This window comes from Caloenas nicobarica, chromosome 7, assembly GCF_036013445.1.
Source record: "Caloenas nicobarica isolate bCalNic1 chromosome 7, bCalNic1.hap1, whole genome shotgun sequence".
In the NCBI taxonomy this organism is placed as follows: domain Eukaryota; kingdom Metazoa; phylum Chordata; class Aves; order Columbiformes; family Columbidae; genus Caloenas; species Caloenas nicobarica.
This window is the reverse complement of record NC_088251.1, coordinates 20910454-21052758: the sequence shown is the minus strand read 5'-3', so window position 1 is coordinate 21052758 and position 142305 is coordinate 20910454. Positions and strand designations below refer to the sequence as shown.

General features: G+C 47.6%; 3 protein-coding genes across 4 annotated transcripts; 2 read left to right on the top strand and 1 right to left on the bottom strand.

The window, feature by feature from the left end:
- Positions 1-87148: 87148 nt before the first annotated feature.
- HIF1AN (hypoxia inducible factor 1 subunit alpha inhibitor) lies at positions 87149-96419 on the bottom strand. Its single transcript, XM_065638980.1, has 8 exons — positions 96232-96419; positions 94914-95164; positions 94047-94195; positions 92147-92292; positions 91561-91667; positions 91086-91149; positions 90737-90847; positions 87149-89568 (listed from the first exon to the last, which is right to left on the bottom strand). The coding sequence occupies exons 1-8, from the start codon at positions 96373-96375 to the stop codon at positions 89524-89526; spliced, it is 1017 nt and encodes a 338-aa protein (XP_065495052.1). The 5' UTR covers positions 96376-96419; the 3' UTR covers positions 87149-89523.
- A 2001-nt stretch (positions 96420-98420) lies between these two features.
- On the top strand, positions 98421-102161 carry NDUFB8 (NADH:ubiquinone oxidoreductase subunit B8). The gene is made up of 5 exons (XM_065638979.1): positions 98421-98523; positions 98694-98820; positions 99421-99520; positions 101088-101243; positions 101928-102161. The coding sequence occupies exons 1-5, from the start codon at positions 98424-98426 to the stop codon at positions 102018-102020; spliced, it is 576 nt and encodes a 191-aa protein (XP_065495051.1). The 5' UTR covers positions 98421-98423; the 3' UTR covers positions 102021-102161.
- A 2220-nt stretch (positions 102162-104381) lies between these two features.
- Positions 104382-141673, top strand: SEC31B (SEC31 homolog B, COPII coat complex component). 2 transcript variants are annotated; one of them, XM_065639510.1, is made up of 27 exons: positions 104382-104456; positions 109079-109167; positions 110694-110817; positions 111590-111785; positions 112586-112681; positions 113753-113893; positions 114396-114538; positions 114784-114883; positions 118684-118845; positions 120763-120915; positions 121647-121877; positions 123136-123210; positions 123813-123896; positions 124849-124957; positions 125344-125522; positions 126204-126330; positions 127680-127825; positions 129084-129257; positions 129890-130078; positions 130771-130984; positions 131370-131696; positions 132762-132800; positions 135685-135740; positions 136968-137114; positions 137532-137648; positions 139032-139103; positions 139841-141673. In XM_065639510.1, exons 2-27 carry the CDS (start codon positions 109089-109091, stop codon positions 140018-140020), a joined length of 3660 nt encoding a protein of 1219 aa, XP_065495582.1. In that variant the 5' UTR covers positions 104382-104456; positions 109079-109088; the 3' UTR covers positions 140021-141673. The 2 variants fall into 2 exon arrangements, with proteins under 2 accessions (XP_065495582.1, XP_065495584.1); XM_065639512.1 differs by lacking the exon at positions 132762-132800.
- Positions 141674-142305: the final 632 nt, after the last annotated feature.

The window sequence follows — 142305 nt, the reverse complement described above, 5'->3', positions numbered from 1 at the left end:
TTCCCTGGGAACAAAGGGATGTGGTGAGAATGGGCTTTTGCTTGATCCCACAGTGGCTGGGAGGGAGCAGCGGGACAAGCATGTGGCCCTGCAGATGGGAGCCACTCGTCAAAGCCAGGGACAAAAGGGGAGGAAAAGTGTCTTTCTGTTTCACTGTTCATCAGAACAGGGCTCCAACTTCTTGATTTGAGGAAAATTTTGCAACTGAAGACAAAAACATGTATATTCCAAAACTGAGCAGAAAGAAGCCAAACTCCTGTTTTCTGCTAAGCCAAGTAAAGGAGAGGGAAATCCAGCCACTGGGCAACACACAGATGCTGCCTGCCATGATTTGGCTGATCAGAGCCTCTTAAAAAAAACACATGTAAACCCGGTACAATCTGGAATTTGATTTTGCATCACCGCAGGGGCCTGGGGAGGTCTCAGGGGCTCTGTGGGGGCAGGTGAAAGGGAGTGGTGCACGATGTGGAAAAGGCTTACCATGCACCCACCTGCTGCATGTCTCAGGACCTCATGTATGTCTCTGGGTTTAGTGATGCTGATGAAGAGCAATCAACACACACTGATAACAGACTCTTAGCAAACTTCCCCTTTTATGTGTCCAAGGAGTTGTCCTTTTTTTTTCTCTCCATCTAACACCACTATTACTTCTTCCATCATCAGGCCTCAAATGGTGTTTTTCCCCAAGCAACCTCCGCTTTTCCAGCTGAGGATGATGCTGCTGAAACCTGGTCTGGCAATGAGCATGTGGAAGCCGGGGCAGAAAGGCTTTACTTCCAGATTTACCTATGGCATCGAGCAAAGCTGGTCAGTCACTCTCCTGTGCCTCAGTGTCTTAACCCAATAACAGCATAATACGCTCTCTGGTCCTGGTAAGTCTCATGTGGGAACCTGAGGGAAGCTCCCAGCTCCTTGCTGACGGGCACTAACAGTGTGCAACAGCCCTCTTGTCAGTTGAGTGCTCCACCAGATGACAGGGCAGAAGGGATGCTGCTCCCTGCCATGTGCCACCACGTCTCTGTGGCTTTTTGATTCCTTCTCCATTCAGAGCTGCAGCTCTGAGATCCCAGCTTTTACACCTCAGACCCCAAGGGACCAGGGCACACACAGTGTGTGCTGCGTGTCACAGAGATGGGACACATAGCTTGATGCAGATGCTGGGGAGCCACTACCATCCACGTGTGGGGCTGCAGGTGGAGGAAGCATCGCTCTGAGCTCCTGTCTGCCAGAATGGAGCTCTGCTAGGATAAAGATAAATAACCCCCCCTAAAAGCTCAAGAAACAGAAAATAGAAGAGATACAAAGAGACCATTTTAAAACAGCTGATGTCGTGACTCCTGGAGGCCCGTTTTGCAAGGTCAGCATCGCCAGTTTTGCAGTGCCGCTGTGGGGTGACACCAGCTGCCTGTTGCACCGGGCTGGAGAGAGACGGGAGCACGCTTTCTGCCCTGGCCACGGGCATGCTGGGTGATTTGGAGCTCATCATTTACATCTTCAAGGGTTTCTATTCACCTGCTTGGCCCATCTACATCAGGGTTTTTTTGGGTGGAGGTGATCTTTCGCTTCCTGGGACGGCCTGCGGTGGGATCCATTTATCATCTGGGACCTCGAGGCTCTTTGGGAGTGCAGCGAGAGGCAGTTTTCCAAAGGCTGATGAAGTTGTGTGCTTTGGTCGCACTGTCTGAATGAGTAGCCTTGTTCTGCTCTCAAACTGTGTGCCCACTCCTAGGGACCAGAGATGTTTGCATCCTTCAAAACTAAAGGAGGAAAAATACCCCAAACCTCTTTTCCCACCCTGCCTGATCCCCACAGTCCAGCGTGGTGCAGCTCAGTGGTTCCTTGGTGCTTGGTGCCCTCTGAGTCTTCACACTAGGAGGGCTCAGGACACGAGGCCAATCAAGCAATTGGATTGCCTTAACACGCCTTAGTGCTTTATAATACCTGCCATTCTCCATGGTTGAGTCTGTTTCTGATGCTTGCCATATTCCAGGGTTATACTGCCGTGCTTTCCGTGGTCTGTGCTGCCCTTCTGCTAAACACCGCCTTCTGTCTTGCTTAGTTAATGGTTAACGTGGTTGCCACGTCCAGCCAAGGCTGGCCCTGTGGCCACCTCCGGGGCTGGCCCGGCAGGAGGGGGCTGGCGAGTCCTCCCGCAGCTCCCCAGGAGCGTTCCATACAACGCCTGTGGAAGTGTACAAAGTGTCAACCTCAGCGTAGTTTTTAACCTGGAGTGATAGCTTTACTGATTTGCCACTTTACTACTCTTGTTAATGAATTTTTAATCTTCTTAATGACATTAAACACGGAAAGTAATTAAGGAAAACAAGTTTGAAACTGCTGACTTAAACCCTTTATTCAGAACTATTTAATGTAGAATTAATTTGATTTTGCCCATTATTCAAATGAACACATTACCTTCCTGTGCATTGGCCTCTTTTCTTTTTGTGTGTGTGTGTGTTTTGTTTTATTAAATATATCGGATAATGCTTTGTCCTTTTTCCTTGGAGGTAACTAGAAAGTTCCTCACTCCCAATGACAGAAAGGGTCAGCCTTTGGCATCCCTCATGGGTCTTGTAAAGTCTCCCTGCATCAGAAGTTCAGCTGTGCTTGGGAATGGAGGTAGCATGCCTGAAACACCAGGTTGCTACCACCTGCTCCATTAGGAGAGAAAGGAGCTTTGCTTCTCAGTGAGAGCTGCTGGACTGCATCCTTAGCATGGGATGTCACATCTACTGCAGGGAGCAAGGCTACGCTGATTTAGATCAGATCACAAGGCCTCTGCAGAGCAGAAGCTGATGTAAACATCTGGGGAAAGTGAATGCTCAGCTTTGTCTTACAGTGGAAGAGAGGGCTCCTCGAAACTTGTATTACTCCTTCGTTGACATAACAAGCTAGATCCTTTATTTCTACCCTTCTTAGACATTATTGGCTCTGACACACATGTACAAAGACAGCAGATGTTCACCTGATATTGCCCTCTTCCAGCTGATCTTTCCTTTCTGCAGCCTGGCTTTTAGGTAGCTATAACCCTGCTACCACTTTGAGCCTGGGCATCCAGCCTTGCGGGCCTGTTTCCATTGGGATAAGGACTCAGTGTTATTAATCACCTGCATTCCGACTGTGATTTTGCTAATTTACTGCATGATGCCTCCCAAATCCTGCTCTTCCAAATGCTGGGAAACAATCGTCAATAAGTTCTCAGCTGTCAAATGTCTCCAGGTCTGCCCTACCAGCAGCTTCTGTGCTTGAGAAGCTCTGATTGCACTCTGTGGTGTTGTTACAGCCCTTTCTACTTCATCTGAATTTGCTACCTGATCCCCGGTATTTGGGAGCAGTGGAACCCTGACAAGTCCCCTGGATTCATCCCCCAGTCAGCTCAAAATCCAGCTCTGCCGCAGGCAGACATGGTGTGGATTTGATGGCAGGAGCACACCAGATTCCACTGCCGAGGCTGAAAAGGGCAACTGGTCCTCATATCTGGAGGTCTCTCATCATCTTTGCTATCAAGAATCCCCTTCTAGCATTCCAATGCGTTGTATAAATAAGCCTTTTTCTCTGCAGCCACCTGCCTGGCAGAGTAGGTAATGTCAGTGGAGCTGCACAGGCTGGTCTGCTTGTGAAACTATGAGAGTTGTCCAAATAATTGTGTGCACACGAAGGATTGCTGGATGACAGAGTCAATTTGGGGCCATAAATCCACTAGATGTGGTGAGACTCAACTACAAAGAAGTGCAGCAAAAGCACACCTCTGAATCCCTCTCTCAGATCTGAATTTGTACACAGGGGAATATTAAAGTTCTGTACAAAAAACTTGCTTTACATTTCCCTGAGCAGAATAGGAACTTACTGAGCATTGTTGGGGGGGAAAATACCCATTAAAGCCGCATACAGCTCCCAGGTGCTCCCTTCATCATGGACCTGTATGACACAGTGACTACAGGAGAGCAAGCCCCGAATCTCAAGCTCAGTATTCAGCTGTTGGAGCGATGGCTTTTTTTTTGCAGGTCAGTGGTGAGCAGCCAGCCCCATCCCCTGTGAGGTTTGCTTCTCTTTGCAAAGACACTGATTTGGTGTCCGCTGGTAGTAACGAGATCCTTTCTCTTGGCTCCAGTACATAACTGGATCATTCCTCAAGCTGGAATATTAAACATGCTGGCAGATTGTCATTAAAACCCTCTTTACTTTATTATGTGTTTTTGCTTCAGCAGCCAAAATTGGAGGAAAGAAAGAGAGCAAACGATTTTCCTGCCTGCTGGCTGTAAGACACTTTGTGAGCACCAAGCTGACTCTAGCAGGACCTTTTCCCATCAGAAGAAGCAGTGCTGTACAGCACCACGTGGGACAAGACCCGTGTTTCAGACTGTAACTGCTCCCGCCAGGGTACCTGACCTCCTCATAGTCAAGACCGTGTTTTAGTGTGACAACAGATGTCATAATCCCTTTGGGCTTTTTGCAGGCAGCAAACAGAGGCATTGGATAAATGAAATGACATAGAAAAAAATCAGCTGGAGAGCAGAAGAGAGCTCAGGTCCCCAGAGTAGCTGGTGGCTGATCTCTCACCTTCAGCCTCTAGTGCTCTTTTACTGAGACACCTGGGTGTCACAGCATGGATACAACATGTCTGAACTGGATCCTGAAGCATCACAGTGGTCTCCATGCCCTGCTCAGCATGGACTAGGAGAACTTGCTGAGGAATGAACACCCAATTCTCCCCACTCCATGCCTTTATGACTTTAAGCTTTGCATTAATGAGCAAATTATTTTCGTGGCTTCTCTGGAACTCAGATCATGCGCCAGGTCCTTGTGTGATGGGTCACCTCTCTATGCCATCTACCTTAATGTCTACCATTCACTTTGTTTCTTCCATGTCTTCTACACTTCACCCTTTCTCTCTTCCTAAAGAATGACACAAACCTGAGGACAGACCCACAGCATATTGTCACTATAATGCAAATTATTCCCCTACACTCAGCAGAAAAGCAGTAGAAAGAGAGGCCACAGATACCTTCTCCCACCCTCTTTCATCCTTGGACCACCCAGACTGGCTGCCCTTGAGCAAGCATTCCCACCACCAGAAGAGGTTCTCAGTATTAGCTGATGGCAGGAGATGTTGGGGAAGTCAGTACCAGGGGACAAGCCCAGACATGGGGAGGGGAAGACATTGAGAGGTGAAGGGGGGCACTAGCGGAGGAGCAGAAAGGAGGAAGGATGGAGGAGAGAAAGGTGAGGGAAAACAGCGGATTTCAGGGTGGCTGCACACCTTTTCTGGTGTCGGAGGCTCTCCAGGCATCAGCCTGCTTGCAGGGCTCTGACTGGTGCTCCATTTCCAATTTGGCTTGTTTGAGAGCATAAACCTCCCTCCAGTCTGGGCGCCAATAAAAGAGGCAGCTCTGCAGAGTCTGCACTCCGCTGTGGCAAGCTGCCGACTTTCATTTCTTTTTACTACTGACTTTGTGTGTCTCTCGCCCCTTCCTCCCATTCTGAGGACTTTATGGACTGAGACACAGTATCCTCCTTCCCCAAAGCAAGGGCTGGCTCCAGACCTGGAATTCCAGGAAATTTCCAGGGTTGTCTCTGGACAGCAGCTGCAAACGTTGCTGTCTGCAGCACCCAGCCCTGTCTGAAATGCCGCAGCAAAGCTGCCATCCCGTGAGGGACCCCCATCACTGACTGACATGGGACTTTTCCATCAGAGCCCCTCTTTCTCCTTCCAGAAGGGCACCTATGCACCTGTGTTGCCTACCCCAGCTTTAAGAAGGCACCAAGATGCCTGGGCATCTTATTCAGCCCTCTTCAGCCTGACGCCCCTCCTGGGGTGTGCTTCTCCCCACAGCCAAGGACAGCCATGCCCCACCGCTTGGTGCCCCACCACTTCACACGAATCGGCTCCACACCGCAGCGTGGCAGACTCATAACGTATCTGATGGCTGTACGGGTGCTGCTGACTTCCCGGACTGCTGTGTGCTCTGCTCATTGCCACCTTGCCTTGGCGGAGGTGCCCGCTGCTCACCTCAGCCACTCGCGGGTACGTGTTTGGGGAGGAGGGGTTGGTATCTGTGAAAGAGGCTGCTATGTCACGTGCTGCTGACTTTGCGAGCTGATTACGCAATTAAAACATTTCAAAGAGGAGAAGAGCAAATGACAGAGAACAAATGAAAGTGAAGCACAGCCAGGAAACAACCTGGCTGGAAAATGGTACCTTACGCACAATTCGTCACAGTTCTGTATGCCAAACTGACAGACAAAAATCCAACTATCCTTCAGAATAGAAGTTTTGGCTGAAAAAAGTGGGTTTTCCAAAGAAAGATGTCCATTTTTCCAGCAGTTTCCACCATTATTTGTCTTTTAATGAAGGTCCAGCTCCTCCCTGTCCCTGAACAAGCACTCATTTTCTCAGAGATGTCCATGGAAGAACCATTTCCCAAACACACCCTCCACTGGTGTGTTATTCCTTTCCTGCTCCAAAGTCCTTGTTGTGCTTTGCTCTATCCAGCCTGGCACACGGAAGCAAGTTCCAGAAAACAAAACAAACAAAGCAACCAACCAAACAAACTAAAACCAAACCAAGTCAAACCAAAACAAAACCAAAAGAAACAACAGGTTATTGAGAACAGTGTGATTTCAGTTTACCCAACAACTGGCCTTCTGACACCTCCCTGCATCCACCCGTGTTGATTACTTTTACTGTACCAAATGTAGTCAAGCTGTCACAGGCAGCTCCAGAGCAGAACAGGAGGCATCAAGATGTTTTGTTTTGTTTTCTCATAAAAATTGTAAGTTCTGAACTTGGTATCAACTAGCTTTGCAAATCTTGGCCTCCAGCACCCCTGCTGGCTGCTCCCTCTTCCACTCAGCAGCACACACATGGACACACGATTTCTGACACGTATGTATCATGATTATCACAGATTTCATTATGCCCCTGCGCATGTTTTGCAAGGCACACTCCAACATGTATGTGTCCAAATCCCCTAGCCACTGGGATTACTCCCGTCCAATTTTGTCATGCTTGTGGCTGCGGTTCAGGACACATACATGGACATGCCCCATGGCAGTTCCATGTATGAACACACACGAAGTTGCATTTTGTCTATAAGGTCATGTATTCAGGACCCAGTCTGCAAACATCTTATGGCAGAATTGTGGACAAATTTTGTTTAAAATGCAGATATTTATTTTGTCCCAGTTATACCTCCATTGCATATGGAAGTGTTTTATGAAACTGTAAGCTGTACTCTGTAATATCCACTTCACATATAGCTGGTTTGTGAGTGGAGTGGTTCTTTATTCTATTTTCGCATGGGTACCAGTAAGTACATGAATGGCAGAAGAGGAGGAATGATCACACTGGGAAATCAAATATCTTGCTATTTGTGTTTGTGTTTCTCCTTCGCAGGTCTCTTTTTGCCTCAAGGAGCCACTTACCGGGCTGAAATACTGCAAGATCTGGTCTTCTTGTAGTATTCCCACCAGGCAGGGAGTGGAACACCCTGAGCAGAACAGATCTTACATTATTTCAGCTCCGCAGAGTGCTCCCTGAGGCATTGGCGAGAAGCATAACCACAGCTACCAAGGCACAGAAAATGCTTGCTACACAGATGCAAGTGCTGAACTCCGAGAGCTCCTTCCTCAGAGGCACAAGTGGCCAGATGCTGTGTCCAGCCAGGCTGAGGCACACTGCAAAGCTCAGGTGGGTGTCCTGCAAGAGGTCTGGCTCAAGTGGGGGTGACAGAGAGCTGAGCCCAATCCAAACTGCAGGAACAGCACTACAAGAGTCTTTGCAAGTTCATGGTCCATGGCTGGAAGCACTCACACTCCCAGGGTGCACAGGACACAGGAGAGCTGGGGCCAAGATCTCTGTCATTTACACACTACTCTTCCAGCGTCACATCCAGGATGGAACCCCACTTTGGGCTGGAGCCATTGCACGCACAGCAGAAACTGGCTCACACGGTCTGTCTGTGCTCCCCATGGGGCTAGAGGATTTCAAGGTGGCTGGTGCACACCTTAATTGGAAGGTGCCCATCTCTGATACCATACACCAGAGCTCTACACTCCCAACCCGAATCCAGACCTCAGTAAAACAAATGGTAGTTCTGGACTTGCTGTGATGCTCCTTAGCGCAGGGTTGCTCACGGCTGGGTGATGGAGATCATGCTTTTTGCAAGCCAAGGATGAATTCATTTTTGCTGTCATATGACATATCCAAAACACTCCCATGTACTCCCATAAGAACCTTTCAAATACCTTGAAGACAGACATTATCAGAGCAGCACCAGCAACAAACCAATAATGCAGACACAACTCCCAGCAATGTATCCATTTTCACCACCATGCTCTGGTGGAGGATGAGGGGTGCAGCCTCTCCCCTCCTTCCATCAGCATCATTGGTTGCAGATTGCCAAATGATGTGATTGGGGCAATACACTTGCATTGCATTTCCCTTCACTTCATGGTGGATCTGGACATCAATGTAGACAAAAGCCCCAGTGTCCAACTCTGCTTTATTGAAGATGGCTGAGAACTTTGGCTTTTCTACAATAACCAAAAAAAAAATTCCAATAGGGATAAATATTTTCTAAGTAACATCTTCTGTCTTGTCAAAATGTTAGGAAAAATGTTCCATTGCCTACAAACTTTGCTAATCTCTAGAAATGGCTAGAAAATAGAAATTCCAGCCTACAGGAAATTCTGTTATTTCTACATTTATTTTCATCATGAAGTGAAGAGAAAAATGGAGTGGACAGGATGAGGTAGAACAGAATGTTAATTCTGAAACAAATGCAATGCAGAAGCATGAAAATCATGTTAAAGTTTATGTTTCAATAGCACTGAAAACACAAAATGGCTTATAAATATAATGAGAAAGGCAAAAACAAATAATCCATTGCATTTCAGGTCAGTTTAAATCTCTGCCAAAAATTCCAGTCAACAGTTAACATTTCCAGAAAATGGTTCAATTTGGAGGATTCTGCATTTTCCAATGGAAAACTGGTCCATCAAAATTCTTTTTTTGATCAGCTCTCTTGATTATAGTATGCTACTAAAGAGGGATGTTTTCCGCTGTAACCATTTTTTTCTAGCTGCAGGCATGTAATTTACACTTATATTTCAACTGACTAATACCACATTAAGCATCCTCTCAGAACTGGACTTTCATTATCAGAGATTACATAACAACAAAAGAAAGCAGCTATAATGGCCAAAAAACCTGGCGCCTGTGGCAGGGCAGCCCGTGATGCTCTGCCCCGCAGGAGCCCTGTGCCGAGCAGCGGGGCGGCCTGGGGGTCCCCACCCGCGCCCCCCGCAATGCTGCAGCACCCCTGCATCGTGCACCCCCCGAGGAAGCAGCCTGTGCCTTGGTAGCTCTGCACTGGGCTAAACCCAGAGCAGAAACACCTCTTTCTTGTGTTTGAATCAGCTAGAGTCAAATGGAAAAGCCATCAAGCTCTGGGCATTCTGTTCCTGCTTTTTCCCCCAAATTATCTTCTCTTTCCTTTTTCTTGCTTTGTGCTTTTTTTTCCTCTCTCCCTTCTGCTAACTCTCTCCTTCTTTTTTCCCTATGGTTTTGTCATTCCTTCCCTTTCAGAGTCCTGTGGTAGGCATTGCCCTGTCTTCGTAGCTGCACGTTTGCGGCTCATTGTGCTGGCTGTTTTGGCACCCTCCCCAGCCCACCAGTCACCCCTGCATGACCAGTGGACCCATTCTTTCCAAGACCTGGCTTTGGAAACACCAAGTTTCCCCTTCCAGGGGCTCTGGGCTTCAGCAATTCAGCAAGGACGTCATCCTAAACCCACCCTTCGAGTGACACAGCAGGTAGTCCCAGACAGGAGCTTTCCCCTCCCAGCCACCTTATTCACACAGCATTTCATCAGAAATAAAAAAGACGAGTTAATCTCTTTGGGCTGAAAATGAAGGAAACAATGGGGGTAAAAAATCGGTGAGAGAAATGATATTTCTCTCCTTCGGCAAAGGGGCAGGTTGGGGGTGGGAAGGAGTGTGGGGGGTGGGTAGAGGGAAGGAAGGTTGCTTTATTTTATTGATTTAAAAAAACCCACACACATATCCCACAGGCGCCAAAAAGCACAGGGCAATGATTAATGTCCCCTCAGAAAAAGAAATTATATAGAATAAATTAAACTACTGTGGCAGCAAATTGAAAAATAAGGATGTAAATGAGGTTTGAATACTTAATATCTGAGAAGGGGAAGCGAGTCCCGGGCACGGAGAGAATGGTGAGAAATTGTCAGCGACCCAAGGGGAGACATTCCCTTCTCCCAGCCCAGGACCCCTCCTGCTCCGGGCAGGAGCCAGCAGCACAGAGCCAGTGTCGGCAGCGGAGCAGGGGTGGCTCACACCTGGAGATGGAGCCAGCCATGCTCAAGCCTGTGGTTGCTCCTCCAGCTGAGCCTTGCATGGGAAACTTCACTCCATGCAGAGACCAATATTGGGCCCAGCAACTTCAGGTGGTCTCACAAGCAGCATTTCATGGTGCAGGCTGAGGGAAAGCCAGGGAGCGGCAGGGGTTTGCCTGTATTTGCTGCGTGGCCTGCAGCATTTTCCTCGAGGAAGTGTGGACTGATAGTTCCTCAGCATCAGTGTCACCTCCACGTCACGCCAGCAGGGCCGTACACACCACCGCGTATTGCTGGCAGAGAATTTTGCTACCCAAGTGAACGCGTTCGGTCTGTGCTGGACGCTTGTGTTAGCAGCAGCCTGGTTAAAAGTTGGGGCACACAGACCTCCTGCTGTAGTAAGACAGCCCAGCCCTGTCAGGCAACGTCAGTGTGTGCCAGGAGTAAAGGAAGAGCAACCACACAAAACAGGGGTGAAGGGAAAGTTGTGGTGAAGACATGCTACCTCCACATTGGACTTGTTTGTATGAAAAAATCCTGGCCATGGTCCTTATTGCTGGGACTTCCCCAGCTGAGGTCAGCCAGGCTGCAAGAGTCACCATGCCCGGATTTGGATGCAGGCTGGCATTGGCCATGCAAAACTGCAACAGCTCTATTAAACCCACTAGCTGTCAGCTTGCGTTTCACACGCTGTGTGGTGTGGTCGCCCTGGATGGCAGATTAGCAGGTCTACAGAAATCAAACTTTGGCTCCCATCTCTGGCACTGATTTATTGCATTGCCACCATCAAGTCACTTCTTGCCCCGTCCCTAGCAGGGCGACAATACGGTGCAGCAAGATCTGGCACTGAAAAGCATGGAGATTTACCTTCATGTATTAGGTCTGTGGAGCTGGTGGTAAGTTCTGCGAGTGAGGAAGGATCCTATGGGAAACCTGTCCTTCTGCTGCAAGCTGCCATGTGCAGCCAGCCCTCGGGCTTGTTTTCCATTCTACAGATGTGGGTGAAAGATCCTGACTGGGGATTAAATGTTTTGTTTACACCAAAGCAAAACATAAGGCACAAAAAGCTTTTCCTTGCAGCTCATTTCTAAGAGCTGGCTGGGCAGCAAGGGTCCACCTGTATCAGTGGGGAGGAACAGGCTGCTGATACCAGAGACAGCAAAGAGCCACTGGAGTCCTGCTTCAGGTCACAGGCTGGATTTCTGTCCTCCTGTCACCAGTGAAAGAAGTGATGGGGCTGGAGAGAGAAAACCCAGTTATGCACAAAAATGGGAGGAATGAAAACTGCTGCTCCAGTTCCTGCTGAACTGGGACCAGAAGGGTGGCTCAGCCTGGGGGCAGCTCCTGCTCCCAAGAGCTCGCTGCTGGTTTGGGGTCAGGTGCAGACTTGGCCACGGGGAGTATTTGTCAAATGGCAGAGAGGCAAACGAGGAGGGGGCAGAGTACACAGGTAACAGCCCAACAGGGTGCCGGAGTTTGGGCTGAGGGTCCAGTAACAGAGCAGAGAACCTTCCGCTGCCCTTTCACCTTAACCTCAGGCACAGCCATTAACCTGACGCAATGGGAAATTAATATTCCCCAAATTGCCAGAGAGCTACTTGCTCTGGCTTATTTTCTTTCCATCTGGCTGTGGTAGAGGAGAGCCTGTCCTTAGCTTGCTGCTCAGCTGGCTCTTTCTCTTTTTATCTCTTGTCTGTCCATCTCCCATCCAGCCCCCTCTATCCCTGCATCCCCTCTCTGCTTCCCTCTGCCAGTGTGGGTAAGTGTGCGTGTGTGTGTGTGTGCACATGTGTCCCTCTCTCTTCCCTTCTGTCTTTTTTGTTCATATATATTTAGTATTTATTTACAAGCTTGATTTTTTTCCCTCTGAGTGAAGCCAGGCATGCACAGAAATCCTTAAGATGCTATAAAGCCGCTGAGGTATAAAATGGAAAGTGCTTAGCCTGCCTGTACAGAAATATCTCACTGCGCCGCACTGGAAGCCACCGAAGCTGGGCACTGTAAATCTCATAGAGTTTAGCTTGTTTGTTTACACCATGACGATGATCTAAAGAGAAAAAGAGGGAGAGCGAGAGGGAGAAGCTCTCAGTTCCCCTGTGAGGCCACGGCATATATCCCCTCCCCAAACCATTTATTGGGCCTCATGAGCAGGGTGCCTTCCAGTCCCATAGATGGTGGCCAGGCCAGCGGTGCCTCCCCAGCCCAGCTAAGGACGGGTCAATGGTGGGTAAGGAGAGGTGGCCTCTTTGATGCTGTCCTTTCCAGGAAACAGGGCAAGGTGGCTTGTGTGTTTCCCAAGGCCACTCCAAGAGAGATGTTAGGAGGATCTCCCACTGCTGCAACACAGTGGGCTTTCTTGCTTCGTACTTGCTGGTCAACCCAAGTCTCTGTTTGACTGTTCAGCCTTGGCCTCAGTGGCTTTCGGAGACCACCATGAACAGCCACCGAAGGTCTTCCTAAAGACTTAGAAATGGTCCTTGCTAGAAGAAATGAGCCAAAGAAAATCTGAACCTGGGGGAAAACAGTTCAGATTTGGACTCCTTTGTTACCTTGCATGAACGAGGGTCCCTGTTCGAAACCCATCATGCCCATGCTCCTGAAGCAGAGCTCCACCACCACCCTTCCTTTCAAGCGCATCTCTACAACAGGGCCCAAGTGAGGACCCCACATGCTAACCTCTGGTGGGGCTCAGGTCTTGCTCCCACTGTCTCCAGGTAGGTCCAGCCGTGACTCTGGGGGACACTGGCACCTCAGCACACACCAGGATGGGCCCTGACATTTGATGCTGCACCACAAAGTGATCCACTCACTCCTCTCCCGTGTGGCTGTGCTGGCAGCCAAACTGCCAAAGCTGAGTTGGATTTGCGTGCTGCCCCTGCAAAGAGGAATCGTGCAGAGCCCTGGAGAGAACACAGCAGGAGAGCCCCTGTTTCACAGACCCCCACTGTGATCATGGAGGACCAGCAGCCAAATTTCTTTATGTGCCAAACACAGTGGTCTCCATCTGAGCAAAAGATGGAGCCATGGTAGCACAGGTGAGACGAGATTTGAGAAGGAAAGGAAAGCCAAAACAGTCTAAATCAGAAATTGTAAGTGCTATATATAGTACAGTAGCTGAAAGACACTGGAAAATGTGAGAGCCTGCAGTGACGGCACTGTAAAAACATATCTTGTTTAAAAAACCAGCAGCCTGCTATACTTGTTCTTACTTCACATTGGGGAATTTAGTCTGCAATGCCGATGTGACCTCACCCAAACCACACAGGGAGGTTGCTGTGGGTCTGAGAGTTGAACTCAAGTGTCCTATGTCCTAGATATCAGACCCACTCTAACAGGGAAGGTAGAAAAGCCTCAGACACAGAAAAAAAAAATATCAGAGGTTGTCTCAAGTATTAATGGGCAGAGAGAGCAGGAAGGAAGGAATCCTACCCGCTCCATGGGTGGCGGCACACAGCTGAGGGTACCAGGAACCACAGGCTGTCTCCCAGCTTCAGCACCACACAGCATACACAGAGAAACTCTTGCTTTGCCATCAGTCTGCATGGATGTGCACTGTCCAGGTACAGCAGGGGAAGAGAAAGTTGGAGTTCAACATCTACTTGGCACACTGGTGGGTTTGCAACTCTTTCTATGAGCACCCATTGGAAAGACAGCTCCAGTCATCCCCTCCCCAAAAAAATCCTGCAAGCATGAAACCTATAGATAAACAGTTGCAGGTGGTTGTTGACTCAAGCTCTTCTGTACCCTGTTATTCCTAAAAGCTGCTATGCTTCCTAGGCGAGAGGAGGAGAAATTGGTGGAAAGTGCAAAAGCGATCATTGCTTGGGGTGCCAGCCTGCCGCTGCAGCATGCTGACAGGGTGCAAGAGTGCTCCCTGCAGGAAGGTGACTGGTTCATGGTCTTACGCTGGGCAAGAGCTGCAAGACCCTTTTGCCACTGGAGCCAGAGAGAACAGAATCTCAAAGTCCCTGCTTGCAAAGACAATTTGCACCGAGGCTTGTTGGCAGAAAGGAAGGTAATGTTTTTGTAGGACCTACAGCAAGGCAATGACTTGTCTGTGCATTCTGATACAATCCTCCTCCTATGGATGTATGCATGTTGTGAAGGACTTCCCATCACTGCTTGAGGAGACACTGAGTCCTGCCACAAAGATAGAGTTCACACACAGTAAGGCTGGATTAGCCTTGAAATCTTTCCTCCTTGATCTTTTTCTGAAATCCTTCTTTTTTGTTTGCTTTTCTCTTCCTTCCCAAATGGCTTCCTGGCCTCTTCTTTGAGGAGGCAGGCCAGGGCCCGGAGTAGGGGTCTCCACAGTGCTCAGAACAGGCCCCCAGACAGCTGCAGCGAAAGGGATGCTGCAATCCTAAATGCCCTGTGTGCTCTACATATTGTGGAAAAAGCTGTTGCATTCATCAATGTCAGACGCAGAGTTTGAATAAATTTGAATGCACTCAAGCGTGTTCCCTGCAGTTTTCTATAATATCGCTTTCCAGTTTGAATATTTCACTTACTTTTTTTCAAATTTCTTTTTATCCACCAGTTTTTCCTCCATTTCATCCTCTACTCCCATCCCCTCCTTCCACCTTATTCCCCTCTCCAGGTTTTTATATTAGCAACCCAAGCACCTGGACAAGAAAGCCATGCTGCAAGCTTCCTCTCAGCAGTGCCCTGGAAAAGGCAGTCACTTCTCACACCGTACTCATGCCTTCCCAGCTGTTGGCCAGCTTGAATATCTTCCCACTGCAGAACAACACCCCATGGGACACTGTGTCTAGGAGAAATAAAGTGTTTGCAAGGCATCGGTGCAAGATCAACTTATGAGGGTGCTTCTCAGTTGCCTTGGCCCGCTGGCTGAGTTCTCTGGGGCTCTGGCAGTGGAAAGTGGACAACGTCATCAAACAGTGTCATGAGCAGGAACCCAGCCATCCATGTGACCTGAAGGTCAGAGCTAGTGACTGAGAAGCAGCAGGTCTGCAACTGATCTGCTGGCATCACATGGCAGTGTCCCAAAGTTACTCCAGGGCAAGCAGTGTAAACTGGACTCATGATTTCCTTCCTCCTCTTTGCCACCAGCCTGGAGTAAAACTATCAACCTCTTTAGAATCCCACACTTCAGTGTGTCCTCTGTAATGGAAACTATATTTATGTGTTTGTAGACCACTGAGTGATGCAAGCTAAGCAGACCTGCTAAGGGGTTAATTATACTCTTGACCAGCCAAAGAGAAAGGGGTGCTATTTGTAATCCTGATTTTGGGTTAAGTTTCCATGCTTTCTGTACAAGTAGCAGTGGACAAGGAAGAGAAATGGTTTGCACCAACCTGACCAGACAGGGACCCCTGAAATGGTCAGCCCTTGCCCAGCACTGTGTGTCCTGGGGACAGAGGGGGGAGTGTGTTGGGAACTCGCAGGGGACAAAGGCCTGATGGCACCAGAGAATGCATGAATTCTGCTGCTTGTATTGAGAATTAACTGCTCTCCCTTGTAGTGAAAACTCTATGATCTTGTGACTAACCACTTTCCCCTTTCACTGTTTTTGATTTATATCCCATTACTTTGCCTGTTTGTGCCTTGCAGACATGAATTTTTTCCCTGACATCTCCTATGCAGCAGCCACGTCAAAACCTTTGATAAAATAATAGTGGTAAGACGTTTGCATGGCTGTTTTTATGTTTCCAGGGATATAGACATCAATTAAAACTCTTCATACAATCTGATCCATCGTTATTAAAGGCATTAATACTGGCACGCCCCTCAGATTAGGGGCTGCTCACCGGGCAATGGAGGGAAGCAGGCAACATTGTCCGCATGCGTCCCTTTTCTGCTCAGCTCCCACAGGGATGTCTCCTGCAGGACAACTGGCACAGACTACCAAGGGCACCAGTGGCTGTACCGAACTGGTTAGGGGTGGTACGGGGCAAAGGCATCCCATGCACCAGAAAAGCACAGCACTGCCCTCCCAACACCTCTCATATCCCCATGCAACCTTGAATAACAAACGCCAACTCTGCCACTGACTCCCACCCAGACTGAAGGTGCCTGAGTTGCTCTAATGCTTGCCTTGAGGGATGGCTGGAGAGGGCAGCTGAGGCTGCAGCCATGAGGTGCTTGGTGCTGATCATTCACTTAAGGAAAGGCAACCTTCAACAACATAGGTAAGTGGAGAGGAAGAGAATGTGCAATTTTCCTATTGCAACTCGTAGCATTTCCTCATCAAAGATGTCCACATGTTACCCAATACAAGAAGCGTCTCTTAACCAGGAGGAAACTGAGGTTGCATAGGTTATATTGTTAAATATGCCAGAGCAAGTACCTAATTGAAGGAAAAAATAAGCATTGCAGTGGTCAAATGGTGAAAAATGTCAGTGTCATCACCCAGGGTTTCATTTGGTAAGGAACCAGAAGGTCTGAATTATAGCTCCCTGCAGTCCTGACTAAACCCACATGTGCACAGCTTTTCTTATTCAATACAGCCCAAAGCAATTCCTGCTGGAGCTGGAAACAGTTGGTGTTCCCATGTAACATTCTTACAATGCCTCTCATGGGGGGAAATAGGAATTTGCAGTAAACATTTCCGGAGGCAAGACCTTTCCATTTTCCCTCCAGCATCTCCACTGCCCAGAACCCATGTTCCTCCTGTTGGCACTGTATGATGAGGGCAAAGGCTCCCTTTGGTGATGACGCCTGCCCCAGTGCTGTCATTGGACTCTACAATCAAAGTGAAATTACTACCTGTTCTAGGAAATCTTCCCTCCACGCAGTTTTCCAAATCCTCCTTCAGTATAGCAACAAGATGTAGGAAATCTTACTCAATGCATGGTCATTTACAGGCTACTGCTGTCTCTGTTGTATTTACATTATTTCAATTTTTTTCTCTTTTTTTTTTTTTTTTCCATCTCCTCCCTTCCCTCCTTGACCAGCAGGAAGAAAAAAACAATCCTTCTGCTTGGCATTTCCCATGAGAAAAGACAGTCAATATGCCACAGAATAGTCCCTGGTCTCCTCTCCCAGTCACACCAGCCACCTTCCCTCTGCGCTCCTGAGGTCCAGGCGAAAGTGGTCAAGAGATGGTGGAAGACAGATGGGGACCATATCTTAGGAGACAACCTCCACCAGTAGTGACAATCCCTCTGCACATGTGCAAAGGCTTTGAAATACACCAGGGCTTGGTGACAGCATGGACCCCAGGAGGCAATGGCTTTTCTTCCATCACGACTATGGGGCATGGGAAGATACCAGCCCAGCAGGTACTTTCTTGATGGCTCACCAAGCAGGATAAAGATGTGGAGAACTCCCTGGAGTATTGCCTCCCCTAGTTTTGCCCTGGGATGTTGGGATGGAAAGGTGGGAGGAAAAACTCCCCTTCCTCATCCAAAGGGAACTTCAGGACCCTCCTGCTTGCCAGGCACCTCCCCATGACCCAGTACGGCCACCCCCTGCCCCCTGGTTTGTGCTATGGGCCTGCAGCTGAGACAGGCAGTGCTAAGGAAAATCACTCCCCACTATGAGAGCTGGGGGGTGGTGGAGGAGTAAGGTGTGTGTGCATCCTCCATTTTGGTGTCTCTTTTTAAACACTGGCTTTCCATCGCCCCAGGGGAGCTGGGGGGAAGCATGTGTCTCTCAGGCACACAGCAGCCCTGACTGGGTAACGGTGCAGAACGTAAAGTGTTGTCTATTAGGTAGGAGACTGGTTAATACAAAGAGTTGTTGGTAATAACAATGTCCTTTCAGCGGTGACAGAGACAAAGTACCTGCATGTGGCGTGTACCACTGCGTGCAGCGAGTGATGGTCGCAGGGAAGCTTTGGAGATCATTTGAATTTCACATCCAGGGAGAGTCGGCCTATCATTAAAAAACCCTAATTTCAGTGTCAGGTGGAGTTCCAGGTAATCGATCATGGTGTCAGCTGGCACAGGCTCCCCCTGCCTCCTTGCCTTGCCTCCAAGTCAGCCTTGTTTTTTTCCAATTAAACTTGTTGCTGGGATCCAGAGGGAAGTGTGGGACTGCAGGAAAGGCAGAGGACATGTCCCCCCTCAGTGCCAGTGAGGTGGGGGCTGATGGGGCCAGGAAGGTGGGTCTGAGGGCTGGTGGAAGATGAGAATGGTTGGGGATAAATAAAAAGGATGCTAAGAAAATGATCTTTGCTGAAGCAAGAGACAGAAGGAACTTGCAGTGGAGGAGTGTAAAAACATCATTGCCTCTCGGAGAAGGCATTGCATGAGACCCTCTGTGCATTGCTGATGCTGTCAAGCCCCACCAACTGGTTTTTCTGCCTCCCACATATTCTCTCCGCCCATCAGTCTTTCAAACCCCTGTGGGTCTCGCCCTGCATTCACTGTCCTTGTCCATCTCACACCTTTCCTCCCCCATACCCACACAAGAATCCCCAACATCCCCAGCCCCTCTCAGCCCTCACCAACCAGCTCTCCGGGGTCCAACTCTTGTTCTCCAGAGTCAGATTCCATTTAATAGTCTACCGTAAGGATCCAGGCTCCTCTCTACAGCCTCAGTTACCAGGGCAACATTTTTGGCAAGAGAATTTTTTGGTTACAAAACAACCTTCCTCTTTCCCCAAAGGTCAAATTTGCATGAAGAATTGCCATCAATAGAAATGTACTCTGTTTTCCATCATATTTCAGCCCAGTTTTAAAACTCCTATCTGTAACCAAAGTTGACTGAAGAGGCTTCATACAGGTGGAGAAAAATACTTCCAAAATAACGCCAATAAAACCATGCTTTAGAAAACTGAAGGAATCTGTTAGAAAAAGAGCTTTAAATTCCTACACATGTTCTGCAGGAAATCTCATTGCAACCCTACTACATAGATATAATATTGAAATTGAAACATTTCTACAACATTTACTCATTCCTTTGACTAGTTCTGCTTGCCACTGTGACTATTTTGTAGTTAAGGTTTAGGAACAGTAATACAGCTAACATTTACTGATGCTTATACCTACAGATCAGAAATAACAGCCCTAAGCAAGAACAGGACTGCGTGTCCCACGTATGTAGTGAAAGACAGCTGTTGAGCTAAAAAAGGTGAAACCAAACTGGGCCAGACCCCTCATCCTACCTGAGAGGCAGGGCACAGAGACACACAGAGAATGAGATGCCTTGTTTTATGCAGAACTGAGGTGCATAACCCCAACAGGATGGTTCAGAAGAAAGGGTCTGCAGTAGGGGTAAGAGATGAGGAACATGGAATTTTGGGGCAGAATTGCCCTGGTGGACTTCCTGTGCTCAGGGTTTTCATGCTCAAGTGATTTCTAAAGCCACAGCAAAGCAGAGGGAGGTGGCTCCGAAGGTCGGTGGAGGGTGAGCCAAGGTCTCGCAGCCAGAGATCACCAGGGGCTGGCTGAATAGGTCATTCAGGGTTGAGCAGTGGGGTTTATAGTGTGGATAGTCAGCAGATATGAGTTGGAGGAAAAACATAAAATTGACCTAGACCACAGGCACAGCTGGCGAGCAAGCATTGAGGAGGTAGTAGGTGGAACAGTGCAGGCAAGCAGCTAGATTGGCCGTCTCTGTGGTGCAAGGACGTTGCCCATCTCTGCCGAGCCCCCATCTGACTTGTCCGAGCATCCACATGACCAGGAAAGGTCAAACTGGTCTAACTGCAGCACTGCAGAAATGCGATCTTTGTTTCCAAGAGAGAAACTGGGCAGCGGGAAAGACATTGCTGTAACGCTTAACCATAGATCTGGGCAGGGAGCCCAAATGCAGAAAGTTGAGGTTAGCACCGTTCATTGTTGGATCAAAGGTCGTTGTGGATCAGGAACATCCAGCCAAGACTGGAAATCTCTCATGCACAGTAAATTTGCCATCTCATTTATGCCAGTGCTGCAGAGGGACAGTGCACCAAGAGTCGGTGGTCATTTTGGAGAGTTTGCTAAGCTGTAGCTGCATGCTGTATGAGAACCTGGTAAAGAGCCCTGCCTTCCCTCTTCCTGACATGGATCTGTGCTGGGCACAGGGCCAGGTGTGAGCAGCAGAGACCTTCCGCGTGGCCTTCAAAGCTGGGTACATGGACAGGATTTTCCTCCCAGCCACTCAGTCCTCCCAGGACCTAGGATCACTCTTGATCTTGAGCCATATTGGTTAGGAACAGGACTCCTGCAGCTGACAGTTTTGCCTAGATGGTGACAGTTGCTGTGGGGACCATGTTAAGACACTTCTCATTTCTCAGTCTGGTTAGCCAGCCAGGCACTATTTGCAACCCAGTTGACTGTAGAAGGTCTTCAGTGGGGAGCCTGGGCTCACTGCACTGGATACTTAGGAAGTGGCCTGGACTGATCTGCCATAATGTTCTCCGAGCACAAAGACTACTATTCGTTTTTGCAGGGCTCCAAGACAAAGACACATGAGGAAGAGCATGAGTCAGTTACTATCTTCAAGGTGTACTAGTCACTTCTTGCCACTACTGAGCTTGCTGATCTGCAGTTGGAGAAGTGCATTTCTCATCTGGCTGTGGGGTAGAGGGAGCCCTGGCCTGAGCCTGGCTCTTCTGGCTGCCAGCTGAAGGGAAGGTACTATCCCTGATCCCTCACAGAAGAGCTGGCAATGGCTGTGGCTTGTTGAGGTCACCTCTGTGATGCAGGTCCCCAAAGGATAAACCTCAATGCCCAGGCTTAAGCATCTCGCTCTGCGCTCTCAGAGGAAGGCAGGCTTGGAGCTGTGGGTGCTGTATTCCCCAGCTGGGTACATACTGAGGTGTAAAACCAAGCTCATCTCCCCACTGCTGCATGGATACCTGAGCACACAGACAGACGCAAAACAGGCTCAAGGACTGGGGACTGGAAGGGGGACACTCATGGTCTGAGGTCAGTTTGCAGCTCAGAGGGTGATTCTCTGTGTGATCTGGTGTGAAGCACCTCACCTCTGGTCTTTGGTTCCTTCTCTTCAGCAGGTGTATGGCCTACCAATTCAATCTGCCCCTTTGGTGCTGGCAATGGCTCTCACTGCAGCTTTGCACGACATCCCAGTTCAGCCCATCTGCACCGACAGGAGCTGCTGCAGTGGGAATAGCAATGCTGGAATGAATGATAATGCATAATGGGAGAAGGTAAGTATGGAGCTGACAGTCTTCACTTCCTAAGCTTACGGTAACAGTGACAAATCTCTCATCGTTTGTTCCTTCCTTGCCTGGCACTTTTGCTTCTCTTTAAATGGACTTTATCATGGTGCAATGGGCTTTTTTCCAAGTTAATGTCTGTCAGCTCCAATTTGTTCAAACGACCTTTGTAGGCTCAGGGGAATTTTAAAAATAAATAAAGAAAGACCTGCTGGAGTGCTTAGGGAGGGTTTCACCTGACAGTCAATGATAGAGACACCTCAGAGCCTGCGAGGACTGCGTGCTCCCAGGACCAAGCCGGGGAAATGGGCTGATTAGGAAAAAGACTCCGGGGTCTCAGGGATGTCCGCTTGATGGAAGAGAGGACAGGACTGAGCCACAGACATAGGGCTACAGCTGGCAGGGAAGGGGAGCATGCAGCACCCAGTTCCCTGAACCTTTCTCTGAGTCCCATCGCCTCCACAGCAGGTACCTGGCCTTTCCCTGTTGCGTACGGGCTGTAACACAGGTTACAGAAACCACAGGGCCATCAAGAACTATTGAACATCCATCAGCTGGCATTTGGGCACAAACAAGGCACATGGTGCATAAAGATCCCTTTGTTCAGGTGCCAGAGTTCAATGACAATCAAGGCTTAGAATTAGTGCTCTGCCTTCCATGATTGTGGCAAAGACCCGGTGCTTGCAAGCTGTCCCCCACCCAGCCTTCCCTCCAGACCTCCTGGGAGTCAGCAGAGATTTGCGCGGCCTCAAGGATCTTGGCTCCAGCCCAGATACAGAGGATCCAGCCGAGGTCTGGATCCAAGTGTTCACAAGGAGTTGGAGGGCACTTTTGGTTTACATAGGGCCATCAGAATACAAGACATTATTATTATTATTTTGTTATTAATTCTTCTTAAGCTTGATCTAGACAAGGAACACACCTGACCTGTTATCTCACACATATACACAAACATGTACATCCCGAGCAGGGAGGAAAATAGTGGTATTGTATTTGCAGAGCTAGGAAAAGCATCAGCACCCTGTGTTCAGATTCTCCTGGTGCCAGATACGAGCCATAAACTGGGCCAAAATGAGGGAGTCGTTGCAGGAGTGTCTAGCAAGACGCATGGCAGAGGACAAGCCAAGGTGGGAATCCGCTACATCAGCAAGGTCCTGCAACCAACCCAACCCCATTACAAGGCAAAGCCTCCCACTGCTGTCTGAAATGGTGGCACTTCTCATGCTATGAGATGCTCTATATGACCCAGCACCCGGGACTGGGCATACTCACATCAAAGGATATTAGGACATCAGGACATTGCTGCTTTAACAGAATTCTAGCTTTAGGACCAAACCATGAATATATTTGCAATGACAGCACATCATAATGCTGGGATTGCAAATATGGCAGCATATTTCATGTCTGCTATTCTCTGTTTGCAACCCTAGGTGCATTTCTGGAGTGCAAATGAGAAGTGCATTTGGCCTCAAACCTTCTGTAGTTGATGACATAACTATCAAGAGATTTGTAGATGAGTCCTTATAACTGAGCTTTGACACTATCAACTTTATCAACATTTAAAAAAAAAAAAAGTATTACCTTGATGGGCTGTTAAAGGGGGACACAGCATAAACACAGACAGCGATGTCTACCTGAGTCTGCAGACAGCCTGGACTGTAGCTGGGAAAGGCAGATCTGCCTATACTCATCTCAGTATGTCAGCTCTGAAACCCAGTGCTGACACTTTAGAAAGAACTACTCAAATGGCTTTCCTAGCTGCAAATTTTTGTAGATGCCTGCAACTCTCTTAATTAGCCACCAGTCCCAGGTCATTTTCTGGTTCTCTCAAGGAGGCAAAACATTCAACTGTCTTTTCTTCAACAGCCAAACCAACCTTGTGTCTTTCATGTTATAGACATTTATGTTGCATTCAGAATGAGGCACCATCTCAAAGCACAGGAACAGCACAGAATGAAGACTTTACCATCAATTTCAATAAGTTTAGGAATCTTGGAATGATCCTATTGTTCATGCTTCTCCTCAGTTCATCTCTCCTGGTATATAGATCATGCTGCAGTCCTGCCTGTGTGCCTCCTTTTCCTTAGCAGCAGGGATCACACCACTGCGCAGCTCACCTCCAGCTCCATACTGCTGCAGTTGGATCAGGACCAAAGCTGCAGCCTCACCAGCGGGAGGCACTGCGGATGGGAGACAGGAGGGAGGATGTTGCTGGAGATGTCCTGGTGAGCTTTGGAGTGGCCTTTAGCTTTGAAACACTAGGACTCACCATGGGTTTGGGGGGTTTTGGGGTGTGTTTGGGGTTTTTGGTTGGTTGGGTTTTTTGTTTGTTTGGGGTTTTTTGTTTTCTTTTTGTTTTTCTTTCTTTTTTTTTTTTTTTTTTTTTACCTAACAAGAACAGAATTTAAAGCTGAAAGGATTGTAAAAGTTGCTGACTGCCTTGTTGTCAAGTTCCCAGGTTCCAACTTCCCCTCATGTTCTGGTAACATAAATAACATCAACCTGAGTTTGCAGATAGACTGAAAAAATTCCCCATCATGAGTGTGCTTACTGTCCTCAGCCTGATGAGGCACATCAAACCGCATTCTCGTCTTTCTTAAGTACCATATCCATTCCTGTGTCTCACTGGGTTCGGCCATCTCTACCTCTGTCCCATACAAATCCATCTGGAGGTCCATTCCCATCCATCCATCCACCCACCCACCCACCCATTTCTAGCTGTCTGGCTGCCTGTGACAACTGACCCTCCATTTAATCAGCACAGCAAGGATAGCAGCAAGATCCTGTTGAGCCATGTGGACTATCTCTGAGAGGATGCTCCTCTCCGAGGCAGCAGCTGGGGGGAAATTTGTGTTGACCCACAGTTGTCCTCTCTCTCATCTCCCCATTTGAAGGGACAACCCTGTGATGATTATACAGAGGCCAGCAGGCAGCACACTGTGGCAACACTAGGAGTACACAGAAAGGGAAACCTCTGTGCCAAGGGTTTTCTCCCTTCGTGCTTGCTCCTGGGGAGCCTATCTGGTAGCGCAAAGCCCGCTGCCCTCCCTCCTGTCACCCTCCCTTTCCCCGCCAGCAGCCCCCAGCCCGACGGAGAGACCAGGCTGGATGGAGAGCCTTTCCCTCCAGCGTGCCGCACTATGACAGATGATTGACTCGAAACAATATCTAAGGCGATCAGGATAAAGTACCGACCATTTCAAGGCTCAGCAGAATTCAAATTCTAATTAGACTTCTCACCACATTCCAAATAAAAATTGTTCCCCTGATATCCTTTTTGCCTATCAGGTGTCTCTCCCTGATCGCTGGAACAAAACGCATAAAGAAAGTGATTAAAGCCATAACAAAGGCATAAAATTGAAATTATCGCTGGTATCACATCTGGGAGCAGAGTGTGTCACCACACTGCCCCCTCCCCTCTGAGCGCTCCCTCCCCAAATAGACAAGCACACGCGTCCCCCCATAGTTTTCGCCTCGAACATGGGCGATGGGCTGGAGGAGAGGGGGCGAAGGGGATGGGAGAAGATCTTATTCCAGGTTGGAAGTTATCCATTCCCATGGCCTGGGGTGGCATCTCAGCCCACACCCTCTGGCCCCACCATCTCCAGCCTGGGGCTGGGCTGGAGTTGCAGGGGGTGTAAATTGCCCCATGGACTCCAGTGCTGCTTTACATCAGCTGAGGATCTGGCCCACGGCATCTGCAAATGCAGCACATGCAGACGCCTGAAGCATACACACCCAGAGAGAAGAAAACACATAAGCACAGAGGCCTGCTCACTGCCAGGCACTCCCTAACAAGTGCACAGACAAACCTTTCTCTGGGTCATACACCCCCCTGCACACGCATACAGATACATGCCAGAAAATTCCTCCTGCCTGCTGGTACCTGTGATACATCTGGAAAAACCAACACACACATGCAGACAGAGTCCAGACAAAATGTTTAAGCCTGTGATCTGTTCACTACACACACTAACACGGAGGGTTATAAATCAGCATCCAGTCAAAGAGCACCCATGTCCTCCAACCAAACATGTATAAACCACACATATGCGCTCTAAACTTGAGCACAGTAATCAATGCAAACCCAGCATTGCACATGGTAATTCCTACTCCATGTGCCCCCCCCGCACCTGCAGTCCCAGCACATGCATACGCACAAGCTACATGTAATCCTTGTACAGCTCCCTACTATTTATTTTTTTTACAATGTCATCCATTTATTACATATCTATACATAAATGTCAATTCACACACAGGTGTGTATATATATATATAAAATATATACATATCAATGTTTCACATTACCCCTATAATGGTCTCATGGTCACTGACACACGGATGTTACATAAGCACACACACGTATGCATGCTCACACACGTGCACATTCACGCTCAGTGCAGCAGACCCTCTGCCAGCACAACCCTCTGTGATCCAGGTGTGAACTTGTCCACTCAGGCTAAAGACACAGGCACCCTGTTCGGCAGGGAGGGGACAGCCTGGTGGCTCTCCCTCCTTTTGCACGGACGCAGCGCCGTAGGCTCCAACAGCCCCATTCCTGATTTACACCAGCGTGGGGGAGCAGACTCCCCCTCAGCCAGGCTGTCACCCAGGGCTGCTGGAGGGACATTTATGGCAGCGGGCGCCTGGCTGCAGTGGTGGGCACCGGGTGCCAGGGCTGCCTTTTCCCCCTCCTGGATCCTTGCCCTGCCTCGGCTCAGCCCAGGATGCCCTAACGAATGGCCCATTTCATTTTTCAGCTGCACGAGGGGCCACTCCAGAAGAGAGTTAAAAAGAGAGAGAGAGAGTGAGGGAAAAAAAGAAAGGGACTAAAGTGATATAAAATTAAAAGGTAAAAAGCAGGAACGCAAATGGGAGAGAGCTCTTTCAGCTTTCACATTATTAATGACTCTTCAAAAAATCGGCGAGTTTTCCAATCTTCTCCGAGAAGCGCTTGAAGGAGCTCACAGATGAAACTGACCTTCAAAATGTTCTTTGGTCTTTAGTTAAGAAATTCGCTCGCCATTATGGCATCATTAGGGAAACAAGGATAAAATTACTCCATGGTTAATGACCTATAGTATCTCCCCACCAAAATTTGTTTCAGATCTAATAAAACTGTGCTTAACACACTCGGATGAGTTATGAGGACTGTTCTGCAGGGTATTAAAATGTGGAAAATAGATTTTCCGAAGCTGGGGGGACTGGACTTTTCGAATCAGATAGCAGAATGGAATTTTCTGGGCAATAAATTCTTCCATGTCTCAATTTCATCTCGCTCTCGCTCTCTCTCTCTCTCTCTCTCTCTCCCTCTCGTGCTCTCTCCCTGAAATGCTAAAGCAACATGGAAACCTTTAAAGTGCAGAAGCTTATATAAACTTTACCCCCCAACCCCCAAAATAGGGCCCCCACCCTTTAATACTCTTTTTTGTCTCCTGTCTGAGAAGAAGGCACAATCCTTCCATCAGGAGAGATTTGGCATCATTCACTGAGCCGATTCAGCTGTGAGGCCTTTTTTGTGTTGCAGCACTGTGGTTTGGACTTTGCAGGAGCCCAGCACACTGCCAGCATCCCTGTGTGGGTCCTGGCATGGGATGTGGGGCAGGAGGGAGATGACGTGGGCCTGCCTGCAGGTACATGGGGGATCCCCCCTGGCCCACATGGCAGCCTGATGATTCGGTGGGAGCACACAGGGGACCACTGCTGGGCACTTCGCCCTCGGCTCTGCTGTGACGTGGCACCCACAGCTCATGTCTTGCTGCAAAGACACTATCTGGTGCCTATGGAGTGGTACATACAGGGACATGCTTGCACACACGTCGGTCCCATTGTGTCGTGCACTCGTGCACGTGAGCACCCATACGGCAGCAGGCAGTGCATCTCTGCCGGAGCCGCAGCCCCGTTGCCGTCGCTGCCGGCAGGAGGGTCACCGGAGCCCGCAGCCAGGCAGCACGGGGCAGCGCGGGGGCCCGACTCATCTGTCGTTGCCTGAAGCAGGAGCCAGGGACTCCAATGGTGCTTTTAGGTTAGTGAGGGCTAGTTACTGCCGCTGAGAGAGGTGGCTTGCGAGGTAATGGCATTTTGCTCTCTTTAAACTTTAATCTTTCCTATTAATTCCCTGCAACTGGAGAATGTATGAGAGTTAATGTTCCATGAACGTGTTTCTCAGCCGACAGTCTCTTCGAGCTAATTACCTTCAGGTGCTAAATGGAGGGAAATTGCAATCCATTTGGATGTGAAAAAATTTCGCCTTTCCAATCCCCTGTGAAACATTCTTTTTCCTGAGTGTTGCAGAAAGAATGCACTTGGCTTCTTTTTTTTTTTTTTTTTTTTTTTTTTTAATGTTCTTCTCCTCTCTCCACCCCAGCCCTCCTCCCCACTTCTCCAAGCCCCCCATCCTCACCAGGTACCCATCTTCCCTCAAAGACTTTGAGTTCTCCAGGAGGCTCCGTGGTATGGTCAGTGGAGGGAAGCGTTGCCCTTAGCGCAGTCAAATGGGACAGGGCGCCAGGCAGGGAGAAGGGGAAAGTAGGTATATCCATGAAATCCAACCGCATGGCGAAAACACGGAGGGGAAACAGCGAGGAAGACAGCAAGAGACTTCCTATGGAGGTCTGAAGTTAAAGTGTATTTACACGCTTAATAACACGCTTATTACAGCCATTTCCCAGTTGTTGAGTTTTGAATACAGAGATAATAGAATTTTACAAGCTACATAAAGCCATTATTCTTTTGGATCCAGGACTGGGGAGGGAGTTTGGTAGGACCCACAGAGAAAAGAAGGGGAAGGCAACTGGATCCAAATTGGGGCATGTGCCTTCAGACTGGACCTGGAAGACAGTGTCCTCGTGTAGGCTGACAGAGCCAGAAAGAGTCAGTCAGGGTACACACGAACAGGATATCACTGGAGGCTTTGGATGAACATCCCTCCTATCTGGAAGGGCCTGTCTCTCAAGCCCCACACATGACCACCAGACACATTGGGCATCCCAAATGGAAGCCCCTGGCAATAAGAGGTTCCCCATTTCCCATCCAGCTACCAAAGATCCAAGATAAGTGGTGCCACACAGATTCACCAGACGAAAAAAACCTTAGTTAGAATAGTTGCACCGAATTCAGAGGGTCCCAGCCCATGCCCATCACTAGTAGTTCTTGATCTACTGTCTTTGGTGTTCATGATACACTTACTGCCGCATTCTCTAAAAGAATATGTGCAACCTTGTTTCAGAATCAACCATGGTAATTACCAGGAGCAGAAGTCTTTTCCACAATAACATAAATATACTCCAACTGGGAGTGGTGTCGCTTGAGAAAATTCCTTGGAGCTTTGCTGAACCAGCAGGATGTTCTTGCAAGATCATTCAAACACCCTGTTTTTATGGCTCTGCTCATAGTCCAGATGCCACTGAGAGATACAGCTAAACCTGCGCTTTGTCGGCAGACTGAAATTGAAAACGTTTATCAATCTCTGTAGACTAAAAGACATGCTGAATTCTCCTAGCGTCATTTTGACCAGTAGTGAGTGAAAGTGCAGATAGTTTGCTATTCATCCCTCTGGTTCTCTGCAGAGACGCATTCACTCTGACACAGGTGTGGGGAGCTTGTCTAGAGACTCCATCCAGATAAAGCACTCAAGAGATGCTTTATCTTTGGACTTGTCTTGCTCAATCTGAAATACCAGCATCTGACCAACTACCCTAGAAAAATTTTTAAACCACCTTTACAGCACTGAAGTGATAAGGGTAACAGCAGGTCCGAAGCTTGCAAAACATGAAGACACATCAACACACTGGGAGAGCTCGTTTGAAACATGGCTTGGTGGAGGATCGCCAGGACGAGGTGTGGGGTAGCAGACTTAGAGGGAAACGCATGTAACTGCAAGGAATTTCAGCAGGGTATCCTGGCCGAGGACCATGTCTGTGTTGTCTCCATGGCACCTGTCTGAGCCCTTATTGCAGAATGTGAGCATCCCTCAGTCTCTGAAGAATCACTCCCCACTGTTGCCAATGAGACATGGCACTCCTCTTATCTCCGGTGTATGAGAGAGCAAGTGATTTACCCAGGGACACCTAAAAGGTGATGGCAGAACAAAGAGCTGAACCAGAGGTTTTCTGAACTTCCAAAGCATCCTCCCTGCCTGTCAGCCCAGTCACACAACTGCATATTTCTGTCATCTCCATGTTCAGTCATTCCTCCACAAATGTATCACACACCTATCTTTCTATCTGCCCCACACACCTATGCTCTACCCAAATCTGCCCATCTGCTTCCCACAGCGCTTTGAACACCTAGCCCTCTGCCTTTCCACAAGGCCCCATCCATTCTGCGCTTAATGAAATTTGCACAAGAAATCTAAGAGTTTTCTGTTATTGGGGTCTTTTATAGAAGTAGGTTTTTCTTCTGCAAATTACTAATTCCTCTAAACTTTATTGTTTTTCTTTTATGGTTTTCAGCCACCCCCTGTGGCTAAATCAGTATAACCCCCCTCAGACTGTGAGCACAGTTATACTGGTATATGTGTACCTAATACCTGTGTAGCTTAATTTCATGCCTACAAGAGAATAAAGATAAACTGGTAAAAAGCCTATTTATACCAGTGTGAATGCTAGAGGGAAATGTTCTGTGTTTACCCTGCTGCTACAGTTAAAACTTCTTGTATAGATAAAGTCAAAATGGGAATCCTGCCCATCCACTCTTTCTCTCCTTTTCCTTCCGCATCCCTTCTGCCCCCGTGTTTCTGTCAGCCTTTCCTCCTCTAGAAATCCCTTTCACTCATGCTTGTGGGACAATCTCATCTTGGAGACCACATCTGTCACCAAGGGACAGTCCTGTCTCCCTGCAGAGCCCGATGAGGACAGGCGAGCCCTGAGCCCGACCTCCAGCCCTGCACTGCTGAGCAGGAGTGAGGGCAGAATGGTGCACACCTATGGGAAGCGATAGGGCTCTTTTTTCTCCCAGCTCTAAAATTCAGCTTTTCCTGCTTGTTTGTTTGAAGGCTAGGAATAACCTTGGATTTTGTGAGGTAAGAAGAAAAGACATTATGTTTCAGCAAAGAGAAGAATAGATTTTTGTAAGATATTTACTAAGTGGGTAAGAACCAGGGAGGCTGAAACTGCAAGATGACAAAATCCACTCTGGGGAATGTGCAATCCTCTGTCTAAAAGCTGGACTCCTGGCTTATTCCCTTCCCGCGCTTGTCCCTCTTGGCTATTTAACTTACAAGATTTTTGGGGCAGAGAATATCTGTACAGCTCTAACACAAATCCTGGAAGGTTTTCACTTGGATCTTTACAGCTGTCTGAGGGGTGAAAAGGAAACTGTGCTTTAACACTACACAACACAGGTCAGAGAACAACCAGCTGGACTCAAGGAAAAAAGATTAAAAGGCTCTGCCAAAGTCATCCCATTAGGCACTGGCACAATTGAGGCATCCAACCTGCCACATCCTATGTCCTCTATGTGAAGTAAGAGTGTCATGGAGAGACAAAAAATAACCTGCTAGAATGACAGAAGTACCCTGCTACCATGCAGAAGACACTGCAGCCTTTAGTGACTCACATTGGATGTGAAACCCATCTAATTCTTAGACTGTCTCCTCATTTTCAAACAAATATAAATCCACCCAAGACAGGCTTTAGATCTGGGCTTGCGGGCAACCAACTAAAACCAGACAAGAAGCTTTCAGGCCAAATTCATCACTGGAGCAATCCCATTGACTTCGGGGCAGTTAAATCACAGAGGGACTTGGCCTGCTGCTTTTAATTGTAGTCACAAACCCAACTGCAGCCTGATGAGCAGAAAATAAGATGTTATCAGAACCGTGCACTCCTCTATCCTGCAGAAAGCAAAAACATGCAGGAACAAGAGCCTTAGCTGGACTTATCCCAAGGCCATATTGTTTGCAGGGCTCGGAATCTGAAGCAGCCCAGATGTCTGTGTTCTGTTTGCACCAGCATCAGGTCTAAAGTACTGTGACATCCAGGATCAGTTCAGCATCAGGTGATTTGCTCATTAATTTCATCTATAAATCATACTCCTGCTTCTAAAATGGCAAGGACAATAAAACACACAGTAAAAGGTATGAAAGACGCACAGATACATATGGTGAGTGAAAATGTTTGCAAAGACAACCTTCTATATATAAAATAAAGATACTTTCCAGAACTGTGTAGAGGGCATGTAACACTCTCCTAGGGAGAGTCATCGAAAGGGATCATCAGTACAGCCATACAAACTTCAGGAACTTAGGGACTCTAGTAGGGGTTGGAAAAATGCAGTAAGCAGCCACCTAAATCATCAGTGAAACAGAGTCACTCCTGGGAAGGAATTCAGCATCTTATTTATTAGTGGCACTCAGCAATTAAAGTTCCTGTTTAAGTTCCCAGAACTTCATGTGTTGAATACCTAGCACATGCTGAAATCCTTCTCTGTTCAGGAATGATTAAGTCCATGACTAACATAACAAAAAAGATAATTCATGAATGTTCAGTCCTTCTTTGGAAGGTTAGAGTTAAATATGCAGTTCTCCTACTAGTGTCTTTCAGTATTTAAATGCAAAAGAAACCAAAACATTATCACCGAAGAAGTTTTAACAACAATAAGAATCAGTATATCTGTTCTCTCCATATTAGGATTTGCAAAAGCTTTATAGGTGTGAAAAACAGAGCTGAACCTGATGAACAAAATAACAAAATTCTTATTATAATTTACAGGAACACACACACATAAACACATATCTATCTGTGTGGCTGTAATACTCAGTACCTGGTATATAAAAATTTTATTGCCAGATTGAATACCAAATAATAAGTTAGGCTGACAGAAACATAAAGATGAGTGTTCGATGGCACTCAAAGGCAGGCAGAATTTGCAGTAGGAAATTGCTCACTACCCCACTGTGTTTTGGGGGGAATTTGTAAGGTACATGGAAATCACTGGGACATTTTGAAAGTGTGGCTATATATATCCTGGGCAGAGAAACTGGATCCTGATGAGGGAGTTGGCCTTTCTATTTTCAGGGCACACATCTGAGCTGAACTCAGTTGCAAGTGTTGAGTCCATGAACAGTTCTTTTGCTTTCTAAGAACTCATCAAAGCAAAAAACGGCTTTCTAGGTGCTTTGAGAGAAGCAGGGGAGAGAAGAGAGACCGACAGGCTGTTCTAGGTGCCGTGCTGCGGTGCTGCATTGTAGCATGAGACCGGGACCAGAGAAAAGCAGTATAATGCAAGAACCAACTTCTGATGTGCAGTGAGGCTGCACAAGGCCTCCTCTGTGTAGGTCCAGTGTGGCTTCATTTGGCAGAGCATCCTTCAGCCCCAGGGCTGCATCAGGCCAGTGGATGTGGTGCAGCAGCTGCACTCAGACAGCAGGACAAGAGGAATTACAGGGACTTAACCAAGACCTGGACATGCGGGGACACGATGGGGAAGAAACTACATTAGGAGGCAGTTTGGAGAACGAGTCCACAGCGTTTGAAGAGTTTGGCTGACACACTGGAGATGTATGGGGGATTACCAGCCTCACAGTGCATGCAAGGTGCCAGCTGATAGGGGGCTCGCTTCTCCGGGCTGGTCACCCCCCTTCAGGTGTTCCAGAGTGTGTGTCCCTTTGGAGGCACCCCTCCTCTCTCAGCAGCCTGGGGCAGCCCTTGCAGTCCCTGCCAGTGGTGCTTCCTTGCTAGCTGGCAAGGGCAGCTGATGAGCAGAGGCAGCTGCCTCACTCCTGAGATGCGATGAGTGACAGGCATCACTGCCACAGACATCAGGGGACACCTTTCCCAGTGTCCCCCATGGCCAGGAGGGGTGGGTAACTGCTGCCCTGTTGTTCTGAACCGCCCAGCACTGAGTGGAAACCCTGCAGATGGCAGAGTCCAAAAAACTGCAGGCAGACACAAACCCTATTTTATGGCTGTAAGAGCCAGAATAGAAAAAATTATGGATAAATTATTGATTGGCCTCTCCAGAAAAGCTGGTCCTGGCATCTCTACTTGTGAAGACAAAGCATTGTTTTAGCCTCCAAACCCAGGGTAATCTGGTTCTTCTGTGGACAGAAATGCTCCATCATTTGGGGCATCCAAACTTTGCCTGGAAATGAAGTCATCAGCTGTGTTATCCTGCATGGGTCCCACAAGTTCAGTGTGTAACCTCATGGTTTTGCTCCAGGGCTTTGATCAGTCCTGTCCATCCCTGCTGGGTTTCCTATGGACTCCTGCCCTAAAGATACCGGCAGTGCAACACATCCAAAGGGAAACGCACCTCTGGGTACAAAAAAGGAGCCCAGATATGAAGCCTCTCATGTCAAAAGGGGAGGATCAAGTTTCACAAGCCTAATGTTAGTCTGCCCTGGTCAAGATGCTGAAATCAGCCAGGGAACTTGTATTGCCTCTCAGTATAAGTTTTGGACCCTGTTACATTGAGCTGAAAGCACCCACGGGGAAGGAACAGTGCCTTATTCAAGGGAATGGGGAGAGATGCTGCAAGGGTCCTTGCATGGGGGGGCACAGTGATGTGCTTCAAGAGCAACAAAGCCCAGGCACTCTATGCCTTCAACATAAGCTGCTAAAAATGGGCTCTTCTTTTAGCCCAGAGGACAGGAATTAAAAAAGAGAAAAAGACAACTCTCTGTGCCTGTGCTGCCACCTCCCTTGTTCTCCTCTGCTTGCGACAGACAGCTCAGGCTGAAGACACGGTGCTGAGGTGAGTGTGTGTGCAGGCGTATGTGCACGCCTCTTGGTGCGATTCCTCCTTCCTTGCCAAAACATCTCTTGCTGTTTATTTATTTATTTCTCTCTGATAACGGAAGGGATCGTGTTTCCGGAAGAGTGCCAGCAGATGATACGAGCCCAAGACTGATACTGCCAGCAAACCCATGCCAACCCTTTCTGCCGGAAAAATTTCATTTTTTCCAGAAGGAAGCCATGAGTGTGAAGCAGAATCCAAATCCGATTTCTCGGCATTTTTTGTTATCGCTCAGCAGCCCACCAGGTGGGGCAATGGAGGGAGCTCACTCAGCTGCAACTCAGTGCCTTAATCCAATTTACAGCGTCTCTTGGAGAGATAATTACAGCCCTGAAACCAGTTAGCACTGTACAAAGAGGCTCTCGAACCAAAGCCCGATCCCGTCTTTCAAATATTCACCTAGAGTGTCAGGGATGCCTTGGAGAGGGAGGGGGGCACTTGAGCTAAGCCACTGTGAATGGAGAAGTGTGTACACAACAGCCCTCCCTGGGACACATGTGCCTCACACACTCGTGCAGGTTTCCTAAAGCCCCATGGGGAGTGACAGTGTAGGACTGTCACCCCCTGGTTCTCCAGCTGTGGACACACGGGCGGTGGGAGGTTGCAAAGCCTTCTCTGCCAAGCATCACTGGCAGACTGAGGGGGTGAGATTATGAGTGGGGGGGGAGAGAAGGAGGTCAGCCCTTTCCCTGGTCATGGCCACACCAGCTTTCCCATTGAGGCTGCTCCTGCAGCCACCCTAAGGAAGCCAAACCTGTTCAATTTTTTCCCAGTGATCAGTAACAGCACTTGGTTTAATTCAAATGTGCAACCTCACTTTGCAAAGGCACCACTGGCTTACAGCATCTCACCTGCTGAGCTGGCCATCCCTGCAGTTGCCTCCTTTCTTACATTTCACAACAGCTGGGCCTGAATTTTGCATCCCTGTTTATCCCCCCGCTTGGCCCTCGTGCAGCTGGTCAGACTAGAATCTAAGCTGTGGAGCTGCAGGGCTACCCATGGATTCGCAAATGGTGAAAACAAGGAGGCTGCGGTGCTCTGTGGCAGGGCAAAAGGCACGCAGAGGGATCTATGTTCCACGAAGATCTAAAACCACTCATATTTTTCAGCACCACAGCCCTTCCTCATCACAAGACACAACAGGTCACACCTCTCCCGCTACTGCCACAGCATTGCCTTGTGCAGCCAGAAAGAAAACACCTGAGAAGACGAGCAGTGGTAAAGTCTGTGCTGTAGATACCTTTAAGATTTCTTGTTGTACTCACACAGTGATGTGTGGGGAAGGGGACAAGCAGCCAGCATCTGCCTGGTGACACTTGGTAATAGACATACTGGTCTCTATGCAAATTATCAAGGATGAAGCTTGGGGCACCAGTGGGTTTCCTTAAGCCATGTTAACCAAGCTGTAAACAGTAAATTAATCTCCTCTGGCTTAAAGATCCTGATCTTCATCACTCTGAGATGATTCTGGCAAGTTTTCCTTGCAGGTAATTTTCACTCTGAGCGGCATAGCCCAGAGAAGAACTCAGCCCTTGGGATTTAAGCATTAAAAGGGAACAGAAAAGAAAGAAGTAGCCTCTTGGTGGTAGGAATGGCAGCTGGTATAGGAGCAATTGGAGACCAAAACACAGAGTGTAAGTAATCCACCCAGGGGCTGAGGGGAACTTTCTTTCCCCGCCTCATGCAGAACTGAAGGAGTCAGGCTGGCTCCCTGGCAGAACATCCTCTTCCAATGGGCCAGAAAGGCCATGGCAAGTCTGCAGTGACAGAGCTTTCCCTGGGAAAAATAAGCTTGTTGTTGTTCAAACATACAATCACAAGTGGAGAGCATACTTGGTTGGGATCCAGGTTGAAGGCCTCACTCTTCCACTCCTTTCCTCTGTGTCCTTGGCCAAGTCTCTCCACTCAGCATCAACACTTGACAGCAGGCACTGTCTCTCTCTGGGTGTGCCCATGCTGGCAGGTACAGTCAGAGCTGAGCTCTGAAGCATGGCAGCATGCAGGAGAGTTCAGAGTTGGCTGGATTCAAGAGGCATGGCTTATTTGTTCATGCGTAGCCCTGGAGGAACGTGCCTAGACACAGGAGCTTGCAGAACTCACTGGTTGGGCTATTTCGCAGGGCAGACATGCCTCCATATGGGCTTGTATCTGAATGGATGTTATTGCATAAACAATGGATGTTATTTTGATTAAAGCCTCCCAGCTATTACCAGGACTCTGTGGGTCGGTCACATAGAAGTTTGTGTTTGCTCTAGTAGGAAAGGAAGTGGCAGAAATCAGATGTCAAGAACATAGACACTCCATTTGAAAGTCTTTGGTCTCTGAAGCATTTGCAGAAACACATCTTTCTAGTAACAGCAGCTCATTGTTAGACTTCAAAAACCTGTATCTGCTGTGTTTTGGATACTCACACACTGGACAAGTTTATGAACTCTCCAGCTATCTTCACCCTGGCCGTAGCTGCAATGTGAGGGCCATAAATATATTCCATGAAAGAAGCTGCTTATATTTCCTAGCAGTGTATTAGCATCTAATCCTCTTAGCTTCATCCCTTTTGCATAATATTGTCCAGTAATATCAAACACAGAAGGTCTATTTCAAACCATGATGTTCCTCCTTTGATTCAGGTCTTCTGAATCGATGTTTTAGCCACAACACTTGGTTTTTCCATTGACTGCTCCTGTGGCATTTCAGACCTGCTAGGAATGTGGCTAAAGGACAGCTTTCAGTATGGTTCATCTGAAACATTGCGTACCACTCACAGGGATGCCACCCCTTGTGCACGTGATATCCGTCTGTTTTTCATAGCACAGCTCCGTCAGAACCAGTCATCCTCCAAGAGTGTAACAGGGATATCTTACACAGTTGATTTGCTTGTATAGATGCTTGCAAACACCTGGAATTTCCTGTATTTAATAAGTCATGTCATCTGCCTCTCTATTGCAGCCACCTCTAATATGGGACCCAACCGTCCCATTAACAGGCTATCACATGGTTCCTTGGGAGGACCGGAGGGAAATGAAGTATATTGGTCTCAGCAGTCAACTGAGTTGAAATCCATGGATTCCTTCACTTGCATCCATTTGGCATCTGGGAGGTAATATTTAACGGGGAGCAGCAGAGAGACCCAGGCACACAAAATCACCATGCTGATAGTGTGAGGGCTAGAGACTCACTCACAGCAAATCAAAGCACTAGACCAATGCTGACCCAAAGGGGAGAGTAAGGCATTAGGCCCTCTGCTTCCAACCTCTCTGCAAGCTCTACAATGGATGGCTGTACCCACTGCCCCTATCACAAGACTAATTGCACCCCAAACTAAACTGTATTGGGGAAGTCCAGGAGACTTTAGAATCCCACATAATACCATGTCTTGGCAACAACTCAGAGCAATGAGACCTTATCCTCTGGAAAACACTATGGGCTCTTCATCTCAGAGACATTTTCCAATACATAGGCAAAATCCATAGCCATTAAAGGAGTGCTAGTAAAGTCATTATATTAAATTGAATTACTATGCCTGGGCTTGAGGGTGTTTTCTTGTTGGTTTTGGTTTTTATATTGTTGGCAGGTTCTCTCATCACCAAAGAAGCTAGGGTAAAAGAGGGGCTGGACCCCTGCTAGGTGGAAGGGTGTGTATCCAGCAGCAGCAGCAGATCAGGAGACTTGCTTTAACCATGACCTTTTACAAATAACTGCATCTTTTAAAGAGTTTCTTATGCTGAGCCAAATTCGGAAAGCCTTGCTTATCTCAGAACTACATGATTGGGCCTGGAGTCTTTTTCAAAGTTATATGCCTGGATCCGTGGAGGCATGTTTCATAATCAGTACTGAAACCGCACTGCCATTAAAAAGCACAGGAAATACAGAACTAGAGATTGTTGGAGAAGAGCAGAGAGAAATGAAAACAGTCACCTCTGGTCAACCCGGTGACTTCAAAGGGCACTGAATGGTTCCAATCTGTGACACTCAAAAGCTGTGGTTCACATAGCCTCAAACTGGGTACATAATACTTTTTGGAAACCTCATCTTTAGTTTCTGTTCTAGCTTTATCTAAGCTCTGAAAGCACCTGCATGTATAGAGGAGAGAAAAGCTAGGCACTCATCTAGAATAAGCTGGTGAGCATCCCCTGTTCCCAGCAGCCAAGTAAGGGTTGGGAGGGAGGACAGCATGATCTTCTCTCAAACCTCCTTTGTCTGGTGTAAATGGCATCTTGAAGGATGACAGGAATTTTGCCCCTCTCTCTCATTGTGGTCTGAATCAGGAATATTGCACTGAGGATGATGGAGCTGAGTAAAACAGAGCAATGCAGCCAGAGCTGCTGCCAAGTGGCCATCAGGTGAGACTTTGTCAGGACCCAGGGACCTGGGCTAGGACCCAGCACACCCCTGCGGGCTTCTGACCCTTTCTACCAAGTCCAGGGCTCTTCCTATCTCTCTGGCAGCAGCACAGCTTCCCCCAGGCCTGCTGCTGCCACTGAGCTGTGCGGCTGGAGGGGATGGCACATTGAAGCAATTTTCCAGGCTGTGTGACAATTACTGACACAGATGCTCCTGTGTCAATATGGGCTCTTCTCTCCATTCTGGTTACAGCGATGGGTGTGCCTGGCGGGGACTCCTCTCAGCACAGGCCAGTAGGATTATGGGGTTGGGAAGGGGCCATGTCTGCCTGGGCTTGCAAGGGCAGAAGCAGCCTCAGAGGCTGTCCCTGCTCCTGCACCTCCTCTAGCCTGTTTGTCGGGGTCTCCAGCTGCCTGCCACCCCCACACATATCTCCCTAGCCTCCGCTACCCAAATACTGTGGGTTTCCCTCTGCAGCATCACTGCCTTACTGCCTGTTTGGTGGTTAGGCAGTTTTTAAGAAGGTCAGGACAGGCATAAGGAATTACAAACTCCTTCACCCTTTTAACAGTTCTGGGATCCACCTTCCCCTGCCAGGCTTTTGACTGGCATCAAACTCTGTATGTTTTTGCCCGCCAAAACCTGGAAGATAGGGAAAGTGCTCAGATCCGGTGTTCAAATATTATCAAACTCCATCCAAATAGAGAGATGTCATCAAGTTGATGTAAGGACCTCAGGCAGGAGCTGTTAACAGCACAGGTTGCCATCACCCAGCACACACCATTGTCCTCCTGAATGCCTTGGATGACTCCAAGACCCCAGAGATGTGGCACAACTATTGATCAGGTCTGTATGAACACAAGGGTCTCTCACCTGGCTGCAGCTTTAGCACCAGCTGGAGAGAAGAGCAGACTTGGGCCATTTGCTGTCCAGAGCTTCCTGACCTTGTGTCTGCAGAGGAGGACCAGAGGGGCTGTGCTCATGCATGCTGAGCCTATGCCTCATGGCTACACCCTCACCAGCACCTGTCCCAAATTTAGACATGGCAGTCAATGCTGAAGGCTGAGCCATGAAACAAAACTGGGAGGAGATCAGGTCTGTGACAGACCTTGTTGCCCACAGCCCAGCACAGCCCCACCGGAATGGTGCCTGCTAGCACACACTATGTAACATCGGGCCTTTCCCTCTAGAGAAGGCCACCATTAGTTTAACTCTAGGATGAAACCACCTCGGGATACATTCTTAGTGCCTTCTGTCCTCTGAGGAGGTCAGCAAATGGGCTGCGATTCCTTCCAGTGCTGCAAAGCGAACGGGTCTCCCTCAGCCCCAAAACAGCTTCTCCCTCACCCCTCCTCTGCAAAAAAAAAAAAAAAAAAAGCTGCACGGCTCCTTTAAGTGCGGTGCATGTTAACAAAAAATTGACAAGCTCCCTCACTCTCAAAAGAGTGAGAAATTTTCATTGATTGATTTCTTCATGGCTTCTTAAACAGATAATTAATTCACCGTGAACCTGTGGACACACCGTCGTGAGTCGTTAATATTGTAAATTCACATAACTTCAATAATCGCCTGACCCCCCCATCACCCCGAAAAACAGATAGCTGTGCAGCGAGGAGGAGGGGAATGGGGGAGAATCGATTTTCGAAGACATGAAGGGATCACCCAGCATAGGGAAGCTATTGATTCTCTTTTATAAGACACCGCTATAATATTTATTCTTTTGTAAACAGAATTAACCCAGCATCATGGGTCATTCCTATCGAACAACTTTCCTCACATGTGCACAGCAATGCTGATTGTATCAGATGAGGTAGAAACATCCAAACTGCACCACACCTCAGCATCTGCTCAGGTCGCACTTGCTGGATCCCACCACAAACCCAGCTGGTGTTGGGCTGGCTGCAGCAGGGCTGGGGCTGTGCAGGCATTAGCAGCCCAAGAAGCGGCTGCGCTTTTCTGCCCAAGTGCTGCTGGCACGGTGGTGGTCCTGGGATGCCTCATGCTGGGGGGAGATGGCTGGTGTAAGGACCCCATCATGTTCAATCTCCTTTCTGCCCACCCATGCAGGGGGCTGCAGACCGAGAGGTCCATGCAGGAGATGCAGACCAAAGGGTCCAATGCAGGGCTTCACACATCAGAGCCCCAACTCTTGTTGGCCCATCACATGGGGACAAGGATCAACAGAGCTGCCTGCCACTGAGGCATAAGCTGTTGTTTCTAGGAGTACAAGTGCATTTCACCTGAATGAAACGTCATCTCAGAAGGTAATAAGAACCTTGATGTCAAAGGTGACAAGCTAACACCAAAGGGAGGCTTCTGGATCAAGCATCCCAAGGAAGACTCAAGATGAGATTTAGTCTGGGAAGGATTTGTAAATCCTGGCTGGAGCAGCTTTCCTTCCTTGTATTTATCTGCACAAACATAGCATCTCATTTCTCCATAAGAGACTAGTGCATCCACTGTCACTGAGGTCTCCTGAAGATGTATCTGTGTGGGACATCAAAGTGTGTTTTGCGTAGAAAAAGACAAAACTTTGTCTTGATTACAGACTCACCTGGGGTGTGGGGAAGTCTAGAGGATGTAATTATGAAACTCCTGGCTACCCATCAACTCCTGAATTGCCCATCAACTACCCATCCCCACGAAACCGAAAGCAAAGACAAACTGTAACAAAACACGAGATTCCTTTCATTTGCCTCCCAAATATGAAACCATGTTTTCCAATGAGGTCTTCCCAAGAACTTCTAATTCCAGGACCTGTTTCCCAAGAGCTGCCAACATGCCATGAAATGTATAATTCATACTTTTACAAAAAAAGAAAAAGAAAAATCACGTCTCAGTCACATTTCATGGGCTAAACACATATTTAACCACCCAGAGCCCGTGGGGTAGGGAGGTGGCATGGGAGTTTTAAGCTGTGAGCATCCTCCCCAGATGAACCCTTACAAAGGTGGTCGAGCCGCCCAGGCCTGCAGCCCATGGGACGGTGGCACACCAGGCGGGACATGCTGGCTTTGTCCAGGGCTGGCAGTGCTGAGATGGCCCCATGCCTGCCCCTCCGGCTGAGATCCGGACATGCCAGGCCACTGGCGCTCCAGCTGGCTTCTCCTTGCCTTCCTCCCATCCCGCCCAGCAGCCAGGGCAAGTGAGAGCGAGCGCTAAATTTTGTGAAAGAATTAAAAAGCTGTGGAGGGAGAGGCAGAGGGGGGCTGGGCAGCAGCGGAGGGGCAGGCATGGGCAGCGGAAGCCCTAATTAAAAGCGGGGCCGCAGGCAGGCATGGCTCCCATTCAGAGGGCTGACAAAGGGAGGGTCTGTGGAGCAGAACCGGGAGGCAGTGAAAAGAGAGGGCCCCGCGGTGCCCCTCGCCCGCCGGCGCAGCGCGGCGGCCCGGTCGGCAGTGCCTGGCTGACCCGGCCTCTCCAGCTGCCTGCGCTCCTGCCACCACCGGACGCCATCCCCTGCAAATTAGCTGAGCCACCGCCTGCGAAGGGAAGCCATGGTGGCCTTTCCCGTTTTCGCAGCCCTTCCTCCTGCCCTCCCCAGCAGCTGCCTCCTTTTGCCCCGGCTGGCACAGGGGAGACCTGGCCAACGGTGTGGAAGGAGGAGGAGGTGAGTGGGGAGCACCAGCCCCCCAGGTCACCTCCCAGCTCCCCACTGCCAGACAAGCGCCTTTCCACTCCAGCAGTGCCCCTGAATGTGCTAATTAGCCCCCAAGCCCAGTTCTGGGAATGGCCACGCCGATCATATGACAACCACAAGTGGCCCTCAAGGGAGCATCAATGTGCCCTAGTCCTCCCCACAGCCTCGGGTAGCATAGCAGAGGGAAGCCCAGGATGGGTGGGGTGCCAGCCGTGTGGTACCCCTCTCCGTGAGGGTACCCAGCGCTGCAGGGGCTCAGGAAAGGGTCTGCCTTCTGCTGCTGGCCCCGGGGGTGCAGCAGAAGGGTGGAGCGGGGCTGCCCAGCCCTGCTGTTTCTGGGGGTCTATGCTGTGAAAGGCTAGGGAGAGAAAAGAATGAGAGGCCCAGAGCTTGTTGAAGGGCAGCCTGTACACCACAATTAATTCAGGGATCTTTCCAAAACAAAGGCTCTCTATGGCTTTCAACATGTTTACACAATAGTGCACAGAAAGAGCAGCAAAGTATAATCTCAAGGGCCCCCTCCCCATCTCCTGCCTGTTTGCCTTCCCTCCCCGCACATTCAGCAAATCTTCAGCATTGTCTCCTTCTCTTCAGATCCTTTCTTGCTCCAAATTCACATTTTTCCCACCTGCCACACAGGCTTTGCCTTCTAGGGACTTGCCAAAGCTTCACTGTGAGGCATCCACAGCTGTGACACCCCACACACTCCCATTCGGCAATACTGAGTGTGGGCAAGTTCATGGCTGATTCAGGAGCCCACCCTAGCTCTGGCCTCTTTCCTCTGGGCTTAAAAAACAGACTCAAGCCTTAGCAGAGGCCATCCTATTATATGTCCCAAAGAGGGTTCTGTAAAAAGAAGCGAGAAGACCATATGCTTCAGGTCAGATAGGAATCCCTAGGTTAAATCAGTGGCTGCATGAGGGCTACATGGTCTTTTCCATCTAAAGAGCAAGGCAGCACACCAGCACAACAGCCTTCACTTCCTAGCAAATGGAAGAGAGGGGTACAGGGAGCAACGTGACACTCCAGCAACAGTGGTGGAATTGGTGACAAAGCCAGGGTGAGAGGAAGGTCACAAAGACCAGGGCAAGTGGTTTGGTCATTAATTCCTCCCCAATTCTGTCCCACTTTTCTCCCCCGTAAACAGAAAGGTGACGGCAAACAGTTTTCTCCACCTCATGGTCTCCATCATGAATCAGCCTGGGCAGAGGGCATCCCAGTGCACAGCTGCACCTCCATATGATACCTTCTCTTTCCTTCTCTTTGGGGTCTGCACCCTAAGCAGACCCCAAGACTTCATATCTTCACAGTGAGCGTATGCCAGTCTCACTTAACTAACAGGTATCAGTTAAACCAGGCCGATACACAGGCTTTTGTCCCTGTGCCAACACAAAACAAAACACATCAACCAATTTAGCTGGCCATGTTATGAAGCTCAAGGATTCATCAGCTCCCAGACCCTCTGTTATGGTGCTTGCAGCCATCACAGCAGTATGGTGCCCCTCACCAGCTCTCAGAGCACTCCAAAAATCTGACAGGAGTCAAAGCCCTTCACAGGCTCTGACATGCTGGTGGGGAAAAACCAGCATGGTATGGAGGAATAAACAGCAGGCAGCAAACCAAGGCCATGGATTAACCAGTCTATCTTGATTTTCTTCCCTCCCTCCCATCATCTCTATACAGATTCCAAGGGCTTCCAGCTGGGGCCCCTTTCTCACCTGTACCCCCCTGAGGCCCAGAGGCCACCAATGCACCCCAGGACCCTGAGAGTGACTGCAAACAGCCAGGAGGCCTCACACAGAAACCCAATAACCCTAGCAAAAATATAACTGCCCTCAAAGCTTGTAGTGCTGCTGTGAGAGACTGCCTTCAGCATGAACAGCCTTTCCAGCATCACCCGCTTCACCCAGGTGCACAACATCTTTTGCAAAGGCCCAAGGGACTGAAACAGCTCTGCGAGGACTTAAGAGAAGGGAAATTGCTATCAGAGACTCCTGTTGACTCCACAGCCCACCAAGGAGGCTGCTGGCTTCTACAGGCCATCCCCCATCTGTTGGAATAGCAGGAAGTTTTATGTTAGCAATAAAAAATAAAAAATGCTGGAGTCCAACTGGTGACTGAAGTCTGGTACCAGGCTCTGCTACAGAGACATCACAGCTGCTTATAGTGCCTACTCCAAAATAGGTGCTCATTAAACATTTGCCTTGGGTTTATTTTCCCTGTTTGCTAAAATCAAACATTCACAACAAAAAACTATATGGAAGAGCTGCAAATCAAAAGTTTCATTTCATGAAAACAAGTACTACCAGCCACCCGATCCTGGGCTCTTCTTCCTTTGCCTTGTGTTTTTAGCCTTTAGAGGTTACTTTGAAAAGCTCACAGCCACATGGGCTAGAAGTGATTTTTATTTTCTAATTGAGAAACCTGAGATTTTTCAACAGAGAGACTGGGCTTTTTCAGAAGACCCCAAACAGCTGATACGTTCATTAGGGCTTGCAAAATGGGTTTCATATCACAGAATTACTTCAAGATGCAGAAAGGACTGTTTTCTAAGCTGAACATTTTTGGCAGAGTTCCTGCCTTTTTACTCAACTACTGAGATGCTTTCAATAGCTGCAAATACCTTCCATGCATGAGCCATGAATACCAACAGATCAAGGCTGAGAGGTTGGTCAACAAACTAGTCTCCCAAAACACAGAACACACATCAATGCCAGGTTGCCAGTAGAAAAGCTCTTACCTGCAGGACCAAAACAGTAGAGCTGTAGAGAGAATTCAGAAGCCCCAACATGCAGATATCAACAACACATCAGACCTCCAACAGGAGCGAGAAGCCTACCACCAACAAGCTATGCAGAGCCCTCAGCTTTGCATTATATAGCCCAATAGCATCTGAGCTTTTTCCTCGTTAAATACCACTCAGCTGCACCTGAAGTCATTTGCAAAGTTTATTTAGCAGGTTCCCCACTCTACCCTGAAGACTGGGAAGTTCCAGCTGCTTGCAAGCCCATATGCTGCCAGACTAAGGGCTGAGCCTCCATATCTCCTACTGCCACCGTCTCAGGAAGCCAGTGTTCCACAGGCACCGCTGTTTTCCTTATACCTCACGTTGGAGCACTGCTGTGCAGCATCTACAGGAGCATGATATCACCTGCCTCTCTACCAGCTGTCCTCAGGCCCACGCTTCTCAGTACCAAGCCCATCTCTTCCAGCTCTCTGGGCACTTGGGGGAAGGCAGCCTCTGTGCTGGGAGGCACTAACACAGATCGATCCACAAGCTGCCCCCATGTTCTCAGCTTCTGATTGCTACATTTTTTGTGACAAATTGATAAACTGCATCTCCACTCAGTTAAAGATTTGATCTTGCTCTCTTAATCTGCTATCAATAAGATATTAATCGTGTACCCGACCTGTTCTGCTCCCCGTCTGCCTGCAAATCCAATAATCATTTCAGAATTCACAGCTGAGTGGGGCACTCCCTTCAAACGATTAATTTTGGGGGAGTCTCATTTATTTTCTCATAACCCTCTGCCCCTCCCCTGCCTGTCTGTCTCTTTCTCTCCCCCATCTACCCACTTCCCATCTGAAGCTCCTACTCAGCAGAGACAGGAGGTGGGAGGGTAACTTTGGGAGCTGGAGAGGTCCTGCTGAACTCTCTTCCCTTTGCTGCTCCACACAACTGATTAAACGCCCCTTACCCGGCCCCTAGGCTTCTTTAAAGGTGGAGGCCAAATTCACCCTGAATTTAATGCCCTGTGCCTGCAGCCTGCTGCCCTGCAGGGCAGGGGGACACGTCCTGGTCTGTGTGGAAAGGTGGTGAATCTGGGAGCTGCAGCTCCAGCTGCAAACGGTGTTCAGCAGCCAGAGCCTTGCCAGTGGGACACAGGGTTGAACCTCCAACCCCCCCGGGGGTCAGCCTCCACATGTCCCTGTAAGGAAGTCAAAGGAGACCTCCCACCTTCCCAGGTCACACCAATGTACCCACCCCACAGACAGGAGGGAGACCTCCCACAGCATCGCCCTTGCATTGTGAGCGTTGGTAGCCATGCAAGAAACCGTTGGTGCTCGCTCACCAATCCCACAGTGACAGAAGGAAAGACAGTCGCTAAAATCGGATAATCGTCAGTACTGCATAGCCCCTTTGCCATCTCCTCAGGCTTTGTTCTGTCAGTGGCTCCAGGTTTACAGCCCTGGGCAGCCAGGGCAGGGTTTGTCCATGCCCAGAACCATGTGCCTCAGGGCAGCCTAGATAAAGGGCAGTTGGGCAGGAAGTCTCTGTGTGGGCCATGAGGATGGATGAACTGATGACAACAGAGATTTATCCTCATATGCCTTTGACATCTTCTCCTAATATACCACACTGCAATTTGCGCACTTCTTGATTTGGGCTTCAGAGGTTTTACCTTCTCCTTATGGTCCAGAGGAGAACTAGGCTTCTTGGACAGCTGTGCTCCCAGGCAACCTCTCATTAGAATCATAGAATGATTTGGTTGGAAAAGACCTCTAAGATCATTGACTCCAACCATTAACCTAACACTGCCAAGTCCACCTCTAAACCATATCCCTAAGAACCTCATCTACATGTCTTTTAAATACCTCCAGGGATGGTGACTGAACCACTTCCCTGGGCAGCCTCGAACCATTCCTTCCCTGTCCAGCCTCTTCCGGCATTGCATCTCAACAGCCAGCACATTTCCAGTGGTTCTGGTAGGCAAATTAGTCTACGCAATCATTTCCAGCCACAACATTCACATGAAGGCCAACTACACAAATTAACTTGTGCCTCAAACTTGCTACCAAAAGTGCTGGAGACCAAGCACAGAGCCCATGAGGAGGTAAAATGCTGCAGAAAGCACCACAGAACATGCAAAGTCCTTCATTGTCCATGCAATAAATACCAGGGGAAAAGTCCAAATTAAGAGTGTCCCTCACTGTCTAAGGACTCCCTCCTGATGTCCTTGTTTTTCTTCATCGTCTTTGTCATCCTTCCCCTTTACCTCAAAACCCACAGGAGACAGAAGCGCTATGACCAGAGACAGGAAGGGCTGGGAGAGCAGAGCTGTCGCCAGCAATTGCTGCTGTTGGCATCAGCAGGAAGGCGAGAGGAAAGAGCATCTCTGCTCCTGTGCAGGGACAAGAACAGGGCCCTGACAAGCTCTTTAAGCTCCCCAGGCTCCAGAAAATGCTGCGCAAAGTGTTTTAGCAACAAAAGTCTTGAGAAGAACAAACACTCTAATCCCTTAATGAGCCGGCTGATCCCCCATTTTGGCTCTGGCTTCTCTAAAGAGCCACACGCTGCCCTCCTCCCCAGCCGCCGGCCCCCCCCAGAGCAACCCACCGCGGCCGCCTCAGAACCAATTCAAGGTGCTCTTTGGGCTCCAATCCAATTACCCTGCGTCCTGCTGAGCGGCCCCACAGACCGACGGCTCTTTCAGGGCTGAGTCTTATGGCCTGTTAATCCTCCCCTCATTAAGAAACCTTGTTCCTCCCTCCTCGGAGACGAAAAAAAAAAAAAAAAATCCAACACAAAAAAATCCCAACCCCACACTGGGAAAACTTTATGTAAGAGAGCCCGAAAGCGGAGCATGAAAAGGAAAGCTGTCCTGCAAGCTGTGGGCTCTCCCTGCTTTCAGGGGTCACCTCTGTGTAACTTGGGGGTGTCCCTGCCTCCTTCTGCCTCGAGACCTGGCTCACGTATGAAGAAGACAGGCAGGCAGCCGGCGCTCGCGCTGTTCTTGCACTGTGGCTTTATTGGCTTCTCTTTAATGGGCCTGTCATTAAGCCAGGAGGAAGCCGGGTGGGAGGGTTCCCATAAAACTAAGGCCTCACAGCTAATGAACGCAGCACCCCGGGGGAAAGGACAGAGGAGCAGCAGTTGTAGTTGGTCACGCAGGGCTGAGCTGGCCTTCGGCAGCCTCACAAGGACAGGGACCCTCCTCGCTGGGAGAGGAAATGTCAGAGCAGCCTCCTCTGCCATCCACCCCTCTGGTCCCACACACACAGGAGGGACTGAGGTCTCCAGCCCACAGGGTGGCCGTTCCCACACCCAGGAACTCTCCTCAACACTTAGCTGGAGGGATGAACCACACATCAGTCAGCTGCAACCACCTCCTAATAAATGTACAATGCTGCCTCCCTTGGGGTGATTTTGCTCCTCTCTCTTTGCTTCCTGCTGTCCTGAATATGAGTTGCAAACCCCAGCATTTTCTCTCCAGCTGCACATGCTATCTGAAGTCTGATCAGCTCAGATTTACATCCACCAGTCTTGCTCTAGCTAGTGTTACCGGTGCCAGTACACAATAGTTCACTGCCTGAGTGTAAGGAAGAGCAGGACTGCTCCTCTTCTGAAGGAAGATCTGCATATATGCAAGCCAGTCCCTCCCTGCAGCAGGTGTCTGCAACTCACAGGGCAATAAGGAAATACAGTAATACTTAGCAGTCAGGATTTTCCAAAACAAATAGTAATTCTGATTGTCGCTGTCTGGTAAACTGGATTTACATCCCCACCAGCACATCACAGAGCAGAATTTCAGTCTCAGGTCCCAGGAGTTTTAAAAACATTGCAAAAGATTGAGACGAGCCTGGGAAGTTCAGGTGGAAGATAATAACAAGAACAAGGTTAGGTAGGACGGTCGGATAGCAGAAGAGACTTCTCTCTAAAGATAAGGAGATAAAAATCAATCAGAATAAAATAAAGGTTGAAACTTCTTGGCAGCAAAACCCACTAGGAATCGTCACTATTTAAAGCTTTCGAAGATTGCACCGGGGAAAAAAGGCTACAGGGAATATTTTGGTCCCAGAAAAGCCTGCATGGATGTTGTGGTACAATAGGTAGCACAAGAACTACAGTTTTGTTCTTGGTCCTGATACCAGCTTACAGTAAAGCCTCACCACAGATTAAATTCAGCACATGCTCAGATGCTGCTCCCATCCTTCCTACCATCTACATACAGAAGTCTCTTGCAAATTTAGCCAAGTTAGTCAGACTCTTGCTTAGAGATGACCTAAGCATCATGACTTCTTGGCGCAGGAGAATGATAATAATTCCCCAAAGTCTTCTCAGAATTACAATTCACTTGAATGCAACTGCAGAGGTGGTCAGCTTCTCCCCCAGGCTGCAGGAGTTCCTGGCAGTTGTAACAGCACGTACAAAAAGGAGCCACAAGAATGAAGCAACTCATTTTTGTGGGACAAATAGCTCATCACAGCTTGGGCTAACCCAGGCACTGGTGAGTCAGGCTCTGCTCTGGCCATGTACTATCAGGAAAATCTCTAACACCACACCTGTGATGCTCTGATGCAATGGGGCTCAGGATTACACGTGACTGAGAAAGATTTCTGTGATAACAGGAGGCATGATTAGGTCTTCCTAAAATTTTGTCATAGCAAGAAATTGAAGCATTGACTTACTAAATATTTTCACAGTCATTATCTGAATTTTTTTCTTGTAAGACAATCAGAGGGAGTGAACAAATGAAGCTGGAAATGACATTTTTCAGAGGGGTTTTGTTTTAAGTTTTTTGGGGGAAAAAAAGAAAAAAAGTTTCTTGAATTTCCGAGAACTTCTTCTTTCCCTCCCCAGCAGAAAAATTCCTTACCAGTCTGTCATGGGTCCCAGGGAGGTGAACTGCATGATCTAATTGGGCATTATCTCAGTCTTCTCCAATTTCTCTCTTGTCACACAGTGTGCTTTTTGACCTATGCCAAGAGAAACAACGTTGGCATGCATCCTTTTTGGCTTTGACAGAGCCTGTTTCTGCTCAGCTCTCTTCCACAAATTCTTTCTAGTTATGCCATCTCATCCGTTCACTTCGCACTTGCACATTTAACACCATAATTACAACACACAAGATAAGAAATCAGACTCACCTTTTCCCACCTAGTGCTGTTTGTTTCTTGTTCTTTGTACTCCCTTCAGTAGGACCACTGAAACTCAGCCACTCTGGTTCACGTTTTGTTAATGGTCAGGTTCATTTTTTATCCTTTCCTATTGAGTCCAACCTTCTGCAGAGAACTATTTTGCTCAAGAACTTGGTCTCTTTCTCTGCTCGCCAGTTGTCTGCCATCAGCTGATAATTCCTCCTCACTTGTTGTTTGAAATTATTTTCTAAATAATTTCTGTGAATTATTCAAACTATCTTGGTCAGCTTTGACTGGATGGAGTGGTCACGCACTCCATTTCTTTCCCTGTGCGTTTTCACTCCCTTGTGAAGTCGGATCTTAGGTAAAAATCCTGGAATTTTTAGAACAAAATAATTTTCCATTAGCTCCAACTAAATTGTACTTAAAAGTGCCTTATTTCACAAATAGTCTGGCTAGTAAACCTGTCTGCTAGAACACCATCAGAAAACACACATCTAAAAGAGAAATCCCAAGGAAATTTGGTTTTGTTGGATAGTACATTACCAGAAAATGGTTTCTGTATGATGACTAAAATCGTAGGCTCAGTTCAGCAATGCTGCTGCAAACACAGAGCTGGTCCTTTGACACCACACAGAATGCTGAGAGCTCTGGACTTGATCCAGCAAAATATTTAAGCACATGAATAGCCTAAGAAATGAAGTGCATGGTCAAATATCTAGCTAGATCAGGGCCAAAACATTTGGCATCTCACAGGATTGCTCCATAAAAATGCTTTTCACTTTTTTAAAAAAGGTCTATTTTTCATCAAAAAAAGAGATTAGGAATTACTGACATTCTATTTAGATGCAAATTAACATGGTTATGTAACTTAATACCACACCCTTTACCCTTCTCTTTGCAGGCAGTTATTTGGAGGAAAGGTTCTCATGTGTTGTCACTCAGTTACACCATGAAGCTTATTTCTTGCTGAGATGTCAGCCTGGGAAGCCCCACATGGTTGTGATCAGTCTCAGCAGGTCCCAGTAAGGAATGAAGGTGGTCTGAAGGACACAAATATGCAAAGACTCGTAATTTACAAGGAGTATATTCCAAAACAGTGCTTGTAGCTGGACGTGAAGGAGCTGGCCCAGATGTGGAGGTCAGATACACATGTATAAGCCAGACTTGCGCTCTCTCTTTGTCAAGCAATTACTTGCACTGCGTTTGGCACAGAATACTGTGAGATAGGGATCAGAGCCCTCTGTGCTAGCTACCAGCATGAATGCAGAGTTACTGTCCCATAGACAGTCTATCGCAATAATCATGGCAAAGACTGGGAGGGAAAACTGAGTCTTTCCAATGGGCAGAGCAAAGAGTTTTCTTGTCTCTCTGCCCAGAAACAGTTACTAGGGCTAGCAGCGGAGGAGACATTGGCAAGATCTCTTCCTTCCTGCTTAAAATACAACCTTATGGGTTTAATGGATCAGACATATGGCCCACTGCATTTTCCTCTGCCCACTGACACTTTCACCAGTCTATCCCTGTATCCAGCCACTGGGGACACTGGATGCCCATGGGGGCAGCAAGGCACACCAGTGTCTCCCAGAAGGGATGGGTCGAGAGGAAGTTAAGCTAGATGGCATTTTACGGAATCCTCCCTCTCAGGGCCATAAATAGCTCTTTCCTCTGTGACCCTCGGCCTCCTGTAGCCCTTCCCCACTTCCACCCCCACCCCAGTACAGGCTGCTCCTTGCCCTCTGCAGATCATTGTCTCCCTGCTAATTGCCCTGTCTAGGAGGAACAGGTCAGCAGCTTCAGGTGAGAGCCAGAGAGAGCTGTTAATAAGTAAATGATAAAAAAAAGAAGTTACAGAATGAACTTGTTTCTTGCCAGGACTTGCCTTAAAATTTGGCAGCCACGACTGTCCTGTTCCAAAAGGGCTCAAGCTCTTTTTCTCTCCTTGACTGAAAATCGTGACAGTAACACCAAGCTCAAAGAGGGGACCCCAACTGCAAACAGTGTGCATGTGTGTACACGTGTACGGGTCTCGCCAGCTCAGAGTGATAGCTGCACTGTATGGCTGTGTCTATGTTACTAAATAAAACAAAGCCTGGAAACAACATGCCCCCAGATCATCCATGATGTTTAATTAACTACAGGTTCTCTGGCTGAGAAATGATTAGGTCTCTCAGGCCATTCCTGGGCATGGCATGTGCCACCAACCAGCCCCACTCGACAGTAAGGACAAAACCTCCCGTGCCAGGCTAGCAGGCCTTGCACCCATCGCATGCCACACCTCGGGGCCCCATCATGCTCTGGAAAGGCTGGTTTCTGAGACGTAATGGGGAGGTGTGACACTTTCCCGCGATGGCCTTTCTCAGCACGAGCCCAATGCCATGCAGGAGCCATGGTGCTACAGAACCAGTGGTCACAGCGATCCATTGCTGCCTCTAAGTGTTGCAGAACACACTGAGCTCACAGGAAAACTCCTCTCAAAACCAAGTGCAACATGAGAGACAAAGTGAACTACTCCCTAGCCAGCAGCTCCATTCCACAGGAGACATTGCAGGAAGAAACATCTGACATTAGAAGACCTCAGAGCAGACTCGTTCCCAGCCCCAGAATCGAGCATTGGCCAGAGGGTCCAGATTTCCCCTGAAAACACCACCCTGGGCTCTCTGCCATGTGTCTCGCAGGAGATGCTGTGGCTCCTGTCCCTCTCTGGGGCACAGTCATTCCTCTTGCTGCCCCTTTCCAGGAGAAGGTGCTGCAGGGTGGTGTCGGGACTCCTCCACTCCCTGCTTTTGTGAGCCTAACCCTGTGGGGTCTTGTATTCCTTTGAAACCCAAGTTGTGTTGATGGATATATTTGCTGGGTGCCTCCCGTCTCTCCTGGGCTCGGGCAGCCCTGTCTGGAGGTTCTGTGAGGGAGAGGGGTCTGGAGTTTAAGAGCGTTATTGTTACCGGAGGAAGGAATTTTTGGTACTATAAATCAGAGGCAGGCAGCAGTAGGGCCAGCATACTTGGGCTGTGTGAACAAACTTCATTTCCTGGGAGACTGGCCTTCAATCACCCTCTGTCATACTCCACTGATCAGAGGTGGACATGAGAGGAGTTCATTAAGGTGGAAGAAAAATAATATAATAGGTCCTCCCCATGCATGCACTATTCCCGACCCCTGGGGGTGGCAAGACACCCCTTCCTTGCGCTGAGATCCAAAACACACATGCACACACACAGAATCACTCACCCTGAATATGCTGGTATTCCTCTGCCTAAGCAAATTTCCTTCTAAAAATGGACACCTCAAACATAGCCTGAGGTTTTTTCTGGCTACTTTTCAGATGAACTCAGTTCCACTGTCTGTTGACTCGCTTTGTAATTCTTGGCTGCACTCTGCCGGAGAAGAATCAGACCCAGCACTTGGTGCAAAAGGAATCGACAACTTTCCTGAGCAAAACAGAAAGCTCAAAGCTCTCCTTGTTGATTTTGTTTCCTGGCTTTCTGAATGGATCTTTTTAATATTTTTTTAGGGGGATAATCTCTACTGTTTTTCTTTGCCATCCTTCAGCATTACTGATTTTGAAAATGATTGGAATTAGGAAAACGGGCAAGAATGAAAAGTAGGTGAAAATTAAGAAATTCAACTCAGTGAATAAAAAGAGAAAATATTTTGAGTAAAGGATATGAAAAAAAAAAATCCAAAGGGGGCAATTGTTTACAAAAAAATTTGTATTTTCAAGAACAGATTGTGAGCTGACTTGCTATATGGAAACACAGAAAAGAGTTCTAATGCAACCCAAGAGACTGAGCTGGTGTCTGCTGTGGAGTGGTGCAGTGGTGATACCAAGTAGAATAAAAGCTCTTCAGACTTCTGATCTCAGTTGAGCTGGTGGCATCTATTTATATGCTTTTCACAGGAAGCAGAAATTAAAGATGTAATTGATTGTTTTGATCACTTAGAAAACACTTTTCTTAGCAGTTCTTAAAAGATACAAATACAAACCAGAGTGTCTGGGCCCACAGGACTCAGACAACTGACACAAGACAAATTACATTATTTTTGAGGTGCTGCCTGGGTCCAGCTTGAGGCTGGTGGACAGCTGGTGCTCTCCTCCTCCTGCGTGGTAAATAGAGGCACCCATGATTTAGTGAGCTCCTTGCAGGCAGTTTGAACTGATGCCTGGTTATGCTGCTGGACTCAGCTCCTGGAGAGATATGTGGTTCTGGCGAGGCAGACAAGGGAGCACAGGCATGCCACCCTTGGATCCAGTGTCTTGACCCTCCATCTGTGATGTCTAGAAGCACCAAATCCATCCAAGAGGAGACAAGAGAAGGATTTTGCCTGAACTGATCCTGGGAACAGACAACCCTCTAACCTGGAGAGTGCACTGTGGAGTGGGAGCCTCTACTCACAACCCTGACTTCGCATGGCAGCACCTCACCTTCCTCACCTTCACACAGTTCTGCTGTTGATGGTTGTGCACATCCCAGCAGCGGTGGCTGTCTGCAGCAGAAGCATTCCTTCAGGTTCTGTTGGCAAGGGAAAGCCCAGAGATCCACATCTTTTGGGAAAAAAGCAGAAAGCTGGTGACTTTACACAGACTGAGGGATACACTGATTCAGTGCATCCTCTGTGAAGATCATACCAAGGAAATGCCTTTCCTTATGATCTCTTTTGAGAGTCATGGTCTCCAAGGAAGGCAGCAAGGTAGCTCCACAAGCAGGTGAGCTACCCTAAGAAGCAGCAAACTGCTGCTGGTTTGAGAAGCAGCTTTTATATTGGTGGGTATACAATAAGTTGTTTCTGTTTAATATCAAGAGGCTGAAGCTGGATGGTCAGGCAAAACATAGTATTTAATCATCCCAGAAAATGCTGGAGGATATTCTCAGAAGGTTTCTTGTGGGGACACTTACTGCATAGAAAACATAGAACTGTATGGTACCAACGTCTTCTCTAGAGAGCTAGATCAGACATTTCAGTGGCACTTGATGAATCATTGCTGAAGGATTTCACAAGCCTCCCAGATGAAAGAGATTGTTGGAAAACAGGACTATAGGGTGACTTTTCCACCCTGGCTGTTCATCACCAGACAGGATGTTTGCAAACCTGCCTTTTTATTTACTGTGTGAAATCTGATTTTTTACACTATTATCTAAAAGGACAGCTGTGCTGTTGTTAATGAGTATACATTTCTGTTGGCTTCAATGCTGTTTAGCATATCTGCATTAAAGAAAATTTCAGTGGGTTTGATTAACTCCAAGTTCTGCTGGACTGAAAAGCAGAGGAAATAGAACAACTGAGCTACAAACCTAAGGCCATTGCTGCAGCGGAGGGGAGAGAACAGTGTGCAATATCGGTGTACTGGTGATGCACTGGGGCACACTGGCTGGGGTGAAGGGACTACAGCTGGAGATATCCAAGGATGCTGTCAGAAGAAAGAAAGTATGTGATCGAGGTGTACCCTATACCCAAACACGGCTATATGCCCCAGCCCACTCCCACTACATCAGAGCTCTGTTTGGGTCATTAGTGCTTGTTTTAATTTATTTAGCCAATTTTATCGCTGGAAACACACGGTGATTTACAACCTTTCCTGAGTGCACAGATTAATAAGCCTTCTCCTCACTTCCCCTAGAGACAATTAGCATGTAGCCATGATGGGAAATGACTATGAGGAAAACACAGGCAATATGCTGAGAGAGATAGACATCAGGTTGAATTCTACCTACAGACGAGGTCACTTGAAAACCACCACCCATGCTCAAATCCTTACCCGGAGAGAAAAGCTTCCCCCATCACTGGTCAGAACGCACAACAAGACAGACTGAACAGCTCTAGGGGCACATCTAGCTCAGGGCAGAGAGTTTGGATGCAGAGTCCTTTGGGGAGCTGGCATCTACTGTCCAGAAAAAGGTAGACACCCCAGCCTCCTGCCTGTTATGTCATTGATTTTGTGTGTGCCCTTGGAGCCCCTTCTGCTTGCTTAGACTGCTCCTGTTCTTGGAGGGAAAAGTGGCTTCTTACTGTGTCTGATCTGGGGGTTGACCCTGCTTTGGGCAGAGGCTAATCTAGACACCTTCTGGGGTCTCTTCCAAGCTGAACTCTTCTGTGACTCTCAGACACTCATCTCTAAACACAGTAAGACCTCAAGTTAAGCTCAGTCTGAGGAAGCGTTGTAGCAACTGTCCTTAAGGCTACAGACTTGACTGCCAGCCTCAGAATGCTTTATCATTAGAGGCGAAACATAGCCAACAGGAGACTGGAAAAAAAAAAAAAAAATCTGGTTATCTTCCTCTTTTCATTTCAGGTTTGTCTATTGTTTTCTTTTCCCGAGCTGTCACTGTTTTCCTCTTCCCTTCTTTTGTTTTGTGGCAGTGCCTTCTGCAGTACCAGCCAGTGCCTGGCATGAACTGGGCCACGGGGCCTGGCCAGGGAAGGACTACCATTCTGTCGTGGGCTCCTCCAGTGACGTGGGCACCACAGTGCCACTGGGGATTGTAGGTCCTGTCAGTCTACAAACACTGGGGATGGACAAACCAAGCACTCAGTATGGAGGGGACAAAGCCCTGAACATGGAGGTGTGTGCAGGGAAGATGAGGGATGACGAGGCTTTCTGAAGGCAAGCAAATCAAAACCCCATGTCAGTGCACTTCGCAGGAATGACAGAGAGTACTCTGTGTGCCTGTGATACTTGGTCCACCATCCCTTTTGTGTTTCCAGGCAGCTCTGTCCCTACAAGCGCTCTTAAAATTGGATTTTGAAACAAGAACCAAGTATTCCAACTCACTCTTTCAAAATCTAAGGGAAGGGAGATGGCAAAATGTGTTGTCTTGCTCCCCTCCCAAAACCCCATCTATGAGCATCTCAGACTAAGGCAGAAGCCCTAAGGAAAGCCTGGGTGTGATTCCAGTGGCAGCCCAGCAACTTCTTGGAGTTTGCTGTTCTCCTTGTACTTTCCTGTGCCTCAGGGCACCCGATCATTGGCCACCGGCTCTGTACGTGCCCACTGCCTTTCTGATAGCTGCAGCTCACCGGTCTTGCGGGGCATATACCCACAGCAGTGGTATAGCCTCTTGAATAACACTGCTGTGATTTTGCTCTCCCATTCAGGTTCCAGGGACTGCATTGTCCTGGCACATTGTCTGTGGCTCTCCATGGAGCTCATTGCCACAACAGGGCCTACATGGATGTCTGAAGGACTCTTTATAGGGCTCACTTCAACATCATAGAGGAAAACAATTTCTTTTTTGCACAGGCAGAGCCTGTGCTCTCCTGGGAGTGTCTTGTCTCAGCCAACAGCTCTTCCTTCTCATTGCTCAGGCTGCCCAGGGTTGCTTCCAGCCCTGATCTCCACGGATCCCCCTCTCCCTTCCCAGAGCAGCAACCAGGTCTGAGGTGGCAGCAGGACTACAGCATGTTTCTCCAGCAGAGAGAGGTCAGAGGCTTTTGGGTTGTAACTGTGCAGACTGTGTTGCCTTTCCCTCCTCTCTGAACCCAGCCCTGCTGATCGACATGAGCGGGTGGGAGGCAGGCTCACTCCAGAGAGCCTTTGACATAAAGGGAGTTTTCAGCCCACCTCTCCATCCGTCAAAACTTAAACTTATTTGTGCTTATATGCTACTTCTTAAGTAGAGAAAATAAAAACTGGGTTTAGGAGAGTGCAAATATTTAACAATAAAAAAACCACATTAATTTACCCTCTTTCATTTCTACAGAAGGAACCTTAATGGAGTCACATGACTCTTATTCTAAGTGATAAACCACAGGTCATAAAGCACCACTTTATCACTCTGCACAAGCAGTATAAATAACAGCTATTACCCAACCTCACTCCATCTGATAAGCTCTGAGATTTTCTAATATACATTTCTGATTTTTTAAATAATATTCATGATCATTTCCTCTTGAGCGTTATGAGTCTCTGGCTATGTGGCCCTTGAAACCAGGGCCTGCAAGCCCTTGTACCATCTCCCTGATTTATGGCCATGGTGGTTGGCACTGACGCCCTAATGAAATCTGTGACACTGCATTAATGGGGCTGTTTGTTACCACCGGGATTCAGCGGCTGGTGGTGGTCTCAGAGCTGTGCTTGGTAGGCACACGCAGAGTCTATAAAACCCACCCGGTGGGCAGCAGACCCACCCTACCTGCCCACGCCGTAGCACCAGCCCACGCGGCAGCTGCCTGGCCAGGTCTGTGACAGCCATGGAGGGTGCACAGAGCAGGCCACGGCTCTACACTGCACGCTGCAGCTGCACAAACACAAGGAGCATGCAACATACTCAGGGTCTTCCCCGGGACCGCAGCTACACATCCAGACACATGTCTCTCAAGCGTGTAATTAATACCCAGCCCCCTGTGCGCAGTCATTCAGTTGCACAAGCCCCAGCGAGTGTGCACCATCAGATTACCCGCTAACAAGCACGTGTGTACAGAGTGTAACCAACACACGTCCCTTCTACCTGCAGGAACTCTGCAGCCTCAACACGACACGCGGACAAACAAAAATTGCCCCACACCTCTCCACTGTCCTCCCCAGGGCTGGTTTCCCTCTGGCTCCAGACGAAAGCCACAGGACAGCATGTAAAACATGACCGTGGGGTGTGTGTGTGTGCTTCTGCAGCATCTTCCAGCATGATCTGCTCCTGTCAGCTGAGACGTCAGAGCCAAACAGCCACCCAGGTCTCATCAAAACTAACGGTAGTTTGGAGGACAATTCATGTCCTCAGGTCAGAAAAACTGAGCCAGCATGTACACAACAGAGATCTTGTGGGTATCCACAGCACAATAAAACATTTCTGCAAGACAGTTATTTTAATACCAATACGTCCTATATAGAGACACATTATCACAAACTCAATCTTGAAGCTACCAGCAGAGAGAACTCCAGTGTTCTGTAAGCAGGATGGGTAGGTACCTCTCCTTGGGCTAAGTAATCACCTAGAATATTTTAACATCTGTACACACTTGAGTATCTGGACCTATTCTAGACTGGATAAAGCTGCTAGTCCCCTTCTTTGCAATAAATCAGCACATACTTTATCCTGAGTTTTAATTGTTACTGTCTTTGTTTCGTTTTTCCTTTTTTTAAAACAGTTTAGGAAATCAAATGCAAAAATTCATGTTTGTGCGATGCAGAATCCTGTGCAACAGGAAATAAAAATGCTCAAAGTGAATATTTAGCCTTAGTTCAACCCTGGGGTAAAACACCTAATACCATGAGCTGCTATAATCATATATTACCTATCAAATAATGCAACACAGTAGATACTTTATTCTACCTTAGGTACACACATGGAGGAATATTCATTCCTCTGTGCTGTGTTTTACAGCTTTTAATGCAGGCCAATTCATTGAACTGAAAGCCTTCTTCAGAAACATTTTGATGTGGAAAGTGACAATACTAAGGAATATTTTGTTGTGCCCCTTAAATTCTGTGCCTTTTTTTCAGAATTGCCTTCATAATTTTTTCAATAGTCAAAATGGCTTACCAAGAAATCAGAGGTTTTAACAATTCACATCTGCTGAAATTACTAAATAATTACAAATAATAAAGCATTCAGCTTAAAAATGACAATTTAAAATCAGTAATATTGATATGTCTGAGTTTCATTTATCCTGGAAAGGAAACGGCTCTGACAAGCCCATATTTTTTAATAAAATAAGTGTGGTATTTTTCTATCAGGTCTCTCTAATTCCAACATCATAAAAATGCGGTATATCTTTATTGATAGACTTTATCTGGTGAATTCTCTTCTCTACAGCATATATATGTTAATGATTTTCTCAACACTGACATACAATATGTTTAACCAGGCGATTTTTCCTTTCACTCAGAGTTACTTCTCTGAGCAGTAATTTAGTGGGCAGTTCTCAAATGATGATTCTGATAAATACACACACCACATCTTGTTAAGAGTGTATTTTAATGATGGTCTTGCTTGACCATGTTTCTTTTTTGCAGAATTGTAAATAATTCTCACTCTTGTTGTGATCTATAGCTGGAGGGACACAGGCTGGAGGAGACCAAGTATCCAATTGAGTCCAGTGCATTTGCAGTCACAGGTGACTTTGCAGCAGGTGTTTAGTCCAAAAGAAACCACAATATCCCTCTCTATGCCACAAGCCACAGATTTCCCAAAATCCTGAACCAATCCTACTAGCGCTCAAAAGACGAAAGTAAGGGCGGGGGGGAAAGGGTAGCACATCACAGGAAAAGAGCAGAAGATACCTAGAGCCAGAGCATCACCCACTGCTGCTAGCCGCATGGGCGAGGAAGTGTGGTAAGTGAATAGTCACAGCTGATCTCAGCGCATTGAAAATATACCTCTAGTCAGGCAGTAGGTGTACTCTCTTTAATGATATTACCGAGCAGATTACATAAATGAGTGAGAATTTATGTACAGAATTTGCATGTGTTTGCAACTTATCTGAAACTTATAAATACGTTTCTGTATTTACACGCACAAGTAAATTAATATTGATTTCCAACCAGCAGCACCACCAAAATGGCATTCAAGTGCATGTTTCCAGGTGCGAAGTATTTAGCTGGAGAGCAAAGCAAGTGAATTTGCAATGAGAACAGTGAACCTGTGGATGCAGATGTGGAAAGGATGATTTGCATTGTTTGTGTTGGCAGCAGCGCTGGGAGGCTGCAGACACCCTGGGTCTCCCCTGTGCGAAGCACTGTGCAATAGCATTGCAAAGACGCTTCTCCCCAGCACCTGCTACTGAGGCAATTGCCTCATCACAGCAACAGAGGTCGAATTCCCAAGTGGGTGCTCGTTCCCCGCCCAAAGAGCTTTATTATATTGGGTGCACAGCTCAGCTAAATGGGTAGGCCATTAAAGATTTACAAGCCATTGACACTAGCTAGCTCAGGGACATTGTGGCTACTTGCAAGTACCATGCCTACTCCTGCATTGCTTCATTTTCAAACCCCTGCACTTCATTAGCTCCCTGGATAGCTGCCATCTGCACACACTCAGCACTCCTGCTCCCCAGCTTCCCACCCCACCAAGCCCCAACATACCCATGCATTCCTCAAAGAGGACCCTATCCCCAACTACCCACTTTTGTGAGCCTGTATCCGCTCCTTCCCTCACCTTCTTACTTACCCTTTTACCCTTCCCGGAGCCCTGAGTGCAGATGCTGGGGTCCCTCCCTGTCCTCCTGCTGCATCCCCAGTCCTGGGTTGGGTGTTTCAGGACAGGGCTGGAGAGGGCAGGGGGAAGAGAAGCGGCTGGGACTATGTGAGTCCACTCTAAACCCTTGTCCTCTTCACCGGAGAAGGCAATTACTTTACCAAGGCTTTGGTTTTTAACCAAGGTTTTACAATCACGTCTCTCTGGATTTTTTTTTTCCTCCTCTCTCTGAAACTCCTCCTGATGTTTGGTGCATTTTTCCTGGGTATGCTTTGTTGGTTTTGGGTTGTTTTGTTGTTATTGTTGCTTGCAGCCACTAGAGAGTTCCCCTTCCCCTGGTTAATGGCCCATTAACTAGCTCTCTCCGTGCAGGGGTAGAGCCTGGGAATTGCTGAGTTCTGGAAAATCTTCACCAGCAAGGAACCTTTCACCAGCAACAAAATCGTCTTTTCAGAGGGGGCTCTGTGAAACGGGGCAGCGAGGGGGGACAGTCCCTGGGTGGAAGGGATGGGGAGAGAGCCCACAGGAGTGTGGGGTGCAGGCAGGAGGGAGCCTGTGTTGTTGCTGTTTCTTGAAAAAAGACGCTGGCTGTGGGGAAGAGGAGAGAGAGGAGACAGGAGCCGGATTGTTAAAGGATTCAATGAGCTGTGCCCAATGTATTCGAAAGGTGCTTAAGACAGCCAAAGCTCCTCACCAAACACACACCGCTGCGAAACAGCACAGTGTGTGCCCACTGACTGCAGAGAGGCAGCCCAGCTCCCCCCGCCCCTGCACATCATACCCCCCAAAAAACAAGTGGCATCCCCTCAGCCTGTGCCCCATGCCAGCACGGCATGGCCAAAGGGGCAATGCTCTCACCCAGGAGCACACACACCCGGACCCCTGACCTCCCCAAACCATCCCTGGTATGTTCAGGTGTGCCCCCCACATGGGCACCCCACAACAGGGGCAAAGAGAGGCCCAGCTCAGATCCTTCCTCTCCCTCCCATCTCCTTCCTCCCAGCTGCACATTTCCAGGTAGAAATGTGCTGTCACTGGCTCCAAGCCATGCACTAGTGGGCCACTGGGCATGGAGGTGTTGTTGACCAGCAGAGAAGACAAGTGGAGTAGTTGGCACTAATGTGAACCTCTCTTCTTTACCCCATCATTAACTTTGACACATGCGCAGAATAGTTTGGTGGGCTCTGTCCTTGTGTCAAGTACAGCCGACATTGAGACATAGGTTAAATATTGCGGTGAGGAAGGGGACAAATGACAGACAGTGCAATTGCTTAGGATGGGTTACCCAAGTTTAAACTTAGAGAAGATGATGGTTCCAGTTTCATCAGTGTCAAAGTGTATCCTCACCCGCATCTACAGAACACAGCGCAACTCAGGCTCATGATCATAAGCAATCAGCTTGCCACAGTTTAATCAAGCAGATCCCATCAGCTAAGCTGCAGAAATCACTGTTTTGGGGGGTCTTGTGGTCCAGCTCCACTGCAAAGATAAATTGTCTTCACCTATGAGGGCTGAGCCCCTCTGGGCCTTCTGAAATACCATGGGATGATCTAAAACGAACCCACATCCAGAGTCGCTCACCGCGGCTCAGCACACAGGTTCTACCAGGTGATGCCACACCAGCTATGTGGAAAACAGCAGTGTCACTGTTCCTCCTGCCAGTTTCCATGCTCAGCCAACCCAGCCCGGACACTGCAAACACATGGAGCCACTGCCACCATTTCTGGTGCCATATAGATGCCTACTTGTAGCACCTCCCAGTGTAGGAAATTTTTACTCTCTCAACACTGCTATGATAGTCTGGTACTAAGCCCTCTGGACCAAGATTAGGAAAAGGAACAAGGAACAAGGAACAACAAAAGCTAGGTCTTAAGGCCATGTAGGAAGTCTGTATCAGAAAAGAGGAGTGAAGCCCAAACCTGGGTCTCCTTATCTTCTGGAGCAATCCTGCAGCCTGCACACACCAGAGCACACGTGTGTGACACACCACCGTGGTGCTGGCTCTGGCGCTGAGGGGCACGTGGCTGTGCTCATCTGGAGCATAGAAAAGCTAGATGCCTGATGCTGCTTTTACCAAAACCGCAGCCCTTCTTCAGCTGAGAGTGGTACCACCAGCCGGTACCTACACTCACAGACACACACACCCAGCACCTCCCTAGGGTTCTTCTCATGCAGCACGAGGGGTACAAGGTGCTGCACAGAAGACACCCCCACAGCAGGACCTGGTGCCACCCTCATGTGCAAGTGAGACCCACACGTGGGTGCCCGCACCGCGCACACTGCAGCTGTGCACAGCTGGTACTGCCTGCCCTTGCCGAGCAAGGTCCACTGCTACAGCGGAGGTTCGCAGAACTTGATGCCACAAGTGCACTGGCCCCATGGCAACACTTGCCACCACTTGCTGCTCTGAAGTCACCTGCCCCTGTGGCCAGGGTCCCAGCATGGTCAGCTACCTCTCTAAGAGGCATTTTTGATCTGCACAGTGTCAATTCACCTAAAGATTACCACAACTGATAATAGGAACAGTTTCCTGGCTTGCATTTTTCATACATCTCAAAGTTCATCACAAATTAAGTAATCATGATTACCCCCATTTTAAAGGCAGGGAAACTGAGGCACTGAGTGGTGGATTGCCCAGTGGCTCCCAACAGACTGGTGGCAGGGACCACAGAGACACCCAAGTTCCCTAAATTTCAATCCAGTGCACAGGGACCAGATTATCATGTGGACAGTATTCATGGTGTGATGCCCACACTAGTCTTGGTGGCAGCTTGTGTAAGAGCAGCTTTAGACCCATGGTGGTCTAGGACTTGAGGGAGGCAGGACGGGAAGGAGACATTGGCTGACAAGCTTTTGCCTGATAGAAAGCCCTGAAAAAAAGTTCAGCTTGAGGTCTTGGTGAAAGGATGCCTGCAGGGCCACCCGCACCGCCCTCTAGTCCCAAGCGGTGGATTCATCTGGCTGCAGTTGTGGCGAAAGTGAAAAAAATACATTTGTGGAGACAGAAACTGGCCCCACCGACCACTCACACTGTTTGACATTAAAAAGTGCTGACAGCAAAGAGGGAGGAAAGGAATGGACGAAGGGCCACTTTCATCTCATGACAGTCTCCTGCCAGCCCCAGCCACTGTGTCTCCCTCTCGCCCCCCCTCCTGGCCCCTTGCTTTCCTAGGCATTTTATTAAATAGGGTCACAGCCCGCACTAAAGTCCCTCCCACGGCCCTGGCAAAATGAAAACACTCTCCCATCCCCATGACCCCCACTCTCCCAGATCTCTGGCTCCTTTGCCATTTCCCCCCTCTCCAGAACTGAGATCTCCACCCCACTGCAACCTTGAAGTTTCGTAACCAAACATCAAGGCAAAGGGCTCCAGGGAGGGGGAAGGTCTCCCCCATTTTTTTTCCTCTTACATTAATTATCTCATTTAGTTGAAAGAAAAGTCCAAAAATGGATCTTTCCCTTGGTAATTTATGATGCTGGAGTAGTAATTTATAGCTTGATACAACTTTATTTTGCTCCTTCTTTACACATGCACACAGAGATACACACACACATACATACACTTAAGGAGACACTAACCTGAATTTATCACACTAAGTACCTGCCTTCTAAAAGTAAAGGACTGAACATAATTTACAAGGCAGGATGGGGAGCGGTTCACATGTGGGGGGGAAAACATTTAGAAGAGTTAATGTTTGAAAGTTACTCTTTGAAGATAGGAGGCTCCTCTGGATAGGAAGAGAAAACCTATCTAATTAAAACTGATGTATCAGTTTCAGAAGAAGAATGTGCTGGTAATGAAACTGTGCATGGGCAAAAGCAACAGGCAGCTGGGTTAGGCACAGCGGCTTAGACACCCTCTGGGGAGAAGATCCTGATTTCAGCATCAGACCAACAGGTTCTGAGATCTAATTCGCTGGGACAGTAGCCAAAACCTCCTGTCAAAGTGGCTGGTCTGATGCGGGACACACAACTTGGGTGCAGAAGCAAATGTGGGTCATCAGGAGGCTTTGAATCATGGCCATGATGTGCCAGCAGTGTGCCCACCTGTGAATGAAGGCTTACCTTTCCCAGATCCTGTGCTGGCTGAAACCTTCTGTGTTGCCACACTCACAGCTTTCCAGGCTGTACTGCCACCAGGGACAATGTGAAGGAGAGAACAAATGGGAACATCTTGGCTTCATCTCTGCGTTTTCCAGTGTACATTCCGGAATTGTCCTCTTCCCACCTAGGGTTTCCCGTGGGCGTTCCCCTAGCACCTTCCCCAGCCATCCCCCTTCTCCAGACCTCTGTGACTGATGTCTGAGGGAGAAGTCCTACCACACGCGGTATCCAGGAATATAAAGGCCATGAAGTCTCAGCAATTAAGAATACCAAGACAAGAAACATGTGAAAAGAATCCCAACTGCCAGTTGCTTTTTTTCTGCACACATGAAATTTGCTAACTTCACAAGGCATCTCTGTCTTCCAGCTAGGAATCCAAGCCATAGGACTCATCCAGTGACTTGGACCTGGGTCACAGAGCAAGCAAATGCCTTTAAATCTATGTCAGCTGAGTGCTAGGTGAAACCCCTGCAGCCAGACAATTCTGCTCTGGGGGACTTGCACTTGATTTGGTCCAGCACCAACTTTAACCTCTATTAAGACAGACCCACTGCCTTTGTACAGGACCACATACACAGTTTCCTCCATATCACAGAATTCTTTTGCCCTCACAACCCTCAAATCCCTAAAACCATTAGGATGGGAGGTAAGCATGGGTATGGAGGAAGAAGGCAATAAATGACATTTTGTTAAAAAAAAAAAAAAAGGGAATCATAAAAACAATTTGAGAAATGCTCAAATGCTCATTAGCCAAAGACAGATTCTTTCCAAAATGTGCCTTGCTGAAAACTGTGGCCAAGCTGTGTCACTTTAAAGCAATGGGGCTCCTCATTCTCCAAAGTACAGCAGACAATAGTCCCTGCTTGCCAATTCACCCAGCAAATTTTTAAAGCAAACCAACAAAACCCTCAGAAAGTGATTTGTATGTAAACACAGAATAGCTGCTCCTTTTGGTAGGGAAGGTGTTATTTTTCTTGCTGCTTTCTCTGTAGACATCAGCTTGTTCACAAATCTTACAGTAACCCACAGCCATGGCATTAACCAGGTGGGGAAAATAAGGCTTTTTTCTTATTGATTTAGGGATGGTTTCATTTGTAAGCGAAAGGGCAGCTGTCAATAGACTGCATGATCTAAGGCACCAATCCAGAGAAATCTTAAGCACGTGGGTGCTCGGGAGCAAGCATGGGATTCAGGGCTGTTGAATTGGGGCCAGCAGCCTAAACCAGGCTTTATTTCATGTTGCATCATAACTCTGTTGTGTGAATGAGAGGGAAGTATTATTAAATGGGAGGATGGAAGGGAAAGAGGAAGAAAACATGTCTCTTTCTTGTCCAATAATGTTAGCAATATATTTATAAAAAAGAAACAAGACTAATCTTCATTCTTCTGGGCTTCTCAGGGAGCCCTGTCTGTGTTGTCTGTTTTGTTTAGATTGCACACTCTTTATGACAGTTATTATCTGTATTTCGTGTCTTGTAAAGCAGTGGGCATTTTTATATAATGGTAATAATCTATAAAGTACACAAATAAAAGGATCAGAGCAAGCGAGTGATGTTGCAGAATTGTTTCTGCCTGAAAAGAGCAGCAAAAATCCAGTTAAAAACAGCTGTTTACTTTAATAATAAAATATACGTGTTTGTGATTGTGCATGCACATGGAGATATATATATCTATATGTGCATACAGTAGGGAAAGAGAGTCAAGGAGAGAATAAGTCCATTGCATCCATAAGTATGTGGCACCTCGGCATCATGCAAAGTACCCTGAGTGCAATCAAAGCCTTCTGACGCTCTGAGGGACTCACTGGAAGCGTGGAGGATATTAAGAGTGACAAGCCATCAGGACTGCAATATCAGACCAGTGGGGAAGGAAAACCGAAGCAGGGTGTCAGCTCGAATTGCCGTTATCCCTGTTCAGGAAATGGCATAGAGCAATGCAAAGCAGTGGCAGGAAGAAAGGAGGTCGGGACATCTGGGGACTAATCCCCCATCCCCCAGAGATGCTGCACCCATTCAGGACCTGGAACCGACTGACCTCCGCATCACTCCCGGTCCTGCTTTTGTCATCCTGAACATGGGGGTGACCATTTGCCCTTGTTCCCGGGGTGCTCGGGGCGGGGAAGCGAGGGGGCAGACGCAGCCCCCCGCCCAGGGCAGGGTGCCGGGGCGGCGGAGGAGCCGTGCGGCGCGGTGGGAGCGTGCGGCACCGGGCGGCACCGGGTTGGGGGGGAGGAAGGGAGCTGGGGAGGGGAAGGCCTATAATCCCCTTGGTAAATCCACGCCTGAACTATAAAAGGATAATCCGTGTGCAACCCTGGCCCCACTTATAGGATTTAGCTCTTAGTGTAGAATACTAATATTTGGCTGTTTGTTTACCCCTGTGAACTAATTTGGCAGATTCTTATGATTCTCACAGGGAGAATTTATTTCGATTTTGATATTACTCAAAGCCTTGGGTCCTGGAGTCATAGGATTATATGCAAAGCTCTGAGCAGACTTTTTAAATCCTTTTTCTTAAGAAATAACTGTTTGTTGTGGATGCAGCAAAAAGCTTGAAAGCTGGCCTGCTGTTCCACAACACAATGGCATCAGAAAGGGAGCCACTTGCTAATTCCTTTTTCTTTTTTTTTTTTTTTTTTAACATGGTGATTTTAAAGCCAGTCTTGCAACTGTGAAAGGTGAATGGGGATAAAGCCCATGAGTTTTGAAGAGTCGGCACGGTCAAGCTGGGTTTTGCTTGTAGATTCACACTGGCTTGGGGAGCTTCAGTGCCCAGTTGCCTGCTCCTCTCACAATGGCATTGCCTTGAGAGAGCAATGTCACAGGCAGAAATGAGACCATTCCAGCTAAAATAATATGTGAACTTTGGGAAAGAAGGGAGCACAGGAAGAAAAAGGGCACGTGTTAGGATCAGAAATTCAGCCTTCAATTAAAAAGTAACTTTCTAACCTCGGACAATGCAGAGAACAGCTTGAAAATGTGACATACACACCCCCTTAGAAGAGAAACCCATTACAAGAATCCCAACTATGTTATTTTTATAATCTTGCTGGTTTGAGGGCTTGCTCTTTGATTTTTGAACAGCTGACGTCGTGAATACTAGCGAAGAGGTGTCCTTTTTTAAAATGTAAAAAGCATTTCATTGCAAAGTGTAAAGAAATGGAAGGAAAAAACCAGTTCTCTCTGAATGTATTTGTGGTTGTCTCAGGACTCTTCTAGTGTCCTGAAAGAAATTAAAGGTTGCAAATGTAATCACAATTAGGAGCAGGGCAAGTCAGGATATTTGCCCAATATTTGACTCTCAGTTTAGGAAAACATTTAATTTTAATCCTGTGCCCAAAACCATTTCTTCCGAGGTTTAAGCACATACCTAAAGTAGAATAGCTGCAGAACAGCTTCACCAAATCAGGACCTTGAGAAGAAAGCTGGCAGAAAACCAACAAAATTTATCATGATAAAAAAATCATTTTTGTTAGTAAAAATAGATGTAATTCATTAAAAAGGGGGGGGAGAAGAAAGAGAGAAAGAGAGAAAGAGAGAAAGAGAGAAAGAGAGAAAGAGAGAGAGAAAGAAAGAAAGAAAGAGAAAAAGAGAAAGAAAGCAAGCCTTCATTAATCAGGCAAACAAGACAGGCAGATGAAAATTATATCGGACAGTGGAAATGAGGCAAAAATAATGTAGATTATTCACACATTTTGGAATTTTGCAGGACTGAGGAGAGAGGGTGAAATCTTGGTGAATAAATCCGGGACATGAGCAGAATTTGTGCCTGGCAGTTTAAACTGGAAGCTCTCGGTATGGCTCCTAGGAGGCCACCAGGAGAAAGTTTTCAGCGGACACGTGTGCATCGCTGGTACCTGCTTTATTTTCCTCCTCCCCAGACCCCGCCGTGACCGGCTCTCCCGCAGAACCGCAGCTCCCCAGGCTGCCTCGCTCCAGGGCCGCCTGGGAGCAAACTCCCGTCGGGGCAGGTTCTCTCGCCGCCTCAGCCGGGCTCCGTGCCCCAGCAGCACGGCAGAGCCACAGGAGATGCTCGGGCAGCCGCAACCCCCCCCATAATTCCCACCAAGACCCTGAAAAATCTGTGTCTGCTGAAATACACAGATCTGTTGTCATTTTTACCCCACACTCAAATGCTGACAGCCAGTTCCATCTCTGGTAATAGCTGTTAATAATTAATCTGAAATCACATAGAGATTAGGAAAATATCTTTCAGGCGAGTGACGTTTTCCCAAATTTGTTCCAAAGACAACAAGAAGGGAAACAATGTATTCGTACAGACAAAGGGAAGGGAGGGCTCGGCTGTCTGATTTTCCAGGGCTTTGGACTTATTTCTGTTTCCTCCTCTTCTCTTCTCAGCTTGTTTCTGGTGACAGGATTGAAGAGCCCCAAACATTACCCCAAACTGGGGGAAAAACATACTACAGATTTGAAGGGAGCCATTTGTTTAGTTTATTAAAAAGAACAAGTGGTGACTTGCTTCCTGCATATAAATTTCTTCCGAGGGAAGAAATATCAGGTACTAAAAAACTCTTTAATCTGCCAGAGAAAGCTGTAACAAGAGGCAATGGATAAATGCTGAAGCCAGACAAGACCCAATTAAAAATAAAGTACTGAACCTTTTTTATTTTGTTTTATTTTGTCTGAGGAAGTCAGGGTGATTAACCGCTAGAGCAGGCTGTTACGGGAAGCACTGGAGTCTCCCTTTCTCAACATCTTCGGCTCAAGACTTGTGTTCTTTCGGGAAGAAAGTTATTGTATTCAATAAAGGCATAGCAGGGACAATCTCTGGCCCATGTTACACGGGCAATTCAATAAAATAATCTGAGAGTGTTTTGTGAATATAAATGGAATAGACAACTTTACATCCCCCAGCCTACTTTAGAAAAAAAAAAATCAGGAAAGCAAGAAAAAAAATCCTCTACAACTGAACAATCATTCCTATTACAGAAAGAAAGAAAAAAAAAAAAAAAAAGGAAAAAGTGAAAGATTTGTAGCAGCAAGAATGGATCTGAAGCAAAACCGATGCCAGGATCCAGGACAGAGCGAGGCAGCGGGTTCGCTGCTGCTGGCTGGGGCTACGGGGCTCCCCCCAAGCGCCGCGGGCCTTTGGGAAGGAGCTGCTCAGGCTCCATGGAGAATCCTGCCCTGCTGATTTCCAGCTGAGCAGCTTTCCACACTCAATGGCCGTCCCTGCTGCTTTCATGCAGGGATGTACTCTAGCTTGGAAGAGAGCAGTTCTGTTTAGATAGCCCCCAATCCTAGCTTTACCTCATCCCTTCCAGCAGAGTCACTGTAATTAAGATTTGTTAAGGTTTGGAAGAAATCTCATTAATCAGATAAGATCTGAACTTTATTTTCTTTTTAAAGACCCAATTTGATCTCTCTTGCTTGTGATAATTGCTCTCCTCTTCTGACATGGAAATTCATTTTCCAGGCACATAAAACACAATAGATTTCCATTGTCAACAGCAGCAACCCCAGGAGAGTTAAAAATATTCCTCCAAAGGCTAAAAAGAGCGTTGGGAACAAATCCAGATGCAGGGAGGAAGAGAGAGCATGAGACGGGGTGCTGTCAGAGGGAGGCTGGGTGGGATAAAGTGGTTTGTATGGTCCCAAAAAGGGGCAGGGATGCACCAGGGAAAAGGAGGGCAGCAGGACCTCCACTGCGACCCTCAGTATATGAGGCTGAGCTGGTAGGTCCTACTGAGGGACCCTGTCTAGGGAGGAAAAAAACTAGTTACCACTCTTGGTCCCTGACCTGAGGGGAAAAGCATCCTTCTCCCGAGTTTATCAGAAACCACTACTTCAAAGAGCGATCAGAAAAGCTCCTGGGCAGCTGACATTTCACATGAGGCGGCACCAGGATAAATGACACCGTGTGAAATATACTCCACCACATCAAATCCTATCCGTCAGCAGGATTCCTGGTTTCTAAATGTCAGGTGTGGAACGGGAACTCCTCGGGAACATCTGAATCAGGGAGCAGCTCTGTTCCCTGCCACCCGCTCCCCAGCTCTGCTCAGACCCCAGTGTACCCCGAGGGGCTCTGCCTCCCTGTCCACCCCCAGCACAGCACCACACCAAGCCCAGCAGGTGCTGGGCTGGGAGATGTGCACAGGCAAGACATGCAGCCCTGGAACAGGGCTGGATGCAGGTGTAGCACCTCTTGCCCCAGGGCCTGCAGTCCCCAGGAGGGGCAGGACAGGGACATGTGGCATCCCCCTGCCCATCCTTCAGCCTCGACCCGTCACGTCAGCCCAGTGAGTGGGTGCCAAGCCAGGCGCTGGACTCACCATCTTCCCCAGGACTCTGCTGCCCACCGGTCCCCCCAGCCTGTGCCTGCTCCTTACACCACCCCATCCCTGATTTCAACCTGGACCAGGAAAGCCTGAGCCCCAGCCGCACCAAGAGGCCAGTGGCTACAAGCAGCCTCCACTGCCCTGAACTGTCACAGGGAAAATAACGCCGAGCTGCAGTTTTTCAGCACTTCCAGGGCTCCACAGGATCCTGTGGTAGCAGCAGCGGTCTCCATCACAGCTTGACCCAGCCGCTTTCTGGAGATGCTGAAAGTTTGGGGAAGCAGAGAGAGATTGAAACCACTACCGGGCACTTCGTGGCCTCCCAGGAATGGGTTCTCTCTGGGGCAGCTGGCTAGCAAGGCTGGCTGTGGGTGACCAGAGCAGCCAAAGCAGGGAGAGTCCCCACACCGCTGGCCTGGGGAGCCAGAGATCGGGCACGGCTGGTGCACACAGAGGTGCTAATAGAGACCTAGGGCAAATGTCCCAGCCCTGCCTGCCTCTCTTCCTCTCTTTGCAGAGAGAATCTGCAAACATATTAATCTCATCTCACACACAAACCCTCCGTCCTGATCCCAGAATCCATATATTAGGAGATTTACATAAATTACCAGCTATCAATAGGGCACATGAGGTGCAGGGGCTGACAGCCAGCACCCTTGCCAAGAAAACCATACAAGAGGATTGGAAAGGAGGGGAAGTGAGGGGGCTGCAGAAACAGGCTGGGAGCACAGCCTTAGTGAGCAGAGGTCTGGGATGGTGGTGGCTGGCTGTGCTGTCTGGGTCTCCGAGTTGCTCATCGCAGCTGCCATACCCTGCTTTGTGGAAGCAAAGGCCTCCTCCTCTGCACACTTTGCTGTGGCACCTTCCCTCCATATCTCCTCCACGAAGGAAGGGTGAGCAGCCCTCCCTGCCCTCCGCTGCTCAGCCCAAGGAGTGCTGGGAAGCACCTGCTGGGCCCAGGCGCATAGCCTGGGTGTTGTGGTAGATAGATATAACTATCAGGGAAAAGGGGATGAGCTCTTCACAGGACTGCCTTGCTTTATTTGGGGCTTTGTATTTGCAGTCCAGTTCAGAGCTTGCCCTATTCTCTGGGATCCCCAAGTCTCAGGCGCTCAGGAGACCCAGAGCTGCGTGGCTTCACGAGGGAATTCAACAAATCTTTGACTCCGTCTTGTTTCTCCCTGAGAGGCTTTGCCTCTGCTGGGAGAAGAGGAAGGCAGGATCTTGGCCACCACCACCACCTGGCCAGGGGCAGGATGCTCTCCCCGTTATGTGCACTGGAAAGGGAATTCAAGCTTCTCTGGGTCATAAGAAACATAGGTGATGCTTGGTGAGGATCGTGAGAGCTATGTACAGAACCTTGGCATGCAGATGAAGAGAAAACCACCAAAACAGACCTCCTTCCGATGTGTTTTCCAGGACAGACCTGCTCTGCAAGGGGGCCGATGGTTGAGCATGTCAGACCCAGAAGTGCTCCAACAGGCCCCATGGCCAGGGCACACCAGTGAGACACTAGTTTGCCAGCTCCATCCCGTTACTACCACCCTAAGTCTCAGATGCGCAAAACAGACCCTGGGCAAGCCTGAGATGAGCCCTGGTCCCACGAGGGAACGGGGCTGAGTCCCTCCCGAGGCGGGCAGTGTGCCTGACCTCTCCTGCGGCATCTTCTGAGCCTCCCAGCCAGCAGCCCTGGAGACCCCCCCGGCCGGTGAAGAGCCCGACTCGGGATCCCTTTTGTCGCCAGCCGCCTCTCCCGCAGTGTGCTGCTGCCCTCGCGGGTCCAGCGCGCACACTGCAGCCCCCGCACCGCCCCGCAGCACCCCGGCCCGCACCCTTCCCTGCGGAGAGCCGAGGCACAGGGTGTTCCTTCTCCTGCCGGCAAGCAGGGCAAGGGAACAACGGCAGGCAGCTCGCTGGCTGGGGTCTGGACCAGGGGAATAGGGGACGCGAGCAGAGGGGCCCCAGGGAAGACACGGGTCCTAGTCCCAGCCCCACTGGTGGTGGAAAAGAGGGTGAAGAAGCAGCCCCCTCTGCACCAGAGAGAGTGTTCGCAGGAGCTACAGCATCACCTCTGCTCTGGAAGGGTTACCACAGGTCATCTGTCCTTCCTCCTTTCCTCTGAACAGGCAGACATAACAGCTGAGCCCAATATGTCCATGGATTGATGGGGCTGCTCGATGGACAGCTGTGAGTACAGCAAAGTCCCAAAAGCTTCTTCTGAGCCTGAAGTACACCCCAGTATTATTTCTAGTGCTGGGAGAGATGGAAAAGCAGCCAGTAGTGCAAAGTAACAAAACAATGTGAGCCATAGAAAACAGGCCTGGACTTGATTTACCTGCCGGAGAAGCAGATTAAATGGGAGAACTTTTGTTTTATGGTAATGAGGAAAAAAAACCACCACCACCACCACCACAAAAAACACACTAAGGAAAATGTGAGTAGCCAATATTAGCTCTCATAGACACAAAACCTCCTCCCAGCAGTGCCACTAGAGCACACACAGATCTCAGAGGGTTGTGTTGATACAGGACAACATACGTGACACAATGGAAATATGTCTTGAATAATATGCTTGTAATTGTACAGCACCTAGCAGAGCAGTCAGCATCTATCCTGCAACACCAGTGTTCAGGTGTAGGTACCTGTTCTTGTGTACATCCCCCGCACCTGGACGCATGGTCTAGGAGAGGCAAGCCCAATCCACGTCTAGCATCTGGGTTCCAAAGCTGAGGCTGAAACTGGATTCAGGTTCATGCCTAGTGCCTCTGACACATCAGGACTCTGTGCCAGGAGGCTGGATTTTCACGTGAAAGCTGCTCCTGTGAGACCCCAATTCAGAATTAGGTTTTTGCCCCTCCCGATAGGTGCTTGGGCACCTCTGCAAGCCGAGAGCATCGCCCCGTGGGCAGCCCCGTCCCCCGTGGGCAGCCCCGCAGAGCTCCGCACGGACCGCGGGCTCCACGCTGTGGCCAGAGCGCAGCAGCGCAGGGCAGCTCCGGGCCGGGATTGTCACCCGTCCGCCGGCGGGTCCCCGCCGCTGTGCCCACACGTACACGCCCGTGTCACTGCCGCACACCCACACAGCTGCAGGTCCCCATCCCTTCCCTCGCCGCCTTTCTTACGAGGGAGGGTGGTGGGTTTGTCTGTCTGCGCCTTCCCCTTCGGTGGGTTTTTTCATTGCCCTCTCCCTTCTGCTTGCCTCAGACACCTTGTTCTTCGTCAACACTGACATTCCCAAACCTGATCACAGCCCAGACACTTTAACACTCAGCCACTTGACGTCTGAGCTCTCCTCTCTTTGGACCCACAGGACGGCTCCTCATTTGCTCACTCACTCTCCAAATATTCGGCTGCCTTCAAGCACTTGAAAAGCAGTTCCACACCTTGAACTGTCAGATCCTGGGGCTTTCCTGTCCCACCACAGCCACCACCTTTCATTGTAACCTTCATGCAGCACCATATGGTGGGAATTTGTCCACCCACTCCTCTTCTTTCGCTGTCCCACCGTGCATGGATGCTTGCAGACACAGCTGGCATAAGGTATTAATAGATGCGTTTGTCCCAGTGCCGGTCTGGTTGTGCCCAGTGCAAGACCAACATTTGATGGTGCCTTTCCATGGCAATATCTAATAAACCAGCAACAACAGTCCAGCCTTTTGGATGCAGGAGCCAATACCTGCATCATCAGGCACTAGCAGCAGCTCTACTCTGCTCAGGAAGAAGGAAGAGGTTCTGATGGCTGTACAGCAAATGCCAGAGGGGACGGCAATGCCTTGGTGGCTGCACCGGGGGAGACAGCTCACCGCAGCTGTTTCCGAGGAGCAGAGTGACCCTCGCAGAGCTGGAGAGCCACTTTGGGAAAGGCGGGTCATCATCAGCACCAAAGGCTGCAGGCAGGGATAAAGGCAGCAGCTGGCCTGAGGGCAAATCCTCTTGCATGCTGGGCCAGGCTGGCCAGCAAGGTCTGGCTGCTGTTCAGCATGGGCAGCCGCAGGCCAAATAAACCAAAAATCAGCACAGCAGGTGAGGCGGCACCCAGAGACCAAAGGCAACTTGAGTATTGGGGACCAGGGGAGTATGCCCATTTCCACACAGGTTCCTGATGCTGACAGAGAAAGAGAAGAACCTACAGTAAAGCCAGACAAATTTCAGTCAAAAAACGAGATCCCGTGATGGGTTTTATATGAAGTAACGGGGGCCTTTCACCTCTGGAGCAAATTCCTCAGAGCAGCAGCAGATTTTCTGTCCCAGTGCCTTCAAACCCTGACAGGAAGCCCTTTGGGAAGGAGAGGTTTAGACAAAAGAAACCAGGAGAATTCCCTCAGTTACCCACAAGCTTACACCGAGTGACTGAACAGCTGCTTCTTGACTTAAAATCTCTCCCTTGCTGTTCTTGTGCTGTACAGCTCTTTCAGGTGTGACAGGCAGACCTGCCTCCAGTACCACAGCCTCCATGTGGGTGGGGACAATGGGACAGTGACTCAAGTGGCTTCATAATCTGTCACAGCAACAGTCAGCACATGCACTCTATCAACCCCACCATTTCTAGTTTGCCTATGTGAGCAGCAAAACACCTGCTACCACAGGCAAGAAGAGCATTTTTCTCTTCTTGATCTGCAGAAAGAATACCAGCAGTTACCTGTCTCAGAAGAGCACTTGAGCCATGGGAACAGTGGAGGTGACTGTATCTACTCAAAGAGAGCAGTCTTCTAGTTCATCGGCTATCTGCAAAGTCTCTCACACAATTGCCCGTGGACTTTCTCCCCTCCCCTGGTCATAAGCCAGAAGACAGACCCATGTGTGATCCTCCAGAGGACCTTCACCAAGGTGACAGCAACTGTACTGTAACCTCTGTGCACAGAAGCAGCTCCCAGTGCAGGTAGGAACTATTTGCACTTCAGGCCCAGAGGCAGATACCAGTTTTCCACAGGGAACCATAAAGTCCCCTCTCTATTAGTCTTCCTCAGAAGCACCTCATCCTTGCGAACAGCTCAGCAAAGGCTCTCCCTACTAAGCACACATTTTCCCAGCAACTTTGAGGAAACTGGCACACATAAGCTCAAAAGCGCAGGACCTTGCTTCAGCCTGTTGTACGTTCACTTATGCTGAAGGGCAATGCCATGACTGAGAGCTCTTGTAGAAGCCCCCTATGATGCCAGACACTCCAGACCTCCGGCTGGGCCAATGCACGCCTGAGGCAAACACATCATAACTAACACCTCCAGGAAAATCCAGCCATCACACATTTACTTGCATTTGCACTTGAGTCCCCTCAACCCCCACCACAGTTCTGCTCCTTTCACCTGGAGGCTTCCTGCCTACCAGTGAACTGACTCCAGCTCGAGGGCAGGATGGATGAAATTACCTCTGATGTATTTGAAGTTCAGGGAACTTGAAGCAAACACAGATAACAGTGGAGAGCCTTGAGTGGTCTATAGGTCCTGAGGATGAATTTTCATGTAATACCATGCATGCAGGGCTCACAAGAGTATTACGTGATGGACAGAGAAGGGGGCAGATACTAGCTGGGACTGATGATACCAATGCACCCAGAAATAGTAAGTCTTACTGTTCTACAGTCCTGCACTTCCCTGTGGAAACTGAGCGTTACATCTCCACCTGAATCCCAGCAGATATGATCCCCACTCTCAGCTGGCAGGAGGTAAGAGCTGGTGTTCTCAGCAGAGAACCGAGGTAGGTAAAGACTCCATTGCTCTGTGCACTGTACATACGTGGTCTAGGAGACCTCTGCCTCCAGATCTGTGTGCAGAACGATGAGATGAAGCAGGCAAAGGGCAGGGATTATTAACCCCTTTTTTCATGTGAGGAAGGGAGGCTCAAACTCCCTGTGTTTCAAGCTGCAGCAGCATGGAAATACTCAGATAAAAGATGAAGTTGGCAACAAGCTACAGTCCATAGGTAGCAATGCAGAGAGTGGAACAGGCAGGGAAGAAGCTCAAGGAAATGCAGAGCCCTTTAAAAGTGGCAAGTCTTGAGATGAACTTCACATTTTAATTTGACCACAGCAGCATATTTTGTGGGTTTTCTGGGCAGTCCTTTGAGGGCTGGCTTCCTCTGAAGGTAATAAAGACAGGAGAATTCTGAAGGTAAAAGTAGCTCTAATCAATAGAAGTAGGCATGCCTCACCAGCTTGATTTGATAGTAGGACAATGGGTTCCCTATAGTACTCATGTATCAGCAAGCGCAAAAATGCTTATAGATGTAAATACCACGAGAGCCTAAACCAGCAGATGACACAAGGCAAGAAATATAATATTTTTTTCTAATACACCACATTTAAGGAGATAAGATTAAAAGCAGGAATTTCTTAAATGGATAAAAATATGTAATGAAAACAAATATTATTAATAGCAATTCATTAAAAGCTTCTCCCACCATTATTCTTGCCAATTCTATGCAGAGCTGAACACACAAGTGTGGCAGGTATGCTGTCTTACTGAAGTTCAGCCTTAGGCAGTTTGCCAGATGAAGCCAAAGACATCAATACAGTAATCTCACTAAAGTTACGTTTTGCTAATGATCCAGGCACTTGGGTCTCAGTTTCCAGGTTCAGATCCAAGAAAAGGCACGTTCCATGGTTGTGTACAAACTAGCATGAAAATGAAAGGTCCTATGCAGATAGATGAAGAGAATCTACTCTACTCACATCAGCTTAGGGCCCCAATATGTTCCTTACATTCTTGGAAATAAGTCACTTATGGCCCAGAAACACTGATTTTGTTTGTTTGTTTCATTTGGGCAGTTCTTACTGACACTGGTTATTTTGGGAAGTTTTTTCCCCAGACAGGATTGGAATCAGCCAGGCTTTGCTGGACCAAGCTGCAATACCCTTGGGGCTTCCCATTTGGTGCCTTCTTTATTCCTTCTTCAGAAGCTGTTCCCTCATCAACTGCTGAGCAAGTTTGGCCACTAGATCCAGGATCTCAGGGCAGTCAGCAGAGCCACCAAAGCTATATTCCTCCTCATATTCAAGCTGCTTTCCCGTATCCCTTGGGAAAGGTACAGCCAGGTGACACTAGCAAGGTGCATTTATCCTCCCACTTGCAGGTAACCTTCTTCATGTCAGAAAAAGGGAAGTCAGCACATGGCAAGAGAGGAAAAACACCTTTCTGGTACTTCTGTCACTCCGCAAAAATCACTTTCATACGCTGGCCTGACATGCCTTTGTCCCCTCTAAGCAGCAGGATCAAAAGGAGAGTTTTGGAGATGGACAGCTAGCTCAGGCAGTGAAGTCCTATGGTGTTAGTTGTGAAAGATCCACGTGCAGTTCCAATAGATGACAGAGCCCCTGGCAGGGTGCAAAAGAGTTGCTCTCAGGAAGGATTTGGACTGCCGCAGGCTCTGCAATAGCTGGGAAGGTGCTATCCCAGGCAGCATAAGCAGATGGAGCCTGTAGGCACAGGAGGTGGACAGGACCCAGTGCTCCCTTTCCGGGAGGCCAAGCCAGCAGTTAACCCGCAGAGCCTCCATGGCTCCCAACCTGAGCCAGCCCTGATTCACCTAGCTCATCAGTTCTGCCTCATTGACCACATGCAACCTCTTCCAAACGCTGCTGTAAACAGCAGGCTCTTGGAGGAGGCTGGAAGGTGGCACTGGTAAGGTTCACGGGCCACCTCCTGGCTCTCTCCTCTCCAAGCACAGCCACCTTGCCACATGAAGGAAACCTTTGGCAGCTGTCTTGTGCTGGGAGACAGGGCTTGTTGAGCTTGGCTGAGTAATCCCAGCCGCTCCCGTCACTGCAGCTGCATGCATCCTCGTTCTTCCAACTCAAGGATCGCTGCCTCGCTGAATCACCCCATTAAATTGCTAATATCTTACTGTTCTTTAAGATTTCGAAACTTGCTGCGAAACATTTACAGATAATTTTTTTTTGCCTGCAGTCACTGTGCCTAATGCCCAGTCATTGAGTGCCATATGTGTTTATATGCACTGCAATTTTCCACTTGATTACATTTTACCACAAACACTTTCATCCACTCCGCAAAGACAGCAGCAACACATCCATAATGTTCAGAGCAGCCCAGATAGACAGAGCCCAGACGCAAATGTCTCTGCTGGCCAAGGCACCTCAAAATGTGAGATTCCTAAATCCAACCAAACTAGCCTCTAATTCCGAAGTCCTCAAGGGCACAAGCACCTCTGTCACCTAAAGGAACATGCAAAGTTTGCTTCATGCTCCAGCTTTCCCATTAAGGACCAGGTACTGCTCGTAAGTCCGGAACATCTGCACAACACAGGGATATTTGCCAATAACCAAGGATATCTCAGATTTTCCAGGAGACAGGGGATGACCCAGGCCACTACAAAGGTGCTTAGCAACTAAAGCTGCAGAAATCCATAGGGACAGCAACAGCACAGCATGCAGCACAGACCAGTTCTGAAATTAGATCACACACTGGGCATAGTCCAGCTTGTCCACAGCGGGGATCACAGCTCCTGATTGCAACACCTTCCCATTTGCAACTAGGCAAGTCGTCTCGTCACCTCGTCACAGCACATAGCACCCTGGCCAGAAGGTCAGGCCCTGGCTGAGGATGGGGATGCCCTTAACTCCAGCGCAGTCAGGGCCACAGCCTTTCAGGAGAGGACAGGCAACAGACACATCTACAAAGCAACACTAAGCTCATTTATTTCACCACTTAAGCACAGCACTGAGCAGAGGACACCAGCTCAGCTGCAGTGGTAAGACCTCTGCAGTATTGAGCCAAGCCTCAACACTATGCTGATGTGGCAATGCCGCTTTGGTTCTGCAGTCAAACAGCTCTGTCTTTGCCCTGCGATGTCCCACCTTTTCAACTGCATGGTATGGACACTCATCGGGGGGAAGTGACGAGCATCTGCCATGTGATCTACCCAAGCCCGCCTCAGTAACCAGCTCTGCTGACAGACACAGTGCAAGTTCAGGGAGGAAGTTCTTCATAATCCTGGACACAAGAGAAAGTAGCCTACAACATCGTGCCAAAAAGGCAAAGTTGAATTTAACAGGTGAAAGCAACAGTCAGAACCCACTGCTGCACAATCTTGGGCTCCTCTTTCCATGGTTTGGCCTTCTAAAAGAGAAGGAAAGACAGACAGCATTGTGTTCTTGCTGCTCATGGCTTGGGAGGGCAAAGACACAGATTTTGTCACTGCAGTGCTATGTGATTCAAAGCCTTGGGTGCATGCAACAGGCAGGAACTCTCAAAGACCTAGACCTCACTAGGGCTGCTGATGATTTAAAACAGGCTTTCTAGGATAGCCAGCATTAACTGCATTGGTTAGACTTTTTCTGACGATCTCATACATTTTCTCTGAAAATTCTCAGCCCTGAGAAAAACTGTTTTAGACTTCTGCCATGTTTCCTTCTTATGTTATATTCAAGAAAGAAACATTACTACCTATTACTGGATGTGAACTGTCCAGGGACAGGCCATTTTCTGCTGCTAATGAACATTTCCTGTCCCTGACTAAGCACAAGGGAGCAAACATAACTACCCCACACTAGAGAAGAAGCACTGAAGCCTTTAGTGGTCACTAGCTTGGAAGCCCAAAGCCGGTGTTCCTCACCCTGGACCCATGAGCACAAGCTTGCAGAAAGCAAGCCAGATCAGCGAGTCTAGCTGCCAAGAAGGGCCACCACTGTTCTGCCAAGCATTTACAGCCTCTCGTTCAACAGCACTGCTTAGCACCACCAGCACAAAATCAATACTTCCTTGAGAGAAATGCTAGTTTAGAGAAACTCAGCAGTGATCTTGGCAGAGGCCACTCCCAAGACATGGGCAACACATCTGTCAGAAGTAGCACACACTGCCTTTTCATCTGCTGCAAAGTGTCTGTTGACTCCTCTTTAGTTCAAGCCTTCCTACCTTGCAGACATCCGAGGCAGTCAGCCCACAAGGGGCAAAGATATTTATTCCAGATGAGTTCATTGCCCTCCGTTTGGACTCAGGCTTTATCAGCTTTTAGGTCTGTACCTGAAGGGCAACCTTTTCACAAGGAGAAAACAAACAGAGAGGTGTAGGAGTGAGGTTGTGTTTTTTTCCTTAGCATCTTCGCTAAACCCATCCAGCCTGCTGCTAGAACTGACTCTCTTGCTTTTTGTGTAGGGAAAGAACTCAAGCTCCTGTGGTGAACTGCGAGCATTGATGTTTCATAAGAGGGTGTGAGCTTGCCAGAGTCAACTGGGAGCTATCACCAGCCTGGCTACTCCTCCCAGAGGCATAGCTGCATTGGGCTAGGGGGCTTGTCCTTGTGTTGCTGCCTTGTCTCATTTCAAAACGCGGTGACTTCAAAACAGACACCTCATTCTGTCTGCCCTGCTCTTTGGCCTACTTGAAGAGTTGGGGCAGTCTTACCCGAGGGCCTTTCATCCAGGATGAGCCTATTCACTGTCTTCTAGGCTCAGCTCAGGGCTTATTTACTTGTTTAATAGGACCATGAGACTAGAGAGGATCCCTTGGGGTCAGTATATCCAGTCTCCCACCTTATGATACCTGACCACCTTATGCAAGATCTTTTCCAACTGACTTTTAGTACATCATCTTCAACTTCTTTCTCTCCTTCCCTGTGTCCTCCACTTCAGTAAATGTTAGTTACAATCCATTGCTCTGCACAAAGAGCATCTAAACATCCTCAGAAGTCCTGGGCAGACTAGTTATTCCTGGTTGTCTCCTTCCCACCATGGAGGTTATCTGCTTTCATGCTAAGAGGAAGAAGAATAACTCTAGAAGTACAGCATTCCTTGGTTCCATGCCAAGGGGACAGCGGATGCTGTAAAGCTTCATTAAAGCAGATAAAAAAATCCTTTGGGGAACATCACACACCCTGATCCACCCGATTTTCATTCTAGGTAGATGGCAGAGCATTTGCAATCTCAAGTACTGTGGCCCGAGAGCTCTCCTGGCTGCAGGTGAATGGAAAGCATCCTCATGACAAGACGACCAGTCCAGGTGAACCATGACAGAGACTCACAGGCAACTTCCTTCCTGCACAAGACAAAGGGGAGTTTCCCAGGAAGGCTTCAACATCCATCTGCAAAATCATCGCCATTCTTTTTCCCTTGATGATCCCAGCCTGCTCTTCTTTCTTCTCTGACAGCTTTTTCCCTCCAGCCACTCTGTTGGGGCTGATATTTTCTGAGCAGCCCGATCTCTTCCCCACTGCCTTTGCACTGAAACCAAGATTTGAAGCGGGGCCTGGGGAGAGGGAGGGAGCGAAGTATGACACATTCAAGCTATAGTGAAATGACATATTCGTCACAGCTAACAGGGGCCCACATGGCACCGCAACTGGATGCTGCCCCACTGCCCATTTCCCCAGCTGGCTCTGCTGGAGTTCCCCCCTCCCGCTCCCCTCCCCACGTTTCTGGTGGTGTCACTCCAAGCAAAGTGGCTTATCTGATTGGCGAGAAAACACGAGGGGTGGCAGAGAAGGTGCTCACAGACATTTCTTGGCCGCCTCAAGGAAATAAAGGCCATCGCCGAGCCTGTCAAAATGATTAATCGCTTACAGGGAATGAAGGGGAGGAGGGAGGAAAAGGAAGGGGAGGAAGGAGGAGAGAAAGACAGATGGGATGGGGAGAGCTATAAACAAACAGCAAAAGCAGGAGACACGGGATTGCCTCTGAGCTGGGGAGGAGATGGAAGCAAGGGGCCCCAGGCTGTGCTTGGAGCGAACTGGTGGCAGATGAATGGGTCCTTGAGAGCCCCAAAAACTCCACTCGGAGATTCCCACCCCCCAAGTTCGCACCACCCCTAAACACAGGCTCGGGGAGCACTGAGGTCTGCCCTGCCAGAGCAGTGTCAGACCTGACAGCCCAAGTATCATGGCCCCACAACTCCCCAGCTCCACAGATCTCTGCAGTTCACGGGAGCTGACAGACCAAAAGCTTATTACCTCAAATGCTACGCAAGGCCTTACCACCCCATACCCTCCAGTTCTGCAGCTTGCAGTGGCTGGAATTTGACCTACGTACCCACCAGCACCAGTAATTCTTTGCTGCCAGAAGCATTTTATCCCAGTGAAACAGATGGATCGAAGCAGCTTCTGAGAGACCATCAGAGGTCCTGGCAGAGGAACATGGAGCAGAATCAGTCCATTGCCCGTGGTACTAAACTCTCCCACAGAAACTACCCCCTTGGATGCTGTTTTAACCCCATGTGCCCTCTCTGTGGGCACAGGGACTGTCCTTTTATAGAAGGAAATGATTTGACCTCACTCCTTTAGCTGCTTTCAGCACAGCTGGAGCCCTCACACAGCTCACTGCATGAGGCCAGCGCTGCTTAAGCAGCTCAGGGAGCACAGAGCAGGCAGCAGATCTCGTACGCAGATCACCTGTGCACAGGATAGCACATACTCTCTGCCTTTGCTGGCTTCCCAGGCAGGTTTCAACTCATATCCAGGGGTTCTCCCTGTCAAAACATTCAATGGCAAATCCTGACTATTCAGGAAACAACCACAACTGAAAATCTGAGCTGAAAGTCACACTTGTTGCTCCTGCCATCCAGCACAGTGACATTTCCTACAGCAAGGGCAATACCCTGCCATGTCAAAGTCTGGGCTTTTTCAGCGTTTACTGCAAGTTTGCGAGGTGAATTTCAACAGCAAGCCCACACCACCAGAAACTGCCTTACCATCCACAAAAACTGTTCTGTGGACTCCTCCAAATGTAAACATGCATTTAAAATGTTGCTGTGAATAAGAAGCAGCCCTCCCCTCACACATTTAAGAGCGGATAAAAGTCACCGCCTGACATATCTCCGCGCCCAGTGATTCTCCTAACTTGTCTCATAACGAGTGCTGGATGAAAAGCCACATTAGATCCTGTCCTGACACCCACCATTTTCTCTTTCATTTTGAGCTCCTGTTTTGAACAACACTAGTCATGGGAAGAGGCTGAAAATACAAGCTGCTATAATTTGTCCAAGCTCAGAGCCAGCTGGGAACAAGGCAACATGGCTTCAGCTCTCCCCGTTCAAGGTATCTGCTTTGATTTCCAGCCACAGAAAGAATAACTGCCCTGACGGAGACCTCTGCCTCAAGTGAATGACCCAGCCTTGCAAAGCCAGGAGTTCGTCACTGAAATCAATGAATCCAGTAAGCTTGAGATGCACCAACGAACATTATATGCCCCACAAATGGTCTGTCATCCACCCTCCCAAGTTAAAGCTGTTGATATAATCAGAGGCAATGCCTCTTTACATAAACTACATGAAAATGTTTAATCCGACAAGACTTTGAATGACATCTGTACAAAAAACAGGTACCATAGATTTCATGCGTACCAATAATTTGATGAAAACCCACAAAACCCAAACAAATGCATATACTGGATTGCATGTGGCTGGATGATGAGCTAAGCCAGTGCACAACAGGCACAGAGAAGTCACAACTGCCTTCTTTTCTTCACCTGTCATGCAGCCCATCAGGTTCCTCCATGCTCTTGTAGGAAATGACATTATCAGGACAGAGCCTGGAACTGCTTTTTTGTCATTCATCCTAATCTTTTTGCGTGCCAGTCAAGGCCCATGCCTGCTCTCCTCTGCACCAGAAACTGCGAGGCTGCATGCAAAGTGTGGGGAAAGGAGAGAACCAAACTTTAAGAAGTTGTTTCTGGATTCTTTGCTGGAAGTTTGCAGCCAGGCACTGAGAAGGAAACACAAGGTGTTGATGAGGCAAGGAGAGAGCTCCAAGATGTGCTCTCTCCCTTACTAAGCAGATATCTGAGAATCACTGAACAGCACAGGAGGCATTTTGCATGGCTGCCCTGCCCCACAAGCCTTCCCACCCAGCCAGGACCTTTGCTGCTGCTCCATACCTTGGCAGAGGGGGCTCTGTAGAGCAACAGCAGCACTCAGTTACGCATCTCATGGACTTCACCGTGGCTCTAGTGGAAGCCTCCATTGTTTGTGGGATATTCTCCCCCCCTTCCCTTCTTCTAACAAAGATTCTGATTAATGATCGCTCATTCCTAATTGTCAAATTTCTTTTCCTTCATCCTGTGTCTAATCACCAGTGACAGAAGCCATTACGCAAATGAGAGCAGACGACTTCCCACAACTGTTCTCGTTGGTAAAAGCCTTGTAATTTAAAGCTCCGATTTGTAGAGGAAAGCTGCGTTTCCCCAAGGCGTCCAGGCATCTGTTCCACTTACACTCCAAGAGCCTCGACTTCCGCTCCCTCCCCCCACAATTAGTCCTCTGCTTGCAACAAATATTTGACTTTGCGAGGCAGTAATTAGAACTTACTTTGCATGTGTTTGTCACAGCAACAGCATCTCTTTCCCTTTCCTTCTAGGCAGCACCAAAGCAGAAAAGCATCCAGGGAAGATGGTGGCTTCAGGACTTCCCAGGATGTCGATGAGAGAGGTGACTTCTCCAAAACAGGAACGGAAGACGAAGATCATAAACCAGAGGGCAAGGAAGCTCATCGCACACACATGGCAGTAGCAAGGCTTAGAGAAATGCACCTTGAAAAAAATGCACAAAGGCAGCACTCTCTGTTGCAGTTGCTGCGCTGTTTTCTCAGGGCTGGGACGGCAGCATGGGCTGATCATGCATCAACACAGGGGCCTGCCACGAGATTGTAGAGACCCTGAGCACAACATCCCCATTCTAGGACTAAAGAGCAGTTGACTGAGTTCAGGGTCAGCTTGCTCGTTAAGAACTGCTGTAAAGAAAAGAAACAGCAGTCTCGGCCCAGGCCTTTCCTTCAATAGCTGCTTTGATGCTGAGTGTCTCCCCCTTTACCCTCACCTGTCTTGGATTGTCCCAGCTGTGAGAGACAGCTGTGTCTCATACCTCCTCAACCCTGGCCCTGATCCTGACCCGCTGGCTTCACCTTGGACCTGCTTTATCGCCTGAGGGTGTGAGAAGAGAATACCAGTTCTGATACCCCAGGCTCAGCCAGTCATCTCTTTTTCTCTCTCTCTTCTCTCTCTCTCCCCACCACCCCAACATCCCTAATCTCTATTCAACTCTTCCTTATTTTACTACACATTAGATATTTGTTCAGATTTAGCCAACATTTCACTGATGGTTAGATGCCAAGACTGCTGTAGTTAATATTATCATAAAATAACCTGTGTCTTTATTAGGTAGAGAGGACTCCACCACCCAAGGCTGCTAACATACAGCAGAAGTACATAGAGGAAGCCTCCCTTGAAAATCTCCTTGACCAAAGTATGAATCGGATAAACCACCAAATGGAGGACAAGGTATCCCAAAGGATAAGCAACTGATAGAACTCTTTAGACCTGATAGTGTAGTTTGCTGTGTCATCCCATCAGTGACCAGAGCATGGTTACAGCATTCAGGTGAGCAGGGAGGAGAATTTGATCCTTCCCCACCAACAGTTGTTGTTGACAGGGTTCAAGGATACCATCTTATCCCCAGCCTTCCTTTCAGACTTATGGAAGTAGTATGAGGAAAGCTGTGAAGAGACACGATAGTGCAGTTGGTGTTGCTGTTTTGAAGGTAGTTCTGGAGACCAGCAGCTTTCACCAGTGAAGAACCCAAGTGGAGTTATTAGAAAGACTAAAAGGTAGCTTTATATGCACATCTCCTTATACAGCTCTCTCAGACAGAAACTCACAAAGTAAAAGCCACACAGTTCTGTTGTTCAACATTGGTTGTATTTAAGAACTACACTTCAGAAGGTACCGTGTGTTTGTCACACCCCACCCCCTGCACACACACCCCCAGCAGAGAACACACACAGCTTCCCAAGACCATGGCAAGGGGCATTGAAAGCACAAGGTGAAAAGGGAAGGGGGGGAGTCAGTCCATCAGTGCATTGTAAATGAGCTTTCACAAAGTCAAGTGCAGCAAAACCTGTTCAGACACTTTGAAAGTTAGACCTTTGGCAAATAAAGAAAAAAAAAAAAAGGATCCTAAAGTTCTCTAAGTACCATTCTCTCTCCACATGGGATATGAACTCCCACCCTGAGCTTCAAGAGTTGATGGTGTCTAGCAACTAGTACTGGAGACTACCATGTGCTGAATAAATAGCACAGAGATGGGATTTCATTTGAGCATCTTTCAACCAAGGGCATGTGCCCAGGATTCCTGGGAAGGCCTTGCTTTTGGCCAGAGTCAGCAGCTTAGCCTGCTTCCCCACCTGCCCAAATACTGAGCATTGCTAAGTATCCAGTTGAGTGACCTTCGTCTGGATCTAACCACAGCTCTGGAGAGTCTGCAACAAGTAACATGTCAGTCAGACTACTCAGTGACACAGATATATTTCTTAAACAAGGACCCTGCAGCTACCAATTACACTTCATTTCCTCTGACCTATAAAGTAGCCAGAAAACTAGCCCCTGGGACCTCCTGCTTGAGAAGCCCTTCACCTTTGTACAAGACAAGCTCACTGCGAGTGGTGCATGAGCTGTACCAACAAACGATGGGACCTGAGGCCAAAGACAGAGCACTTCTTGAGTGGCGTGTCCTCAACACTTTTATCAGAATCCCATGTCAGAACACGCCCTGAAGAACAACAGGGAAAACACTGCCAAGTCTCAACGGAACAAATCCTCACTATTCTCTGGCATGAGATATACAGGCTATGAAACAGCTTCTCCCACCTCTAGCTCTTGGGACTCATTACAACCGCATCAAATACATAGGACCTTTGCACCACCCCCCAAAGCAGGGTGCAGCACACCTCAGGGAACAAAAAGTCAGACTCCATATGAGCCTAAAGCTTTTGTATGGAAGAGGAGGAGAAGGAAAGCAAAATGATTTTTCAGGGTGCCTGCTGAGAACTCTTAAACAGAGGCTTATCTGGTTCCTGTGCCCTGGTCTTGTCACTTACCGGCCTGCCATGTCAAGTCCCAGAACACAAAAAGGATCAAGATAAACTTAACCACTTTTAAATAGAAAGCCCTGACCTCTTTAACATGGCTGTACAAGGAAGGGAACCACACACTGGCATGGATTTAACTGATGGACAGGAGCCACACATCATCACACAAACATGCGCACCTGTGCGCAGCCACACACACTTGAGTTCTTGCAGTTTCAGTAAAAAAGGGCACTTTCCCATGTTAGTCCGAGGAGCCAGCACCCCTGGTGGGGAGCAAGGAGGCTTTGTACCTATCTGACACCGTGTTTCGACAGTCTAGCTTGGCACCCCTGGGGAATTTCATTTAAAAACGTGGCTTAATCATTCAAGACTTGGAGAGTGCCCTGGTATTTATGCATCTCCCTTCATAATGCTACATCCCCTTTTAACCACACTGCAGCTTCAGAAGAGGGGGAAGAGAAGCCTTCGCTCCCCAGAGAGAGCTGTCAGAAAGGAGGTTTATCTAGATTCCTACAACACAGATGTTGTTTGGAGAGCAGAGGATTTGGTGCTCACACACTAGATGAATTGATTCTGGTCTCTACCCTGTACTAAGTCCAAAGCATAAATGTCATAAGTTGAAGAAATTGCATCATTTGTCCAGCTGCTCATCACACACGGGCCATCTCACATGCTCATTTCCATTACACAAAAAGGTGCCAGAGTTGAGTGTGGACAGGTCCCCTAACAACAGAGGACTGTGAAACCTGTCACTTCCCATCTTATATCCACTGCAGGCACCAACACATAAACCCAGCCAGGAGGCCCAAGAAACAAGATCACCCCTGGTTCTCCTCCAAGCTCGTCTTCAAACGCCTGAAAATCCTGAAGCGACACATCTACGTGCCAGAAGCCCTGTTCCTTGTGGCAACCAGGGCAAAGGGACAAAAACCAAGTTAGTGAGCATGAATCCAGCTTCCAATAAGTGCAGACTCTTTCTCGGGAGGTTCAGTTAGATGACAGTGGAGGATGAATGGGGTACTAACGGTTTTGCAGTTCCAGTAGCCCCCTTTATTGTAGTAGGGCAAGGATGGGCTATGCAACCCATCAGTCTGTTAAGTGCTGCGTGCAATACTAGCGCTCAGTATCTTCCATTGCTTGTGAACAAAGCAGCTCCAACATCAGTCACCTAGGGCAGCCAGGCATTAGTCGTATCGTCCCTTAATCATCATATTCAACAAGGGACCCACCTGTTGAAAGCAAAAACAGATTGTTAGCTGGGACAGTTACACAGAAATAGCAACTGCAAAGCCTGCTCCCTCTGCATCACAACACCTTATGAGCTGACTGCCCCGGGGCAAAGGGTGTCAGCACACAAACCGAGCCTGAGGTATATCAAACCAGTTTCGAAGTATTTTCTAGATAAAACACTAGGGCGCCCTTGAGCACATCCTCAAATACCCTATCAAAATTGCAGGGTTCTCTGCCAACATCCAACTTCAGTTGTCACCAAACCGTTGCATCCATAGTAGTTGTTTGAAACTTTTTCACTTCTCACCCTAGATTTGTGATTTCTCAGTAGATATTACTAAAAGGAGCCAACAGTCCTCAGGGGTTGCTTTTTTCAGGGCAGAGAAGGAACATTCTTACTCATTGAATGCCCTCTGGTCTTTGGGGTCACTTGGAAGGAAGGACAGGACCGATGATTTTGCTAAGGTTTTGTTTTCAGTTAAGACTACTCACATTTCTCAGCACTTGGTGGTCACTGAGAGAAGTTCAGCATGCTACAGCAGTAAGATAATCTCAGGGGAGAAGCATGATCTCACATAAGCGTGCTAAAAAGTAGGTTCTGCACAATGGTAAAGGTTACAGTCCATTCACATCCAGTATTTACACTTTCAGATCAGCAGATCCTCAAAAGCATATTCTTATTACTTCAATCTGTTTGCTTGAAATAACAGTGAAAATTGCAAGGAATTCAGAGATGACTAAGGTGTGCATTAAGGGGGAAGCACACAACTTAATAGAAGATATTTCTCTTATTTAAGAGATTTGGATTCAACAGTTTCACTTTTTTGGCAAATACTGGGTACTGTCGCTGCACAGAAAGTTACGGAGAGTTTGGGAGCAACACTTCCCTAGCAGTGCCCAAAGCCAAAGTACACCTTCCCCCACATCCAAGAACAATTACTCCATTGTTTGCAGTGGTCCTCTCCAGAATGATAAATTAAAGAGCTTGCCTTTTTGTAGCCAAATGACCTTCTGAAGACAGCAGGAAGAACCATTCACAGCAACAGAGTAAGCTTGCTTTCTCCTACCCTCACTGTGACACCTGCAGAGCCAAATAGTTGGCATCTCGAGTTCTGCATTAAGCTATAACTATTTCAACAGCGGTGACTATATGGCTCTTTTTTGTACCTCTTGTGGATTTCCTAAGGCTTCTCCCAACATCTTCTCAATGTTCCTCATTATGGCCACTTTCTGATGAGCCTTTAATGGATATTCAATTCTCTTTGGGGTCGGGGCACCCTGAAATATCAAAAATAGCTCATTGCATGCATCCCAAATTGGCAGATTATTCCACCTTCTCCCAGCCACACAGTTCTTCATGCACCACTCAAAAAGGACAAAGTAGCTTTCAGCTTTAAAGCAAAAGATTTGGTGCAATGAAGTTCTCATACTGACAAGTGCTGATACATCTCTACCTGAAAAAAGAATCCCCTGGGATAGAGCTATCCAAGCTGCGCAGGAAGGTGCTTGTACTCACCTTGTACCAGAAGTTCACAGTGATGGTAATCCCCCCGTTCAGGAGAGACTCAATGTGATGCCACCTGCATGGAAACCACACACACACACACAAAAAAAAAAAAAAGAAACTATGGCTGTAGTTTACAGTGAAATATCTTGGATGGATGAGTTCAGACAGCATTAGACAAGCCTTGCCCTATACCTCCATCATCTAGACCTCAGAACTTCCGGAAAGCTCTCCTTATTTAGATACAGATCCTTTTCTCATACACATTAGTGGAGTACTCACACAATAACGTAGTGTCAGGGAGAATTACCACTCCCATCCAACAGATAGGAAGTAGAGGTGCATTGGCTCAAGATATCACGGAAAATATCACACTTGCTGGAGAAGTCAAAACAAAATTATCTTAAGAGCCAACCCAAAACTTTAAGCAAAAGACCTTTTAAACCTCTCTTTGCTGGTCACTGTGCAGTCTCACCATCCTCCTTACCAGTACATAGGTATGTACAGCACATCCCCCGGACCCACCACTGTCTCATAGCCAACCACGCTCCGGAAGTTTGGAAACTTCTCATAGTCAGGATTGTCAAAGTCCACCTAACAGAAGAAAACATTAAGAAATTCAGAACAACTTCCTGCAGTGACCGTCCTCATTATTGGTTCTCAGTATCAAATCATCCTAATCTTCCCTATATGGCTTTTACGCTCCTATTTGTATCTTAAATCCACTGCAAGGTCCCTGCAGCTCCCCACAAAGTACCACCAACTTCAACAGGAGTCCTGTCATTTTTCTCTGAGCAAATCTGTGTTTGACCAAGTGACTGATGAAACAGAACAGAGAAGGCAGCAACTGAAGCCCAGTTATGCTGGATGTTTATAGCACTTGCAAGTCAGGACCAGACATGAACAGAAACACCAGTCCTTCTATGTGTTCTCAGTATATTCACCACTTAACAGATCTGAACACAGGTTTTGCAAAAGCTCAGCAAGCAGTATCCAGTGTAGCTTCCTCCACCCAGCATCTTCGCAAATGCCCTTTTTTGGCATGGAGAAGAGAACAGATCTGCCACTCTCACCTGACTCTGTCTGTCGCATGGATGGTGCACAGGATAAGGGTAGAGGCATTCAAACTGATCAGGAGGGAACAGGATACACCTCTTGTAACCCTTAATCTGAGCAAAGAAGTTCTGCTGCTCATCATAATGTGCTGGTGTCACATTCCCTACACAGAGAGAAAAGACGATAATCAAGACACTCTCATGTACAGGTACGAAAGACGGAAGCAATTTATATTCTATGCTAAGGACAATAAATACACTCTCACATATTCAGAAAACTAAACAAGGAAAATGACCGCAGGAATGTTACAAACTGATCACTCTATCAGCCAGCCTTTATTGAGCAGTTGCTGTCCCACTTAAAATCCATTCTAAATCCATATTCAGCAACTTATGCTCCACAGGATTAGGATTCCCAGCTTGTTTCCATGAACAGCAGATGGTGAATGTTGATGGGAAGCTTTTTCATAAAACACTCTGTTTAGATGACAAGTTGTGGAAAGGACTTTCAAAAATTATTTGTCTAGAGAAAATAAGTCTAACGGTCTGATTTTGAAAAAAGTCCCAGTAGTTCTGCAAGAAAATAAGTAAACAAATCTCTTTGTCATTGGAGCTCCCAACAGTGCCTCTTCAGTCTGATTAACAATTATGAAGCTTGACTGTAACCACTACATCTTAAATTTAATCAAATATTTAAATACAGTGGGTCATTTTGTATCCCTCACAACTATGTTTTTCAGGCTGTTTGCCAATTCAGAGATTACTCTTTTAGCTTGCTCTTTATATATATTTTTACTCAAGAGAATTAAGATAACAGTTAACCCCATAACGTTTTATTTAAAGAGATCATACAATCATGTACTCCTGTAAAGACAGACCTTTTTCTAGCACACACTGGTTCAAGGCAATGCCTTGGTTCTTGTGTGTAACCTGTCGATAACAGGATTTCAGTAATCATATTATGACCTGTATGGATGTGTTGGTACGGTGCTTTTATATGGAATTTTTTATGTCTCAGCAAGCAAAACAAGTGGCAAACTAGTGTAAGTTGAGTATGACTTGTTGCAAATACGAAAAACCATCTTCTGTCAGAACTGAACAGCCATGAATTGCCAAGTAATTATAATTGGACAATTATAATTGGATGTGACAGTCACACTGATTATAGGCCATCCCACTTCACAAAACCATGTATGTTCCTTGCCCAGTTTTTCAGAATGCTCTCCTTGTCAACACCGTAGTAGTACCTCTGTCTTCTAAGGCACCTATGAGTCAGTCTCCACATGGATTTTGAATTCCACTCTATCCAGATATTTTTAGGATTTATCCATCTTCAAGTTCTGCAGTGCGCTTTAATCTTCCAAGAAGAAATTCAGCTCTTAATTGAAAGAATTCCTCCCCAGTGTACCAGCTCAAATAAGAACAAATGTTTCACAGAATAATCAATGTTTCCTCCTGGGCAGACATGCATGCTAAGAAAAGTCCAGAAGACTAACTTTGCTTAACTTGCAAATCCTTCTGCATTTTAAATCTGCAGACTCTGAGCATTTTAAATCTACAGCATCTGAATCATTCCAAAAATAAACAGGTCTCAGAATATGATTCGCAATTACTGAAAACACAGCCCTACCAGCACCTACCATACCTCAACACAGAGCCTTTCTATGAGCAGATTACATCCAGGTACTCACAGTACAGCCCTGGAGAAACGCAGGCTATTCCTTTGGTTGTTTCCTCTCTACAATCCAAGTTAAGTTGTGACAACAGTCCACTCCCACCCTAAAGCTTTAAACTACCTGCTCTGAAGGAACACTTAGAAACTAGTGGAAAAACCATTTGAAAGACTTTCTGGAATGGAAATACACAACTGCTGAGCAAATCTTCTCCCCTTCTCCTCCAGCCAGAGGAACCTGCTTACCTTCCATGCCAATAAGAAGCAAGTTAGAAGTCAGCTGACCCCAGCCACGTTTCCCTTGCTGTTTGTTAATCCAGTTCCAGTTGAAGCCAAGGAAATCCACCACAATCTTCCTTCCAACTGTGTCGTTCAGTGTTTGCTGCAGATATAGCCTGTATTTTCCCAGAGACAAACAGAAATCAAGTATTAAGCTTTATCATGAACATAAAGACTTATATTTGCATCTCTTTAGATAGATTCAAAACCAAAGAGACATAACTCCTAGAGATTCTGTTCTAACATCACACACCATGAACACCCATGGAAGTGGTTTCAGAAAGTACCCAAACTTTGCTGAAAGATTTTCCAGTACAGAAAGGAACAGAACTTAGATCTGCTTGAACAATCACAAGGTAAAAAGATAATTTTAGAGCAAGAACAACCCCCTCACAGTGCAGGAAGAGGAAACTGCAAACAGACTGGCCACTACTGAACATCAAACACACTCACGCATAATCCCCAAATAAATGTCACCACTCCAACTCATCTGCAGTGAGTTACCTCTTATACTAGAAGTGCGTGAGGGCAAAAAAGGGCTCAGGAAACCCAGCGCATTTCAGTACCAAGTTACTTTAAAGCCACACTTACATTTAGACGTAGAGGATTAGAGAAACAAACAAACAAAAAGGTCTCTGCAGATAATGTGAACAGTTAAGTAATGGTATGACTTTTTTATCAGGTAACAAGGCTGCTGTCAAGTAGCAGCCCTATAGGAAAAGCAGGGTGATAAAAAAATAAAAAGTTTGAGAGATTTTAATCATCACTCACTGGAGAGAAACTTACTCCCTACTTAGACCTGCAGAATCAGAGAAACCTCCGTGTATCACTTACCTCTCAGCACTCCCTTTTTGTTGTATTTCTTTGAGTCTGTCCACAAACTCAGAAAACTTCATCTCTTCCCTGCTCGACTTGGGTTTGAAATTCTTAAAATTGGCCATCTTCTTCTCATCGTAATACAAAAACTTGTGTGTGCTGGCACTGTACACTGAGAAGTCCCCATTGCCAATGTTTTCCTGGAGGTAGTCCAGGTCCCATTTCAGAGCAGGATAAACCAGATTTGTATCTGTCAGCACCACTGGCTCCTGGAGAGAAACAGGAAGTTTATTGATTGAAGGACTTCTTGAACTTGAGAATGATCACATTCATTATTGCAACCACACAAGCTCTCTTTGAAAACAGGGAATTGGAAAAGGCATTTAGAGTAATCAGATACCTTGTGCTAGTGAGAAAGTGGTGGCTTGCTCCTACAGCAAGCTCCTGGTAGCAACAGGACAGATTCCACTATCTACTTAGCTACCCTGTAACACCTGAGGTTAAACACACGCCAGCTGGGAGCAGTTTTAGGCATACTTGATCCTGCCATGTAGCAAACAGACACAGCAGATTTTGTCTGGTCACTTCCAGCCTCAGCTATGAAGGTGTCAATGCTGGCAGAAAGATACCTCTGAATCCAGAAACAGAGACAGCACTCACATCTTTTCTTAATGGATCGCAGATAATCTTCAGTCATTAAAAAACTGACATTACTCTATCTTTTCTACACCAAAAGAAAAACCATTGCAAAAGGAAGACAAGGTCCACCTGTCTCCTCACCTATAAATAGTGGCAACTTAGACAAGAATGATATCTGCTGTGTTTCCAAGTTGTGCATGGCTTGCAGGATTTATTAAAACAAACAAACAAACAAAAAACCCACAAAAAAACCCCACAACAAAACACTAGCAATCTTACCAAAACTGGATTGAGCTTGTCCAGAACCAATACAAGACCTGCTATTGCAAGGCAACCTTCACAACTGTGGCCACTCTCGCTTAGAAAACAACCAGCACGTGCCCATGGTTTCACGCATTTCCACGATTTTCATCCACACAACAGAGCACTTAAACTACACGTTTCCTGTAAATTTCACGACTCAACACTGCGGCAGCGAAAAGAAACGTCCGCTACAGCTGAGAGGGACGGTGCGGCGGCAACAACCGGCCCCGCGCGGGGTGGCCCGGCGGGCAGCGCAGCCGGGACGGCAGCAGGACCCGGGAGAGCCCCGCGAGCCGCTCCGCGGGCCCTGCTCTGCCCGGCCTGGCACCCCGGTGCGGCGGAGCGAAGCCTCCCGGCCCCGCCGCAGCCCCCGGGCCGCCGCTGCCCAGCGCACCTCGTTCTCGATGAGCTCCTCGGCGCGGGGGTCGCTGTGGCTGAGCCGCGGGATGGGCCGCGTCTCGAAGGAGTAACGACGGAACTGGGAGTCGCTCCAGCCGGGCCCCGCGGCCGCCGCCGAGGAGGAGGAGGCCGCCGCCATCGCCGCCTCCACCGGAGAACCCGGAACCAGAAAGTCGGAAGCGGAAGTTTCCCGCCCGTGGCAACGCCGGAAGTGAAGGGCGCAGGCGGGTGGCACAGGAGGCACCGTGGAGGGGGCAGGAGGCAGCGGCAGCAGCAGCGGCCCCGCGCGGGGAGGAGGTTGGGGTGGCCTCTGCTCCCCGCTGCCTTTCACACTTTTTTTTGGAACGTCTGTGGGAGTCCACGCGGGAGAAAACCCACGGCGGAAAGGGGACGGGAGCGTCTGTGAAGCCTCGTGCGGGCCCTTGCGGCCCCGGGCCCCGCCACCCTGTGTGCCCGCAGCTGGGCGCTCTTCCCCGGGAGCGCCGCTGCTCTGCCGCCCGGCCCCGGGGGGAGCCACGAACCGGCGCTGGCCGCGGGCCGGCCATAGAGAACGTACAGCTGGGGTTCGTGCCTGGAAACTAGAGGCTGAATTGACACTTGCTACAAGAAAGAAAATATATACTGCAGCTCACTGTAACTAATATCCACCTTTTGATGATGAACGGCCATCATGCAGCTACATCATTTTAGCAAGACTTCATGAACTGTGTGCCTGGGGCTGGAGCTATTGATGAGACAAAGCCTACATGTTGCTTTTAATCTGTAAGCAGCAAGAACGGTGATTGCTCCTTTTCAAGAATGAGTGCCACAGGAAGCGCCGCCTCTTCAGAAAATTTCTGTCTCTGGCATTCAATGGTTTTCACCTTACAGTAGATGGATTTGCTGTTCCAGCTGTATAACGCTTTGCCTTCATGAGAATAATGAAATCTATTTTTCTCTGCCATTCCAGAATTTATTAACGTAATTAGTTCTAAGAAAATGAGCACCCTCCCACTCATTAAATCTACAGCACTACTCCTGTACCGGCTAAGAAAATTTTTACAACGTACTTGCAAGCGTATTTTACAACATCCTTGCAAGCCTACAGCGAGCTCTGAGCCCAGACCGAGGCCGCAGCCAGGAGCCCAAGGTTCCCACTTCCAGCACCACACTGCTGTCTCCAAAGCTTCATGTACTGCAGGAGTGGGACGGGCACCCAGTGCTGCTCCACGGAAAACACCAGCAGCCTCTGTAGCAGAGGGCTGGGCTCTGAGTCAGTAACTTTATTAAATAACTGATTGACACACTAACTTTACTGCATACTCATTTGTAAGGGAGTTGGCTAAATTAAGACACTGTCCCTAAAACAGCACGACAAGGCCTTTCTTTGGGATAAGTGAAGGGATCCCATTCTAGCATGCAACAGTGCCCCCACCTCAAGCATATTGCATATCACATATATTTTTGTGGTTCACTGCTATCTTCGTTCAATTAGTAGGTTTACGATTAATGTTGTTATTAGAAGGAGTGACTTTAATGATAAATTGTCCATGATAGTTTTTGATCCACGAAGGTTTATAATGTAGATTGTTATAGAGACATTACCCATTATGGTTGATGTGAATAACTGAAGGAAAATGAGTTCAACTACTACAGAGTTTACATAATGAAGTAAACTGCAAAATCCATTAATGTTCATATTGATTTTATCTGCAATAATATATTGCTTACATTTGAAGAATAGCATCACTAAATTAACATGCCATTTCAGCTGTCCACGTTTCCCTGGCTCCACAGAGATAAGACGATTACTTTTGAGTATTAATGTTAATGATATTGGTACCGATACAAAGAAGGCAATTTGCATAACGCTGCCAACCGTGGCACTGGCCCGATGGAGCATCGACCTGGCTGCCCCGCGTCTGGACCTAACACCTGCCATCAATTCCCATCGGCCCGCTCCAGACCGCGACAGCCAGAGCGAAATACCGCACTGATGCCCTTTCCGTCCATTAGCTCTTATGTCAATATTACAGGAACAGCAGCTGATTAATTAATGCCCTGGCCGAGGGGGTCGTACCTCGCAGCACAGGCGGTGGCTGGGGCCGCCCCGCCCCCGCCTTGGCTCCGCCCCCGCGCTGGCCCCGCCCCCGTCCCGGCTCTGAGGCCCTACCGGCCACCGTCGGCCGCGCCTGCGCACTGGAGGCGATGGCGGCTGCCGGGCTCCGCGGTGTCCTCTGGCAGCGGGCGGCTGCCCGGCTGTGGGCGGCGCGGGCCGCCGCGGTGGCGCCCCCGGGGGCGCGGGCGGGTGAGCGGGGAGACCGGAACGGAGGGGCGGCGGCCGGCGGCGGGCGGGTGTCCTGGGGGAGGCGGGCCGGTGACTCCGGGGCCGGGCCGTGAGGGCTGCGCGACCTCCCCGGCCTGGCTGCGGCTGCCGGCGGGGCCCGCGCCCACCCGGCCTCGCTGCTCTCCCGCCAGCCTCGGAAATGTCCAAGGACCTGCTGCCCGGGCCGTACCCGCGGACGCCGGAGGAGCGGGCAGCTGCCGCCAAGAAGTACAACATGCGGGTGGAGGACTACGAGCCCTACCCCGACGACGGGTTCGGGTGAGCCGGGGGTCCCGTGGCGCTGCAGCCGGGGGCGCGGCCAAGGCCAGCACCTCCGGCCCTGTGGGGAGGTCCCGCATGTTGGCAGTCTCTGGCGAACGCCCGGTGATGCTGTGAGCTTAGAGCTTTGAAGGCACACGTGTGTGTTTTAAAATAGGAACTAATGGAACGAGCTGGAGGCCTGTGTAAATAAAATATTGTATGAGAGACTTCATATGCTCTTGTAATGCAAGGCTAAGAGGGATAAACCAAAGGCCATCTCTGGAATATGGGCTTCAGATGTTTAAAAGTTGGGGAATACTTTGAGATGCGCAAAGTGCTAGACAACTAGGGTTCTGTATTTCAGTTAAGCTTGCATTTTCATCCAACTAGCATAGCCCCAAAAGGCCAGTTTCAGGATCTCTGTTACAATGACTGGTATCAAGGTGATGATTGTGCTAGTTGCGTGTATGCATTTTAAAAAATCTATATATGCAGAACCTATAAAATAAATGTTTAAGCCTTAGGTTTCCGTAGGACTGTCTTATAGTGTCGCATACAAAATGTATCTAAATTAATACAGATTTGTTGTGTGTTTGGGCTTTTGTCTGTTTCTCACAGATATGGTGACTATCCTAAGCTCCCTGATAAGTCTCTTCATGAGAGAGACCCCTGGTACCAGTGGGACCAGCCAGACATGAGGCATAACTGGGGACAGCCGGTAGGAATGCTAGTAGCACTTTTCATTAGGATTACAATGCTACTGTCAGGAAATACTAACGTGCATATCTTGTTAGTGCTTTCTGTTTAGTTGCTTGTGTAATTGCATTGTCAAGTGCAGGTGCATGTTGCTCGTGCAAGCAGGGACAGTCAGTTGGAGGGAGACTGAGACTGTGACCATCAGGGCAAATATTTCGAAGGTGCTGAGGAATGTTAACCTCATATATGAGGAGGGAGATTTGACAGACTTAAGTTTCTCTGTGGGAACAGGAAAATCTCATGCATTTTCTTTGCCTGATCTGAGTTAGTATGAGAGCTTAGTTCAGAATCACTTAGCAAAGAAGCCATGGTTTGAGTAAAGTCCTCTTAGTACAATGGAAGTAGCTATTGCTGTTCTATTACTCCAGGGTTGTTCTGGGACAGAATACAAATAAGGAGGTTTCTCTGAAGAAACTTTGCAAGATATCCTTAAGAAAAATGAATGAATAGAGCACTTATGTCAACTTTCAAAATCTTAAGTTCCTCAAACTCCTTGTCAGGACTAACTTTTGAGTTAGCGCATGGTCTTTCTATGAATGACTGCAGTCTAACTGTGATTACTGAACTTGGTAATTGACTGGAGATCTCATCTATGAAAGCAGAGGTTATGTAAGCATGTGTATGTGATATATCATAGTGTAAACGTGCAAGAACATCATAGCATGTGTACCATGGTGAAGTTTGAAGTGCATGTTATAATGATTGTAGAAGCATGTGAAAAAAACCCGTGGTGATTCTGTGTTGTTGTGGTGCTTGGTACAGGAAGGCCTGTGTTGGTGCCCTTTCACATGGGGTTGGCAGTGATGGGGGGGTCAGTCCAAGTGTCAGCAGATTCCTCTGTTCAGGCAACTGGATTCTGCTCAGTCTGGCTGTCTGGGTTTGACAGCAAACAGCTGTGTCCAAAGGGGACAGCTGGGGAGCTAGAGGCAGTACTTGAGCTACAAATTAATGAGTCCCTGTTCTCATTAATGCGAAAGCAGACTATAGGCAGAACACGCTTGGGACTCTTCCCTATGTATACTCCAAGGCAGAAGCTTAAATGCCCTTCTGCTTGCTACCAGCCCTGCACTTGCCTTGGAGTAACAGTGGCAGGTGCTCTACCTGTTTTGAGGTACCAGCTTCCAAGTGGCAGGTAGTTGCTTCTTTGCTTGAAGTAACACTGCTGCTTCTATTTGAGTGTGTGACTGAACTTCCGTAAATGCAGGTACCGATTTATACCATGCCTTTTCAACAGTGCTGGGGAACGAATTGAAGGTGGAGTGATCATGTATATAAATAAAAACTCCTGCTATCCTACAATTAAGCATATTGCCTGGTATAAACATAGGATGGAGTTTGGAGTGCTGAGTTTGTGTAAGTGACAACTTGCAGTGACTGTAGGTAGATCACTCATCTCCTTCAAGCCACTTGCGAGGTGGAGATGAAACAACTTCTGGCAGTTTTGTAAATGTTGTAAAGCATTTTTTTCTTTGGTAAAAGCAGCTTGAGCACTGTCAGTAAATGTGCAGCCATTTTCCTTTGTTCTTTAGATGCACTGGGACTTTGACATGTATATTCGGAACCGTGTTGATACATCCCCCACTCCAGTTCCCTGGCACATCATGCGCAGACACTTCCTTATCTTTTTGAGTACCATGCTGATCATGTTTGGTCTTGGAGGGCTCTATCCATCTTACAGGCCTGTGGTGAGTGACACGCTGGGGTAAAGGGAAGAGAAGTAGCTGTGTTTGTTGTCACTGCTGATGCCCAGAAGAGTGGCTTTGCTGAAGCTGAGTGATGAGTGTGAATGCAAAACCCTGCTGCTGGCAGGGGCTGGGACAAGGGATGTCCTGGGGCCTCATCCAGCCTGAGTTGTTTTGCAGACTGGCTGGGCTCAGCTCACAGGTTCTGTTCCATAGTGAGCAATTCTTGTTCACAGGGAACTAATTTTAAGTTATGCTTCTTACAGTATCCCTTCTTCGGTCTAGGTATTCTCCCCTGTGTGCATCTGCACGAGGGAGATGTTTATCTCTTCTCTTGCCCTGTGTTTTTAGTAACCTCATGATCTGGGTGGTTTGGAATGTACTTCTGAAAAATACATCTGAATACACAGACGGCTTCTGCAGTATATTATCCTGATGCTGTGAGACAAACTGTTGGTCAAGATTAAATGCAAGACCACCTTGATGTTTCTGTTAAAGGACCTGTGTTTGTACAAAGAAATCTATCTCTGAATTTACTTTCCTTGTACTGTACTATTCCTGCTGAAGCACTTAAATAGAAATTTTAGTTATAAGCCTTGATTTGGGTGGGGGTGGGATGGGATGAGACACTTTCCCCAGCCCCTTAAGCTGCTTGGTGAATTTGCCACTCTTTATCTCTCCTTGTAGGGACCGAAGCAATATCCCTTCAATGACCTGTATTTGGAGAGAGGAGGAGACCCCAATAAAGAGCCACCAGTGGTGACGCACTATGAAATCTGAAAGTTGTTGGAAGTGACGTGTTTCTCCTGTGTCAGCTCTGCTGGGGATGGCATCTTCTCTAGTGTTCACTGTGGCATATGTTAATGTTTGTTCTTCAATGTTCAACCCCTAACTGCAGTGAAATATATTGATGATACCTACTGTGCTAGTTGTCTTGTGTTGGTTTCAGAGGGCTGAGCAATGTCAATGAAATCGAATGACCTTTGCCATTTTTCTAAGCAGGCTAATGCCTGTGGGGCAAAGTTCTGAGTGCAGTCCTAGGACTGCTGCTAGTTTATGTACCCTGTGAACAAACACTGCTTGGCTAAGCCTGTTTATGTAGGAGATACTGGCTGTTACCAAGTGGCTTACTGCAGGTGCTGCTTAGAATTGGACTAGTGTCATAATTTAATGTGAAATGACAGAATCAGACTGGCAAGTACCAGTACTTGAGAGTCTCATACAGTGGGGATAACTGTCTGTCTTTACTGAGATTTGGCCTTGGTCTCTTCCTGGTTTAGATGACCTCTTCAGTGCAGCTTGCACAACCGGTAGGGAGCACTAGTAAGGCACAGAGACTGTAGACAGCAGTGATAGAAAAAGGCTAATGAGCTCTGGCCAGACCTGTTCTGTTGTGCTTGGGCTTTGGTCCAAGAGCACAGATGCCCAAACTGCTCCTGTATGGCCTGAGCTCATCCACCAGGGCTGGAGTTCTGTCTGACCCATGGAGCCTGCCTGTCTTGCTGCAAACCACTGGTCTAGGGCCTCCTATGGCTTCAGCAGCAGTTTGCTTGGGAAAGTTACATGTGCAATTTTAGTAACCTCCTAGATTTTTTCAGCTCCACTCTTCCCATAGTTTTTTCCTCTTGTTGCTGGAGGCGACAGTACCTCAAGCACTGATTTGCAATGAAAGTTTCCTCAGCTCCCCTGTGCTGTGTGTTAGACCCCACTGTCTGGCTGCAGGATCATGGATCGCTAAAGGCTTGGGCTCCTCTAGGTGCTTCCTGGGAACGGGATGCTGTGCCCTTCTCTCAACACACTGTCATGACTCGTAGGTTTGTGGTTTACGAGAAGCAGATATTCGAAGACAGTGATTGATGATTTTTTCATTCTATAAAGATTTTTCACCCCAGATTCTAAAGGACAGCTTGATCTCTGTGTAGGGGTTTCTATAAGGGTGTATGTTCGAGGGAATTACATAATTGAATGCTGGGACATACAAATACTTGTGTGTAAATAGGATGAACCTCTTTGGAGGTGCTGAACGATCACTATTCCTCCTGGCTTTTGTAAGCTGTCCTCTTCTACTTACGGAAATGCTTACGTTTAAGTTATGGACGCTGATGTTTTAACCCCAGAAGGCTTTAAGTATTTTTTCGAGCTATGGGGACCTTGAAACTGAATTGTTACAAAGTGGTCTGCAGGAGAAAATGCTCCTTAGGGATGCTTGAGTAAGAATTACCATTCCACAGCAGCTGTGTGACAGTGCTATGTATAATGTTGTGAGAGTTGTAAGAATCTTGAAGTAAAATGAAAACGATCAGGGCAGCAACAGGAACCTTATCTTGGTGTGTGTAAAATTACAGCGCAGCAGCTGCCGAGGCAGGTCAGGGCCCATCCAGCTGACTGTGGTACATACCGCACGGCTGCCCTGCCCAGGTGTCGTTTGCTGCCTCCTCCTTGGGCAGCTTCACACCCTGTCTGGATCTAACCAGTAACTTGGTGATGTTTTTCTTCATGGGGAAGGCATAATGGGTTGGGCTGAGAATACGGCTCAGAAATCCTTAAAAATGGGGTTTGCAGCATAGGCAAAATTTTTTTCAAAATGAGAGACAGGTGAGGGAGGGCGGTCTGGGTCTTTCTGTCTCGTGTTGTTTTGTGTTGGTTGGTTTGTTTTCCTGGCAACTCAGATGTTTTTAGGAAAATATATTCCTAAGCCCTGTGCCTTTCCCTCCTGCCTGCCCTCCCAGGAAAGCTTGGATTTGTACTGAGGCAAAGTTCTGAGGGGTGGCCCTTGTCCTACAGCATGGACCATTTTGGAGCAGTGGACGGAGCAAATTCAAGTATCTCAAAAAGCAGAAAAGGTGCCCCAGAGCCTCTTGGCTTGGGAGCCCCGCGTGGGGCCCCGGTCGTGGTGCTGCGGTGGAGGCACAGACACCCCGCACCTTGTCAGCAGCGCCTGTCAGTCCCCGCACGCTTTCGGGACACCCCTGCGGGGAAGGGCTCTCGCACCTGTGCCTGCGGCGGCGCCCCCCGGCCCGCGCCGCGACCCCGACCCCGCTGCCGCCGCTGTGGCCGCAGCTGCGCAGGCGCGGCGGGGCGGGCGGCACGCGCTCCTTCCGGCGCCGCGGGGGCGGAGCCACGGGCGGCACTTCGCGGGCGGGGCCTTTTCGGCTCCCGGCGGCCACCGTCGCGAGGGCTCAGCTGCGGGAGCCGCTCGGGACGGCCAGCGAGCCGGTAAGGGCAGCGCCCGCCTTCCCCTCCCCCGCCGCTCCGCTCGGCCTGGTGCCAGCGGCTGCTGGTGCCAGCGGCTGCTGCTGCCCCGGCCCTCAGCCTCGCCACCGGGGCCGGGGGGCCGGGGGCCGCCCAGCCCCACCTGCCGCGCCCCTGCCCCGCCGGGCCCCTCGCCACCGTCCCCACCCGCCAAGGCTTTGCTGCCCTGCCCGCCCCGGTGTCGCCGTGCCAGCTCTGTCCCCAGGTCCCGGGGTTCCGTCCCTGCCCCGGCAGCTCCGGAGCTCGCTTCCCCCTTGCCTGGGGTGGGCTCCGCGCAGCGGCAGGCGGGGGGGCCGGGCTGTTTGACCGGGGCCGCGGAGAGGCCTCTGGCGTAGCCCAGAGCCTGTTCGGTGACACCCGGTGTCAGGAGTTAATGCTTTCTTCCGGGACCTTCCCTCTTCACCGTCACACCGTGTAACGCTGTTGTGCAGAGCAAGCTGACAGAGGCGTGTGCGCGCTCCCGTCGGTACGGTGCTGTGGCACTCGGCGGTGGCTTTGGAAAGTGCTCAGAGCACGAGGAGTTTCTTTAGGTGCCACGGGAGCTGTCACAGAGGAATGTGCTGAGCCCTACCCTGTAACAACCCCACCTTGCAACCACCAACGATTAGCTGAGATTAGCGCCTGTGCCTTCTGCCCTCGTTAATCGGGGTTTATAATAAGCACTCATGGGAACAGCCCGGCTACGGGGTACTGGGGAGCTGCGGAAAGAGCGCGTCTGCTCAGCGCAAAGGGAGGGGGCAGGACAAAAATTTGTGGGATGTGGAGATTGTAGGACGGTTTGTGTCTTAACCATTGTGTCATGGCTGAGAGGCCTTTTTGTATTTGTAGGGTGGCTGCTTGTCACCAGGGTGACCTTGGACAAGCCTTTTCTGTTCTGCCCAAGTTTCGCCTTTAGCTAAGGGGAATCAGACTATCAAGTCCAATATCAGCACGAACTTTTCGAAGAGGAATGGTTGGGTGCCCAGTGGCAAGAGGAGGGTTGGGAAAGTCGGTAGGAGGAGATTTCTGATTGACAGTATTTGAGTGGTGCAAGAGAGAAGGCCTTACTAGCGTGATGTCAGGGACGATTATCGTGATAGCTTCGAGGGTCGATTAGGTGATACAACACCCACGGTCTTTTACAATGTACTGTAAAGCCACAAGTATTTCAAATTAGCATAGGTGAGGAATTTTTGCCTGTGTCAGCATTGTCTGCATGGTCCATCATGATGTAAGAACATGTACTTTTACTCTTTGCTGTTCAGCTGTGTGCTCTCCATTTCCCAGTGGCGGGGAGTGCTCTGACCCGCTGGGTTTTGCTTTGCAGTGTTACCTTTTAAGGACACTGTGCAGGAAACCACGGCAAGGGGAGGCTGCAGAGAAATGCTGCTTCTGTCCTGCGACTCCCCTTGGGGTTGAGGTTCGTTAATAAGTTAGATCTGTAATCGGATGTCTGTAGGAGGAGTAGGCGGAATTGTCATGATTAATTAATTAGAGGTCCTGAGAAGAGCATGAGCTTTCTCAGAAGTCTGAGGTGCTGTTTTGGGAGATGACAGCAAGTGGCAGCCTCTCCCTAAAAGTTCTACCGTGGAAGCGTTTGCTGCTTCTGTTTTTTTCTCAGACAGCCGCAAGAGGTTGCTAAAGAAGGGCTTTTTCCTGCTTTAAGGACTGCGAGTCTTGTCCTGGATACAGACATGCACAGTGTATAAAAGCATCACTTCTCTAAGAATAAGGCTCAAATCAGGCTTGTTTTGTTTATTGGTTGGTTGGTGGGTTTTTTGTTGTTTTGTTTTGGTTTTGTTTTGGTTTTTTTTCCTTCCCTTCCAAACTCAGAGCCCACTGATTTAAGGAGGAGATGCTGCTGCATCCTTCAGCTGCAATGGAGCTGAACTGATAGGGGGTGCTTAAGAGACAGTGTGATACTGTGATCTTTTGGCTTCTTATGCATCTCCTGTGGGCCTTCTTGAGTCTGTTTGCCCTACTGCTGCTTGTCCTTGAGGACCAGGGACATGGTGTACCTGTTTAGTACCTTTGATCCAGCACTTCTACAGCTGTTCTGCTGCAACTGAGCCACCGGTGCCTTGTTTACTTTCCTATGTCTAGGTGAGCTACCACGGGCAAGACCCTTTATCTTCATGTTCTGTCCTGACTGAAGTCTGTGAAAAGAGAACAGGAATATTGACTTTCTTATGCAAAATACTCTGTTGACAAGAAAAGCTGGACAATTGATCAATACTATTCTGCACATTTTTGTGGCTTGTCTTTGTGTGTTAAGTGCAAATTGTGCCAGCCACGCAGTTGGTCCAGCACAGAGGGTAAGAAGTGGGAGCTTGTACCATTCACCTGGCTAAGTTTGTAATGGTTACGCTCTTCATTGTTTCCTTACCAGTTAATTTACTAGAGGGAAGAGGTCTCTTGGCTATTGTCTAATAATGTTTGCAGGGAAGCTGCTCTCTTGAGGCCTGTATGTACAGCCAGCTCCTGCAGCTGATGCATTGTAACTGGAGGAGGAGCAGGTGAGAAAGGGACTGGCGAGGAACACACCAGCTGTCCTGCTCCTCCACATCAGTGGAGTCAGGCAGTGCCTGGTGCAGTAGGCTGTTGCTAGCAGGTTCACCTTTTCATTCCCTGCTGCTGATAGAGGAGACCTGAACAGTGTTCCTGCGCTGTATGAGGGACAGATGAGTGGACACTGGAGCATCTAGGCAGACAGAATGCGATGGAGCTCTAATGACTACCCTGCAAAGGGTGTGCTAGAATATAGGAAAGTAAGCTTTAGAGATCTGTTACCATGATGAGGAGGTGACCTTTCCACTTGTATTCCTGGGCTACACAAGGAAATAGTCACATTTGTTTTATTGTACAAGCATTCTGTTCAGATTCATCTGGGCCTTAGCTAAGTTGGGTTAAGGTTAATGTGAGAATATCAATGGACAGTTTAAGCTTTGGGAGATACTGATGCAGACTTAATGCTAAAAAGCATTAAATAAGTTCTAATCAAACAGCATATCCTGATAGTGCATGGAGGAGAGAGAGGATGCCCTTATCTTCTGACTGGTGGTGGAAAGGAAACCCTAAAAAGGGTGTGGAGTTATTAGCCAGGAAGTCCAAGCCCAATAAGTAATGTTGATCAGATTTCCTCTTGTGTGGGTGTCAGGAGGCCATAGCTTCATATAAGCCACAAGATGACAGAAGACTTTCAAAACCGGGTGGGTTTTTTTGGGGGTAGTTTGACCAGACAGTGGGCTGGCCAGAGCAAGCTGCATTTGTGAACTTGGTTATGAATACACATCCGTACTCTGGCCTGAGTAAGGCCAAACTCGGAAGCACTGACACTTGTAGCCCTGCGTGTGAAGAGAGGGCGAGGGAATGCAGACTGTGGTTTAACCACCAGCCCGGCTAACACAAACAGTGTCAAGTCACCAGGAGAGGTTAATCACAGCAAGCTGGCAAGAGGCAGAGTGTTTTGCTGTGCTGCCTGCTGACAGTTTTACTTTCTTCAGCATGATATCATCTGAGTGCGTAGTTAGCAGCTCTGATCAGCTAGAGTGAAAAGACTGCACTGCAGCCAAGCTCAAAAGGTTTAGGAGCTGCTCATGAGAGCAGTTATGACCCCACTAGCCTGTGAGTGATATGTCTGCACATCACTTACATTGCTGACATGCCTAGAAGGCCTGGGCATAGTCTGGGGTGGAGAGGTGCTGGGTGCTTCCTCCTCAGCAAGGATGGGATCCAAGTGGAACAATATTTTGTATTTATATTCAGTTTTGCAGCCTCCTGGCTGCCTGCTGTTGATGTTTGATTTTCAATTAACCTGCTACATTATTGCCTAACTAATCTCTGTCCAGTGACATGGGGAAGTTGTATTTTTGTGTTTTACAGGTGTCAATTGATCTATCTAGAGTAAATAAAAAGAACTGTTGTCAGAGCTGAGATTGATACCCAGTAGATACTTCTGGATCACTTCCTCTCACCTTCTCCTACCATTTACAACCTTAAGCAGAAAGTCAAACGATTTTTCTTCTTTTGCGTCTCAGAGGAGCGAGAACAAAGTACATTAACTGAATTAGCACATGATAACATTGCACTTTGTTTTCTATTGCCACGTCACTTTTCTGCTTGGAGTTTAGCCTGCCCCGAGATTCCTTCTGCTCCCTTTTTGCCTGTATTTGTGCTGACATCAGGTTGTCCAGAGAGAGAACAACTAGTACTTTGCAAACACATTTGTTCGTATTAATTTCTGCAGCTGATTTAAATCAGCCTGGACTGAAGACTTGAGCACATCGTTTAATTTACATCCCCTTCCTTTTTCTGAAACTCTCCTACTCTCATGTAATTGGGGTATACGGAAAAGAGAGTACTATATATGAAAGAAAATATAGGATCAGACAGCTGGGATTGTGTTTTATTTTCATTAATTATAGAATACCCTAATTCATTCCAGTAAAACGGTATCCACTGCTTCAGGAAGTAGCAAGTAGCTTCTCTCTATTGAGAGAAATTTGTTCTCGTGATACCTTGGTAAGGGGCATATTTTGTCACTGGTGCAATTATTTTCATGTTGACTTTACCTGGCTATTTTAACCACTGTGTGAAATTTCTTCTAGAGCCTAGAAAATGAAGTTAAAGGAAATTGAGCGAACAGCTGTCCAGGCGTGGAGTCCAGCAAGGAACCACCCCATTTATTTAGCAACAGGTAAAGTTCTTCACAATTTGTTAGTATTAAAGTATGAGTCACAGAGAGATTTTATGTAGAGTTGTATTACTTGTAACTTTCAACTATTCCCATTTTAATAATCTCTGGAAGACTTACAAGCAATATACCGAAAACATTAGAGCCTTTACTTTTTTTAAAGTGACTGGCAGAGGTTTACTTTTGTGCTTAATTTTGACACCTTAAAGGATAGTGATTTTTCAAAGAGTGAATACCTGGCTTTTTTATTACATCTCACTTCTAAGTAAGTCTGTATGAACTCCAGCACTTGCTTGCTATGAAAAGTAAAACAAAATAACGTTATGTACTTGACAAGTTCATTCTAATTATGTTCATTTAAGTTCACTTTTATTTTTGTTGGTCTTCAGACATTATCATGTGGCTTGACAATCAAATAATAGAAACCTCTTCTCCCTAAAGTTGCCTGTTTTGGTTAACATTTGACTTGCATTACTTCTGCAAAACCTTAAAGTTGTGTTTTATTGATATTATTCATTATTCACTTTTGTTATAGTAATTGTATTTCCTGAGACACAGTCAGCCTGTTCACTTTGTTGGCAGTAGGTGAGTTTAGTGTCTGTGCGGAACTGACAGCCTGGATTGTCTGCCCAACGTGAGAACTCAGCTCTGTCTCCTGCCTGGGTTTGCAGCACTGCCATATTGCTTTGACTGGATGGTTGTCAAAAGAAAGTGACAAAAGTTCAGCTGTTGCCTTACAAGCAACATTACTATTTTTGGGGTAGACAGTCTATTTTGTTTTTCTCTAATAAGGCCAGAGTTTTGGTTGGACCAAAGGTTTTGGCTTCACTCTGCTTTCGATCAGAAACTGCATAGTTTCATAATTTGTACTGCCTTTTAATAATCTCCTGGGCACTTTCCATGCCATAGGCAGTTACAAAGCATCCCACTGGTAACTGGGTGACCATTTGCCTGTCATTGTCCCATTAGGCAATGTTAAATATATTTTTAGCTTTTATTCTGTAAACGAGGGCAAAGAAAGGAAGCCACCGCTGTGTGACTGCCAGCTGTCTCTGGGTCACTGGGGGGTGTTTAGCTGGCTAAGGTTGAAGAACTTCAGCTGTAGGCTAAGTTTAGAAGGTCTGATCAAGATATCTGACCATGGTTGAGGAACACTGTACAAAAGTGTCTTGGATCATAATGGTAGCTGGGTTTCATGATACAACTGCACTTTTAATTTAGATAAAGGCTTAATATCAGAAACTCTGGCTGCTTGGAAGAGGGTATATGAATTACATCTAAAGAGAGAAAGTTATTTGTGCAACAGTGACCCTGGTGCCCAGAATTTCTTTCAGTTCTAATTTCTTTCAAAGTCTTTGTCATAATTGTTGGTTCCTTTTTCTGAGGTGTTCACACATGTCCTTTCCTTGAACGAGCACACCACCAGGGTTGTGTTGACTATGAAGAACAGGTTTCTAGTGCCTTGCTCTTTTTGTATCTTGTGCTCTTGAAAGAAGTGCCCACTTGTGTTGCCCTTATACTTTTGCTAGGAACATCTGCCCAGCAGCTGGATGCATCCTTCAGTACAAATGCCACCTTGGAAATATTTGAGGTTGACTTCAGGGATCCCTCTCTGGACATGAAGCAGAAAGGAACACTGTCTGCCTCAAACAGGTACTAGAGTCTCATACTGATGTATCAATCACTGGAACTGAAAAGGGTTTTTCGGGTACAAGAAAGGAGAGGAAGAGATCATGTTCTGAGGATGTAAAGCATGATCTTTTGGATCAGTTGACCTCTGTCTTCAAGAATCGAACATTTTCACTGACACAAATCTTGGTGGGTGTGAAAGTACAGAAGTCGGACCATTGGAGAAATCTGGAAGGACTTATGGTGGTCACTCATTAGAGTCATTCCATATCATGTGAATTTGCTGGGGCTAATGATTTTCAGTAAAGACACTAGAGGCAGTGAAACTTATCTTCCAGCTTTTTGATACAAGGTGATTTCTTAGGCTCATCAGTGTGGGTGACATTTGCATCCACTGTAAAATACAGCCTTGATTTGTAACTAGCAGATTTTAAAGGGGATAAACATATTTTGCAGATAACAGCTCTGGAAAGGAAGGCAGATAGTCCTCTAATTTTCTTCATAGTGTAAGTTAAAGGATTTCACCCACCGAGTTCCATATAAGGTCCTAAACATTTAAAAAAAAAAAAAAAAGAGAAAGACAAGCTTTTCCTTTGCAAGTTCCCTTTAAAAGTCTTTGGAAGGAAACTCTCTTTTTTCATGCAGGAGCCACAGTCCTCTTAAAAAGGGAAATGGTGCGGACTGATGGTTATGTTTGATAGATCAGAACATGGATGTGGTTTTCGGTAATGCAGAGGGTGTCTTGCCTTCCACCAAATATTGGGGCCTACACCAGCTTTATTTTCTTCTTTTTTAGGTTTCATAAGCTGATCTGGGGTAACTTCGGAAATGGGTCTCCAGAGTCCTCTGGAGTGATCATTGGTGGAGGGGATAATGGTGTCCTGACAATGTACAGTGTGCACCGGATCTTGGCTTCAAAGAGTGAGCCTGTAATTGGGCAGGCAGAGAAGCATTCAGGTCCTGTGCGAGCTCTTGACTTGAACCCTTTCCAGGTATGTAACATTAAGATTCTTTTAACCAAAGGAAAGTTAACCTCCATGTTAAAAGATGTGTTTTTCCCTTGTGTATAGAGATTTATAAACTGAAGGAACCGTTTTTAACTTGAAAGAGGCATGGTAGTTGTGACACAGGGCTGGTTTGGGTCTTGGATTTGGGATCTGTTCACAGCTTTGCCACTGAATTCCCCTGTGATCTTGATCAAGTCTCTTACTTCTCTGTAAAAACATGTCTTCTAATACTGTTACATGTTAGACCATTACTTGTCTGAAATCAGAACTACTTTTTTTCATTTGTTCATTTGATGTCTAATTCAGTGAGGCTCTGATCACTCTTGAAGGGACTGCAGCATAAGCAAGTGATGAACAGAACACAAGTTCTCATGGTAGCACAAAGGCAAACTGAAAGTTGTCTGCAGACCCTTGTGGGAAGCCTGCATTTTCTCTGAAGAAATGTCTTTGGTGCTGGGATGCAGGGCAAAGGCTCAGCTGGCCAGAGTCAGTGGCCTCCAGGCCTGCGGCAGAGTTTCGTGATGAGTGACAGCAGCTGCCTGAGCGTATAGCTCACCAGACAAATTTTAAGCTAGTCTGTACCATGGCACAGCTCAAGGCCCGGAGGCTGGAGATGTGCTTGGTTTATAAACCAAGCAATGTCTTTCTACTTACCAGTGGCTGTGAAATGCAGCTCCCGTCTGACTTTGGAAGATTTTGGGGATTTTGCTTACATATATTTTTAAGAAGTCTATCCTCTTTCCCTGTGAGCAGGAAACTCAGCTGAGCTTTTCTTTTTTGTACAGAGTAACCTCTTGGCTTCTGGAGCCAATGATTCTGAAATTTTCATCTGGGACTTGAATAACTTCAGTGCGCCTATGACTCCAGGGGCTAAATCACAGGTAAACGAATTTTCCTCTGGGCAATACTTCTGCAGTTTTTTGTCTCAGTAGACAAGGCAAAAAGATGTGTGTGGAGTTCTACTGGTCTAGCCAGTCTGTGAAGGGGGAATGACCTTGATGTCTGTCAGGAGAAAGATGAATCAGAAGTGACTGATCAGCTTCATGCTGGGGAGGTGGAAAGTGTTGTAAAGGGAGGGGGTAAGTAGGCCAGTAAGCTCTGGAAGGATGTGCTTTGCATGGATGGGTAAGCTCTTTGTGGATTTGAATCAAGTAACTGACCAGTTTATCTTGTGATCCAGCTGGGGCACGTGTGATGGATTAAGAAAGCTTATGGGACTTTCTCTGAGGAAAGAATTTATTTCAGGCTTCAGCTGAAGCTTTTCATATCTTATGAAAGTAATATCCCTAGCAGAGCCAGTGAGCCATTTAATGTATCTTGGCTATTACTCCCAGATAATGTTTCCTGAGTTTGAAAAGGAAGAAGCTTCTGATGCTCATTATGTTATTCAGGGCAATCAGCTCCTGAAACTGGAAAAATTATAGTAAGCTTGCCTAAAAGCAGGCCCAGTTTTTCCTCCAATAAGCCTCCCATTTGTTTCGTTGCCTGTCTCCTGCATTGCAGTAGATACAGTAACGGCAATTAGCCTTGAATGCTTCATCATTTTACATCTCGCTGCACTCCTGGAATGTTGTACAAGGTCATCTTTCCATTTAAGTTCATCACAGGAGCTGAAGCATCTATATTCTTGCAGTTACAGTTCTCTCTGGACCATTGTATAACACATTTGGCCAATGCAGATTCCAGTACCTGCTCCCAAAATGGAAAGGTGCTTTTCCAGGTGACATTTGGCCATCGAATTTGACTGTCCACTGTACTCTGCTAGTAAAGGACTTCCCATGCTCCCTAGTCTTTCTGGTCAGTGCTGCTGATATTTCCAGTTAGTTGATCAGTGATAGAAGAGAGGAATCTATATATCATCAAATCCCTTAGTTAAGCCAGTGACAGAATCCTGTGATCATTGTTCCCTCAACATGGGGGTAATGGATGTGTGGCCTTTCCTGTCTTGGCAGCCTCATGAAGATATCAGTGTGGTGTCCTGGAACCGGCAGGTGCAGCACATCCTGTCCTCTGCCCACCCCAGCGGCAAGGCTGTGGTTTGGGACCTCAGGAAGAATGAGCCTATCATCAAAGTCAGTGACCACAGCAACAGAGTGAGTGGAGGAACAACTGTGATTCTAACTAGCTTGCAACACGCCACGTGTGACTGCGAAACAGTGACACGCACTCTTGGGCTCAAGTGGTTTTATTGTGAAAGCTGTTGGGGATGGTTCTCTTGGAGCTGTAACATCGAAACACCCCTTCTCTTTTTTTCCCAATTGAAGAAACGAGACCCCCAGCTGTTTCTAAAATTAGGGCACCCTTTCATTCATTTTCTGTGTTCACAGCTCATTTGTGAGAAATCTCCTGCATTTTAATCCCAGCTGTCTTCCTAGGTCAACTTTGAACTAGTCCTTCAACCTCTGTATGGTTAGTGAGTTTTTTTGCTGGGTAGAGAAGGTAGAAGTACTTGCTTCCCACAGCAAGACATTGCTAGACTTGCCTTATGGCAAGCATTTTAGGTGGGTTAAGTGCAAAATAACATGGCTCCGGGCCATTTGTGCTATTGCCAGCTTGCTTTGCTGAATTTTCAGCCTGTGCTATTTTTGTCCCTAGATGCATTGCTCAGGAATGGCCTGGCATCCAGAAGTTGCAACCCAGCTAGTCCTTTCCTCTGAGGATGACCGCTTGCCAGTGATCCAAATATGGGATTTACGTTTTGCTACTTCTCCTTTGAGCCAGCTGGAAGGGCACACGAGGTAGGGCCTGCTTGTTGTGTTGCCTTTTCAAGGATCTCCATCTTTAAAAGGCAGACATCTGGGAGACTGGACTTAGGAGAACCATGATTTTTTGCTAGGCCTGCTTTGTTTTACAGATGAGTCTGGTTGAGGATAGAAATGAGCACTAGCATTTCTGAGCTTAAGTGCTGGTGCATGGTGCTTGCTTGGTGACAAGGTGGGAGAGTGGACTGAAATATGACTGGTTTCTCTCTGATGTATTTTAGGGGAGTTCTCTCTGTCTCTTGGTGCCAGGCTGACCCTGAACTGCTGTTGAGTAGCGCCAAAGACAACCGGATCTTGTGCTGGAACCCAAGTATGGGGGAGGTACATAACCACAGCCATAAGTACATATAATCTGCTTGATACAGAGTTGTGTGCTGTGCTATGTGTGTGTCCCTCTGTACCCCTGTGGAGTGGCAATGTAATTTTCTCCAGTATATTTTGTGCACTTTTCTTGTCTGGAGTGAATGAGAATGTTGTCCATATCCTGACTGAAAACAACAGAGACAGACAGAGATTTTCTGTGATGTATCTGTGCTCAGAGGTCATGGAGGGAAGAAAGCTTTAACTAAAACTTAGTTTCAGCTAATTATGATTACTCTTGCTGTGTTCACACATGTAGTGTTCTCTGTGTCCATTTGTTTCTTCTTCTTCCTTCTCCTAGGGCAATAAGTTTTTGGGGGAGAAACTTGAGGCAGAATGAACATCATTTGTTAGGGTTATTGAGAAGGGAACAATGTAATTAAGTATGTGTGTACACTTTATTTATATTACAGTGGTGTTACATGTATGTGCTTATCTAGTCATGTATCTCAAAATTACCATCTTTGAAATATTTAGGAGCACCTGAATTAAAATAGGACTGTGAATTCTGAACTTTGAACAAAGTTAATGCAATTGATCTTCATGATAGACTGGGGAAAGTAGCTCTAACAATACTGAATGAAGTCCCATTCATTTCATGGGAATATTTCACTTAGCTGACCACCTTTGCCTTGAAGGCATGGAAAAAAATGAATCCATTTTCATAAAATGCATGAAATGCTGCTGTTGTGGTTTCATGGGATTTGATGCTCACTTGGTACAGAGTCTAGTGGTTAGAAGAGAGTCAGACCCTGAAATGTTTCGGATGTCTAATTTTTACAGAAGTCTTTTCACTGTGTTTTAGTGGAAAATTTTTAAAAAGCAATTTTAGTGCAGTTGGCTCATCTTTATGCATGCTGCTGTAGATTTGCAAAGTCCTAGTTCAAGTTATGCATTTCTGCACAACTATTGTTAGGAGGCTCTACTTGACTTCGTACCAATGAAGAGAAAATTTTCAGGTGTGGGGGTTCGTTGCTTTGTTTTCTTGGGGTTTTTTTCATTTGTTTGTTTGTTTTTTTAACTTAACGATTCAGATTTTGACATACGGAAGTGCAAGATTTTATGCCTGGGAAAAGAAAAAGCAGCTCATGTTTCCACAGAGAAGGAAGCTGTGATCCTCTGTGTTTTGTGCCTGTGAGACATAAAAGAAATACCTTAATTTTACAAATTGGAGGTTCAAAGTCAAGGTTGTGTTAGTGAGTTGCCCAGCATCCGTGAATTGAACTTTGGATTTTTGAGTGCTGGACCAGAAACTAGTTGGCTGCAATTATCCTTCATAGTTATCTGCAGCTATTACAGTCCTCTCTCATTCTGCTTTTTCCTGTAGGCTTTTATTTTCCTTGTTAGGTTTGTTATTCTAGTCTATTCTTTCTGTTTACATGTTCTTGCTCATGACACCTTCTTGTCCTTTGGCTTCTGTTTTTCTGTGTTGTTTTCTGGTGTATCTCCCTTGTGTGGTTAAACAGGGAACTGCTGGGCAAACTCAAGTGGAAGAGGAGAGTTTACAAATCATGGAAGGTGGGGCTGGCCACTTGGGAAGAATATAAGGCTGTCGTTAAAGAATGTAGGGAGGCAACTAGGAAAGCTAAGGCCTCCTTAGAGTTAAACCTGGCAAGAGGGGTCAAGGACAACAGAAAGAGCTTCCTCAAATGCATGGCAGATAAAACTAACACCAGAGGCAGTGTAGGCCCACTGATGAATGGGGTGGGTGCCCTGGTGACAGAAAATACAGAGAAGGCAGAATTACTGAATGCCTTCTTTGTCTCTGTCTACTCTGCCGGAGGCTGTCCTGAGGAGCCCCGTACCCCTGAGGCCCCAGAGGAAGGCAGGGCAATGGAGGAGTTTGCCTCAGTTGATGAGGACTGGGTTAGGGACCAGTTAAGCAATCTGGACATTCATAAATCCATGGGTCCAGATGGGATGCACCCGCGGGTGCTGAGGGAGCTGGCTGAAGTCATTGCTGGACCACTTTCCATCATCTTTGCCAAGTCTTGGGAAATGGGAGAGGTGCCTGAGGACTGGAGGAAAGCAAATGTCACTCCGGTCTTCAAAAAGGGCAAGAAGGAGGACCCGGGCAACTATAGACCGGTCAGCCTCACCTCCATTCCTGGGAAAGTGATGGAACACCTTATCCTTGGTGCTATCTTAAGACATATCAAGGATAAGAGGGTCATCAGGGACAGTCAACATGGCTTCACCAAGGGGAAGTCGTGCTTGACCAACCTCATAGCCTTTTATGAAGACATAACAAGGTGGATTCATGAAGGCAGAGCGGAGGATGTGGTCTACCTTGACTTCAGTAAAGCATTTGACACTGTCTCCCACAGCATCCTCACGGCTAAACTGAAGAAGTGTGGACTGGACGATCGGGTAGTGAGGTGGACCACAAACTGGCTGAAGGAAAGAAGCCAGAGAGTCGTGGTCACTGGGGCGGAGTCTGGTTGGAGGCCTGTATCTAGTGGAGTGCCTCAAGGGTCAGTTCTGGGACCAGTATTATTCAATAGATTCATCAACGACTTGGATGAGGGAATTGAGTGTACTATCAGCAAGTTTGCTGATGACACCAAACTGGGAGGAGTGGCTGACACACCAGAAGGCTGTGCTGCCATCCAGCAAGATCTGGACAGGCTAGAGAGTTGGGTGGGGAAAAATTTAATGAAGTATAATAAGGGAAAATGTAGAGTCTTACATCTGGGCAGGAACAACCCCAGGTTCCAGTATAGGTTGGGGAATGACCTATTAGAGAGCAGTGTAGGGGAAAGGGACCTGAGGGTCCTGGTGGACAGCAGGATGACCATGAGCCAGCACTGTGCCCTTGTGGCCAAGAAGGCCAATGGCATCCTGGGGTGTATTAGAAGGGGGGTGGTTAGTAGGTCAAGAGAGGTTCTGCTTCCCCTCTGCTCTGCCCTGGTGAGACCTCATCTGGAATATTGTGTCCAGTTCTGGGCCCCTCAGTTCAAGAATGACAGGGAACTGCTGGAGAGAGTCCAGCTCAGGGCCACGAAGATGATTAAGGGAGTGGAGCATCTCCCTTATGAGGAAAGGCTGAGGGAGCTGGGTCTCTTTAGCTTGGAGGAGACTGAGGGGTGACCTCATTAATGTTTATAAATATATAAAGGGTGGGCGTCAGGAGGATGGAGCCAGGCTCTTCTCGGTGACAACCAACAGTAAGACAAGGGGTAATGGGTTCAAGCTGGAACACAAGAGGTTCCACTTAAATTTGAGAAGAAACTTCTTCTCAGTGAGGGTGACGGAACACTGGAACAGGCTGCCAGGGGAGGTTGTAGAGTCTTTTTCTCTGGAGACATTCAAAACCCGCCTGGATGCCTTCCTGTGTAACCTCACCTAGGTGTTCCTGCTCTGGCAGGGGGATTGGACCAGATGATCTTTTGAGGTCCCTTCCAATCCCCTAGCATTGTGTGATTCTGTGGTTAACAGCAGGTGTGACAATACTGGAGTACTCCGATACAGTAGTACTTAGAAAGCAGAGCAAAACTAACTTGATTGTTTTTTTGGTTTTTTGCGTTTTTTTCCCCTACAATCAGAATCCTGTTATACAGCACTTTTCTGTGGCTTTCTGCTGTTTGGGCTCAATGCAGTGTAATTTGGTCGCAAATGTGTCCTTCAAGAAACAAAAATAAGGTAGTCATATACAATGGTGAAATATGAATAAAGTGTGACACAGTTGCCATGGGCAAGTAATTTGGGGAAAGCAGGGAACTATTTGTGTTGTGCTTCTGCCTCCTCTCTTTCTGTGATAGGTGGTTTACGAATTGCCCATTCGGAGCCAGTGGTGCTTTGATGTCCAGTGGTGTCCCAGGAATCCTTCAGTCTTCTCTGCTGCTACATTTGATGGCTGGATCAACATTTATTCGGTTATGGGTGGCAACTTAGAAGCTCAGCAGAAGACCCAGGCTGACAAGGTAAAGTCCTGTGAACGTCTTGCAGCTCAACAGATTGGCAGGTACTCACATCACTGCTGAGAGCATCAGAAGCGCACATGCCACAGGATGACTAAGTGACACAGTCTGTCCTGCCCACCAGGATGTGTAGCTGTAAGTTGTGGGAACAAGAAGCTGCCTGTGTGGGGACTTAATATCCACCACATCCCAAATGGACTACATTGCCTCTTGGCAAAGGTGTCTCAGTATTTCTTGTAAAATTAATTGGACTGTGTAAAGAGAACCAAGATCAACTATAGTTTTGATGTTATATGTATTTTATAGTTATTACTACTAGACTGAAAATAAAGCAGCACACTTGTTAGAGCAACAAGCTTGTCTTGTCATTAGGTTAAAACTAAATGCTTTGATACTAATTAATACAATACATTATTCTTTATTAGTTCAGAAGAGAATGTTTATAAGTAGCTTATAAGCACTATTAGCAATTTTCCTCGTCAACTGGCTGTAACTTGGAGCATGTTAGTATTTTGATACTGAAACCCATTACTCAGCCAGTGAATAGATGGACAAACTCTGAATGGATTAAATGTCAGTACTGTCTAAAATTTTAGTTTTAATCTGGTGTCTAGTCTTTTAATTCCCTCCCTTTCTCCCAGCCAACAAATGCCTTACAATACAGATTTTAAGGGAATACATATGAGCTGGCTTAAGTGTTATTTATGTAGTAATTTACAACTGACTGGGTTCAGTTTCATAGGATTTGCAGGAGACAGAAAATACTTTATCAAGCAACAGCTGTAGAAGATTAATTATTTATTTAACCTATGGAGAATTTTCTTTCTGTGCATTCTTCATGTGCATATGCCACACTTCCACTCTTCAAAACTGGAGGACAATAGGGCAGAACAACTCCTTGATAAACAGAGTAAGAAGAAAGAACAAAAATAGAAGGTGATAATGACAATTCTGGAGGCGGAGAGTTCATGATCAGGAAGTCCCTTTCCTCTGGGTTTCATGGTATCAGGACAGAAACTTTGTTGAAGATGTGGTGGTTGGTGTTACTGGTACCCTGGTAGTGTGTATTTGTTTTTTGAAGGCTGAGGGTGATTGATCTGTTAGATATAAGCTGTTCCTTCAGGAAATAGTCTTTCTTTGGAATTGGCTTCCCCTCAAAAAAGACATGTAGGTCTTGCCTGTGATTCTTTGGCAACCTTAGCTTGATGAGCCCTGTGTTGCTTCTTTTCAGGTATGCTCGTCAGCTGTATTTTGGAGTAATGCCCTATGGTCCAGTCAAACTTGAACAGGGTTATCTTTAGCAAACAAGTGTATGCCAGCAATGTTAAAAATTAAGAATGAATGTGAACAGCATTGTATGTATGCTCAATGTCAGAAATCCAGATCAGAGGCCACGTTTGACATTCTCTTCTCTAGGCAAGAAAGTCTGGAGAGGTTATTTCACCAGCCTCATCTAAGCTGTAAAAGCTTGAGACAATCCTTAAAACTAACCCATTTGAAAGACCTCAGCAACAGAAAGGGGGTCAGCATTCCTTTGTGAGCAAAACAAGAAATAACTTGGATAACTTTTGACCATATGTCGTCACTGTCTTGCCTAAAACAAGTAATTTTGTAACTTCTGTGTTTTACAAGCTCGGTGCTAGGCAAAGCAGTATTTGTTAGGGCATTTGCACCTTGCTAAGGGAAAATTACTTGAAAATCTCCCATGGTGGAGCTTTCTTGAGAAATAATTTCTGGAACTCTTTGGAAATACTACTTCTTTCACATAGAGGCTTGGTGGTATTCTAGGAGGAGGTGCTGTAATAGCCTCTTTCTTCATCAGCAAGAAAAGTAACTAATTACTAAGCAGTAGGTTTTTGTGCTTACTCCATGCAGAGAGGAATTGAATCATACCTTATTCCTTTCTCCATCTGATTCTAGATCTCTTCCTCCTTTAACAACCTGGATCCCTTTGGCACAGGACAGATCCTTCCTCCTCTGCAGGTGCCAGAGCAAGTAGCTCAGACCACCTTGATTCCACCATTAAAAAAGCCACCCAAGTGGATTCGCAGACCTGTGGGTGTTTCATTTGCAGTAAGTGAATAGAGCATCCTTAACTTAAAATGCAATAGGTGTCATCTTGTGACACAATCCTTTTCTTTCAGTAGAGAAACCTTTTTATCATCTAGTTGCTAGTTGTTTTAATGCCTGTTTAAGGTGCAGTGTGGTGTCCCATGGAGCGAAGCTCTTTTGCTCAACATTCAGATATATTTCTAACAAGAAAGAGTCCTGTAGCAGAGAATGGGAGGTTGTAAGTGGGAGTTAACAAAGCTGAGGAAGACTCATAAAAGCTATCTTGTAAGCTGTGATGTGCATTCCCATCCTTCTCTGTCTTTCTCCTTCCTATCCAGGTATTTGATTTTCTTCACCTCTTCGCTCCTAAATCGAAAGGCTGAATTGTTCTTTTAACCTGTGGCTTGTCCTGTTCTCCGTTCACGTTGTAATTTTTATCATTGCAGCCTGCCTCTCCACGTCATAAAAGAGCAAACAGTTCCAAATGGTACTTTTTCCTCTGTGTCTCTCAGCTATTTGCAGTTGACTAGGCCTGATAGCACATGTACAAGTGTAATGGTTATCAGTCTTCAGCTGAAGGGCTTGTGATGTGAAGTCCCTCAACGTCCCTGCCATCCATACACATTAAACTGTTTGGGTTCCTTGTGATCACAGCTGGAGATTGAGTCCACCTCGCTGAGTGAAGAGCTAAATGAGTTGTTTTTACCTTTGTTTATAAGAATGCTCACTGTGTCTCCCTCTGTCCTTCTCAGTTTGGAGGAAAACTGGTTACGTTTGGTCTTACCAAAGCTCCTGGACAGCAAATACAGCAGACCTACCCACACCAGGTGTTCATCAGTCAAGTCACTACTGAAACTGAATTCCTGCTGCGGTCCAGAGAGCTGCAGATGGCCTTGCAGTCAGGGGACCTACTTGATTACTGCCAGGGCAAGATCCAGACAGCCAAGTTGCCATTTGATGAGAACCTTTGGAACTTCTTGAAGGTAGGATGGCTGTGGTGAAACACACATATAAGCTCTTTTAGAGTTCTGGGGTGAAATGTGTTAATTATGGTCCTCTCTAGCCCTTTATATTTGGGGTTTTTTTAAGATATAAAATGGAACCAAGTAGGCTAGTTAGTTATTTGTCTAAAGAAAAGTTTTTGCAGTTGGACTATTGGAGGTTGTCTTATTTTTCAGTAGGAATGGTCTTTTCAGTGAACTCATTTGAGGTGCTAAACAGGATTTTTCTCATCTCAACCCACTGCCAGGCTGTATCTGCCTGCTACGTGTGGAGCTCTACTGTTGTTACTTCTCAAGGCAAAGTCCAAATGGGCAATGACATTCCCCAGTAACAAAGGAGAGGTCTGTCGTGGCATGAGGACTGACTGTAGTGCTATGTAGGACGATGGTTTCATTGACAACTTGGTAATATGAAAGAGTTTGGTAGTGAGGAGTGGCAGCCCTTCTGGAGCAGCAGGGCTTAGCCTTGGTAGTGGCTTACAGACACTTGTAGGCAGGCTGTGTGTGGGGTGAAATATCCGGAATAGTGTTACACTTGCATAGGGAATCCTATCGCTTTAATAGGTTGTCTAGGTAGTCACAGTAGTCTCCATTGCAAGGGTCATTGCAATAATGTCTTCAGCTGCATTGGCTGAGATACATCAAACTGTCATTCTAGTGGATTTTTATAATCCAGCTGGCCTATGGTACTGTGAAACCATTCTGACATGTACAATATCTATTACTATTGATTGTCTTAAACTACAAATCAAGCTTCTGTACAGAAGGCTGGCCTGCTTGACCATTTCTGCATCTGTCTCCCCTCAGTCTCCTTCTCTTCAGGCTGAACAAATCAAGTGAAGCCAGCTAGGAGTTTAGGCAACCACCTTGTCTCAGTTTCATCCGAACTCAAATCACTCCCTTGTCTCTATGCAGAGATGAACTTGGCAATTCCTATACTATCCAGGGAATCAATGACCAAGTACACTACATATGCATACAGTCATAGCCCTGATATGCAGTTGTACCTCAATTGTAACTATGTGACAAACTTGAATTCCACCCTTTTATCATTATTATAACTTAAATTCCATAGATTTTCCCACAGTAGTCATTAGGTGGACTTGTCATAGTTGAGTTCCTTATCTATAAACTGAGCTCTAAACTTTGGTGCTGCCAAAAGTAGCCAGCTGTTGGCAGTGTGTAGCTGTTTAGGATTTTACGTATTTTCTTGTCTTTTTTAATATCCTTTGGGACTCAGGTGAATCTGGAGCGGGAGTCCAGGACTAAACTCCTCAAGCTGCTGGGCTACAGTAAAGAGGATCTGCAAAAAAAGGTAAGGGGTCTTTCCAATAGAGAGACACATTTACAGGACAGAAGCTGCTGCAGGAGAGTTGTAGGGTCCCTACTGTAAATGAGTGAGTGATCTCACAGCACACAAAAGACCAAACTCTAGGAAGTTGCAGTTGAGAGGCACCTCAAGTATCTCCCATTAAAGAACAAAAGTGGGCACCTCTAAGGGTATAACTGTAGCTGTACTGGATCAAACCAAGGGGATCTTGAGCCTTGTTATCTTGCCTCCAGTTGTTGGTGCTCTGAGAAGTATACAACAATGGTGCAGTTGCGAGAACTTCTTTGAGCATCCAGCTCTCTGCATCTCAGGGGGTTCCTCAGCCAGGAAGAAGGTGACAGAGGAAGACAGTCTGGCATAGCACTGATGGAGCTGCAGGGGAGGAGACTCTTGCAGCAGCATGGAAAATGCTCTGAAAAGGATAAATAACCTCTGATAGGCAGCCAGCCAGGAATAGGGAGAGGTGGAGCTTCCAAACAGGTGAAAAAGCTGGGAGAGTTATGTCTGGGGCTTGCCAGTCACTTGGTGACTTTGCTGCCCAGGTGTTAACTTTGGTAGGGGCTTCACTCTGTCTGTTGCTTTTACAGATTGCCTCGTGTTTGAGTAACAGGATCCCAGATAAACAGACTCTTCCTCAGGCAGATGAGACAAACGGTGCACAGCCAGATCAGGTATGTCCTGTACATCTTGTCAGCTGGGAGAGCAGTGGAGGGCAAAATGAACAGGAAGGTTTAATTCCAGCCACAAGTTGTTGGGCTCAATGCAGGCATCACAGAGGGCAGTTTACAGGCCTGTCAGCCCCTCACAGGGTCAGACTAAGCGGTTGTAGTGGTCCCTTTTGGCTTTAAAACAAATCAGTGAATGATGAAGATGGACTTCTGGCTGTCAGCACCGCAAGAAGGCTTGCTTCACCAGTGCTGATATCGTCAGTGATAAAATTAGCCTCACCCCAGCTTAACTTCATGCTACAGTTCTGGATTTCCTTTGCGAATCTTCTGCTGTGGTATTTCTTTTGAATTTCTTTCCTTTTCACCTCCGTCCTTTGAAATGTATTCTCACATGATTTTGGGGTGCCCATCTTGAGATGCCTTCCAAGGCCTGGTTCACCATGCACTGTAAATTTTACTCCTCTAAGGTATCTAAAGTTGCTATCCTCAAATTAGGAACCTTCTTCACAAACCTTAAACACTGGCTGAGATATTCCAGGGGTAGCAATTGTATCCTGCATTTCAACAGAGCACCAAGCATGGCTGTGATTCTACCTGTTAGTTACAGATATCACTTGTGCTTGTCCCTATTCTGTCTAAAATTGTTCAGCTTACTCAAGGGCTGGCAGTTGAGTTGATGAATGCTGACCAGCAGTACTGCTGGTATTGTATGTATTATACTGTCAGTCTCTTAAGATTTGTCAGTAGCAGCGCTACTCTTGTTGCTGCCCTGGTGAAACTGTGCAGGTTGATAGAGCAGTGACAGGAGGTGTGATGGGTTTCCAACTTGCAATCAGATTTGTATGAGCATGCTTAACCAAATGGAAAGCAGCCCCATCTCAGTAATCCATTACACTGTTTTGGGCAGGATCTGTGTGTTCAATGGATTAGTTAACCTCTTGCACTCTTTGCACAGCTTTTGATAAATTCCAGTGATGATGTAGCTGCTGTTTCCTCCTCTTCAGCCTTTTTTGACAACTTCATCCCCCAGAATATGAGCACATTGGAGATTCCTGTCACGGAAGGTATGTTACATGAAATGTGTTTCTGCCCTTTTAGGAAAAGGGGAGAGGAAGGGAAACCAGAAAATTAGAGATACCAGGAAGAATCTGGTCCACTTTTAAAACACGTGACCCATTCCAGTGTCATGCAACATCTCTCAGCATTGTGCAAGGAAATACTCTTCACATATAAGAGACCCATTAAAAGTACAGAAGAATCTTTTAGATGATGGAAGGCTTACTGTCAAGTCAGTGGTGTTGTTTTAAGTACAAAACCTGATTCGGCTTTCCACATCTTTTAGCTGGACTTCCATACATTAGTGGTTTTTGCTGCGTGCTCTTTAAAATGAGTGTCATCAATGCATTTGGATGGTGCCCCTGTGGATTAACTCTGCTTCTCGCCTCTGTAGATACGGATGGACTCATCAGCCAAGCCCTTTTGTTGGGCAATTTTGAGGGTGCAGTGGAGCTGTGCTTGCGGGCAGAGCGCTTTGCTGATGCCATCATCTTAGCTATAGCTGGTGGGGAGAACCTCCTAAAGGAGACCCAGAAGCGCTATTTTGCCAAGAATAAGACAAAACTCTCCCTGGTAAGTGACAGCTTTGTGTAGCTACTGAGCAGGGCAAGGTGTGCGATATCTTGGCAGATGTTTGTCTGAATATATGTGCAAATGCTTTGGCAGGAAGTAGAATGTCTGCAGACTCTGTGCGTCTCCTCTTTGCTAGACATTTACTCTAATCTCTTGGTAGTTTTATGACAGATTACTGTTGCCTACCTAGAATGTCTGTTCTGCGTTCCTTTTTTTTTTTTTTTTTAATCTAATGGTTTCTGCCTCAGCTCCTCATGCTTATAGCCTGTGGAGCATACTGCCCCTTTAGAGCCCAGCTAGGAAGGTCCTAGCTTATTAATTGACAAATCAGGAAGTGTAAGAGGGCTTGGGATAGATTCCTAACACTATATTCCCAGTCAATTATACTAGCTACTCTGAAACAGGAAATGTGTTAGACAGATCTTTAGTCTTGCCTAATGTGGCTATTTCCATATTCTCTTAAGTGCTTTGTTGGGCTTTTTTACTTTCTTTAGGAGCATTGGGTTCCAATTACTGTTAACATTGGGATGCTGGGATTGGTGGACCTTAATGTACAGTGAGGTAGTTGCTGCATAGTGGGAAGTGTGCCTGAAAGTGAGCTATCCCTGTGGGTGCACTTGGCTTAAGCAGTCAGCTTATCTTTGTCTTTAGTGACTAACAGGCCTTCTGCTTCCCTTACAGCTGCTTTCCTACATCGTGCAGCAGAACTGGCAAGATATTGTTTGCACGTGTGATCTACAGAGCTGGAAGGAGGCACTGGCCATCTTGTTAACATACTCAAAGGATGAGGACTATACCCAGCTCTGTGGTATGCAGTGTACTACGTTTTGGTAGGATTTCCCTTAGGGGAAGGCAACTCGGGACCACTTACAGAAAGAAGTGGATACTGTTGAGGAAGGAAAGCATTCCTTACTCATTACAGCTAACTGGAACTTATTGAATAAGCATGGACTGTTCAGTTAGCAGCATGACTTATGCACCCTATAGCTGAGAGTCATAATGTAAAGTTATATATGCTGATATTTCCTGTCACCTCTACCAACAGCATGGAAGAAAATAGGACAGGCACTCGACTGAGATGCTAAGAGGTTGATATTTATTATTTTATTTTGCAGGGAAAGGGATTTCCTTGACAGTAAAAGGTCAAGTGGCTTCACTCCATCTGAAAGAGGTTTACCATCCCAGCACATTCCCCTCCCTTTTAAACTCAAAAACAGGGGTTAATGAATATTTGATGGCCTCAGTAGTTTCTGCAGTCCTATTAATAGTCCAACATGCTCAGCAACCAATTGTTCTGAGAGTCAGAGTTCGGGGACAATCTAGTGACTGAATCTGATGAAGTTACTCGTGTTGCTTAGCTGGGAACCAGCTCCTGGTTGATGGGAACAGTGCTGGAGAAATGCCAGCACTTTATGCAAGTAAGATGACACAACTTGAAATGCAAGAAAACATGACATCTTTTACAGACCAGATTGTAGATTTGGAAAGTGCTGGTAGTGTTAGTGAGATAGTTCCAGCTCACCTTTTATCTCCTAGTGTTTGCTAAATATTACCACTACAGAATTACTAGCAGTCCCTGGTACTGGACACTATTGTTGCCTGGAGATTTCTTTGGGAAAGAAAAAGCATTGGATTTTTTTCACTGAATTCGTCTCTCATTTTTTATGGTCTTTCTGTCTGTCTTTCTGTCTGTCTTTCTGTCTGTCTTTCTGTCTGTCTTTCTGTCTGTCTTTCTGTCTGTCTTTCTGTCTGTCTTTCTGTCTGTCTTTCTGTCTGTCTTTCTGTCTGTCTTTCTGTCTGTCTTTCTGTCTGTCTTTCTGTCTGTCTTTCTGTCTGTCTTTCTGTCTGTCTTTCTGTCTGTCTTTCTGTCTGTCTTTCTGTCTGTCTTTCTGTCTGTCTTTCTGTCTGTCTTTCGTCTGGGCAGACATATAAAAATTAGCAGATACTTAAAAAATTACTTCTTTTCTCAACCAAGTTGGCTTTGGGATTCCTTAATGATGCTTATTTCTCTGTGTTATGCAAGAATTAAGTGCAGATCCAGAGCTGTCAATGCGTTTTCCTTTCAAGACAGAGCAAGATTGCTAAGAGATGAGCGTTGAGGTTAATGAGCTCTTCAAAAAGAGAGTTTAAGTGTTGGCTGTATTTCTTTCTCTCTAGACATGCTGGGTGCCCGCCTGGAGTCGGAGGGAGATGCAGCCCTGTCCAATGATGCCTGTCTCTGCTACATCTCATCGGGCAATGTGGAGAGGTTGGTGGAATGCTGGGCAAAAAACCATGAGACTTCGTCACCCCTTGCCTTGCAGGTACAGGTGCTATAATGTTGGTTTGACTCCTCTTTAGGCCAGTCTGGTAGCCCTGATCTGTTTGCGTTATCCCATCAAGCAGAATATCTGGCTCCCAGCAGACAGTGGAGACCTGTTCATAGTCACCAAGGTATCTCCTTCTAGCCTGGATTATGGGCTTACATCTAAAGGAGACCTGCACTCTTGAAAGTTAAGGGTTCGTGTGTTTAGAGAGTACTGATTACATTGCATATAAATCCAGCCATGGACAGGAGGTTACAGCCTACCTGCCTGTCTTTGTATACCAATGTCATCTCTGAGCTTCCTTTTAGTCAGAGAAGTTTAGACTGTACCTGTTTTCTTACCAGTAGTAGCCTGGGAGTACATTTGCTGCTGTGCTTATCCAGTAGTAGCCTGGGAGTACATTTGCTGCTGTGCTTATCGTGTGTTACCAATGGTCCAGTTATCTGGCTGTACCTTCAGAACAGCCTCTGGCAAAATAAATTTTAGACTGTTATTCCCACTGCAAGTAGAATGATCATGTGTAGGAAATCAGAGTTTGCAGATGAATTGGGGCTTCTAAGTCAGTGTTGCTGTTAACTGCCTGTTACACTTAAACCTGTCCTCACTAAGGCACTAACCCTTGTTGTGTCCAGCAGTCACTAGAATGAACTAGACAAGTCTTCCACTCAGATATCTGCAGATAATGCCCTCTGCTACAGAGTTCCCTGGTTTTGCGACCCACTGGTGAATAACAGCAACAAAAAGGCATTTTCAGCATTCCTGGTTGGGTTTGTAACTGGCCTCCTCCCAGTTATTAGCCAATGATGTATATATCATTCTAAAGATATAAACATAACTGATTTCTATGAGTTGAAGGAGCTTTGAGTAACTAAAAACCTTCTGGTCTGTTTGTCAGCAGCAGTAGTTTTTCCTAGTGAATTTCTCCTGGTATGATTTTAATCCTTCTTCCAAGCTGGTAGCTTGTAACTCCTAGAGTTACAGTGTTAATTTCATAGTAAAAAGATGGCAGTTGTTTGGAATGTCCTTGTGGCTTCTGATTTTCATTTTCCCTTGCCATAAAAGTAGCAATGTCAGGGTTTGCTTTCTGGTTCCTATTTTTCTCCACAAAGTGCATCTAAGGAAATGGTGATCAGTGGTAATAACTGGTACAGAGTGGAGTAACTTCTGTTCACATTGGACCTGATGTCATTTGAAAGTGGGAAAAGCCAGTTGGATTCTGAGTGGTCTGTTTCTTCCCTCCCCCTGGCTTATTCAGGATCTCATAGAGAAGGTGATGGTGCTGAGCAGGTCCACTGAGATGCTCCGAGGCACAGTAGGACCAGCACCAGGCCCTGTCTTGGCAGAACGAATCACCCAATATGCCAGTCTCCTGGCATCACAAGGATGCTTGGCAACTGCAATGAATTACCTACCCAGCAGCTCTAAAGAGGTGAGTGAGAAACGAGTTGTTCTGGGAAGGAATAGGATATCGGGAAAAATGGCACTTTGTCTGAGAAGGTGCCTGAGTTTTGACATACATCAGGACTTAAGGTTTCACCTTAACTATGGTGATTTGAGAACAGAGGTGTGTGGGTTTTTTTCTAGGACACAGCTTTTGTCTTTGTTTGTTTTTTCTTTGTGTAGTTCCTTTGATTTGGGGAAAAGGAAGGGAATTATAGAACTATAAAATGGTTCCTGGAGAACAATGCGGAGCAGCAGCTCTCTTGGGAAGCTGCATCTATTCCTGAAACTAGCTGATAGAGGAAGGGAATGGGGAGGTCACCTTGTAGTTTGAAACAGATCTGTCGAGTGTCCAAATGTGGGCAGAGGTTGCGGAGGGAGAATTCTGAAGATTTGGGGAAGGAACAGCAAGACTTTGTCTGCCTGGGAAAATGGCAGGTGAAGTCCCAGATTGTCGCTTACAGGTGTTTGGGGTTTTTTTCCCTGGTGGCTGTTGGGGAAATGGTTAGTTTTGCAGGTTGATGCTGGGTGCTTTGGGGTCAGGGTCTGATTTGAGTGCCTCCCCAGCACCTCCCATCTGAGGCTCTCGAGGCACTTCTCCTAAAGCGTAGTTTGTTTCAGCTCCTGATCGAACAGCTTCGAGATCGGCTTTTCCATGCTCAAGGAGAGAATGTAGCTGATCAGCAGCCACCCCCTTTTCCCTACACTCGTGTCAATGTAGGTGTCATTAAACACATATCTCCAGCAGCCAAGGGTGGTTCAGCCCCTGAAGGAGCAACTCACAAAACAAGTCCCAGACATCCAGAGAAGGTAGGCCTTAAACTTGCGGGTTCATGGCTTGGGGAGGGGAAGGAAGGCTTACTGGGTTGTGGAAGGCATGTAAAGTAATATGACATGATGCAGATTGCAGGCACTGAGGAACTCATCAGTGATGTCCTTCACTGAAGCGAACAGAAGCTCTATGATAATCCAAAGTAGGATGTCAGGCTTCTTTTCACAAAGCCCTGTCCCACATGCGGTCACTGGAGGAAACTCTTAACAGGAGTAGTGATCCACTGAGATCTCGCATACTGAGGGAAAAGTGGGATGTGGTTCATTCTCCTATGCCCATCTCACCCTCATATCTCAGTAAAATTAATGTAGTATGGTGTAATCTCAGTTCTTGCACAAGAAAACTGTTCAGGAAGTTTTGCTTCCAGCCTCTATTACTTCATTATTGTTCCTTCATTATTTCCTCTGGTTGTGCTTGAAGGAAGTCACCGTGTGGAAACTGGCTCCTGAGGACTAATTCTTGTGAGAGCCAGAGAAAACTCTGAGGAGTGTGGTGCCCAGCTTGTTGAGCAAGTTACATGGTGGGAAAGGCCTTTGAGCCATCCAGGGCGCTGACAGCAGCAGGATCTTCTCTTGTCTGAGAAGTGACAGGGATAGAAAGTGCATCTGCTTATGTGTGTGTGCGCATGACTGTGTCAGCCATTTGCATGTTCTTTGTTTTTTGATTGCAGCCAAACTATCAGTCATCATTTGCCCCTTCAGCACCTCCTCAGCCTTCAGTGCCTTCCCTCTTCACACCTCAGCCAGTGCCAGCGATGTCTATGACACCTCACCATGTTGTCCCTCCCCAGACCAGCCTGGGTCCACAAACAAGTGTCTATTCCAGAGGGCCCCCATACCCACAGTACAACTTGGGCTTGGCTCCAGCAACCATTTCAGGGCCAGGTAAGCATTGTCTTATAGTCATGTCCATTCTCCGGGTTTTCTTAGACAAAAGCCTTCAACTTGGATGGCTGCTTTACTTTCTTACTCACAAGCCTATTGTACTTGCAAAGAACAAGTCAGCTGTCTGAGAGGCTTTTCAGTGCTTCTGACACATCTAGTTCTAGCAACTGCTGCTGCATGTCCACTGATATTAAGCATATACAGGGGTGGAGAAGCCACAGCCAATTTTGTGGTAGAATTTGACTGATGTAGCCTGAGTTAATGGAGATACGCCTGGTATGGATATTCTAGGGTATGGCTTGGAGGAGGGCAGACTTAACAGCGTGAAGGAGAGCATCAGGAGTAGTTTTCACGAGAAACAAGTGATGGTCTTTCTCATTTGCAGCTGTCTCACAGTCTCAGCCATTTGGACCAGCAGGAGTCAGACCTGTTGGTCCTGCTCCCTTCCCCAGCCAGCCTTCTCTGCTGGGACAGTCCATGCCCATGACATCTCCTGGTGTTCCACCACCTGGACCTGCTGTCTTCACCCCAGCCTCAGTCCCATCGTCTCAGCTTCCTGCAGCTTGTCCTCTCCCTGTGCCAAGCCAGACTCCTCTAGGTTTCTCTGCAGCACCTTTCAACTGCCCCATGAACATGGGTTATCCTCAGGGAGGTCCTGGAGCTCCATCTACTAAACCCCTGCCAGCAGCCAACATTGCTCCTCCTCCCATGGGTAAGTACTGCTTGTGCAACTCATGTGTCCAGGACACTCCTGGATGAGGTTTGCAGTACGTAATGGACACGGACCTTCTGAGGTCTGGTCTGTCACCATAAAGGCTGAGACTAACCTTACAGGCACATTGTGCCGAGCCTTGCTGTGGTGGTGAAACACAGCAAAGATGAGAGTTTCATTCAGCCTGCTCAGCTGCTCTGTCTTCCAAGGTGTGGCTACAAGATGGTGTCTCCTCAGGTCCCTAGTGCACCCTGAGTAATCATCTACTCCAGAGCATCTGCTGTGACTGAAAGAGTGGTGGTCCCCAGGGAATATGTGGTGGAAGGCTTTCTGATCTTGACCCTGCTTGTGTAACTTACACAAGAAGTGCATTTGAAATGCTGGGAGAGCAGGGTGCTGCTTCTCTGTCTGTGGGATACCCCTCGCTTAGCTTCAGGATGAAGTTCCTCTGTCGGCTGTGCTCTAGTTCTCCTGTTTTTTCCTGTTGCCACAAAGTGCTTGCCTGGGAATCATTTCTGGATTCTTCTGTGCAGTGCTCTAGACCTGGAGCCTTTCCCTTCTGGGTCTATAGTTTGAATCCAGCCCAGCCTGCAAGTACTGTGAAGTCCTTGCTAGCATGATGAAGAAAAAGAGAGTGTTGTTGGACCTAGTCCCCAGTGGATGGGCATTCCCTCTTTCTATTTCCCACAACATCATCACATCTGGTACTTGTTAATTCTTTGTCGTCTCAGGGGACAGGTTTAGTTAGGCTGGGGAGATCTGTAACAACAAGGCTGACAATCCTTAGATTTTTGAGCAGATGCTTCTTCAAGCCACACATATTCAGAGAGCGAGGGAACTGCAGCTTTGAGGTTTGCCTTCACCTGGAGTCCTTTGCTGAGCTGTGTTTAACCAAGAACAGCAAATCCCATTGTGTGAAGCTTGTGGGGACTACACACAAAGGGTCTGTGCCAGAGGCTGGACAAATTCATTCTGAAAAGCTATCAGAGATAGTATCCAGGGACATTACTCATTGAGTAAAAGCTGTTGGTGCTGATGACTCTCCCACCCTGCCTTGATTTTCAGGTTTCTTCCCTTGGCTAGATCCCCACATGGATCATGCAGGTAGTACCCAGAGAAGCCTCCAGACCTCGGGAGGAGGCAATGTTGCTGCTTTGCGTGAAACGTGGGGTGTGTGCGTGTCTTGCTGTGTGTGCATGCATGCAGCTCATTGCTATTTGTTGTTTCTTTGCATGCCTGGGGAGCTATACAGCTGGGGGAGTGGACATACTTGTCCTGAGGACTAGTAAGTAACGGCTGGGGTGTTGAAAGTGAAGTGAAAGCACTGTGCTCTTACTGATGAGTTGGCTACAGAAAACAGGGGCTCCACCTTCTTCCTTCTCTACTTAACATCAGTCTTGGAGGAATTAGAGCATTCTCAGTCTCCATGTCCCTTCAGGCAGTTGCTGGGCCAGCAGGACAGGGGAGCAGGCCCTTTTCCTTGGGTCTCTAGGCAAGGAACAGGCCAGTGGGTGTAACTCATCCCTTGTTTTCTCCTCATTACACCCCCAGCCTTATGCGTGGCTTTACTTGTGCTTTCCCCAGGCTTTCCCCCAGCATGAGCAATGATGGAGTAGAGCTTCCCAAGCAGAATTTGGGGGCTCTGTTCCAAGCGGAACTGGAAAACTCTTTTTGGCCTTAGTTACAGGGCAAAGTTTGGCTTCGAATCTGAGCCCATCTGTTGAGGAGAATTTGGATGGTAGAGTTTTTCTGACTGATGCTTTGTACTGATTTATCTCCTTGGGATTCATCGATGATGAAGAGCAGGTATCTTCCAGTCCATATTGTCAGTATAGTAAGACTCAATGTTTGTGTGGGCTGTCTCTGCACAGTGACTGCTCCTTGCACCAGAGACCGTCTGCCAAGCACAAAAGATTATCTAGGAAGTCTCAGCTTTACTTAGGAAATGTGAATACTCCATAGGTACTTACACCAGGAAGAAACCTTGCTGTGTGGAATGGGACTCTAGAAAGGGAGTTGTCCCTTCAGCAGAGAAATGAAAGACCGCAGTGTTTCCCTTTTAAAGACAAGATGATTCCATGGAAGGATTTCAAGCACTTCCTCAGGCTGAAGATGCCCTGTGGGAATTCTCTGCTGGGAATTTCGCTTCTGGCAACATTTACCCCCAGTTTTAATGGCAGCAGATGATATGTCCAGGTCAGCAGTGCAGACCAGCTTCCTTGAGAGAGATTTCTTGCCTGCTGTTTTTGTTCTGGTTTTGATGGGTACTTTTCTTTAGCCTGACACGGGCCTGTAAGTTCACTCAATCTGACTGGCCAAACTTGCTTGCTTTGGAAATTCCTGAACATGATCTGAACAGCTCATGAACACGTTCACAATAGCACAATGAAGGGAGATCTCTGCTTGTAGAAATCTTGTGCTCCTGGGGAGCGTCAGGGACAGGGTGAAGGACAGCAACGTGTCGGCTGATCTCCCTTCTGGCCGGAATGATCCCTGACTCCAGCCTGTGATGATCTTGTTTTTTCTAGGACAGGCATTGCTGGAGATTGCTGCCGTGGGGCACTCCTTTCAGGGTTGGTGAGAAATCTCTTTCACAGCTAGCATAGGCCAGATAGTCAGAGTTTCATCCAAGCAAACTGCGGCAAGGTCCTCTTGTCTCATGTCTGATGATTTAAGTGCCTGGTTTAAAGACTGTAATTTAAATAGCTGTTTCCTGTGAGGATTCAAAGTGCCACTGGGTTGGAGTAGTGCCAAGGGCTGCTAGGCCACAGGCTTGGTGGGGGCCATCAGAGTTCTAGGGCACAAAATCCTCAAGCTAGAAATAAGTGCCAACTTAATTAAACTACTGATCCAAATTCATCAGAGAGCGAGTCTTGAAATCATGGGAAAAGGGAGGGCAAAAAGAGGCTGCCAGAATTTTAATAATAAAGGTAATTAAAGTAATGAAGCACCTTTTGCATCTTTCCCCTGAGATTTTTAAAGCTCAGTTCAGGATCAGTGGCTCATTAAGCGTGGCACTGAGCTCCAGCAATTCCGATATTGCCCCTTAGAATTATGCCACTTTCTCACAGATTATTTCTGTCTCATGGGCTTGAGGTTATTAATACTGGGATGACAAAAGAAGCACTGGGTTTTTGTCCAGAGATGCAGGTACCCTCACAGGAGAGCAGCAGACAAGGTAGTTGGAATTTGACCTTCGCAGAATGAAGTGTGGTCACAAGTGTTGTGATGTCATGTTGTCTGATGGATTTTTAATTACCTGGAGGGAGGTTGGAGGCTAGGTGCCACAGAAGCATCTCCTGAGACACCTCTTGGCTCCCAAGGTCATTATCGGTTAAGTCTGTCCTCTTCTAGTTGAGAAGCCAGCGAATTTTGCTAAGCTTTGGTTCCGAACATGATTTTGGAAGGGGAAAATTTCAACCCACCCCTAACTTCCCCCCCTTTATCACAGCAACTGGCACTGCTGTGGACTGCCACTGTGAGGCACTCCTGCAAGTGCTGCTGAGCAGCCTCCTCTCATGCCTAAGACAGCCCTCGCTGTGGTAGGTCAGCACTTGGTGCTCTGTTTGGGGAACCCCAGGAACTCTCTGAACCCTGATGTGCACACACATGCAGGTCCCAACCAAGGGCCTGACTCTGAGCCTGACTTGTGCAGCCTGTGCAGGATGCAGAAAGCTTCAGGTAGTTGCGAAAAAGCTTTCTGCGTTAGAGGGCAATCTGATCAGACATCACCTCTTGGAGCCTCTGCACATACTCAGATGCTAAGTATGTTATTAAGAAAGAGAAGGGGAAGCAAGAGCAGTTCTTGAGCCTGTGAGCTGGGCCTGAAATTCCTCAGCGGAAATGATCTGAAGGTGCAATGACAAGGGAATTAGAGCCATGGGCCCTTTTGCTGAGGGAGGTTCCAAACCATGCAGGCAACCATGAATTGTTGCTGTGGCCACCTTCACAAAGTCTAACATTTGTGTCGTCTTGTTTCTCCTGGCAGCTCAGGAATCTTGGACTGATCCCTCTGCTGTAAGAGGAGGCCTTCAAAAGAAAAAGGTAAGCTTTCAGTTGCAATATGTCAGTTGTCTTTTAGCCACGGAGCTACATGCAACAGATGCATTCCTATAAATGTTCCCTGTCCTGCTCAGCAGGTCTTACTCCATGTTGGTCTGCCTACTGCATTACATGCTTAGCTAGGACCGGAGTCTAAGTCATCTTGACCCTTTGCCATCCAAACTCGCATGCTGTTCTCCAGGATGGCTGTGTTGTAACATGGTTATCATCTGTGCTGCTGCATCCTGTCACTGCTTCCCAGGCTGACTACAGTCACCTGTTGCTAGAAATATGTATTTAATCTCATCCCTTTGCCCATGCACCTTTTTTGATAGTGGCTGGGGAGATCGTGCTCGCTTCACACCTGACAGCTGGGGGCAGCATTTCCCCTCAGCACAGTGAGACCCACAGTGATTTTCCTCAGATACCCACTGATAAGGTACCTTTGAAAGAAGCTGGGACAGGTGTAGCTGTGAGCTGCCTGCCATGTTGGCCCTGCTGCTCTCTGCCTTGCAGTGATTGCACTGGTGCACCTGTGAGCTGAGCTCTTTTGCAACAAATGCTCTCAGTACTCCATTTCTGTCACTGCTGCCTGCTGGCAGGTGTGATGAGAAGCTTCTTTGGCACCGTTCCCACCCCCCGCTCCTCTTCTTTAGCTTGGAACAGACTTCTCGCCCTTTTTCTGGCAGCATAGCTGGGAACCTGCTTCAGGCTGTGCTCACTACAACAGGATTAGCCTCTTGTTAAAGCCATCTCCTTTTGATCTAGCCCCGTTGGAGTGAATCTATCCTGACTCTGTGGCTTAGCAGGGGCATGATGAAGTGTTTGCAAGAGGATTCTCCCCCCATGTCGTGGGATTTTCCCCAACACTTGCCCTGTTGGACACTTTACTGCTGCTAATCTCTACATTCAGGACTCGTGCCGTCGCAGAGCCAAGGCGGCTTTCTGAGGACCAGTGCTTTCAGAGGCAACGGATCTGTTTGATTGAACAATTCCAGAGGAGTTTTCTTGCTGTTGCTTTGACTGTTCATCTAGGATGCAAGAGGAAGGGCCCCATGCTTTGAGGCGGGGGGCTGGAAGAACAGGGTTGTGTTATGCATCATCTTGAGAACTGGGCACTGTGCAAGTGAGAAAGGGAGTTGAATTTGACTGCAGAGAGTGTAACCAACTCTCCTTCCTCAGACTTGGTTTTCTTTTTTTTTTTTTTCTTTTCATTCTTTTTGCTGACAGTTGCCTGAGAAATTTACTCCTCCAGCCCCCATCACAGCTCCAGTAATGAACCTGCCTGCTGAGCCTCAAGGGATCCATCCTCAGCTGTCCAGGTTGCAAGAATCTGGCCAGTCACCCCCAGGAGCACCCAAGGAAGGCAACCTGCAGGTACCTAGGAAAGCACAATGCTCCCCAGCCACAAGCTCCTTGTCAAGTAGAAAAACAGCTCAGCTTTTGAGATTCTTATTACTTGGCAGCTGCAGGGCTTATGTTGCTCCCTGGCCCTTATAAGACATCTCTGCCTGAGTGTTAGAGAAATTGCCAGGGTGGAAAATGACACTCGGATATGGCTGGGAGAGAGGCAGGGAGGCCAGGCAGGCTGTCAGCCTGCTGGGAGTTGGGAATCCACAGCGACCTGAAGTTGTACCACAGTCTGAATCTGATAATCTAACTCTATGCTTTCAGGTATTCCCTGGGTTTGTGAGGGAGTGAAATTCTTTTGTGTTCATAGTTGCAGGAGAGGAATCTCCCTGCTCCAGCCCTTTACGCTCCTGTTGCATTAATTCAGCTCCTTCTCTCTGCCAGTATCACCAGCTACCTGTGGAGAGGGTCGAGAAGAAGGAGGTGCCCCCTGAGCACCAGGCTCTGAAGACCACATTTGAAGGGCTGGTGCAACGCTGCTCTGCTGTTGCCACTGATCCAGTAAGTACTCCCTTCTCTGATCTTTTTTGCCCTCGTAGATGTTTGACTGGTGCTTTCTTCTCTTGGTTGGGAAAAAAGAGGAAGAGTCATGTCTCTTTAAGCAAGTTAATCTCCATCTGCCTCCTTCCTTTAGGCCACAGGCTTGCCCATCTCTTGGGAACTGAGGTGCATTCTCTAGCATTTGTCCACTGCTCCTCATTGTCTCTCTGCGGCAATGGTTCTGTCCTCCTGGCTCTTTTCTCTGAGGAAATTAGAAAAAAATGACCCAGCTTATTCAGCTTTCTTTGTCGCTGTCTTGATCTGTAGATAGTTCCTGCAGAGCTGGTGTTACCAGCTGTTCTCAGAGCTTAGAGAGAAAGGCTGAGATAACCTAGCTAGAAGAGAAAGCCAGATGATCTTTGTGTCCGAGTCACTGTAATTTCTCCACCCTGGTTCCTGGAAGGCTGTTAGCATACATGTCACGTTGTGTGAATGTATCAGGCCCAGACTGTCTGGAAGCAGGAAAGCAATGTTTGCAGCCTCGTGTTAGGTTACTCAGTCTTCTGAGAGCTGGGGGACACCATGAAGCCTTCCGGAATGCTTCTGCTTAGTGGGTGTTGGGATGAGCACTGAGCCCAAGCTGCTATCCCAGCATCAGACAATTTGTGTGTAGCAGCAGCTTCAGTATGTTTGCTCTGTGCTTTCTGAGAGTGCAGTGTAGCAATTTATGGGAGATAGCATGGACAGAAAGGCCTCTTGGTTTGGGCTTAAGTACTCGGTTCACACAGAGGGTAGCTGGGTTGGTGCAGCAATGCACCTGAGATTCTAAGGCTGCCAGGCCTGTCCCAGCATTGCCCAGAGCCAGACATTTCCATCAACAGTATAATTTCCTTGTGAGTGCATTGTCCAAGGTGGGGTTAATGGGGTCAGACCCAACAGAGCTTCAGTACTCAGGCCCTTTCCTTGGTGGTTACCTAGAGTGGGAAGGATATTCCCTCTTTTCCTCAAGGAGACCAGGAAGAAGCTGTTGTTTAGGTCAGCCAGGGTGAGGCTGTCTGAATGCCCCATGGGTCAATTAGTGGATGTTTCTCAAGCTTTGGAAGTCGTCACTCTCTCCTGTGGTCTGCAAGCACTGTCAGAAGGGAGGAACACCTGAGCTGGGAGATGGGAAAAGGGGCAAATCCACCTTCCTGTCTTGGGAGAGAACATGTGCATGTATATGTGCATAGTGAGGGCATGGCTGGCTTGTGTCACAGTCCCTACCTGGCAAAGGCTGAGATGCAGCTGACTTGTAAGGTGCTGTGGGAAGAACAGAGGAGGGGAGGGACTGAGCGAGAACAACTTTGTTCTGGGAGAGGTGGCTTGGAAGCTCTGACAGAGCTAGCAATACCTGTTTCACTTCAGAAAACCCGAAGGAAGCTGGAGGATGCATTGCAGCGGCTGGAGTGTTTGTATGAGAAGCTCCGCGAGCAGGCTGTAAGTAGATGCCACCATTCCCTGTGGTCTGCCCAGGTTCCTGACCTCACCTTTGCACTGGGTTGTGGGCCTTGGTATCTTTCCCAGTGTTACCAGCACAAACCCTTTTGAGAAAGCTAAGAGAGTGCCAAACCTTATAACATACCTTGAATCCAGCCAGCCTTATCTCGTCTTCCTTAACCTTGGCCCAGACGTAGTGTAATGAAAAGCCGAAGAGGTATTTGCAGAGTCCTTTTGCCCCCAGAAAGTACACTGGCATATAGACAGATTCTAGATGGGGATGGGCAATTGGGGGTAGTTGTTAAGTGTGAACCTAGTGTAACCTCTGGCTTAGAAAACTCTGCAACTGCTGATGCCACTTGCTGGAGGAATAGCTATCAAGAGAAGAATTATTTTAGCATACACCCTTTTCGTTAGTGTCCGTATTAGGCTTGAACAGAGCCAGGATTCTGTGCTAGATGGGCCTTTGACCTCCTCAGATACCTCAGATATCCAATTTATGTTGAAATGTCATTACTTAGGACCTGCATTCGCTGTAAACCAGCCTGGGTATTAGATTAGTGTTTGTGGGCTGGGAAACCAAGGGAAGAAGCAGGCTATCCTTCCTGCCAGTGCTTGACTGTGTAGGTGCTGTTTGTTGAGGATGAGGTGGGGAACAGGAGGGAAGGATGTGGAGGTTGGGGTGGTCTTTGTTACAGTGCTGCGCGTGCTGACTCATTTCTGCTCCCTCCCCACAGCTCTCTCCAACCATCCTCATGGGTCTCCATGACATTGCCCGCTGCATTGAGGCTAGGAACTACCAACAGGGTCTCCTGGTTCACACCCAGGTGGTGAGCAGCAGCAGTTTCAGTGAGGTGTCTGGTTTCATGCCCATCCTGAAAGTCCTCATGACCATTGCTGGCAAGCTGAATGTGTAAAGTGTGGAGCAGCTGGAACAGTGCACGCTGAGAGCTGGTGGACTCCCTCACCTGTTGACATGCTGCAGGTCATGGACTCTCCTTCTGACTCAGGAGAAATAAGTCTGTGCCAGTGCCTGGAACTGTGCTGGGCCAGTGTGCGTGGCCTCACCTGCTCTCGAGACAGCCAAATGGGGCCTGGGACTCCTGGAGACTGTTCTTTCTCTCTCTAGTCTCTTAGTAGTCTGAGGCTGCTTCCCAGTTTCAGGCTGCTTAGGTTGCACAGAGATCCTCCCTCTTCCCTGTTTACCTGGCACAAAGGGGAAACTCCTTCCTGACCAGGGTGAGATCGCTTTATTTTTTTAGGAGACAAACAGGGCTGGCACCTGCAGTGCCACCAGACAGAAGAGCCTCAGGCTGTATTCCCTGCTGCAGTGTAAGCTGCCCGAGTGATAGCCAGGCTCCCTTGGGACCTAAGCTGGGGTGTCCCTGTTCTGCTGGGCTGCAGTGGGGATCTCTCCTCTGGTTCCTCCTTCTTCATTCTCATCCTTGACTCACTCTCTTGCCCCTCTGTACCCATATCCTGCTACAACTAGGGCTAACTACCAGCCTGCTCTGGCCTAGCTTTAGTTCACTCTCTCTTCTTCACCCAGCCCTTTCTTTTCATAGTCAAGTCTCTTGTTCACCCTCTGTCCCACTTTTATATTTTCTTCCCCCATAAGCTGCAGGCTTGAGCCCTTTAAGTTTCAGGCCCAGGGCTGATTTCCCTCCTCCAGCTCCTGGGACTCTCCCGTTCAGGAATACTAGCAGGTTGGACTGCTCTGTGTGCTCCTCCCCAGAGCTGGTTGCATCCTGTGTTTGGACTAAAAGTCACACTCTCTGGCTCCTGGCCCTTCTCAGTTCCTTTATGTTGGTACGGTTGGCCTTTTGCCCACTGGTGTTATCTGAAGGCTGCCTACATTGGGCTTTTCAGACAGTCTAGGGGCTTTAAGAGTAGCATGGATTGTTCACGTCCCAGAAAGAATCCCCTCAGACTACTGTAACCAGCCCAGACTTGAACAGGGGGAAACAGCTCATTGCTCCAAGTGTGATGCGTTCATTCTGCCGACAGTGACAGATTTGTGCAAAGGTGGTTCTCCAAGGCCCCTTAGCATCACCTCGTGCAATGTACATGCCATCAGGTCTCAAGGATATGGCTGTGCTGAGGCTTTTCATCACTGTGGCATTTCCTCTGTGGTAAAACAGATGAATGAAGCATATCTGTCCTGGTGAAGAAGTCTGGGAAGGCAGATGGGATTTTAGGGCACATCTGTGTGTGTCTTTCCCTCTCTTCCTCTCACCCTCTTTCATTCTAACCAGGCAGTGTAACTCTTGGGCCCTAGCTGGGAGCAAGGCTTCTTCCCCATGTTTGGCTGCAGCCAGCCCCTGCTTCCTCTGCTTGCTACCGGAGTGATAATGCCATCGTGGGCCAGTGGTTCGGTGATTTGCATGGATCAGCCTGCTCTACCATGAGGCTCAGGAGGAAGCGGATTCAGAGAAGGGAGGGAGAGAACATGTCTCATTCTCACCTTTCCAGGTCAAAGTGCCTCCTTGTTGCTGCTGTGTTGTTTCTATTGCTGCGGTTTGATGCACTGAGAAATTACAGAACAGTGAAATAAAAGCTGTGTTTTGTGATGCTGCTAGCTTTTTTCATGGACTTGTCACCTCCGGCTACAAGGGACTTGCAGGGCCACCCACTGAGTTCTTGGCTGTGGTGGGGGGTGGGATTGAGAATGGTGTGGGACAAACCAGAGTCTGGGCTCTGCTCGTGTTGGCAGCAAGGATCCTTGTATGGGGAGTCCTCAGGCCTTACCCACTCCCTAAAGCTGCAGGGTCAGAGAACTGATCTTCTCCAGATCACCCACCTTGTTGTGACTGTTCATCTGCATCAGACACAAGGAGGCCCCTGGGATGGCTGACCTTCTCTTGGGGAATCACAGCAGCATTGGGGATTTTGCACTTGACATTGGGAGTTGGAGGTATGTCAGTAAGTAAACAGCCCGTGATGAGATCCTCTCTGATTTGGAGGAACTAAAGGTTGAGAAAGATTGTTTGGCTGGGGAAGATTTGAAGGGCTATTGCTGGGAAGGTTTATGAAGGTTCTGGGGTACTAGGGACACAGCACACACACAGTCAGGGAAGAACAGCTTTTGCTAGTTCTGCAGCTGGCAGAGGCAAACATGAAGCGTCAGGGTGTCTTGCAGACGGCTTTTGCAGCCCAGTCTGGGAGCAGTTAGCAACCGGTCTGGCCCGCCAGCCGTCCCCTA

What these genes read in the sequence shown, in the direction of transcription:
- HIF1AN (XM_065638980.1), bottom strand. Translation starts at nt 96,375, where the DNA reads ATGGCGGCGGCCTCCTCCTCCTCGGCGGCGGCCGCGGGGCCCGGCTGG. An exon ending in AGGAGCTCATCGAGAACGAG is followed by an intron (nt 95,165 to 96,231) that starts GTGCGCTGGGCA and finishes GTTTCTCTCCAG; the next exon opens with GAGCCAGTGGTGCTGACAGA. An exon ending in CATGCGACAGACAGAGTCAG is followed by an intron (nt 91,668 to 92,146) that starts GTGAGAGTGGCA and finishes TTCTTCTGTTAG; the next exon opens with GTGGACTTTGACAATCCTGA.
- NDUFB8 (XM_065638979.1), top strand. Translation starts at nt 98,424, where the DNA reads ATGGCGGCTGCCGGGCTCCGCGGTGTCCTCTGGCAGCGGGCGGCTGCC. An exon ending in GCCCCCGGGGGCGCGGGCGG is followed by an intron (nt 98,524 to 98,693) that starts GTGAGCGGGGAG and finishes CTCTCCCGCCAG; the next exon opens with CCTCGGAAATGTCCAAGGAC. An exon ending in TACCCCGACGACGGGTTCGG is followed by an intron (nt 98,821 to 99,420) that starts GTGAGCCGGGGG and finishes TGTTTCTCACAG; the next exon opens with ATATGGTGACTATCCTAAGC.
- SEC31B (XM_065639510.1), top strand. Translation starts at nt 109,089, where the DNA reads ATGAAGTTAAAGGAAATTGAGCGAACAGCTGTCCAGGCGTGGAGTCCA. An exon ending in ATAAGACAAAACTCTCCCTG is followed by an intron (nt 125,523 to 126,203) that starts GTAAGTGACAGC and finishes CTTCCCTTACAG; the next exon opens with CTGCTTTCCTACATCGTGCA. An exon ending in GAGGCCTTCAAAAGAAAAAG is followed by an intron (nt 135,741 to 136,967) that starts GTAAGCTTTCAG and finishes TTTTGCTGACAG; the next exon opens with TTGCCTGAGAAATTTACTCC.